This window comes from Brachyhypopomus gauderio, chromosome 6 (genome assembly GCF_052324685.1).
Source record: "Brachyhypopomus gauderio isolate BG-103 chromosome 6, BGAUD_0.2, whole genome shotgun sequence".
NCBI lineage: Eukaryota > Metazoa > Chordata > Actinopteri > Gymnotiformes > Hypopomidae > Brachyhypopomus > Brachyhypopomus gauderio.
Genome location: NC_135216.1, coordinates 16,120,745 through 16,241,913, shown reverse-complemented (window position 1 = coordinate 16,241,913; position 121,169 = coordinate 16,120,745). Strand labels below are relative to the sequence as shown.

The 121,169-nt window shown below is 40.6% G+C and overlaps 14 protein-coding genes and 1 non-coding gene across 21 annotated transcripts in view; 8 read left to right on the top strand and 7 right to left on the bottom strand.

Moving 5' to 3' along the window:
* Nucleotides 1-13,378: 13,378 nt before the first annotated feature.
* Nucleotides 13,379-22,610, bottom strand: slc29a4a (solute carrier family 29 member 4a). 2 transcript variants are annotated; one of them, XM_077009171.1, is made up of 11 exons: nt 22,463-22,610; nt 19,862-20,101; nt 18,827-18,958; nt 18,493-18,606; nt 17,529-17,657; nt 17,253-17,327; nt 16,911-17,176; nt 15,391-15,520; nt 14,868-15,055; nt 14,346-14,586; nt 13,379-14,086 (listed from the first exon to the last, which is right to left on the bottom strand). In XM_077009171.1, the coding sequence occupies exons 2-11, from the start codon at nt 20,037-20,039 to the stop codon at nt 13,953-13,955; spliced, it is 1,587 nt and encodes a 528-aa protein (XP_076865286.1). In that variant the 5' UTR covers nt 20,040-20,101; nt 22,463-22,610; the 3' UTR covers nt 13,379-13,952. The 2 variants fall into 2 exon arrangements, with proteins under 2 accessions (XP_076865286.1, XP_076865287.1); XM_077009172.1 differs by having other exon boundaries at nt 16,920-17,176.
* Nucleotides 22,611-28,297: 5,687 nt separating this feature from the next.
* On the top strand, nt 28,298-30,284 carry atp5mf (ATP synthase membrane subunit f). The gene is made up of 4 exons (XM_077009170.1): nt 28,298-28,427; nt 29,163-29,270; nt 29,352-29,468; nt 29,569-30,284. Exons 1-4 carry the CDS (start codon nt 28,412-28,414, stop codon nt 29,595-29,597), a joined length of 270 nt encoding a protein of 89 aa, XP_076865285.1. The 5' UTR covers nt 28,298-28,411; the 3' UTR covers nt 29,598-30,284.
* Nucleotides 29,728-32,485, bottom strand: cpsf4 (cleavage and polyadenylation specific factor 4). Its single transcript, XM_077009169.1, has 8 exons — nt 32,096-32,485; nt 31,840-31,890; nt 31,591-31,743; nt 31,411-31,506; nt 31,218-31,311; nt 31,056-31,128; nt 30,780-30,956; nt 29,728-30,655 (listed from the first exon to the last, which is right to left on the bottom strand). The coding sequence occupies exons 1-8, from the start codon at nt 32,196-32,198 to the stop codon at nt 30,587-30,589; spliced, it is 816 nt and encodes a 271-aa protein (XP_076865284.1). The 5' UTR covers nt 32,199-32,485; the 3' UTR covers nt 29,728-30,586.
* Nucleotides 32,486-35,393: 2,908 nt separating this feature from the next.
* Nucleotides 35,394-41,529, top strand: pdap1b (pdgfa associated protein 1b). 2 transcript variants are annotated; one of them, XM_077009167.1, is made up of 6 exons: nt 35,394-35,504; nt 39,420-39,511; nt 39,617-39,724; nt 40,264-40,382; nt 40,571-40,722; nt 40,837-41,529. In XM_077009167.1, the coding sequence occupies exons 2-6, from the start codon at nt 39,446-39,448 to the stop codon at nt 40,899-40,901; spliced, it is 510 nt and encodes a 169-aa protein (XP_076865282.1). In that variant the 5' UTR covers nt 35,394-35,504; nt 39,420-39,445; the 3' UTR covers nt 40,902-41,529. The 2 variants fall into 2 exon arrangements, with proteins under 2 accessions (XP_076865282.1, XP_076865281.1); XM_077009166.1 differs by lacking the exon at nt 35,394-35,504 and adding an exon at nt 38,764-39,109.
* bud31 (BUD31 spliceosome associated protein) lies at nt 37,373-38,620 on the bottom strand. The gene is made up of 4 exons (XM_077009168.1): nt 38,370-38,620; nt 38,042-38,164; nt 37,767-37,933; nt 37,373-37,572 (listed from the first exon to the last, which is right to left on the bottom strand). Exons 1-4 carry the CDS (start codon nt 38,461-38,463, stop codon nt 37,522-37,524), a joined length of 435 nt encoding a protein of 144 aa, XP_076865283.1. The 5' UTR covers nt 38,464-38,620; the 3' UTR covers nt 37,373-37,521.
* A 689-nt stretch (nt 41,530-42,218) lies between the features above and the next one.
* On the top strand, nt 42,219-47,336 carry shmt1 (serine hydroxymethyltransferase 1 (soluble)). The gene is made up of 12 exons (XM_077009164.1): nt 42,219-42,337; nt 43,200-43,304; nt 43,444-43,589; nt 43,712-43,827; nt 43,913-44,073; nt 44,200-44,281; nt 44,585-44,797; nt 44,902-45,018; nt 45,343-45,465; nt 45,916-46,032; nt 46,291-46,401; nt 46,500-47,336. Exons 2-12 carry the CDS (start codon nt 43,218-43,220, stop codon nt 46,670-46,672), a joined length of 1,446 nt encoding a protein of 481 aa, XP_076865279.1. The 5' UTR covers nt 42,219-42,337; nt 43,200-43,217; the 3' UTR covers nt 46,673-47,336.
* A 126-nt stretch (nt 47,337-47,462) lies between these two features.
* On the bottom strand, nt 47,463-52,456 carry smcr8a (Smith-Magenis syndrome chromosome region, candidate 8a). Its single transcript, XM_077009163.1, has 3 exons — nt 52,322-52,456; nt 49,719-51,985; nt 47,463-49,571 (listed from the first exon to the last, which is right to left on the bottom strand). The coding sequence occupies exons 2-3, from the start codon at nt 51,902-51,904 to the stop codon at nt 49,121-49,123; spliced, it is 2,637 nt and encodes an 878-aa protein (XP_076865278.1). The 5' UTR covers nt 51,905-51,985; nt 52,322-52,456; the 3' UTR covers nt 47,463-49,120.
* A 256-nt stretch (nt 52,457-52,712) lies between these two features.
* top3a (DNA topoisomerase III alpha) lies at nt 52,713-58,689 on the top strand. Its single transcript, XM_077009162.1, has 19 exons — nt 52,713-53,182; nt 53,284-53,343; nt 53,433-53,506; nt 53,616-53,691; nt 53,802-53,910; nt 54,007-54,150; nt 54,240-54,410; nt 54,534-54,637; nt 54,808-54,882; nt 55,068-55,150; nt 55,260-55,467; nt 55,599-55,784; nt 55,933-56,062; nt 56,138-56,251; nt 56,337-56,502; nt 56,664-56,810; nt 56,926-57,048; nt 57,162-57,856; nt 58,414-58,689. The coding sequence occupies exons 1-19, from the start codon at nt 53,003-53,005 to the stop codon at nt 58,560-58,562; spliced, it is 2,994 nt and encodes a 997-aa protein (XP_076865277.1). The 5' UTR covers nt 52,713-53,002; the 3' UTR covers nt 58,563-58,689.
* A 2,865-nt stretch (nt 58,690-61,554) lies between these two features.
* Nucleotides 61,555-71,667, top strand: flii (FLII actin remodeling protein). Its single transcript, XM_077009161.1, has 30 exons — nt 61,555-61,713; nt 62,684-62,794; nt 62,968-63,039; nt 63,149-63,229; nt 63,434-63,519; nt 63,659-63,820; nt 63,982-64,085; nt 64,185-64,360; nt 64,635-64,792; nt 64,901-64,985; nt 65,088-65,235; nt 65,438-65,571; nt 65,692-65,904; nt 66,062-66,241; nt 66,364-66,446; nt 66,533-66,607; nt 66,702-66,785; nt 66,875-67,046; nt 67,142-67,246; nt 67,368-67,559; nt 67,668-67,856; nt 68,128-68,267; nt 68,475-68,670; nt 68,950-69,104; nt 69,210-69,270; nt 69,598-69,726; nt 69,821-69,927; nt 70,030-70,135; nt 70,221-70,286; nt 70,411-71,667. The coding sequence occupies exons 1-30, from the start codon at nt 61,651-61,653 to the stop codon at nt 70,543-70,545; spliced, it is 3,768 nt and encodes a 1,255-aa protein (XP_076865276.1). The 5' UTR covers nt 61,555-61,650; the 3' UTR covers nt 70,546-71,667.
* A 559-nt stretch (nt 71,668-72,226) lies between these two features.
* On the top strand, nt 72,227-78,481 carry znf598 (zinc finger protein 598). 3 transcript variants are annotated; one of them, XM_077009154.1, is made up of 12 exons: nt 72,229-72,534; nt 73,339-73,451; nt 73,555-73,684; nt 73,773-73,984; nt 74,078-74,295; nt 74,389-74,503; nt 74,606-74,784; nt 75,581-75,668; nt 75,786-76,612; nt 76,707-76,857; nt 77,000-77,144; nt 77,357-78,481. In XM_077009154.1, exons 1-12 carry the CDS (start codon nt 72,361-72,363, stop codon nt 77,714-77,716), a joined length of 2,712 nt encoding a protein of 903 aa, XP_076865269.1. In that variant the 5' UTR covers nt 72,229-72,360; the 3' UTR covers nt 77,717-78,481. The 3 variants fall into 3 exon arrangements, with proteins under 3 accessions (XP_076865267.1, XP_076865269.1, XP_076865270.1); XM_077009155.1 differs by lacking the exon at nt 72,229-72,534 and adding an exon at nt 72,626-72,903; XM_077009152.1 differs by having other exon boundaries at nt 72,227-72,534; nt 73,773-74,295.
* A 950-nt stretch (nt 78,482-79,431) lies between these two features.
* On the bottom strand, nt 79,432-84,707 carry syngr3a (synaptogyrin 3a). Its single transcript, XM_077009159.1, has 4 exons — nt 84,464-84,707; nt 83,125-83,359; nt 82,780-82,925; nt 79,432-80,540 (listed from the first exon to the last, which is right to left on the bottom strand). The coding sequence occupies exons 1-4, from the start codon at nt 84,563-84,565 to the stop codon at nt 80,337-80,339; spliced, it is 687 nt and encodes a 228-aa protein (XP_076865274.1). The 5' UTR covers nt 84,566-84,707; the 3' UTR covers nt 79,432-80,336.
* LOC143517800 (U1 spliceosomal RNA) lies at nt 80,864-81,019 on the bottom strand. Its single transcript, XR_013132060.1, has one exon. It is a non-coding gene; the product is annotated as a U1 spliceosomal RNA (small nuclear RNA).
* Nucleotides 84,708-86,596: 1,889 nt separating the features above from the next.
* On the bottom strand, nt 86,597-88,505 carry gfer (growth factor, augmenter of liver regeneration (ERV1 homolog, S. cerevisiae)). The gene is made up of 3 exons (XM_077009160.1): nt 87,926-88,505; nt 87,412-87,623; nt 86,597-87,225 (listed from the first exon to the last, which is right to left on the bottom strand). Exons 1-3 carry the CDS (start codon nt 88,136-88,138, stop codon nt 87,063-87,065), a joined length of 588 nt encoding a protein of 195 aa, XP_076865275.1. The 5' UTR covers nt 88,139-88,505; the 3' UTR covers nt 86,597-87,062.
* drg2 (developmentally regulated GTP binding protein 2) lies at nt 87,527-91,594 on the top strand. Of its 3 annotated transcripts, none has more exons than XM_077009157.1 (13): nt 87,527-87,681; nt 88,703-88,796; nt 89,001-89,161; nt 89,267-89,356; nt 89,448-89,508; nt 89,592-89,682; nt 89,758-89,830; nt 89,992-90,082; nt 90,195-90,292; nt 90,458-90,623; nt 90,758-90,816; nt 91,015-91,068; nt 91,177-91,594. In XM_077009157.1, exons 2-13 carry the CDS (start codon nt 88,733-88,735, stop codon nt 91,261-91,263), a joined length of 1,095 nt encoding a protein of 364 aa, XP_076865272.1. In that variant the 5' UTR covers nt 87,527-87,681; nt 88,703-88,732; the 3' UTR covers nt 91,264-91,594. The 3 variants fall into 3 exon arrangements, with proteins under 3 accessions (XP_076865272.1, XP_076865271.1, XP_076865273.1); XM_077009156.1 differs by lacking the exon at nt 87,527-87,681 and adding an exon at nt 88,360-88,517; XM_077009158.1 differs by lacking the exon at nt 87,527-87,681 and adding an exon at nt 88,433-88,451.
* A 9,663-nt stretch (nt 91,595-101,257) lies between these two features.
* The window catches only part of myo15aa (myosin XVAa), a 27,060-nt gene continuing 7,148 nt past the window's right edge, over nt 101,258-121,169 (top strand). Inside the window, exons 1-41 of the mRNA XM_077007902.1 lie at nt 101,258-101,273; nt 101,379-102,673; nt 103,276-103,358; nt 103,510-103,573; nt 103,736-103,845; nt 103,936-104,010; nt 104,570-104,660; nt 104,760-104,765; nt 105,469-105,572; nt 105,921-105,984; nt 106,086-106,199; nt 107,502-107,663; nt 107,785-107,898; nt 110,117-110,175; nt 110,284-110,407; nt 110,511-110,606; nt 110,697-110,828; nt 110,922-111,047; nt 111,139-111,216; nt 111,296-111,450; nt 111,550-111,595; nt 111,688-111,812; nt 111,957-112,074; nt 112,183-112,358; nt 112,481-112,565; nt 112,656-112,709; nt 112,801-112,882; nt 113,040-113,170; nt 113,274-113,369; nt 113,454-113,689; nt 113,837-114,015; nt 114,599-114,671; nt 114,928-115,119; nt 115,375-115,484; nt 115,706-115,770; nt 118,829-118,952; nt 119,396-119,605; nt 119,731-119,795; nt 119,889-120,017; nt 120,610-120,685; nt 120,864-121,002. Coding sequence (XP_076864017.1) covers nt 101,258-101,273; nt 101,379-102,673; nt 103,276-103,358; nt 103,510-103,573; nt 103,736-103,845; nt 103,936-104,010; nt 104,570-104,660; nt 104,760-104,765; nt 105,469-105,572; nt 105,921-105,984; nt 106,086-106,199; nt 107,502-107,663; nt 107,785-107,898; nt 110,117-110,175; nt 110,284-110,407; nt 110,511-110,606; nt 110,697-110,828; nt 110,922-111,047; nt 111,139-111,216; nt 111,296-111,450; nt 111,550-111,595; nt 111,688-111,812; nt 111,957-112,074; nt 112,183-112,358; nt 112,481-112,565; nt 112,656-112,709; nt 112,801-112,882; nt 113,040-113,170; nt 113,274-113,369; nt 113,454-113,689; nt 113,837-114,015; nt 114,599-114,671; nt 114,928-115,119; nt 115,375-115,484; nt 115,706-115,770; nt 118,829-118,952; nt 119,396-119,605; nt 119,731-119,795; nt 119,889-120,017; nt 120,610-120,685; nt 120,864-121,002 — 5,579 coding nt within the window. The remainder of the gene's footprint in view (nt 101,274-101,378; nt 102,674-103,275; nt 103,359-103,509; nt 103,574-103,735; nt 103,846-103,935; nt 104,011-104,569; nt 104,661-104,759; nt 104,766-105,468; nt 105,573-105,920; nt 105,985-106,085; nt 106,200-107,501; nt 107,664-107,784; nt 107,899-110,116; nt 110,176-110,283; nt 110,408-110,510; nt 110,607-110,696; nt 110,829-110,921; nt 111,048-111,138; nt 111,217-111,295; nt 111,451-111,549; nt 111,596-111,687; nt 111,813-111,956; nt 112,075-112,182; nt 112,359-112,480; nt 112,566-112,655; nt 112,710-112,800; nt 112,883-113,039; nt 113,171-113,273; nt 113,370-113,453; nt 113,690-113,836; nt 114,016-114,598; nt 114,672-114,927; nt 115,120-115,374; nt 115,485-115,705; nt 115,771-118,828; nt 118,953-119,395; nt 119,606-119,730; nt 119,796-119,888; nt 120,018-120,609; nt 120,686-120,863; nt 121,003-121,169) is intronic.

Genomic DNA, 121,169 nt, shown 5'->3' with positions numbered 1-121,169 from the left:
AAAAAACACCTCGGCACATTGGAAGTTGGATTGCATGTTTCAGCCTCCCTTCTGATTCCTGCCTCCTCTCCCCCCACCAACAGGTGACAAATCCCATCGTCTCTTGAACATTGTCCACATTCTATGCACGGCACGTAAGTGAAGTAGCATCTGTGGGATTTGGAATTTATTGAACTTCTCACTCCACAACGCCCACCCACCTGCCCTACAACCCATCACGGAGGGAACCTTCTCTGAGATCCCTGGGGACTTGGTCTCTGCCCTCTGCTGCCTTGACTCTTGTGGCCACTGATGGCTCTGGATTTGACAGGCGGGCCAGCCAAACTGCCAGCCAGCACCGGGCCCCTCCCACAAAGACGGCCCTGCTGGGGTTTAATCTCAGCGTGGCGGGCCGTTCTTCTGACAGGCTTTAATTCTCTCTGGGCCCCATTCATCGTGCACTGTCTGTCATGAGCCTTTAATCAAATGTGCTGTGGGATATTCACATCTCGGGCCAAACCTTCCAGGCTCACTTTACACCATCACATATATTCATGAGGTATTTTATTCATGAGTTTGTTTGCCTTTTATGTTATGTTGTTCTAGCCTGCGTCCTGTCTGCCTATGATTGACAGGAGGGTGGCGTCCAGACTACACCATGCAGTGCAGTTCTTATGCGACCAAAACATAATGGATCGAGATTATGATAGAAATTATACTGAAGATATCACATTTTCTCACTCTGTTCCTTTCCTTTGAAGTACACAAAAAGGAATTCCTATTAAATCATTTCAAAAGAGATCAAAACTTCACAAAAATGCAGAGCATAAATCCAGTGCCAGCAGTTGAGGCAACAAGAATGGAAGAAAAAATATAATTGTAGAGGAAGCCAAACCGTTTGAACAGTCAGCAATAAAGTGGAAAACTGCTTGAGTTATATGCTGACATCTGACATACTATGACAAAAGTATTTTTATGAAGACTTTACTGAACACACATAAACTCAATATAGTTCCTGATCTTGCCATTTTGTTTCTTGCAGTCAGAATTTCTTCGCATTAATCCAATTTTTAATCCTACAAATCCATTTGTAATATGGTTAATCTGTGTTTTTTGGGGAAGAACAGACACCACAGAATAAGGAATATTGTTGTAGCTTAAGTTTCCCGCAGTGCTCAGTCAGGAACTTAGCGTGGGTAGTGCACGTTGTGTGGAGACCTTCCAAAAAACCGAGCTGATTCCAATGAGAAATGAAACACATTTGAGCTGATAGGTTCACTGCATGAGCTGCTCGTGGGGGAGGGGCAGTGTTTCACATTTTTAATTATCTCTGGCTTTATGAGTGTCCTGACGCTCATGTCAGTCCTGGGGTGTGTTTCAAAACTTGCCCTCTCTGTGGTTAAACTGGCACTGATGCAGGTATTGACCTGAAGAGATGGAAATGGATGTCTTGGCATAGTTTACCTGTAGGACACTTTTCCTGTAGGAAACTTTCTGTCTTTACATGGCTGAAGACAAAAGCGTCCTGTTCTGAGGTCACTCCTTACTGTAACCCCACACATAGATGATATTTCAAGGGGAAAGGGATGGGAAAAAAACAACCCACTACCTTTTTTCACTGTATTCTGCGTACGTGAAAAATGCACAAGCCAAGACTTTCGGTCCACAGTGCCAGCGCCGCCTCCGGGAGAGGGTCTGCTCTGCCTCAATCGGCAGACTATTTCAGTCTTTAAAGAAGCCGCAGCTCTGAAGCAGGTTCCGCTCAGACAGGCACATCAGCAGGTCTCCACGGCCCCGCGAGGCTGACCTCCTGAGACATTCCCTCATTCTCCTTTTCTCCGCTGACTCTTGGTCATCAAGTGTCATCCTGCAGAGCATTCTGGGACCACAGCAAAATTCAAATCCCTCTCCTCCCATAAAGCATCAGCTCAATGTTCCATATGTGGTTTCTCTCTCTCCCTTACACACACACACACACACACACACACACACACACACACACACACACTGAGAGGCCTAAAGTAGCCACATCCTCTGCTACTTCCTCAGCAGGAATGGGAAAAGCCTTCCCCAGCTACACACTTGACAGGCCATGCTGCTCCCACCTTAAAAGGCTGTGACTTGTGATGACCGCTACTCCATGACAAGATCACACACATGTTCTGAGCGAGTCCATCCATCCACTTTCATTTGATCCCTTAACTGCAAGCATATGATCATTATCTCAGTGGTTTTTCAAAGCATGGGTTTTGATATTTGATCATGATTGGTATTAAGAATGTTGTTGAAAGTATGATTTCTTTTAGGTACATATCCACATACGAGGTTTGTGTGTGTGTGTGCGTGCATGCGTGTATGTGTGCGTGCATGCGTGTGTGTGTGTGTGTGTGTGTGTGTGTGTGTGTGTGAGAGAGGGTGTGTGTCAGTAAAAAATTCAGTAGTGATGAATTGGAAATGAGGACAATCTGTACAGCACAGAAAACGAGATAATTAGGCCTCTAATACGACTCTTGTGGACGTAACTAAAGGACATTGTGATGCACACTTTTAAATTTGATCTTCTTCACTAGTTTATTTAACTCTTTTAAAAGGGGTCAAGTTGTCTGGGACTTGAAGTTTTTGAAATGAGTTACTAAATGAGAATATATTCATACGCCAGGTTCTTATATGCCAATTGCTCAGTTAGAAGAAAATTTGCTCTAAATGCAAAGTGTCACATGGGTTCCAAAGAAAGCATCCCATCCCCTGGAAAAGTTAATTACCCACTCAGTTTGACCCAGATGATCCACTTCAAGGAACGTTGCCTATTACCAGTCAGCACTGAAAGAGAACAGTTATATAGCCTGGAGTGTCTCATTTACCAGAAATATCATGACGTTTCATAAGCAATACATGTAATTTAAGAAATGTAAATGTTTATTGCACTAATTTGGTGTTTGACAGTGCAGACCATGCCTCGGGTGAGGTGTGAGGAGGTGGGAAGGTGTGTGAGAACTTCAGCCCAGAGAGCAGGACGGGAATGTTGAGAATATGCAGGAGATACACTGAGTGGTTTCAGTCGCACTCTTTCCCCAAAACCTCAGACTCTGCATAACTCCATCTGACCTTATCACTCTCTTCGTGTTGTTCACCTTTAGTGTTTCCCTCTTCACCCTTCCCTCTTGTTCCTCATTTTGCCAGACAGTTTTAACATTGTCATTAATTTAATAAACAGAGGCTGCTTCCAGTGCTGTGGCCAGATGAAATAGGTGGACCTGCATGAAAACATTCCCATGTAAACGTATCATTACTTCTGTGAAATACAGTCTTGGACATAAGAAGCTTATCAGGAACATATCGAGTATAAGGAAAACACAAGTACTGTATTTCCTTTTAAGCTACATGTATTTCCTTTTAAGCTATGTAATCTCATTTAGAAACAGCATCTGGTAGCATAAGAACGGAAGTTTGTTATGTGTTGTGTCCTTCTTTCTGTTCTATACTAAAATTATAATGCTCCAAACTGACCTAAGGCCCGCTGAGATGTAAAACATCAAAAAGGAACAAGTCTATGTCTGAAACTAAAAGATAGCTTGGTCAAAAGTCCCCACAAATGGTCTACGTGCTGACTTTGGTATTGAGTATAAGTTTAAAAAAAAGTCTTGGAAATATTTAACATAACTAATTACTATTCAACTGCACTCACAGCCCAATATGATTTATGCTTTAATCTCATAATTGTATAATTGGTAGAGCTCTCATAGAATGTCGCATCCTGTTTCAGTGAGAGTGAAATAGAAAACCTCACTGGCGTTCATATCAAACAGGTGATCGGTTCAGCCGTGATTATCGCCTAAAATCTAGGAAACAAGACAGAGATTGAACATGCTTCACAAACACCAGATTGTAAGTATTTGTGTCTGGTGTATGTGATAGGGGCCTTGACAACCCAACAGTGGAACACACCATTCATTCATGTCATTTTCAAAAACTATTGTAAGCCTATTGATCTAAAGGGAAGGGAGAAATGAGAGCCATTTGGGGCTTTGCTATTGAGCTCCATCAGTTTTGCTGCCTCTAACTCATTGTGCTTGATGTCATCAATCATACACAATTGAGGTGATTTTGTTTGATGCACTCACTTCGAGTTTCTTAGCATGGCACACGAAGCTCTGGCAACAGCAGCCTACCGCAGACAGTGACAAGATGTGACTGAAACACACACACACCGCATACACGGCAGGAACAGAATGACCGACCGCATTCCAGACGGTGGCTCTGGGGACAAATCCTTCTCTCTTGCCGGGACATGGAGACTGCTAGCCGAACCCCAGACACAGCCGTCAGGCTTATACACTTGAACTGTGAAAGCAATTTTGATTTCCTCCCAATCACAGCTACAGGCTTAAGTCGATAAAAAAATTCTGTGATGTATATTTTCTCTGTAGCATACTGCCGGAAGAAACATCTCCTTAAATGAATGCTGATGAAAGAAACATGATACTCCCTTTTGAACTGTGAACATAAAAGGCAGTAATAACATAGAGCAGACTTTTATGGGTAAGAGGGTGAGTCAGTGCTGGATAGCAAGAGGGGGGCTGTCCATGAATTCTGGGAAATGTAGTGTGGTGTTTTGATGTGCCTAGACTGCCATTAACTCAGTGGCACCTGTCTGTGTAAGGTCACCTCACCTCTCCCGCGTTAAATGATAGACTGGCACTCCAAATAAATTGGTCAGATGAACAGTAGAATTGCTTTTGCACAGCAGGAGTGCACTGCGCTTTGCTACAATGACCGACAACGATTTATAATCCAGGTTTTTATTTAGTGATAAAACCCGCTGTGATGGAAGGTGACAGATCCTACCCCAGGAATAAATCAAAAAGAAAACAGTAGGCTTTAGCTTTGAGCTTGAATATAAAAAGTGTCATTTTGCATTATTGATCTCCTGAAAGCTCTGACGGAGATGATGGATGTCTGATTCTCTGCAAACCTGAATGGTTTTGAAAAAATATCAAATGTATACACGAACGCTCGATATGCCACGGGAGTTCAATATTTCCATTGTATTTGATGGACGATGGTTTTCCTACGATGAACTGGCTACGCCTATTAAACGTGGAATCACGAGAGAAGCCACGTGCATATGCACAGAAAACGAACACGAATGTCAAAATAACGCAGTCTGCAGTAATTAACATTTATCTAATTCCAAGAAAATAAATCTCATAAACGAATCTGCTCGAATCGAATGCAGGAAGTGGTTTTATTGTATGTGCGCTATTGTGAAGGAAACAGTGAAAAGACGAGCCGTGCTCGGCGTGCTCGCTCTGAATGCGCCCACATAACGTTTGTGTTTTACGCGTGTGGTTTGTTGTAGTGTGAGAAGGGGAGGCCTCCAGAGAGCGGGCGTGTCCGCCTCTCTTTCAACCGCAACATGCATGCCATTTCGGGGCATGAAAACCACCGCTCACCCCGGGAGCTGCGACTAACCATGCCAAACAATGCCCTTCAGTTACACTTTTCTTTCCAGCATTCTTTTAATCATGACATCAGCTTCCCACTCCGAAAACGCGGCCAGATGCAGAAGTAGACAACAGCGCGAGCGCAAAGCAGCACGCAGCACGCTCACGTCACGCAGATCAAAGGCAAAATCTCTCGGAGGCGCAAACGGAACTGTCGTTTTCTTTGGGTTATATCCAGCTGACGCACGTCGCACCGACGATACGGACGCGCCTTTAGGCAATAATGGCCTTTAAACGTATCTGTTCATACTTATAGGGTTATTCTGTTATATCGAGACCCTCTGCTTCTTGTATAGACCCATTAGGCGTTTTCAACCGTGTCCTGTTTAACACATCCAAGGTCTCAGTTCTCTGATCACGCGCTACTTTTTTTTACTTGCCTCGAAATGGGAACATGAACATGAAGCGTAGCGCTGGCGTTCGGACGACCGCGGCGCTCCCTTAATGCGAGCAACACGTTTATCTAATTGCAGCTCGTTATCTGCAGTGACCGGCTGCTGTACACGTCCCAGCAGCACCTGGAGTCGTCGTCGCCGAAGCGTTGCTCGTGTTTTTCCATCTTTGGCTCTGCTCTGTCCAAAACGGGCGCAGTACCACGCAGTCTTCATCACTCATGTGGCTATATGCGCCTCTGCCCAGCATGAAACTCGCATGCCGCGCACCCTGCGGCTTGTTTCGCCTTCACACTTGTATAACATATTTTCGACACATTCCTAATATTATATGTGTAAGTATATGTATCTTCGCATCACTTTGTCTTACTCGTTGACACAGAAAGTTTAATGACTACGGGAAACTGAATATTAATGTGTATCTCAAAATATCATTACTACTGTAATAACCAAAGAAAGCATCGGGAAGACACGTTTTGAATTTCCAGCGGCTGACACTGAACCCAAATACCACAAGGCTGACCGCGCGCTGTCTTGCTGAACGGTTCCATCTCTACTGCGCTGGGTCACATAAACAGCTGTCTGAAATCTGGGTCACGCTAGCCTCGCCTTTATATGGCAAAGACGGTGCGTGACACCCTACAGTGAAATCCTGCACACAAAATTAATCACAAGGGTTTATTACAAAAACAGGTCCGACGTCCTTGTAACAGTTTTACAGATTTGTGTGTGTTTGAACAGTTGCATCACGAGATGTAATTTTCCACAGGGATCCTAGATATCCTTGAGAGTGTAATATTGACAGCGAATATGGCAGTAATACTGAACCAAAGCCTCCAGTACAGCCTGTGTGAGAACAGGTAAATAGGGCTCTTCTGGAAAATGGTTATAAGCATATGACTTTGAGCATCATGGATTCAAAGGTGCTGTGGAATCACCTAGGTGTCAATATTCTTCTAGTGTCTGAGCTCTTGGCAAATTTCCAAAGACAACTACATTATCTGTGATGGGGTAGTGGGTATGAGGTACCTGTACAAATAGAGGCATGGTGAAGGTCTCGTAAAAATATATATTTATTTTTATTTATTTATGATTCCCTCCTGGGGTTCCTCCCTCTGCTTGAGGACTCCTCCCTGTACATCCCATTCAGTATGGGCTTCTCCCCTGTGCCACTGAGCACAAACATGGACTGACCTTTGAAATATTCCAGAGATATTCAAACCTTTCACACATACCAAAGTAATTACCCTAGTGAAGCTAATAATAACTGATAACATGTTTTACTAGGTAGATGACAGGAGTATAAGTTATGAAGAGTATGTTGCCTATAAATCACCATCTCTGTCGCTCAGAGTTATGTACAGAAAGGGTGTGAGCTTCTAAGAGGCCTTCTAATGTCTGTTTATAGACATTAGTGGTGTGACAAACCTAGAAAAGGTTAGGTTTTAAAGGGAAGGGACCAGACGCATGGGGAAACCCACGGGCCCTAATCAGGCTAAATGGGACTTTGTAAAATAGTAAAATGCACACTAGCTCAAGTGTGAAGCCTGACCCAAGGATAGTTATGGCCCTTTTGAGTCTCTCTCTCTCTCTCTCTCTCTCTCTCTCTCTCTCTCTCTCTCTCACACACACACACACACACACACACACACAGATTTTGCTAACTTGACATCATCAGGTTTATAGTTTCCATAAAAGTCCAGCGTCCTTGCTTTTGCGATACCCGCCTTGCGATGTTAACCGGTCATGTGCGCCGGGAGGTATCTGAGTCGCGTTTTTTTCTGAACGGTGTATGTTTCATAGGGCTGTTAGCCTGGAAAGCACAAACAAGCTTCTGTTTCTTGACCATCACAACAAGCCATCAACAAGCTGAGGAAATCTGAAAAAAATGACCAGAGCCAAGGACACGCTGTAAGGGGGAAGCACTAAAAAACACTTTCATGACTTTTACAAAATGCCACATGCGTGCCACATTGCACAGACCCGCCGTCCTGCTGCCACACAGCAGGGAGCTCTTTAACACCAGTGTATAATATGGGCATTAGCTACATTGCTTCTGGGAAATCAATGAGTTTAAAACAATCTTCTGAAAAACAAAATTACATTTCCTTTTTCTACGACTGACTGCCCCATATAAATAGTTACATAAACTTTTTATTAAAGGTTATATTACACCACTTCCATGAAAACAGCTATGGTTTTGCTGTGGTATGTAAAACTGGCTTACATCTTCATGTGACTATCTGGGTTGTCTGTAGTTTCATTCTCATATTCTTCTCTGAATCATGAATGCTGTCCTCTTGTTGTATAGCAATTTCATGTATCATATTCACATATTGTTAGCACTGTGACTAATACTGAGTCTGCATATTCAGCTTGTGTAATCCTGCAACCGTGGGTCCGATCAGAGGTCCCTGGACTACCACAGCCCGTTTGCATCCTGGCCCAGAAGGGATCTTTGGTTCCTTGCCGGAATACAATCTCTCACTGATCAGAAATTCCATCCCATATTGAATGCACATGTGAGTTAAAATTGAGGTCATGCTAATCTGTTCTTCTCGTCTCCTGCTGCCAAATTATAATTTAATCCATAGCCTGCGTCTGAAGTGCTATAAAAGTATACATATACAGTGTAATCCCAGATAAGTATGAGTTTTCTTCAAAACCTACAAACCACAACTAATGCCATGTGTGGTGAAATGGAACTTTTAATAAATTGATACCCCAAATCAATGTAGTGCCACTGTTATCCGTAAAGGGGTTTGTTTTGAAATTGCATGAAAACTACCTGACTTACAAACAGGAAGGTTAATTTGTATTCAGAACCAAACAACCAAAGCATAATCCTGATTATATTTGCCTCTGCAAGTCAAACTTTTGCATGTGCTTATCTTCTAATCCACGAGTAGAAAAGACGGATTTGACAGTCTGCGGGAAAAAAAGACACTAAAAAGAGACAGTGAAAGGGGGTGGGAGACAGAGTTGGGGGAAAGAGAGCAGGAGGGAGGGAGAAAGAAGGTGGGAGAGGGAGATAGAGATGGAGAGAGAGGCGAGTGGGTGGGAGGAGACGTGGAAACTGCATGAGCTCTTTAGTGAGCGCCTGAGTCAAAACATTCTGTGGCAGACCAATACTTCTCTATTTACATCTGTCACTGTGAGACAAACTACATAAAAGGAACTCTGCTTCTGGGAATAGTTCAGTGGTTCAACAAGCCAATTAAACAGGTGTGTATTTGCCCCATTGCTGAAATTGGCGTACAATGTGTCCTCTAGCATTTTGAGCAGGAGCTACAAGTCCAGCGTGGTGTGTGGTGTATGATGATGAACAGTGCACCTCACTGCACTATTTGACCTCTGGGGACACAGTGTCTCTCAGATTGAATGACTGAAAATAGACATTCTCGTGCTCTGATACTTATTAAAATGCCTGAGCACAGCTCCAAGCAATTGCGTCCTATTCCAGCTCAGATGATATCTGTTCCTTACACCATACCAAACATCCCATCCTAAAAATGGCATTTTGAAAACACTAATAAAGAATTAGGATCATGAATAAAGAAAAATATTACTACTAACAAAATTCAGTAATAAGCTCAGAATAAGAACAGGCTGTAACTGAACGGCACTTGGAGGTATTTTTAATCCCTGGTCTGTGGTTGCGGTTAGGCCCTTTCTCCCTCAGCATGAGCAAAGCTCACATTTTTCATTCCTTCCACTCCATAAAGAGCTGCGATAACCCCAGAGACCCATCTGCTGTCGCCGTCTGAGATCCATCGTGTGGATTGTCTTAAATGTAAACACATTTCTGGTCCATCTTAAAAAGCATCACTAGAATTATTGAGTTGGGAAATAGTAATGTCACATGTCGTACATGCTACAAGTATTCAATTTAAACTGAAATGTTGTACATATGCATAGGACTCACAGGTTTATGTCATTCATTCTGCAGTTTAATACTGCAGGTAGAGTGTGGCTCCCATTTACTGTCATCATTAAGCATCCAGCCCAAAAAACTAAAAATAGAGCTTCATGCTACTCTCATCGCAGGCTGAGACAAGCAGAAGTCATAACATTGGTGGCCTAGTGTCTGACATATCATTAAACATTTACCAATGCCTGGATAAGAGTCCTCACAGCTGGGAAGATGGCTCTCTGCACCTTACCCGAGTGTAGTGCTCTGATCTTAAGTGCAGGTTCCCCTGTCAGGAATGGGTCCCCTGAGGATCAGACTCGCTCTCCCATGTCAGACCACAAGTGAGCATCAGTGCCTACTCTGCACTAGTGAACAGGGTGGAAGGAGAGCACGCAGGACGGCTCAGGCGTGGCGAGCGTATTTCTGACAGCTGCTTCTCTACGTGAGCGAACAGAGGGACGCGTTTATCACCACTAAGAAACCCGGTAATGCTTCTTCTAAGAAACAAATGTCATATGTCTCTAGTACAATGCCATTTATCATAAACCACCGTCTGCTGGCCTGTGTGTTGGTGTGGTAATAGATGGATAATGTATCAGAAAGATCCCACCAGGGAGTAGATAAGCAGCTGAGCCTTGAGAACAATGATACTTAGACTAATATAGAAAGATATGAGCGACACTATCAAAACGGTTTCTGTGTGTCCTTCGCTATGTCTTTGGGGGTATGTGAGAAACAAGATCACGTAATCCAAGTTTAGGCGAGAGTGCCCTACGACTGTGTGAAAACACATCAGAGTTCTCACCGGCTCTCTGGAGATGACATGGCTAAGCTGGCAACGTTGTGCCAACACACAGCGTCAAAGCCATCAACAAACCAACTGCAGAGAACAAAACGCACAAAAGAAACGTGCAAGAGGAACCACGACGACGACAGAGGCCTTACACGACAGCAGACAGCTTATTTTGCTGCTACACTGGGCTCACCAAGAAACAACTTGTTATAACATGACTCCCAACACAACTCAACTCCCGAGGTCATGCTTAGAAGCCCCAGAGATGGCACTCCGCTCCAGTGCATGTGTTAGCTCGGCACTGCAGTGAGGCCAGGGCGAGGCTGGCTATGATTAGAGCAGGAGATGGGGGTGGCAGACGAGCGCATGTGATGAATAGGGTGTCCTGGCCTCCTTCACTTCCAGCGGGCTGATCCATCTCCTCCTGAGTGTTGCGGGCTGCTCAAAGCCCTGGTGCTTCAGAACTGGAGCAGGGTGAAAAATGATTAGCAACAGGCGCACGAGAGCCTCCTGCAGCTACGCTAGAATTAGCGCTTTCAATGTGGCCGAACTCATTTACGAGCCATCCAGTACCCCCCCAGTGGACTCGCTATTATTAGACCGACTCGGCATCGAACATGCATGCAATATGTATCATGGTGAATGTTCTAGTGACACTCCTTTCAAGTTTTTCAAAGTCAGATACTATGGGTAAAGCGATGGTGAATGAGAAGTGGTGGCAATTTTGTTTAGTTTCTCAGTTAATACCACCAACACCAATACAGAAACAAGGAATAAGCTAGTTTACCTACATGGAGTTGCTATGTCACTTGAAATCATAACACACTCGCCACCCACTTTATAAGAAATACTTGTTTAGGCTATTAGAAATACCTTGTAGGTGTATAATTAGAGAGAATACCCTGTCGGATGTCATAACTTAATTCGCCATCCTTCAACTCTTCATAAATCGTCAGCTTCAAACCACAGGCTCACGGCTATAGGCATATGCGTTTGGGTGGCAAACCACTCTGAGAAGTGCCACTGAGTCCAGCAACACTGTCTGAGATATAGGCCTACTATACAGCATCTAGCTACTATCACGTCTGTCACAGCTATGTAGAGAATGGTCCACCACCAAAGCAATTTCTAGACAGCAATGGCCCTGATCTGAAGAACTGACCAGTGGTTAACATGACAGAAGGTACTACCTTGAATCAATTGTCCTTAACCTGAAGAAAATACCGCTTCTTTCCCGAGTACAATGCGTGCTAAAATACAGCTTGTACTCTGCTTTAAAAAGCACCCAGGCCGCTAAGATAAGTATAGCATAACTACTGATGTGGCCAGATAATGTATTGGCAAGAAAGATGTTTCAGAGAGGTGGGTGATAAGTTGTGTGATTTTAATACATTTCTTTTCCTCTATCATTTTCATAATATTCTCTATCTAAACTAAAATCTGAAACGTAGACGGCAGTTTATTAACGTCCTGCACTGTCCTCCAGCTGTTCTGAAATTTATCTCAGTAACATTTTCACGGTATTCAGGCTATTAAGATAATAACCAGATTCACATGAACGCCAGCCCTCAACACAACATGCCTGGGAATGAATAATCTCGGAATACGTTAGACAAATCCGGGCAGACCTGCCCTAACCTTCTAATGCGCAACGCTTCATTTCTCACTAGCGGGTTGAGCGTCGTATTCATACTCTTTCCTCCATGTATTCTTAGGTTACCTGTCTAACTGCGTTTAATTTTTCTATCTCCCTCAGATGTACGCCAGTAGAAAGAAGCGTTCAAAGCTACGATAATGTCCTAAATGTCTGCTGGTGTCGACGTGCGTCACTTCAGAGCCTCATACCGACGCACCTCCAGTAAGACCACAGACATGCTCTGTGGTTATAGCTGTCAGCAGCTGTGCTACACATTATTAAGCTACTTCCTTCGGTGAGAAAACCGGCGGTGCTTTGAAGCTGTCAGATATACTAACCTCTAAATATAGGCTAGGGTGCTACACAAACGTAGCAGGCCATGTTAAACTGCACTTATCCGGTACAAAGCATTTGATTCTGGTTGAAAGCATCTGTTTGCATTTGCTTCGCTTGTCTGAAACATTCACGGATCGTTCCTGCAGGGGTATTGAGGCAGTGCAAACGTTTTTTCCTGTCCAGTAATGTTCAGAATGGTCAGAATAAGCTGGAAATTTATCTCTCATCAGCTTGCTTGGTGTAAGATAGTATCTGGTATGTCTGTCAAAATAAGCAAACTTCTGAATAATCTGTCAGTTGTCAAAGGCCCAAGAGACGTACTCTGATTTCCTTCACTGCTTGAACGTTAGAACAAACAGCAATCCTGACTTCACTCACAGTAATGTTGTATACATTATTGATGTCTCTTATTATGAGGCAAAGGACAGTTTGGTGTAATGTGATGCTTCAATTTGCAGAAGTAACCGTAAAGGAACCAAGTGAAAAGGACTGATATTCGTATACCAAACACAAAAATGCATCGTTCCGTGCTTAATTTCTTATAAAAATTCACGCTGCATCACAGAAACAACACTGTACAACAGCACCATCTTCTGGTCATGTTTCAATATTTGCATCAAATTATCAAGGTCATTATTAAGTTGTAGGTTAATAACTCACAAAAATGAAATAAATTAACATGAAAAGAATAAAAAATAAAACCCTTATACTATATATACAATATAAAACCCCTATAACATTATGTTTAAAGAATCCCTTTCATATTGAAAAAGGTATTTAAAAACACTTCACAGAGCCTGAAATATGGAGACGAAAGCAAGTAAATATACAAAAAAGCTTTTATTCACTGAGGTTTGCATTTTAGTTGCTTTAGCAAAAAGATATAACATTCATAATGGAACAATTAAGGACAATAGTGTATTGGGGATTTGGCTTTAAACCTGCATTATTTAGATCATCAGTGACACGGGATGTCTGGACAAGGTAGATGCAAAAGGCCAAAAGCCACTGGAGTCTCCCAACAAACCTCCATATAAGGGCATGGTTTCCTGTCTCAGAGCACCACAGGAGGGGCCGTCAGAGGACGCCATTGAAGAAACAGCCTCTGGCAACATGAGAGGACCCTGCGTTGTCACCGGGCAGCATACACAATAAACACTTTCATGTAACACATATAAGCAACACAACGAAGCATACATACGATGTACATACGACTCTTTACAGTGTGAACAGTGTCCTGCCACCTCACCACATTCAACAGAGCTCAGCCTCACAGCTGAGATGAAAGCCTGGCTTCGGCTGGCAGGGACTGCCGAGTTGCTACATGGGAAACAGCTGCACCCAATGAGATGGAAGGGAGGGACGTGTGGAATCTGCTGAGATGGAATGCACAGTGGCACTAATAGCCCTGGGTGAAGTTTGAGCCCGTCTCTGATTGGAGGCTCTGGCCTGGGGCAATGAAGCCGCAGGCTGCATACGCCACCACAGATCCCAGCATCAGTCCGGTCATGTAGGACACGGTCATCGTGTTTCCTGCAGAAAAACGACAAACAGAGAAAACAGAGAGAGCCACCGCTGAGAAAAGAGTACAAGCTCACACACCAAACGATTTTTTAGCTTTGGTACTCTCACATGTGGGTCCAGCTAACGTCTCTCTGGCGTGGCTATCGACACACCAAAGCAGGTGTGTGCCTGCCCATGGCAATAATTCACTGGCCTTTTGCTGGCTGGCTGCTCCAAGCCTTGCTGGCCAGCCCTGTTGGACTTGGTCCCTTGAAGGCAGTGCACGTACCTGCTAGCTCTCTCTGCTCAGGCGGCACCCTGCCGGCGGCCTGGATCATGGGCACGCTGCCGAAGTAGCCGTTGCTGATGCCCATGAGGAGAGAGAAAACGCAGGGCCACGCCGGGTGTGTGAGCGTCGGCGTCGGTGCCGGGTACACACACAGGACGAAGAGCGGGATGAAGACCACCCGCAGACATGAGCAGAGCAGCAGGCGCACGCCGTTCCACTCGTAAGGCAAAGCCGCCAAGATCTGCAGACAGGCAGGCGGCCATTAGAGTGGAGGGGAACCTTCCCAACGGGACAAACACACACGTGTATCAGAGGATAATGTCCGTTTACTGTTCCTAGAATGCATCCTGGTTTTTCTCATTTAACACCTAGGATCTCGTTGGCCTGATATGATTCACCAAAAGATCAACAGTCAAGGAATAACAAGTATATCTACACAAATCATCAAGGCAGTACTGAAAAACCCAGGAAACAAGGATGCATCATGGCCCAGTTGTTCTGATTTCTGATGTAGCGGCTCACTTTGCCCACAAAGTCAGACATGTTGAAGATGGCCATAATGAGGATGGGGAGCCACTCCCCCAGGGCGGGGTTACGGATCTCGGACTCCAGGCCGGGAAACAGGCACAGGGTGATGAAGTAGGTGACTGCAATGGACAACATATAGGTCCAGATCACCCGGGAAACCACATAACGATGCAGGATCATATCTGAAAGACACACACTTGCCTTTTAGGGCTGTTTCCTCATGGAGAAAATGTCACAGACATGAATTTGTTGGTATTTTAACATCATAATAAATAAGTGAGTGACTAGACTGGAGCTTTAAAATACTGTTGCCCATGTGAATACCTTTGTGTATTATGATCCTTACTGCTCTCTGTGGTCAACACTGGGGCTGTCCCCAAATTGTTTTCTGTTTTTTTTTTTTTTTTGTGTGTAATCCTTGTTTTTTGTTTTAATGGCACAATTTTAAGACTCTGAAATGTTCTCCCAGTGTAAATGTGTAGATGCCCCAGTGATGCCACTGCTCCTGCCATCTTACCCTTGATGCCTGGCCAGCTCCTTTTAATCTTTAGCTTTGGCACATCAAATCTCACATAAGTGCTGCTGCCCGCATAAACGACCTCAGTGGCGCCATCTTCAGCCGGAGATGCTGCCACTGCACCATTGCCCTTGACAACAGAGATGAGGTCAGTCCTCTTTACTGAACTGAAGTTATATATTTATAACAAACAGGAAGGGGTGGCCCTCATTTGCTAGATGCGGGAAGTGAAGCGTGAAATGACAATGAAAAAATATGTCAAAACCAAAAGGCAGCACCACTCCGATCTGCCTGGTTCTGAAACTGCATGCACTAGATTTAGCAATTATGAATCTTTCTCAACGAGCTAGCAGTTCCACGGAAGCTATGCACGGAGGGCCATTACTTGATTAAGTGCCTGGCTGAGTCTGTAAAACCACTCTCTTTAATTTGTTGAGATAAAAAAAATCGCCCCGAGGTTTGGAGATGATGGAGTCTGGGAAGACTAAGTATAGTGATTCAGGGGGCAAGGAGTAGTTGAAGAAGAAAAAGACTACAAAAGCAGAATATAATTTTAAGTATTAGGACACGCAGGCTGTTGGCACATTTTAGAATCTGTTTTCGTCTAGTCATGCCTGTCTCTGTGGCTTTTGTTCTTCACATATCTCTAAGATGTTAGCCTATAGCTGAATGATGGTATATCTTCTTTGTTCAGACTGAACGGATATCACTAGGCCTTTATCTAGGAGCTGGCCGTCATCTCTTCAGAATGGGCTGTTATATTAACATGTTCCAATTGGTCCATTACTCGGAAAAAGCGGGAATTTATTTAGCATGAAGGAATAGCTCTTAGTATTCTGTCTGTCACCCAGAAGAAAAACATTGTTATGCCAATGTGCTTATGCAAATGAACTGAACAGCCTCTAACACTAAATCAAGTTCTCTTCTCTCTCTGAATTTTGAGCACTCTCACCAGCACCAGAGCAACAGACAGTAGCAGCTGATTGTCAAAGAAGGCAAATATTCATTTCTCATCTGTGCCAAGTTTCATGGTCCAGACATTATGCCAACATTACGGTATAATATCCTTTTAATTTTAAATCCAAAATAGTTTTGTAAATCATAAATATTAAATGAAATATAGTAAGTATCATGCTAGTTGTGATTTTATATTTATCATTTAAGAATAGAGATTACAGTAGTCACTCTAGGACAGTGCAACTTTTACAGCAGCACTTGGCATAATACTGCACATTACCTCTGGCTTTGGTTTAGATAGAGAGGAGACTTGTATAGAGAGGAAATAGGCATGGCAGAGGTGTTGCACAGAGGGGATTGTGTCCTGTGCACACAGATGCATTAAAGGGAATGTAAGCTGCGATTTATCTTGTAAACACAGAGAGCCCTTAGGAAAAGAAGCTTCTGAATCTCACAATTTCCAAAAAAAAAAAATTCTTTTAAAAAGTGGAGCTTCAGCATGTTGCTTGTAATTGCTGTTATTTTATCATTTGACATTTTCATTCTAACAGTACAAAACTTACAAATCTTACTTCCTCTGCTATGACATCATGGTGGACCTGGTATTGGTTGCCGTGGTGCGTGCGGTCCTTGGCGTGGGCCAGGCCGCGGCGGGCCAGGCCCGTGTAGTAGCGCACAAAGTGTGTCCTGCGCACCAGTAGGTGCAGAATGAAGCACATCATCTCCATGGCGATGGAGATGAGGAAGAAGATGATAGTGTTCTTCCTCTCATCACTAATCAGCAGCTTGGTGAGGATCCGGCTGAGTGAGATAATCACTCCTGCTGTGCCTTAGAGATGAGGAGAGTGATCAGCACTTTTGGTTGGGATGTGTGAATTGAAACACTTAATGCTGTGTTGTCTTACTTTCTCCGGTCATTACACCTTGTGTGTAACGTTTTGGAAGCATCCCCATGTAGCCATAGAAACTGGATTGTTGCACTGTAGACAACATGGAGCAAATACCAGACGGATGAGCACACTGGACAGGTCAGGGCGCTGCGTACACCTCACACACACACACACACACACACACACACACACACACACACACACGCACACGCCTCCCTACAGGTGAGGGATGGAAGATCCTCACACATACTGCGTCCCAGCCAATGCTTAACAAGTTCCCAAATACAATACCTGTGCATCCAAAGGCCACGATGCCCACGGATATCAGGTTGAGGACATACGCCTGGGCTGTAGTGAACCTCTCCAACCACACGTCAAAAACACCAACAAAAACCAGAGGGCCAAGAGCAAAGAGGTAACCTGCAAAGCGTGACATTTACCTCACTCACACTCCATCATAAATAAATAAATAATTTATAATATATGTATATATATACAGAGAGAGAGGGGGGGGGGGGGGGGGAGATAGACAGAGACAGTTTAACAAAACATTCAAAACAGCATATGTGTCTTTGGAATTAAAGTTTGTTGCATATTTTCCCACTCAAAAGAAGCATTCATGTATAGTTCAATGAGATGCAAAGCAACATATCGAAAGGTCCTGAGATAGGCACTTATGCCTGAGTCTAAACCTGAGATAGGCGCTTGTGCCTGAGTCTAAACTCGAGGTCTTTACAGTTGACATTAATAACACTGTGCTGACAAAGATGCAGCTGCATGTTAATGTGTCTGTGGCAAACAGAGGTGTAATTACATAGAGAACACGGGCTAAGCACAGCTGTAGCAACTGTGAAAGAAAAATCCCCTGGACTCTCTAGCCATAATAACAATGTTCCACAGGAAAAGGGGTGCCTTGTCAAAAAGAAATGTGGCTGTTGTTGTGAAAATGAACTGTTTCTTTCATATGCTAAGGGTCTGCTGTCTGCTTCCCACACCCAACACGTCCCCCACTCACCACCTCCACCACCACCACCACCATCACCACCAGCACCGGCTCACTCGGCGCCTGTCGACAGGAGGCCTTCAGTGCTGATGACTGGCGTGGCCAGCAGTGTGTGTGCCATGAGTATGGAGCCCCTCCTCCCTACTCCCTGAGGGCTAGCTGTGGACTCAGTGAACCGACTCAGAGTCCCTTTGTGTGTGTGTGTGTGTGTGTGTGTGTGTGTGTGTGTGTGTGTGTGTGTAGCGCACCTACCCACAGTGATCCTGGTGTGCAGACTGAGCATTTCTACTACCACATTATTCAGGACCACCGCCACAAGGGCCACAAGGATATAGGTGAGGCTCATGTCGAAAACGATGGACGTCCCTAGTGACAAAAACCACGACATCAGAGCATCCCCAACCTCCCCATCATTCATCATCTCTCTCATCAGGCTGCTTGACTTCAAGGGACAATGGAGGCTACACAGTGTTAAATTGGTCTAATGAGATTTCAATGGAAACCTGGATTACTGGGCTTCCATATGCCACACAAATATACACCTCATATGTTCCATATATTCAAATCTCTTAACGACGGGCTGTACCTTCAAATTTATGATGCAGGTAGTCAACGTCTGTGATGAAGCTATTGTAAGGCAACAGGAATCCCACACCAGCCAGGAGCATGGCAAAGTAGATCCCATGGTAACGGTCGTCCGGTACAGGCGCTTCAAACGCTTTGGTCAGAAACCACACATATTCATTCAGGCATTGCAAAAACACCCACATGCAGCAGCTTCCTTATACTTCTGTGATGATGCGGGTGCGTGTGTGATGTGGTGCGCGTGTGCTACCGTGTCCACTTCTAAGCATGTGTGATGTCGTGCACGTGTGCTACCGTGGCCGCGTCTGTGTGTGTGATGTGGTGCACATGTGCTACCGTGTCTGCTTCTCAGCGTGTGTTTTGTCACTTGAAGGTTCAATTTTTTGCATTCATATGTATGAGCATCATTGATATTCTGCTCTGCTTGTCTTGTATTGCTGTGCGTGTCATCAGGGCCCTGACAGATGCCAGTTCGTTCTCATGACACAGCCACTTTTGGAAGGAAAGACGTGCATGTTTAAGCAGTCTACCTCTATGGATTCTAGGACAGTTTATCAAAAATTGTTTATCAGAACACATAACAAGTAATTTGCCATCTACATGATACAGCACAATGGAGCACAACGGAGCACATTTCACACAGTTTGTGCTGAATTTTATGTGGGCATTCATTACCTTATGAACTACAGGAAATACACTGTTTAAATAAAAAACATAAAGCTAAAATTACATTTTATCATATATTAGAGGTATATGAATTAACAATATTGTCTAATATTAATTTAACTAATATTAAATTTAGATCTTTTTTGCTTCACTAGCCCTTCCAAGCAGCATTATTGCCCTATTTAAGCTAACATGATTACCCCCTGCTCATTCACAACAGGCGATTCAATCTACATGGCAACATACCCTCAGGCATCAAGCCTTCAGTTTGTACCCAAAGCCCTCACGCAGTGCTCAGTGTGCACTGACTGCACTTAAGTCAGCGTAAGATTTGCACGCAGCACAGCAGTTACGCAAGAGAGGATCTCACCCGGCTCAGAGAGAGCCAGCATGCCTTTGTCTGAGATGTCTTTGCCCTGGCACTCCTCCTCCTCGAGCTGGTAGCTTTCGAAGCTGAAACTCATCACCACGTTTCCCTCCGGGGTCTGGGTGGGGGTGGTGTGGGTGGGCGTGGCCTGCCTGCGTCTCTCCACACCTTTAGACCCCATACTCTGGCTCTCAGACGGCTCTCGTCTGGCCGTGCTTGGTGGCAGTGGAAGTTTGGTCGACTCTGCGTGGAAGAAGACGCTTCTTATTTACATATAACACAGTCCACACAGAATAAGCGCGTGTGTGTACCACATAGTGCAACAAATGGTTAAGATGTTAAGATGACAATCCAGAGCATCTATACAAAATGCATACTGTACTTTTGAAGGTATAATGCATATTTCAAAATCACATAAAGAACAGAAATAATCAGCCTGCGTGTTTACTATTTCTCCCATATTGGTCTATTCACATAGCTAAATGGCACTAATTATCACACATGAGATAAATCTCTAACAAGAATTATGTTGATGTTTTTTTGAGGTCACACACATTCTGCACAGATCAAAGAGCACATTTCAAGAATACTGACGATTAATGTACCATCATGGTCTCTGGTGTGTCCAAGCTGGGGGAGATGAAAGGGCCCTGTGCCATGAGCACTCCAGGCCCACAGAAACCTGCCTCACGTCATGCTCGGGTTGTTGTGTTATTGTGCATTTCACTTAATATCCCTTCATTGCAAACAAGGCCATCTACAATCTGTTTTGAATGATGATGCACTGTATGCCATTACAGTGGTGTTACCCCAGATGCCATTACAGTGGTGATACACTGTATGCCATTACAGTGGTGATACACTGTATGTCATTACAGTGGTGATACACTGTATGCCATTACAGTGGTGATACACTGTATGTCATTACAGTGGTGATACACTGTATGTCATTACAGTGGTGATACACTGTATGCCATTACAGTGGTGATACACTGTATGTCATTACAGTGGTGATACACTGTATGCCATTACAGTGGTGAGACACTGTATGCCATTACAGTGGTGATACACTGTATGTCATTACAGTGGTGATACACTGTATGCCATTACAGTGGTGAGACACTGTATGCCATTACAGTGGTGATACACTGTATGCCATTACAGTGGTGGCAGACTGTCCCATTGTGTCCTGCTTGCTGTTCAGTTTGATCATTAGAACTAGCGTCTACCTCCCCAGCTTTCACTTTGAAAGTCTATTACATGCCACACAGGATACACAATTTATACACTATTTAGGATACACTGATACTCAGCTTTGATTACCGAATATGATAATAATGACTGAATGACTGAATGTTCTTTGAATGTCCCAAAGCCAGCAGGTTAGACGTTGGTGAGAGTTTGGGCTAGGAATGCATGGACCACACAAAATGGTGCAACACATGAACAATGAGTCTTTAATCCTCCGACATTTAAGTGGTGCTGATGACACCAACACATCGATCATTCCTTAGAATATGTAATCTATATTCCTCTTGAATCATACAATACAAACATTACACAAATGAGAAAATGACAATTAAAGTGAGAATTCTAATAAATATGAGCCAGGCTGACTGCTTTGGAACACAGTGTGTGTGCGTGTGTGTGTGTGTGTGTGTGTGTGTGTGTGTGTGTGTGTGTGTGTGTGTGTGTGTGTAAGCTGGAAACTCTAAGCATCATGAACGTGGGTGCAGTCTGTTGTGCAGTATTCAAAGACTTAGAACAGAACACTGTTACCTCTCAATCAGCTTGATCAACCTGCCATGTCTGTCATTGTGGAGGTTCTGGGTGTTTGACTAAGCTATTGCGTGTCAACAACATAAAGAACTGCAGATAAGATAACAAGCTAATAAAAAACAACACCTGGCAAGTCAAGTGTCATTTGACAAGCTCTTTAACAATAACAAAATATTTTTATGGGTCTCCTTCATAAGACAGGAGAGAAATCCAGAAATATCTCCTTTTCAAATTTGGTCTCTAAAGAAATAAAGCATTTTGATGCAACCACCTTCAGGGCAAAATTTGTCAACCACTGCGCCTCGCTTGGTTGCCTACAAGACCTTTTCACCGTGATGTAGATGCGACCATGTAACCTAATTGATGATGGTCTCTTAGGAACAACAAACACGGTGCAGCCTACTTAGCTGCTAAGTATATTGGCTGCCAAGCGATGTGTTTTGACAGTTGGTCAAAATGACTCCTAAAATATGATCTGAAGTAGTTTATTTTCTGAAGATTCAGATGTGTCAATGAAAGGTATATAATTTAGATATAGAACACAGAGGTATTACCCACAAGGGGGTCATTTTAAATAAAATTGTAAATGCCAATGTTTTTCTTACAGTCTAATATTTTCACTTTTCATCCGTTGGAAACGCGATAATTCTCACGGCTAAAACATGTGCGTTTCCTTTCAATAAGTAATTGAATTCATTCTTAGGCTTGATTACGTAAAATTGTAAACGCAATTTCATTATTCATCAAAGAACAATACAAATCACACATGCATAGGTAACATCAAATCGTGTCGTTTAAATCACGAAACAACAGGTTAAAGCTCACCCGAAATGGATTAGATACTTCGTGCACACATTTTAATCCTTCAGAAAACGATCATCTTGGTCTATAACATATTTATCAGAAGTGGTCTTGCGTTTTGTCTGAATCCATAGAGCAGCGGTGCACTTGCAGCCTGTCGCTCGGTGTAGAGCTCGCGCTGTCACCCCCCCCCCCTCCACACACACACACACACACACACACACACACACACACACACACACACACACAGAAAACCCGTAACAACAAATCCAGCCCCGACCTGCCTGCACAGCAAACCTGCTTACATTATCGACTCATCCGTTTACATGGAATACACACCAAGTAGCTATTGAACAGTAGCTTTAATTGCGTGCGTTAACGCCTCGATTCAAAAAGTTATACACGCACCTTGATAAAAATGTAACATAATACACAACAATTATGTAAAATGAACAGGAATTTGAGGATGCATTTTACAGTCAAACCTTCCCACCCAGACAAACACAAATATTTTATTTCAACGTATTTCAACGGTTTATTTTAGACGTTACACTGTTGGGATCCAATATTTACACATGGGAACAGTTTGCCATGTGGTGGTTAATGTTATGTTTAGTACATCGCAATACAAGGTTGATGCTTGGTGCTAGGTCAATCAGCCCGTCATTAGAAGACTAGTTGGTGAAGACTGAGCTCGAGAAGCATGACCTCGAGAGATTATTTCATTTGCACTTCAGAGGGGGAGAAAGAACAAAAACAGGGCAGTAGACATTTGGCAGTAGACAAGTGCTACAGAACACGAGAACTATCAGCTTATATGACAACATTCGCCACATTCACCACACCTCTGTGAAAAACATCCCAGAAAGCATTATGATGCTCATAATGGAGGAGGAAACACTGCTGTAAGCTAATTCCTCATTTTGCTTCACATTCTAGCATATTTGAAATGCAACCGCAATGGAAATGTCTGTGGTTTATAAAAGCTTTCATCACAGAAAATTGACTTAAGAAATCTGAAATAGGTCACAAAATGTTAAACTTGCTCTCATGCGTGACATTTACATACAACCACCTGTATTTGAATAGTTTCTGTCAGATTATCTAATTCTGTATTCAGCATATAGACTTGAAAATGGAGGAGCTATAAAGTTAAAGTGTAAATCATTCTTACCAATTTCATAGAAGTTTCATTTTGGTTTTAACCTTTTACTATATGGTTATAACAACCATTATCAATACCTCACAACAGATGCTGCAATTGCCAGACACTCCAAAACATATTTAACAGTACGATAGTATATGCACTGTCATACTAAAAATTATATGTTTGTCAGAGCCCATGACATAGAAACTGAATTCGTGACCTTGGTGTTATTAACATGGTTTACCTGCTCTATCAGGTGAGCTGCAGGAGATCGTGAGCCACTCAATTAAGCCAGTGATGCCTTGTAGAGAGTATAATTGTGTCATTTGGCTGTGTTCTGTTCTGAGGCTATATTTCAGGGGTAAGAATGGAAATCCCCCACCAGGCTGCATAACAGACCCACCTAGTCCATCAAATCAAAAACACAAAACTCCAAAATGCATTCTAAATAACACATTTTCCAAGAGGGATAATTTTACTGCACATCAGTTGTTTGAGACATAACAGCTAGCAATCAAACATGTGCTGATGAGTACATTAAATGCAAATGAAAGTCACTACGTCTCACACTAAGAGTGCTATAGCAAAGAACACAGCAAACATGGTCTAATTGTAAATGTATGTAAGGTGCTGCGTGGTCACCATTCAAGCCCGAAACTGCTGAGATGCACCAGGACTATATTTATCCTGCAGGAGAAAGCAGCGTCACTGGGCATGACTTTGCATACTGATTGCTACCTGTTATCTTCTTGGCTCTGGTTTAAGAAATCGACAATTTATCAGCATTTTACTTTCTTAGTCAACACAAAGGAACTGGGAATCAACAAAGAATATGGTGTCAGGGCTCTATCATGAGTATGAGCAGTGCTCTCACAGGGCTGCCACAGCCAACACTGTCATAGATTTTAAAATTGACCTTTCTTTTCTTCAGATATTGATGAGTAAATAAATACCTTAAGTGAAAAATTTATCTTTCCTCTGTTATGTTGCCTGGACATTGCTTTTAAAAGATTTCTATTTTTATCAATTTTAGATTAAGATTGTTAATTACAGTACAGGAAAAAATAATCCTTTAATTCAGGTAAAATATTCTGTTATTACTCTGCTTGTTCCACTTATCCTGAGGGAATCTAATTGGCTATCTAGGAGTTAGTTCCCAGAGGGCATCTGTGTACACACATGGCCGCTTGGGATGTTCCATTAGCCCTTCTACTGCTGTTCTGCTGCCTGCAGTGTGTCTATTAAATGCCTCAGATATCACACTCACAGTTTGGCAGCAGGTCGGCCGGCTCTTCATTAACCTTTCCTCTCGCATCAGAGGGCTGGACCTCATGCACAGCTGACAGAGTTTGAATCCTCAAACATGGAGGTTTTACTTTTGCTCATTTTTGTAGCCTGTTGCAGAGTTGAAAACATAAATGAAAAAATCAAATGTTTTGATAATTTCTTTAAACAACACTACCAGTATTTTGAACTTTTGGATCAGTCTTTCATGCTGTCTATCAAGACATTTTCCTATAACAATTGTTAAAAAAATCAAAATAATTAATAAAAAGTAATAAAATAATATATAAAATATGATCAGTATATATAAAATGATCAGTAGCTGGTATTTAAATGGATTCCACCAAGGTCTTCAAAATCCTTTAAAATTTTGTTAAATGGTCCAGTAAGAGCTAATGGAGAAGGAAAACTAGACCAGTCTTAACTCCTCTCAACAATCATTCCTGGTCAGGGATGCACTGCAGACGGATCTGCTCATAGGGGTTACAGGCCCACTGTGTGCGCTTTCCAAAGACCTCCTGTTTATTTAATTCAGCTGATGAAGCCTGGCTGGTGTTCTATGGCGTTGTGCTGCAGGGGAGGAGCTCAGAGCAGAGGCTCACGTGAATAAGATCCAGACCTTGTACAGCATAATGAGGCAGGACTCCAGCACTGCTCTTATTGAATCATTCATTGCATTTGCCACTGTGACCTCTGTTGCGCTGCTAGTTAGACCCACACCCTGTGCCACTAGCAGGGCTGCTGCATAGGACGTGTTCTGAATGCTTCAACCATCATCACAATGCATTTAATGTAAATAGAAATTTCACAGTGTCAAATGTTGACGGTATGTATTGCTGTGCTGAATACCTAGTGAAAATGTAATCGCCTCTCCCCTCTTTTGCAAGGTTTTTGATTTATTGTCAGAAGCTATTAACTGTAGGAATAAAGAGTGTCTCCATGGGAAGATGGTGCAGGTGCTTATACTTAGCAATCAGATAAATGGAGCAGCAGAATCTTCCTTTCTGTTCTCATCAGATTATTCTTGCCATTTAATATCTTTGCAAACAGAGCAGCAAATTGAGCAGCAATGCTGACCCAGAAGAGCTGCGCGGGACGCTAAATGTAAGTGATGGAAAGTACGATCAAACCAGCATGGACCGTCAGAAGGTCACATACAAGCATCTTGCATTGTTCAGGTTTGCACAAATTTCAGGTTCTCCTGCCATGTTCTTGAGCTATCTTTCATTTTGACCTGCCACATGCTATTCTGAGACGTACCTACAGAAGCTGCTGAGAAGCACAGGCCTTGCAATATCACTTTAGCACTTCATTCTGCTTTTCTAGGGATGGGATGTTTTGATTCAGTTCTGTTTGAGTCTTTATTTCTTTAATTGTTGCACATGTAATGATGTATGAAGCCTTATAAACACTGACTGATTTGAAATTAGTGATACAATATAAATAACATAGCTGTTTACATGCAACGCACACAATGACTACTGTTATTTTAAACTGTAGCCACTATTAAGATAATGTCAATGCATTAGTCCTTGAGGTTCAATTTAAATTACAATACCCATTTTATAATTCTGCTTATAATTGTAATTGCAGAAGAAAATAATTTATAGTGTTTAATTTCTGACCTCCAGTCTAATGTGAACATATGATTAATCAGGCATCTCTTTGTCTCATACATTTTAATTTGTCTCATACATTTTAATGATTTAATTCAACAAGACAATCACTTCTTTCAATCACAGTGACACTGTGGTTGAAAAACGACAATTATTATATATATATTAATTAGAGAAACCATTTGTTGTCATTATTATTATTAACAATAAGTGAAGTTAGTGAAGTTACATGCTGGAATAAATCTCTTCTAGCTCTTCCTTCATCGCTGACATGGGGCCAAACACGACCAACGGCCCTTCCCCGGAGGTGGCTATACAGAGAGATATGTATGCATTCTAATCAGGCAGAGTGGTTTTAGTAATGGTCTCAGTAATTACCACCTTATAAAAAGATAATGAAATCTGGCTCTGTGTTTATGTGAAAGAGGAGCTATGGGAGGTGTGATATGCATCTTAATGTGGAAGAATGGAAGGACCTGATTACAACCTCTGGGCCGCAAATTAACATCCCTACAAACAGGCTTATTTCATACATGCTCCTACCATTACAATGTCCTTGAAAATGAGCATGAAAAAAATTAATAAACCAGGATTTACTTAAAGGAGAAGGACACTTTTGAACAATATTTCTGGTATATTGGTATGTACTTTGCATTCCTGATGATAACATGTAGGGTTTTTTTGTATGATTTATTTTACATTTATTATTTCAATCATAATCAGGTCATGAATCACATCAGTTACATAACATGACATAACCATCGCAGTCACAGTAGGTTTTTTTCCCCAAAAAATCTAACATAAATGTTAATGATGTTACTGTCTGCAGCTGACAAAAGACCAAGGGTTTCTTCCATGACTTAATACTATTCAGTTAAGTTTAACATCACATTAACATCACATTGCTTAAGCGGTGTGACAAACATTGAAGTAATGTGATTAACTGAACTAATAGAATACTAATACTAAGTTCACAGAAGACAGTTAAATAAAAGTTCATCCTAAAATTATCCTGTCATAGTTAGAGATGGGACAGATCCAATACAATATCGGTATCGGGGCCGATATTGATGTAATTTAACATATCAGATATCGGATGAATGCAGCCCATACACTTACCGATCCATTTTCCATAAGATGTTTTTTTCAGTTTTGTGTGTAAAATATTTGATATGAAAGAAAACTATTGTGTTTGTATATGCCTTTAGAATGCATTTATATTAAATGCATGTGCGTGCTGTTCTGAGTGCTGTGTCTATTTCAGCGTCATTATGTAACCTTAAACATAGTACCAATGATAATAAACTTAAGAGCCCTTATATCGGTATTTGTATCGGTATTGTCAGTTATATATCAGTATCGGATTGGAACTGAAAAACACTGGATCGGCCCATCACTAGTCATAGTGTCATAGCATGTCACAGTGTTTATAAAGAACAATTTACGTGTTATAGGGTGGATTTGTCCTTTAAATGCCATTGATAAATCTTAGTTCTAAGGTTTATGACATGGATGTTGATCTAAATGGCGTGTGTAGATTTACAAAGGTCAAAGAAGGTGATGGGAATATGGCATAGAAGAGTTTATTATGTCTGTAAAGTCAAAGAGCCAATGAAAGACCTAAAAGACCTAAAAAGAACCCCCCCCCCCCACACACACACACACACAAACCCCCTTAAGTAGCCTAAATAGGCTACTTCATTTCTTACTTTTTCTTAACTTCTTACTATTTCTTGGAAGCTTTACAACCAAAATTCTATGACATTTTATATAGGCCTATACAAATGCATACAACACAGTTGCTTGATTTAGTACGCATACGGAGCGACGGTATAGACCGTCTGACGTAGCACAAGCGCCGCCTCTCCGTTTTACTCCATTTTATTCCCAACATACTTAGCGGCACACTGTAGCGTTAAAAGCAAGATGGCGGACAAACTGGGTACGTTTTACTGAAGCTTCTTTCGGCGAGCTTGCTAATAACCTTTAGAATGTGTTGCACAGCCGTTGATTACATTCGGATTTATTGCGTGAGCAAAATCAGAGTGAAATATGCGTTGCTGACTGTTGGTCAGCTTGTTTTTAAGAAATTGTATATTTGTAATAGGCCTTGAGAAACACTCGAGTCAAGTCAAGGACTTTTTCTGTGTCATTGATTTGGCGTTTGTGGAGATCCGGCCTACGGATTAGATATTTAAACCGCTCTTTTCATTTTACCGCGATATGTGTGAATTCACTTTCATCAATCAGGTTATTAGCCTTGATTTTCCTGTGGTGGTATCTCAACCGGGTGATTGCACTCACTAGGTAGCTAACTGGCTAACTTGACTGACGCTAATGAACGTGAATGTAACTGTACGGCGGCAGAAATTGCGTCCAGATTTGCACACAAGCTTGAAATCTGACCATGGCGAGAACCACACTGCTGTTCGCAGCTGAATTTGCTGAAAACTGTAGTTAGGACTCTGTCACACTAACTTTGTAAACATTTACAATGACATGTTTGAAGTGTTTTTTTTAATCATTGGGTGCTTTTTTCTGCATTCTTGAAGACCATGTGCAACAGGCTATAGTTATGGTCACTGTTCTTATCAAACAGATGTACTTGTGTACCATAAACCATTATATATACTGGTTAAAAGGCGTGTACATAAATGGAAACGTTTTCTTGGTCTAGTGCCCTTGGCTGAGAAGAGACTCATGGATGTCAAGCTTGGTGAGCTGACATCCTGGTTTGGTACAAAAGACTTCACTCCCAATGGAATCCTGAGTGCACTTCGCAGAGGTAATGCTCTTAATCTGTTACGAAATATACAAGATATTAATTTTAAGCATGCTTTTCATCTAAGAATTTTTCCTCTCTCAGGCCGTGACAGATATTACAACAAGTACATTCATGTCAGGAAAGGAGGTATCGGTGGTGTTGCGATGCTGCTTGCTGGTTATGTTGCAATAAGTTACATTTGGGAATATGATCATATTAGTAAGTAACGATAGAACTCCATCACCACACCCTTTACAAAGTCATTGCACTCAATCAGCTACATCTGAATGTGATGCAAATATTAACGTCTCCACAACAGAGCATGACCGCTGGAGGAGGTACCACTGAATCTTCTTAGACACGATGGACCACCAAGGGGCCGAACCTATCTGCAGAAGTGTGATCGGCGTACCTTCACCTTTCTATGATGTGTATAAAGTGATTTGTTGTGACCAAGAAATAAATTAAAACTATTAAATAGAAGTCTCAATTTTATTTTTAACTTAACAAGCCTGTAAAAATCACATGGTTTCTAAAATATTAAATGCTTCTGGAAATATGGTATAGAACTAAATGTTTTAGAATGTTTAGGTTTCATGTACATATGAAACTATTCTAAATATTAGCAGAATGCCATAGTTTTAGTTTCAAAGTTAGTTACATGCGTTACCTGCAAGTAATTCTTGCATGGAAACGTTCACTTTGAAGTACGAAATATTTGGGGTATATACAATAATCAAGTTGGTTTTAGCCAACAACACACCTTAAAATTCACAACACTGGATATGATCAATATTTTCAATCTTCTAATGGCCATTAAACATTTTGATATATTGGCAATCATAATAGATGATCACAGTGCATCCCATTCTTATCAAGAAACATTCGGAGTTCACCTGTCCCTGAAGGTAATGAGACTTGAGTTGTAAAAGGTCGTCATGGGGAAAAAAATCAATGAATACAATAATCTAAGAAGGATGTACTTCTGTCAGCACTTGGATTTTTGTTTATTTAGTAGCTGCAGGAATTTGTGAGCACCTTTAAAAAGACCCTGCTTTCAAAAGAGCAGCCACACAAAAATATATAACTTACCTTTGAAATGAAATCTGGAATTTGTTTTATTAATCGGTTCTGACATGTGTTATTGTCACTTCTGAGAAGTGATACTCTCAGGGAAAAATATTTGCCATGTAAAGGGATTACTCAGTATGTGCCTGGCAGAGTGTCTTAACTACAATCCACTATAGCCATTCCACCAAAAGGCTGATATACCAGTCCTCACATCTTTTGAAAGGAAGTTCCTGCAGTTTACTAGCAAATCCTATTGTAGATGGGCATTACTGTCCACTTAAGAAAGCCAGGTGTCCTTTTGTGCATTTATTGGCATAATGCCCCTTCTCTCCACACTGCAAAAGAAGACACAATACAAGCAATGTAAGAAAAATAATTACTTTGAAGTCATCAAGAGAGAGTAGGAATGTTATTTTTCCTAAAGAAAAAACGAGCTGATTAAAGACATGGATGGTTTACCTTATAACATGTAACTTGATCCAGTGGGCGAGGGCCACGGGGGCCACCCATGTTGTTCTGATTCTGTGTCATCCCAAGGACATGTGGTGGTTTTTGATGGTTGGTATTGATATTGGAGTTCGTGTTAGTTAACTGGATCAGCGATAACGAAGATCTGTTCTGGTTCTGTATGTTTTGCTACAGGGGTGAGAGTAACAGAATAAGACTTTCTGAATACTCTGGGCGTTATAGTTAGTGTACTGTAGTGACATGCTATTCGTGGAAATGCTTAACTACCTTCTGCTGTGTCTGAGCTTGCTGAGGCAATGGTGGCTGTTCAGTTGCACCCATAGGCAACTCAAAACGTGGGCTAAAAATAATAACATAATAATATTGAAATAATGCAAAAAATTGTTAATGATCAAATGTACAGGTAAGTGGTAAACTGCATTAACTCACTGCATAAATTTGCAAGATTTGCCCTCAGGACAGAAGCCTACTAGATAATTAACACAGATGACTCTTCTTGTGTGTCTGTGTCGACAATCTGGGCCTTAAGAGAACCAAGCAATGAAAAGTGAGACGTGTCTACAAACATATATTTTATGAACATGGGAGTTGCTCTTTTCTAAGAAAATGGAAAAGGGCTTACCATGCTTGCAGAATCCCCTATCATACCATGGACAATCTTTGATCTTAGATTCAGGATCAATATGCAAGAAAGGACATTCTTTATTACTGCATTCACCTGTAAAATAGAAACACAATCGATTTTACAATCTTAATATATGGCTACAACAGAGGAAAACAAATTACGTACAAAGATACCAACCGAATTTGGAGTAAAAGTAGCATTCTGGCATCTTCGTCATGTCATATTCGTGTAAAAATTCACACTGGTCCCCTTTCTTGCATAACCCACGAAGCCAGTGTTTACAAACAACAGTCTTCTCTCCACTAATGTGCCGGAACGGACACATCCCACCTTCGTAAAGCACAAGCAGCACAGACTGTGTTCAAAACGAGCATGTTTCTACATATTGCACAAGCAACAGTTCACATTAAGTTGCTTGAGTTTTACCTTTCAAACACGCCGCCCTCATGAAGAACTCACACACAGCAGCGCCTGATTCTGTCGAGACATTTGGAGTATTATGATATGATACTTATAGTATAAAATAACTATAATAACTCCACTAATCAAGGTAATGTCAGCAGCTCTACTAGGGGAACAGAACATACATGGAGTAACTCAGACGTTACTAAACAAACCCAATAACTCATTATACGCTACTGTTGGTTAGCTATCTTAGCTAGCATTAGCTAGGTTAACTTACTGTCCATTCCTGGAAACGGCAACGGTTGAGCACCTAATTGTTGTTCAACAGCAATCTCCAGATCAAACTTTATGTGATCAACGTTTGCAATGATCTCCTGCATCTTTGTGTTTGTGTTTTGTATCTATGTTCAATAACTAATTTACACAACTGTTATTTTGTGCTAGCTAGCTAAAGGGATGCTTGATTACCCCACACCTAGCTAACTAAATAATATTCTCGATCAACATAAGACAGCTACTGATGCTGGAGGGGCGATGCTGTTTTTGTACTCAGTAATCTTTTAAATCTACACAGCACAACCGAACTAGCTACTAGCTAATCTGGGTAGCAGCGTTTCGAACACTTCCACAACGCTTTCCACGCTCATAACCCTTGACCTCTGAAAGTATGTATAATCACATGCAGCATAATCGAGAGTTCCGGGAACAACGCACAAATATAGGTAAACATATACGCATTTTTATTATATATTATATTATTTACTATGTTCGTACATATGTATAGTACATATATATTGTTGAAATTGACAATTGGTTGGAGTTTTTTGCGGAGCCATGAACCTTGAACTACTGTGACTAGAATTTCGGAAATTGATTAAATTGTCTTTAGCGCCAAGTATAACGTCCAGTTTTTGTCCAAAAACTTTTGTAAATACGATGTGTATTACTTTGCGATATATGACCACTCTATTAAAAGTGTAAAACGTAGTCTTATTTAGATAGTCGTCTAAAGAACTTCTCATTCAGTATGCAAACATTTCTAATAGCGATTCAGATTCATCTATTGTTTAATGGTTTGAAATGAAAACTCAAAACCAAGATTTTTAGTAGATTGGCAATAGAATAGAATAGAATAGAATAGAATAGAATAGAATAGAATAGAATAAAAACGTCTAATTTTCAATATTAACGTAAAGTGTTATTGGTTTTATGTAATTTATTTTCAGGCCCAACCTGTGCAGTGGAAACATCATGTTTGGCTTTCAATTCAGAGATAAATTAATGCACATGCACAAGACAGAAAAAGGTTATAAAATAATATCTGTGTTAAGATATTCCAGTAAGCACTGCTGGATGAATTGTGAGGAAATGGAAGTTGCATCATGCCGTATTTATTAATATGTGTGTATATGAATAGGTATATAAAGGATGGATTGAATTGAATTGAATTGAACTGAATAAACTTTATTGATCCCATGAGTGTGACTAAATGAATGAATGAATGAATGAATAGGTGTTCTCTGTGGAAACTGAACATGACACATAGTGTTTTAGCACTTGGCTCTGCTCTAGGTGAGCTACAGGGGGACTAGGATTTGCCTAGATAACACTATATCCCAACACCCAGCATCAGGGCAGAGAAGAGAAGGATTTGTGAGTGAAACTAAAGAGGGGCCAACTAGTGTTCAGCGGCGAAAACTGGAGTGAAAATGAACTACAATAGTGCTTCTTCTTTGAGAAGTAGTTTGCTTGCACAGCTTCCTCTGTCTGAAACATCCTGTTTCTCTGGAAACTGGAATCTCACTGTCTGTCTGTCTGTCTGTCTGTTTCTCTCTCTCTCTCTCTCTATTGCTCAGTCACTCTTTCTATATATATATATAGAATATATATATATATCAGTGGGGAACCGTCAGGGCCCTCTATGCCCTTTCAGAGGGCCTAAAAATATTCTTAAAACATAAATATATATAATATAATTTATCCAATTTTATTTTATCTACTTACAGTTTGACAATCGACATCTAAACAATTACAAAAATATAAGCAAATAAATTATTCAACCGTGTCTATTCAATCTGTGTTTGAAGGTGAGGGGTTAAGTTAAGTGGAAGCCTGTGAGCCTGTGTCTCCCTCTATCAGGACTGTGATGCCCGCTGTTCCTTTACAGAGTGCCTGGCAGTTATAATTCAGCAATACCAGTTTCAAATGACAGTAAAATTGACCAATCATATCTTCCCTCTTAGTGGGCGGGCTTAACTGGGCTTAACGGGCCCAGGTTTAATGGTCACGGTTCGCTACTGAGATATATATATATATATATATATATATATATATATATATATATATATATATATATATATATATATATATATATATATATATATATTATAGGTGCATCTCAGTAAATTAGAACATCATCAAAAAGATAGATTCATGACTTCTACAGCCAATAAAAACCTAAAAGTGTTCATCTCAGAAAATTAGAATAATTAACACAAAACACCTGCAAAGGTTTCCTAAGTGTTTAAAATTATCCCTTAATGACTGCTGACTTGACAGGTGTCCAGAAGGCATTAATTGACACACTCCACAAGGAGGGAATGCCACAAAAGGTCATTGCTAAAGAAACTGGCGGTTCACAGAGAGCTGTATCCAAGCATATTAATAGAAAGTCGAATGGAAGAAAAAAGGTGCACAAGCAACTGGGATAACCACAGCCTTGAAAAGATTGTCAAGAAAAGGCCATTCAAACATTTGGAGGAGAATCACAAGGAATGGACTGCTGCTGGAGTCAGTGCTTCAAGACCCACCACACACAGTTGTCTCTTGGTCATGAGCTACAACTGTTACATTCCTTGTGTCAAGCCACTCATGACCAAGAGACAACGCCAGAAGCGTCTTACCTGGTTCAAGGAGAAAAAGAACTGGACTGTTGCTCAGTGGTCCAGGGTATTGTTTTCAGATTAAACTAAATTTGGCATTTCATTTTGGGAATCAAGGTTCCAGAATCTGGAGGAAGAGTGGAGAGACACACAATCCAGCTGCTTTTGGTCTAGTGTGAAGTTTCCGCAATCAGTGATGGTTTGGGGAGCCATGTCACCACAAGCTTTCGGGAGATTGAAATTTCATTTTCCAGCAGGACTTGGCACCTGTCCGCACTGCCAAAAGTACCAATACCTGGTTTAATAACCACAGTATCACTGTGCTTGATTGGCCAGCAACCTTGCCTTATAACAGTATAGATAATGGGGTATTGTCAAGATAAGACACCAGACCCAACAACGCAGACAAGCTGAATTTAAGCTGGCTTTAATCCGTTAATAACAAATGTATTTTTACTTATTTTTTTTCATTAAGAGCATATTGGTTTACAAATAAAATACTCTCTATAACAGTCAGTGTAATTTCATATAATTCCTACATGGTTTCTCCTGCTAGAATGTCACAAGCACTTGTATTACAATTTACTTACGATCTCTATTGTATATATTGGTAGATTCTGTATTTATCCCTGATGCGCATCTAGCAGGAAGTCTTCTACACTGTGGTTTCACAATTTTACACTATTTGCAGGAAGTACTGTACTGAGTTGCTATCTTTGTTTTCAGATTTTACGTGCTTTTCCCAGCTATTCCAGAAACACCCTCCTCTTTGTGTGCTGGTCAGCTGTCCAGTAATTTGTTCAGGTAGGGTTGAGCTCATTTCAGATGACAAGTGTTAATAAGAGAAAAGCAATGGTGTTGTAAAAGATGACCAAGGACCAGGCAGCACTGATCCTTGGACAGGAGTGTGCAATTCTGATAGCCTTTTATTGCCTTGTAAAAATGTGCACAACCCTGTTGTTGCAGTTGTCATTGATGAGAGTGATGTGTCCTCACCACCACTGACCTCAGCAACTTGTTAATCTTGGAGCAGTAAGAATGGTTTTGAGAGTGAAGCTGAACATTGATGGCAAAATATTTCTCCCCTTTGTTGAGTATTATATTGGGGAAGTCCGGTTTATTCTTCCTACCATTGTCCACACTTTTGATGTTCCATTTAAGTGGCTGCTGGACAATTTAAAAGGAGGTGAAAAAATATTAACAGCCAACATCATGCCACCTGAGACTTTCAGTCACATCCAGCATTACATGCTGTCTTTGGTTCTTTGCCTTAGCCACCAGCAACATAAACTAAAAGTTCAATCTGCAGCAGGCAGTTTTTTTCCAATTAGTTGAAAAACCATGTATTAGGCTGACTTTGCAGTTATCCTTGACTCTAAAGCACTCCATACAGCAACAGATACATAATTTGTAACAGGGTTCTAGCACACTGTAAGCCTTGTGATAGGTCATAGGTATCACTGCACTGTGTTGCTTTTTATACCAATGTCCACATTTACATTCCCTCCTTTTTCTGAGAGCTCTTCATTTCTGAAGCGTCACACCTTTTAGTCATTACCGAAGAATAATAAATAGTTCTGGTTGGTTATGTGGCATTATTTTAACATTGCTAGAAACCTTTAATTATATATTGTCAGACTGCACTGCAGGCAACTACTGAACATGAACTAAATAATCTGGAAAAACAGCATTTTCTTATCACGATGCCATTATTGATCTTCAGACAGTTGGTGCAGTGTCAAAGTTTCAAATGACACCCCTCATTGGGGGACATAAGCAGACTTACTCCATGTTACCTTAATTGAAGCAGGGAATCTTAGTAGACTACTGGTCCTTTTATATCAGAAAAAGCCTGCCCTGAGTGCTGATAAACCCCTTGAAGAACTTCATATTTGTACAAAAGGTCTCTGGCATAATTTAATACAGGATTATGTCTGAAGGAGCTAATTCAGTAATAGTTATTTTACTAGATTTTTCATGCACCCTCTTTTTTAATTATGTAGAGCTATTCTCATAATAAAGCTAAATGCATATAGGTTGTAACTTGCACACTGTAGGCTGCATATCAGAGAAGACAGAGTGGTTCTACAAACCAATCCAGGGTATCCACATCTTGGCTCATGGATTTCATTTTGTATGTGTTTCTGCATGCAAAATGAATAACTTGCTGTGCATGATTTCCCCAGGATTTGAACTCTTTTCTTGCAGCTGGCACGGTAGTACATCACTATTAACAAAATGACACATTGTATAGTGCTTTTTCAAAATCCAAAGATATTACAACAGAGATTAAAGAACATCAGTTGACAAACCATATAGACTGAATAAATTAAATAAGATTGGTACAACTAAACATAAGCAAGAAACTAGGAGAAATTATTATTGGTGATAGATAAAGATATTTTTAAAGATTGGATCTGAATGTAAGAGGAAATGTTGTTGTGTAAGAGGAAGTGTATTTTAGGCAAGGTTGAAGCTCTGTTTTCTGCCAGTGGAAGTCGTACCAATATAATATCATATACAACAGAGAGAGACATGCATGAAATAAAGTGGCCAGCTCTTCACTGTTATGAGCACATGTAATAACATGTTCCATGGGCATTATTCATTCCTGGGAGAAAGTGCCTGTAAAGCATCTTTACAATGTTGCATTTATTAAAGATGAGAAGGTAAAAGGTGGCGTAAAGTTTAATGAAAATTATATATATACACACAAATAAGACTCATTCAAAAGGAAGTAAAACAATGTGGAATGAAAACAGTCAGTAAATCTTCAAAAGCACATGGGTCGAAATGTCATGAGCTCTGCCTTTAGCTTAAATCATCCAGAGCAGCCCCTGCACCCACAGTGAGTGCACTCAATGATACGACCCTGCAGGGGACATAAAAATCAGCAACCTATTAACAGGTGGAACCAATATCCATTATACTGAAACACATCAGTTTCAGTTTATATTAACTAAAATGTGATTTGCATGATCACAACAAAAATTCCACAGTATGAAAAGAACAAATACAACATTAGTCTGGGCAACTTATAATACGTTTGAAAATGACCCGACTCACCACTTCAAGCTTGCTTTTAGGCACTCGACATATGCAATTAGTTCCAAAGTTGGTGTCACGGGTCTGAATGCAACGAAGACAGCACAGATTTTCGTATCCCTGCTTCTTCCATTTTGCAATTAGATTCTTGTCTGCGTATCCCTCTTTTATGCAGTATTCGTAAAGCTCTGGGGAAGAGACGCATCTGGTAGTTATGAATTTTGCTATAAAAATAATTATTAACTATAACCGGACATAATTAATCACGTAATTCAAAGCTCCTAAGCATAACTCGCCTCTGCTTATAGCCTTTCTTTTGTAAAACAGGTCGAATATGTAGCGGCTCCGCTGGTGGTGAAGTCTGAAAATAGGCCAAAGCGACTCGACTTTCCTCTTTCCCTCATGAGGTTCGGTTTCAGCTGTGGATTATCATTATTAACGACGTTAGACATGACTGTAGAACAGTAAAATAACAAGTGATAACTAAAATAGATGTATATATTAAGTGCAACTTTGCTAGCCATATAGAATATATATAATATATATAAATAAATACCAACGCACGTTAGCAATTAAGCTAGCCAAAAAAATACGCAAAATGTCAAGGTCTAAACATGAGCATACCTTCCCTCATTTTCTGATCCAGTTCATCAAGTGTGGGCTCAATGAGCTCCCAACCGTCTGGTGGTGGTTTTCTACTTCTTTTCACTTTAGGCATGATTTAAAATCAATAATAAATAACACGAGATTCACTTGCAGTTGTGTAAAACTAGCTCTTCGTCGCTCTTTGTTTACGTCACCACACTGGTCCTACTGGTTTTGCAATGCCTCAAAATACACGAGAGCAAGCTGTCCTTTTCAAAACTTCTAACACATTTAAAATTTGTATTTGTGTTCTTTCAAATTGACCTAACTCAGTACAACAGTGATATAGCAATGTCACGTTTAAATACGCGTTTTAAATGTAAATGAAGTGTTGCTCCCTGTGTACGCATATTGCATCAGGTTAGGTGTTTCGGATAGTGCCTGTCTGAATGAGTACGATAACATGGGCATCTGAATGTTTTCCAGGGAGTTTTGCTGTCACTGAAGGATTTGATTTTGTGTTTTAACGAGTCGGAAATTTAATTTCATTTGTAATCCATTTAAAGTTTTATTAATTTTAGCAATTGATAATTCTCATTTACAGTGACAGCTGGATATCTGAAACTTACAGTTAGCAATCTAGCCCACAAGCTATGTTATAGCTAGCCTTAGCTTTGCTGTCAGCTTTTCTTGTTGTCAAAAGTGGGATTGTATTTAGCGGCCTAGCGAAATTAGACACAACATTTGAAACCATCTAACTGCCACCATGCCTAAAGGAGGTAAGACGCTGATATATTTTGAGTGAAAATAATACAGTCGTCACAGATATCTACTAAAATTATGATTTAATGCCTGCCTAGCTAACTAAGTTATAAAAGTTTACCTGCTCTACAAGTTAACTTGGCTCTTGAAGAGCTGTTATGACATATAGAATACATTCATGTTTAAACCACTTTATATTTCTTTTTCAATGACCAATTATTAATTTACCTATATTAAATCAGGGACGTGGGAGCTAGAGGTATGCAGTGAAGAAACGATGCATGTATAAAATTGGCCTACAACAATGATCTAAATGTTATATTTTAGGAAGGAAGGGTGGCCATAAAGGGCGAATGAGAACATACACAAGTCCTGAAGAGATAGACGCTCAAATGAAAGCAGAAAAAGAACGAAAAAAGGTAAACTGACAATCATGATGCAATAGCCTAAGTGACATTTGCACCAGGAGTCCTTGTGCGTTGGCTGTGTTGGTGTGGTCACTTTAAGAACACATGCTTTCACAGACTGAAGAGGAAGCCGAAGAACAGGGGGGTGCAGCAGTAAATGATGCTCAGCTGGATGACAAACCTGCAGGATCAGGGTCAGAGGACAGTGATGATGAATACTTTCGAGTAAGTTCCAGCTCAGTCTAGATATTATCTTGTAATCTGTTGTTTAGTTGAACGGATGGGTCTGATGTGTAATGCAGATTTAGTGTTACACTGTCACTTCTGTGGGATAGAGACATTTGTGATTGAGATTTCCCATTCCCTATATATATATATATATATATATATATATATATATATATATATATATATATATATATATTAGATCTGGTGGATATGTAAATATTGCAGTAATTGCATCATGAGTTTCCACTGGGGTCAATGTACTTTCTTTGTGTGTCTTAGTAGTGTATTAATTGTCTAGTTGCCATATCATCTCTTTAAAGTATTTCTTTCAGCTTTCAGAAATAAACTGGTATGACAATCTGACTTGTTGCTTTATCTGATGATTTAAATCACATGTTTGAGATTGAGGGCAGTGCAGTGCCAGAGATTTGCCACCAAATGTGGTAATATATAACTGAACTGTAGTGGGAAAAGCCAGTCTTCTTTCTGACAATAAAAAAAAAAATCCCTTGATTTGTCCTCAATTTTTATCACAGAGAAGAAATGGCGTAGAGGGTTTGATAGAAATTGAAAATCCAAATCGTGCTGCTCAGAAAGCGAAGAAAGTAACAGAGATAGAACTGGAGGGAGCCAAACAACTCTCAAGAAGAGAGAGGTAATAACCATTAGGGTGGCTGGAGCAAGTATTCGTAACTCAATCACATGGAATACCTCATCATACATTGTGTTGGCATATATTCCTTATGAATCTTGCTTTCTGCATGAATAGGGACTTTAACCACATCAAAGTAAATCAGTGTGGAATGTGCCTTTATGTGTAATCATGTTTGCTCATTGTTTCAGAGAGGAGATTGAAAAGCAAAAGGCCAAGGAAAGATACCTGAAGATGCACTTAGCAGGAAAGACAGATCAAGCCAAAGCAGACCTTGCTAGGCTTGCTATAATTCGAAAACAACGTGAAGAGGCAGCAAGGAAAAAGGAAGAGGAAAGGAAAGGTGACTGAGGGGAGGGGAGGGGGGGCAGCTAATTCTTAAGGAGACAAACAACAAGTGAGCCTTCTAATCCTATAAACTACTTGTGTTTCATGTTTGTTCTTTTTCTCTTTGTAGCAAAAGATGCGGCCCAAGCAGCAGCTGTGGCAGCAAAAGGACTTCATTCACTGTCCCTTAAATAATACAGAGCTCATGAAATTAAACCACAAAGGTCTTGATGAATAAGTGGGAAGGTTCAGTATACAAATGTGACAATAGTAATATTTTGGGGGAAGTTTGACTCTATAAGAAATTATAATGTTCTGTTGATTGCATTTTGGATGCAAGCCTTGAAAGTAGGCATTTAAAAGTTACAATTATGGCCCCTGAGAAGGCCTGTGTTTAAAAAAAAAAAAAAACATGGCTAACCTACAGTGCATAGTTTTAATTGATGACAAGAGATATATATTTATTAACATATTGATTCATGTAAAGTGAATTTTGTAACTGCTGTCTGAGTTGGAGTGAATTACTGTAAGAAACAAAAATTATGATCTTTTTTTCCTGCATCAAAATTAGAGAGGTGTCCAGGTGTATCTTATGTATTGGCAAGATTTCTGCTTATTGGTGAAGATTTCTGCTTATTAAGGGATTTACTATCTGTGTTGGATCTCTGTTCTGCCCGTTTACCTGCTTTTTGAAGCCTTCCTAAACCATACTTGCATTACGACGAAATGCATTGGAGCATTCAGTACATATACTTTCATAGATAAATACATGGTTTTATATGTTCATGCAAAGTCCTCTGTATAAAGATTGATATAGCAGCAACGTCTAGTTTCCGTTTGTTACTCAAATAATAGCTAGAACCTAATCTCGGCCCATATAACTATTATGGGACAGACAGAGGGTGTTCGTGAAACAGAAGAGCATTCATCATCATTGTTGTATTCTGCTGAAGAACAAACGCTAGTTTTACGGAACTCGCTACGTCTACGCAAAAAGGTAGAGCAGAATGCGTAAAACAGGAGCCCACAGCGTACCTTGGGCAACTAGTCATGCAGGGAATAATAAATACGATTCTGAGGAAACGTAACAGCGTAGCTCGTTTTCGCCAACTCACATAACTGAATGTAACTACAAATTTGAAATAAAAAATATATATAATTTTTATCAATTTAACAAACCCGTTTCTATTTTATTTTTCATTTGTTATGATAGTGTATTCAAAACTTTGTCTTACCGTTATATGATTTATTGTTACTATATTTTTTACTATATTATTATTACTATATTTTATTATACGAGCCGCATTCAGATAAACAGTCAAGTGTGATAAATGTGTTACAATAGTAATTTAATCAAAAATCCAGCCGTATTTTGAGTCGAGGTCCAGATTTTAATACTACTATGCTATACTAAAAATATCAGCCTATTTCGTGTAACTTGCCTGGGCCGAAAACGCTCGCGCAGCTTTAATAGGCAGGGCTGTATTTTTGTTCTTAGACCACGCCTCCAACGCGCAGTGATTGGTCAAAAACTTTCGCGGACTTTGTGCACGAGTATCTACACCTTGTCGCGTGAAGCTTAAGTTGCTACTTGTCAAGTTGGACCTCGTCAGTTGATTTTGGTCAACACGGTAAGGGTCTAGTTTCAAAGTGTCATTATTGTTTAAAGTGAATGTTGGAAATGGGTAGAAGTTAACATTTCTATTTAAAAGTCACTTGCAACTGAGCGGACAACGTTGTTCGGCGTGCAGCTCCATTCAAACTTATGCCACTAAAATTGTCTTCACACTAAACTAATGAGCTATCTAGCTAGCAGCTAAATTAAACATGTAATCGACATACGCGGTTTCAGTCAGATTATCGCTATTCGCTTTGGCTAGCCATCAGTTGGCTAAATGCTACTAGCTAACTGGCTAACTAAGTTAGACAAGTAAAGAATTAACAGTTAGCTAAGAGCACGTAGCCAGCTATTCTGGCTAGATTCAACGAGGAAAACGTGTCCTGTGATATTTATCAAACATTAACAGTTGACAGTCGCCGCTCACTTTAGCTATCTATTTTTGTGCGTTTTTAAAAGAAGAATACATTTCTCACGATATTTTTTGGTTGCTGCTGGGTTAATCAGTGTCATGAGGTTGATGTGTACAAGCCGGCTGCTGTTGCATCATGTTAAATAGAGCACGGAGACCATGGCTGATCAAATAGCAAGCTCAACAAATTTCAGTGTGGCCAAGAATGTCTCGCAATTCATGCACTAATGTTTTCCAGAAACTGATTAGGCTTCACTCTTACCTTTTAAGACTTGGTTAGACAGGCTGCCTGATGACCAACACTAAAATTATCTATACAAGTATCTATATAAGGGTTTTTCATGCACATGCTTATATTGAGAACACTGAAGGCAGATAAATTGAGCTTATTGCATTGTATGAGAAGTTAATTGAACAATTTAAAGAGAATAATCATAAGTGTGTTCTGCAATTTTACTTTCAGTCTGTTTACTTCGTGAACATGGCCCGGTTCACTGGTTTTGACAAGGACGCATGGGAGTCTCATAACAGTATGATGAAGGAACCTCTGAGCATCAATGATCCAGAGGTACATCGCTGAAACACCACTGTCTTTTTTGACACGTGTTGCTTTAAATGAAATATTTTTATGCTGCATAAATGGTAAGCTAGATCGTGTCTGCTGGCCATCAATCTTCCTGTCTGAAACTGACTCATTTGGTCAATAGGTATTTGACATCTTAAAAAAGGAGAAAAGGAGGCAGGTATATGGGTTGGAGCTCATTGCCTCAGAGAACTTCGCCAGTCGAGCAGTTTTGGAGGCTTTGGGCTCATGCATGAACAACAAATATTCAGAGGGATATCCTGGCCAAAGGTAACATTCTACATCTGAAAGATTGGAATGAATTACTGATCGTTTGATTATGTCTTTACATATACGTGTATATATTGTGTATTCTATCTTGGAATTGTTATTGTTGGAAACTTTGGCATTAGATACTATGGTGGCACGGAGCATGTTGATGAACTGGAGCGACTCTGTCAGAAAAGGGCTCTGAAGGTTTATGGCCTTGATGCGGAGAAATGGGGTGTGAACGTGCAGCCTTACTCTGGTACATTTCTACAGCTGTGCTCTGAGCTCTGACTTGGTCTGCTGTGTTTTGAAGATCAGTTCTCATCGCTTTGCTCTCATTTCAGGGTCACCTGCAAACTTTGCTGTGTACACCGCTGTTGTGGAACCTCATGGGAGAATCATGGGTCTTGATTTGCCTGATGGAGGTCACCTGACTCATGGCTTTATGACAGACAAAAAGAAAATCTCAGCCACCTCCATTTTTTTTGAGTCCATGCCATACAAGGTATTGGTTCATTTTGAAGCTCTGAATTTTTTGCCTTTGCTACATTATTACCATAACTGTTTTGACCACTGTTTTGGACGTATTATATTGTCAGTGAATCTAACTGTAGCTCGTAAATGTGTGTAGGTCAACCAGGAGACTGGTTACATTGATTATGACAAACTGGAGGAAAATGCACGTCTCTTTCACCCAAAGCTAATCATTGCTGGTCAGTGTCATATCTGCAGCATTTTACCAAGAGAAGTTTCAGAAAGACAAGAGCTTCATCAAATTATTATGGGATATTTTTTTCTGACTTCTCACATTTGATTAACCTTTGGCATTGCAATATAGTTCAAAACTATGCTTAATCCATGTCTTGGAAACTCATGTAAGAAGACAAATTAATTGTAAGAAGACAAAAAGGTGTTTCTTTTCTGTACAGAAGGCAGGTAGGATTGTTTTTTTCTTCTTCTGTGTCCTGGTTATGTGGTGTACTCATTCCAATTCCATTTTTTTGGATCTCTGAAAGGTGTCAGCTGTTACTCCCGCAACCTAGATTACAGCCGCATGCGGAAGATAGCAGACGAGAACGGGGCTTACCTATTGGCTGACATGGCACACATTAGTGGGCTTGTGGCAGCCGGAGTGGTCCCTTCCCCCTTTGAGTACTGTGATATAGTCTCCACCACTACCCATAAGACCCTGAGGGGCTGCAGGGCAGGGATCATCTTTTACAGGAAAGGTTGGTTTCTTGCTGAAGTTTCTTCAAGTTTCTTGCCATAAACGTCAGTGTGCTGTGTATGATCTGTGTGTCAAGTTTCATCGTGTGGGGGTTTTGCTTGTTAGGGGTACGCAGTGTGGACTCAAAGACTGGAAGGGAGACTCTTTACAACCTGGAGAGTTTGATCAACCAGGCTGTGTTTCCTGGCCTGCAGGGGGGGCCTCATAATCATGCCATTGCAGGTAACCACTTATGAATATTTATATCTTCAGCTTAAAGTTCAGATCAAGTTTTAAATTAAACCAATATTCACATCAAGCAATGATGCAAATTATACCTGTTTTGTTTAATTTGTAAAAAAAAATTTATTGCATTAGATGCATTGTCCATAGTCCAAATAGAAAATATAATGATTTAAATGTTATCTTATTTTTGCACCATAGCCTCCCATGACTATGCAGTACATTTAGAATCTAAATTGAAATACAGTAAAAAGAAAATGACTGGATAAAAAAACTTCCACTTAGTATAATTGTGCTTTTGTTTCTGTGGGGGTTAATGGTCAGGAGTGGCTGTAGCCCTGAAGCAGGCACTTACTCCAGAGTTTAAGGTCTATCAGACACAAGTGCTGGCGAACTGCAGGGCCCTGGCAGCTGCCCTTATGGAGAAGGGCTATAAAGTCGTCACTGGTGAGTTTCGTGTTTGTCGGTTGCCGCATAGCAACAGGGACTTTTCATTCGTTTGAGATGTGACAGAAGGCCTGGCAGCACAGAAGGGCTTATTTGATAAACCCCACTGCTCAGCAGAATGTGCGTTGTGCCTTGCAGTCCCTTGCTGTGTCTTATGTTTGGAATGTTCTTACTGAAATGCATGGGAGCAAAGATTACATCACCAGCAGCAAGAAAATGTCTAGAAAGTCTGGTAGAATGCTGAATAATGGCACACACACAGTCACCATGGGAAGCGGTTCAACGGGTACATGGGTACAATTCCATTGCAGTTAAACTGGAAAATGGGTGTGGGACTTTTGCAGCACATTTTATGTGCAAGAATGTCTTTTGACAGATGTGAGTAGATTCTGCGTGGCCAAGACTTGCTGCATGCCCATCATGCTTGGTGTTGTCTGCATCTGAATTCAGGTGGTTCTGATAATCATCTCATCTTGGTTGACCTTCGTCCAAATGGAACTGATGGAGGGAGGGCGGAGAAGGTGCTGGAGACTTGTGCCATCGCCTGCAACAAGAACACCTGTCCAGGTGCCACCTTAATGATGCTCATGAGTTTGCTTTTGTTAGTTTAAGTTCGCCTAAAATAGCGAAATTAAAGCTACACAAGCACTGAACTGATGGCAAGATGTTGTTCCCATAGTCCAGCTGATGGCCTGTACCTTTACTGTAGTCCATTGTTTTCTTATTGGCATACATGTATTAATTAATTGGATGTGTATTAATAATTATTACACAAGAACACTTTATAATCTGCGTTTCATTGTCTGGTGATCTGGGGTACTGCAGGAGATAAGAGTGCTTTGCGTCCCAGTGGTCTTCGTCTTGGATCTCCTGCGCTCACCTCACGAGGGCTAGTGGAGGAAGATTTCTGTCACGTTGCAGAATTTATTCACAAATGTGAGTTAATTCTTGCAATTAGCAATTTAAAATTAATTATGAGAAATAGTAATTGTGCACTTGTAATTATCTTGAATGCTTTCAATGTTTGGTTTTAGGCATCCAGTTAACGGTGGAGATCCAGAAAAACATGAACCCTAAGGCAACTTTGAAGGAGTTCAAAGAAAAATTGGCACAGGATGAGGAATATCGAAAGAAAATGAAAGAAATCAGAGTTGAAGTTGAGGCATTTGCTCAAAACTTCCCAATGCCTGGACTGCCAGAGATATGAGCCTCATTCCTGTGCTTTGACCATTGATCCAAACTTCTCTTCTGATCAGCGATGTCCTTTGAACTTTGTCCTTTTATGTACCGCATCACACAATTTCTACAATGTGAAGAATTTTTACCATTATTTTGATCTGCTGTTCAACTGTAAATGGTGCCAACCGTTATTAAGAATTGTGTGTGTGCGTGATCCAGATGATTATTGGTGAGAAATCTATCAGCCGTTTGTCCAAGCTGGCATGTTTGTGTTGTGATCACAGATCCTAAAGCTCCACAGAGGGGCTTGAAAGCAGTAAAATATGAAAAATACAGTCTTGTTCATTTATATACATGTGATCTACCCCAACTGCCTGCAAATGGTTTCTATATAATATAAAATGCATCCCATTTGTTGCTGTGTGTACACTATAAACTGGCTCTTTGTGAGTGGTCATTTTCTACCAACAGAACTTGTGCTGATTGGACATGTGTGGGCAGTGGACCGCTTTCAGTCATACTAGTATGTGTGAAGACTGTCGCCACTGCAGTGCCTGAGTAAGTGTCCTACCACCACATTAAGTGTTGGTCAGCAGAGGTCACCTGAGGTCAGAAACTGATTAATGGATGGTTGATGGGTTGTCAATATAGACTAGTCTGAAGGATGCATTAAACAGCAATTTATATTAGCAGTACAGAACTATTGAAATGTACTGATTTGGTAAAATTTATGTTTGTGTGTGTGTATGTGTGTGTGTATATCCTATTCTTTGTTACAAGGGTTTAGCGTAAGATCAAGACAATCAGACTCCACAATGTTAAATGTGGAATGTTTTAATGAAACTCAAACACAGAAAACAGGAAGCAACTTAATGCACTGGGATCACCCCAAAAATTCACATAATCACAAATCAGCTTAAATAAAGATCACATCTCACTTCACCCTGGACAAAATCACAGTACCTTCTACACAGCTACATATGAGCAACACACCTTTTTGTTTTGGACAACTCTCATAAGAATCTGCTTCAAAAAACACACATTACAATGCACATTACAATATGGCTTGTTAAATAACATTAAAAATAATGCACATTACATTTTTGGACAGGTTTGCAAGGAGGCGAGTGATCTAAGGTTACAAATAGAAAGCAATACATTAAAAAGAACTAAAAGATATCCAGTAAATTTGAATTTGGGCTTCAGCTGCCACTGCAGCAGAAACGGTAATAGGGAAAATAGATACCACTGTTAGTTTTTAACTTGTCACCATGATTCGAAACGACCAATATTCTAAAGTGCCACTCAGGTTACTCATGCCGACGTTATTTGCACACAACGTTGAGACGATTGTTTATACCATTGGACTGGATGAGATTCACACGCGAGATACAAATCGATGTGGCTCATAAACATGCCATCACATAGTTTGAACTCTTCAAGCATGCTGAATGTCATGTGTAACAAATCTGCTTTATGACATTTCTCCATGCAATACATTCTTTTACTTCAGTACACAATGATTTTTTTAAGGGTCAATGGTTATTTGCCAAGTCATATGCCTGAAATTCCAGCAGTCTAGCAGATTCCTGCTCAGTTGAGTTGCCTTTTTGTCTATACAAAATCAGATGATTGAGGTCTAATGAAGATAGTACTGCTTTGAGTTGCATGTTCGTCAGTATCATTCTTTCATTCTGATTTTTTTTGTACAGTTGCAGAATACAAGCAACAGGAAGCAGGGTAGATTATTTACTGACCTTAATCTTGGAAGTTCAGCAGTTGACAAAACTACCATCATTTTGTACACCCTTTATGTTAATGTTCAAAATGCTACGACAGCATGTTAAGAGACTGTATAAAACAAAATACTGCTTGGTACACAGCTACCATCTGCAGTTACATGCAGCACAACACTCCCCAATATTCTTCACTGGGAACATTTTTCTGAAGAAGGTGGAGAGAATCCACCACATGTCCAGCACTTTTTTTGTTCTTGTGAGCTGATTCTGCTTTCGTGTGCAGACAGCAAGACCACTAATGACTTGAACCAAACATTTTCCATCGGTGTGGTAATTTGTGGTAGTTTATTTAACACCTTCAGTGTTAAAAAGTACAATTTATGCTAGCTAGTGGAAAAGGGAGATTTATAGTTCAACCCAAAATTTCATGCCGTTTTAACCAACTTTTAGTCTAAGTAAACAGGACTTTGCAATGATTTTCATAATAAGAACCAAGTAAGGAGACCTTTAGCCTTACCTCTAAAACTTTGGCAATACACGTGGCAAAGCATCAACATTACACAAATATAAGATCACATTGCGAAGAATTCACTGTCTGCGTACTGGATTGTGAAAGTAATATATTCTCAGAAAAAAAACTTCATTCTGTATTTCTTGATGTGCTGATTATAGCAAAAGTGAAGGAGAACAGGCATACCAAAACCAGCCGAAATCACCAAAAAAGGGAACTTTCATATTCAGATTTTGTACAAAAAGCTGGTGGTGTAATTGAAGGAGAAGACAGACTGGCCGAGCCCTTTTAAAGGCCACTGAAAGAAATTCTGCTTGATGAGCTCACTCAGAAACTGGATGATTTGACTCTCTTCTTCTGTGAAGCCAAGCTGCAATAAGAAGTTAGTCCTGCGCAACGCCACAGATCCCTGGTCATCTGGATTTATGGGCAGGTGAACGTGATGGCAGAAAGTGTAAAGGAACGCCTTAGCTGCAAGTTGAGTCAACATGCTCTGCACATGGAGATAATATGTGCTTCCTCGTTTGATCTGAGTCCTGTGGTCGGCCATGTGACCTAGAAGGGTCCCTTTGTAAGGGGGACATCGAAGTGTCTTGTTGTCACAGTCCAGGATGCCGATGTACCTGCTGTATCGGCTCAGGGAATGGAGCATGCTGGAACCTGCAGGTGAAGCCACCCTGGGTAAAAGAAAGAAAAAAACATACATGCTGTGCTTATTTATGACCATGGCTGAAGCCATGTATATTTTTACCTTAATTATTTAAAATACTATTTAAAATGTTAAATGCACATGAATTCCAGCACCACTGCTGACCTCCACATACCTCTGTAGTCCAATGAGTTTCCATCTATGAAGGTCGGTGAGTTGAAATGATGTAGTGAGCCAGGGCTGGACTGTTTCACCATACTTTCCAAGGTTGGGCACAAAAATAGATAATGCATTCACGAGCTTCCTCACAGTCCCCTCCTCAGCTCCAAGAACCACAAGTGTCCGCCCACTAAGAATGCAGAATATGGCTTGTTGAGCAAAGGGGTACTGCCTTATGAATCTGAGAGCACTGTGACCTGCCTTCTTCTTCTGCTTCAAGGTGATGAGGCTACCATAGGTGAATGGTGAACCTGCTCGGTCTGAGCTAGTAGAAGTACTCATGTAGCTCGTACAATCGGAGACATCTTCCACATTCATTCTGACCATCTCCTCAGAGAGCACGCTGGTGCTCTCTTCAGGAAGCACAAAGCCCAGACTTGAGCACAAGGGCAGTGCTGACTCTCCAAAGATGTAATCGACCTGCAAAGCAGGGTCCCCCTGAAGTAGGGACAGTGGCTCCTGCTTGACCACCGTGTCCTCACCACACTGTTGCACAGGTTCAGGCAAAGATTCCTCGTAGATAAAACCATCCTGTCCCATACAGCAGGCTGTATCTATTTGAACCAGATTGTCAGTTTCAAACACATCAACAGTATTAACATCCAGGAGGGAGGGTGAGTTCTTGTCAGGTGCGGTTTCTGAGGCAACATCTCCTTGGTGCACAGATAAGGTTACAGTGCATACCTCATGAGTGCTTCTCCTCACAAAACTGTTAGGATTAGCTGGGCTAACATTTCCTAGTGCTTCAATACTCCTGTCACTGCTGAAACTTCCTTTTGTTTCAGTATCAACAGCTTCTTCAGAGGTTTCTTGTGTGATGTCAGAGGTACTAGACTCCGGGGGTCCTTCCATAGATTCAAGATCCAATTTATGGGGACTTATTTCTACACAAGTGGCATAAGACTCTAGACTCATTGGCTCACCAGACAAGTTGGACACAGATGGTGGGGCAATGTGTGGATTGTGGTCTGTGTCGTACAAATTCCTCGAGTTCTCCTCTTCTTCCCAATCTCTTTCCTCTTCAAATAGAAAACTGGTAATTTTCTGCTTACTTAAGAGAGCTTGGTCAATCTGGCTAGTGGAAATAAAACAAAGATCCCCTCTGAAGGTCTTTTCAATTAAGTTCAGTTGGTCCATAGTCTGAGGAAAAAAGTTTGAATCACAGAGTTCTTCAAGGGTTTTTAAGCGCTTATCAAAACATTTTGCGGATTTAGCTTTAATCAGCTGGGGAGTATAAGAGAGTTGCTGACTACCACTATCTGTTTCAATACCTTTATCCCCATTTATGGAATGAGTAGAAGGGAATGTATGGTCAGTTATACTTGTCTCAACTGGCTTTTCTGGCTCATATTGCACGTGATCGGTGTCCCTTTTTCTGTTGGGATATGATGTGATCTGCCTCAAAAGATCTTTATGTTCATAGATGGATTTTTCCACATTTGCCAGTTCATTAGCTTTTTCAATAACCTGTGTGGAATAACAGCCATTGTTCATTTTCTGTAACTCTGTCTCCTTGTGCAGCACTGATCTCGTATACTCCAGGTCTTGCAATTTTTTCTCCAACTCATTAGCAAAGGCCTTCCGATTTCCTGACTTTAAACTTTCTGAAGCCTTGGAAAATCCAGAGGAGAGCTGCTGAAACTGCTGCATGATTTTCCTTTCATCTGCTGAAATATAGGCCATGCAAAAGGGACGTACGAAGCCTCGAGCCTCCAAATCGTAGAGGGTGAGGTGATGCACATACGCAAACGCTCCTTCCTTGGAATCGCCAAGGACAACTTTTGAGTCCTCCACAAAATTGAGCTTTGGGTAGCTGCATCCTGGAGGATGGCCAACAAAGGAAGCTTGGTAGTCCACAGACATGATGCGCAGTGAGAAGTAATTGAGGTCAAATGTGCCACAAACTCTTGGATCATCTGGTATTGTGAGAAGTGGCTGTGGACCAACCTGTTCTGAAAACTCAGAGATGAGGATGAAATCCTTGGAGAATTTTGCATAGGATGTCTTTGTCCATGGATTTGCATTTGCAGCATGAGGAAATAAAGGCACAGAAAACTCCTCCGGGAGTAAACACGGATCTGTGTATGAATCTCCAAAATCATCATCTTTGGTAAATGCCACCACATCTGGTGAAGCGATCATGTTCTCGAAGTTTCAGAAGCGACATTAGAAGAAACGTGCCACGACAGAGTCAAGATCTCAGTAGTTACACCGAAGTAGACCCTACATATGGTATATAAAAAAAGATCATCGCTGTTGTCTGACACCAATTTCACCAATCTGTCAGTGCGAGCATCTTAAATTCACGCCATTGTAGATTAGACAGGAAATCTAAATCTTTATGAACCTTAGCTAGAAATAGATGTCAATTAGGTTCATTAGCAGCTAACTACTAGAGATGGCTAGCTATGTGGCTCCGATACCTCCGAGCCCAAACACACACTTGACTGCAATGACATAAAAGGTACGTCAAGCTAATTAACAGTTACAAAAACATCCTCCCATCAGTCTACATCTATGCTTGACTAACAATTTTACAAAGCACAGCCAAATATTTACCTAGCCGCCGCAACGTCCCTGACATCCACAGCAGTTACACATCCCAGCCACATCAGCCATATTTCAAGCGTATGCGCCGTCGACTAACACGATTTGTGCAGCGCCCGCGATTCACAAATCATCCGTACGCAAACGTTTCCGTGTTGGAGCGTTTGAAGATCCGCTAATCTGAGACCCCGCCCTCTGAACTCTACGCCACGCATGCGCACGTCAACGACGTCGACCTGACAACTTCATTGGAAACAACTCCGATAGCTTAGGAAGTTGGCTTTAAATATTATTATATTGTTGATTTTTTATGTATTTATTTTTAGATAATTTAGATAAACGGCGTACAACGCAAATTTTCGTTTCCCCCCTAACGGTTGCAGTGATTTAGCGATTTATTAACAGGAAATGCGTAATGCAGCGCTTTACGGCCGTTTTACGACACTTTTTGACAGGCGCCGAATTTGGAAAGTTTGCTTGTCTGACATGAAGTTGGTACCTACAGTTATAATATATACGGAACACCACTGCCATCCGCGTACGGGTTTTACATGGTTTGCACCAGCTCAATAAGTTTACTTTACTTGTATACGACATCTAGTTTGCTGATGATGGAAAGCTACCAGCTAGCAAGGCCAGGCTGCGCCACGGTAGTTATTTAGCGACCATGTCCTGTTTCACGTCCATCATTAGATGGTAGGAATGCACATTATTAGATCATTGGTTCGTGTGTCGACTCACAGACGATTCTGTAGACAAATATCTATTAATATGATCAGGAGAACTCAGATTAAGAAAGTGCTTTGTGTCGCTGAGAAAAACGATGCAGCCAAAGGTATTGCAGAAATAATGTCCAACGGGAGATCAAGAAGGGTGAGTGTATATATTATAATACAATAACACTGTCGCAGTAGGCTGCCATGCATGCTTTTGCGAGTGAGATGTTTATGGTGGCACTTTTTTTCTGATAACAGAGAGAGGGGCACTCGGTCTACAACAAAATATACGAGTATGAATATAATCTGTTTGGACAAGTAAGTTTTTGTAACCTATTGCAAACAAGTGTGGAAGCTGTTAGAGTTGTTATAGTTGATCTGACGTAATATTTGGTGTTTTATAACAGAGTGTTGCCGTGTGTATGACATCTGTGTCAGGACATCTTTTGGCTCTTGAATTCAAAGCACCTTTTCAGAAATGGTAAGTGAAGACCTATATGTTATTATTGACAGAGACTGATGTTCTGTAAAGTAGTAATTTACAATTGCTTCATTAAAATTTTCATTCATTTCCATGACTTATTTGTCAGGCACAGCTGTAATCCAGTCCTCTTATTTGATGCAGAGGTGAAAAAGTACTGTCCTGATAACTTTGTGCAAATTAAGGTAATTTTTTATTGTTTTGATGTTTTATTTTTGTTTATACTTTAAAATTTAAAAATTACTCTCTTTTTTGTTTAAACTTATTTGTTACGTTTAATATGTTCATCCCTTAGAGGACCTTGGAGAGAGAGGTCAGACAATGCCAAGCTCTAGTCATCTGGACTGACTGTGACCGAGAGGGAGAAAATATTGGCTACGAGATCATTGATGTCTGCAAAGCTGGTGATGTATATTTCCTCCAGCGATTCATGACCATGTTGTCTGCAGTGTTTTCACTTGTGGGCTATGATGTGCTGACATGAGTCTGTTTTCTGATAGTTAAGCCAAACATTCAGGTGTTCCGTGCTCGGTTCTCAGAGATTACTCCCACCTCCATTAGACGAGCATGCGAGTCTCTGACTGAGCCGGATATCAACGTCAGTGATGCAGTGGATGTGCGTCAGGAGCTTGACCTTCGCATTGGTCAGAGTTCCATGCATATATGCAAGTAATCTGTGTTTGTGTGTTTAAATATGACAATTAAACAGCTGTTTGTTTTTGCTACTTTTAAGGAGCTGCATTTACAAGGTTCCAGACTTTACGGCTGCAAAAGATCTTCCCAGACTCTCTGTCTAATCAGCTCATCAGCTATGGCAGCTGTCAGTTTCCTACACTTGGCTTTGTGGTAGAGAGATTCAAAGCCATTCAAGCCTTCATCCCTGAGACCTTCTTTAAAATTAAAGGTATGTTTTCTCACAAGGCCTTCACAGTGTTAACTGATTATCGTATAAACATGTGGTTCAGATGGCATGTATATCTACTAAATTGTCTTTAATCAAAGAGCTAATGGAAACTTTGTCTGCCAGTGGTTCATGAGCCTACTGAGGAGGAATCGGTGGAGTTCAGCTGGAAAAGACATCGCCTGTTCAGCCACACCGCTTGCCTTGTGCTCTACCAGATGTGCATGGAGGTTAGCAGCACCTAGCATTTCACCTGATGGCATTTTAATTACCGACCTGGTAATCTTTGTAGATGGATACTATGACTATATATATATTTGTGACAAGTAGTGTTGTGCATGATTTAACAATTACGCAGGATTTTAAAATGTAAGAGGGTTTTTTTTTTATTCTTCCCCAGGATCCCATGGCAACAGTGATATCTGTAACAAGTAAGCCAAAAAGCAAATGGCGACCATTACCCCTTGATACTGTGGTGAGTGGTCAAAATAGCATGTTCAGATAAATAATTTTTAAGCCTGCTTCACATATAAAATTGATTGAAATAAACGACGTTGACCAATAATATATTATCGTATTTATTATAAATGAATTTATGAGGATCTCTGCCTGGTGAAAGCAGTATCATAATGTGTATCTAATTACAATGTCCTTACAAAGGAACTTGAGAAACTGGCCTCAAGGAAACTGAAGATTAGTGCTAAAGAGACCATGAAAATAGCTGAGAAGCTCTATACACAAGGGTATGCTTTGCACAAATTATATTTATTAATACTGTCAATAGCATGATGGTTACTTTGAGTAGTGGAAGAATGTAGCAATGATGGGAGCGACATGTCTGTGGTGTTCCAGGTTTATCAGTTATCCTCGTACTGAGACCAACATGTTTCCAAAAAACCTGAACCTGGTTCCGCTTGTTGAGCAGCAGACGCAGGACAACGAATGGGGGCCTTTTGCTCAGTGTATTCTGGAGAGCGGTGGGCCCACACCTCGAAACGGAAACAAATCTGACCAGGCCCATCCTCCCATTCACCCCACTAAATACACAGATCATCTGCAGGTGATCTTTAGCCTTCCATATACGACCTTAGTAAATGGTCTTCCTGATCCATTAACGATTGTAGTGTTTCTTCAGTTGAATGTGGGGGCGTGTTTTTCTCTCATGTTTTTCATTCATTTTGATCTGCGTAGGGAAATGAAAGACGGCTATACGAGTTCATTGTTCGTCACTTCCTGGCCTGTTGCTCCAAGGATGCAGAGGGCCAGGAGATGACTGTAGAAATTGACATTGCACAGGAGAGGTTCTCTGCAAGTGGACTCACGATCATTGCAAGGAACTATCTTGAAGTTTACCCTTATGACAAGTGGTACAATAAGGTGCTCTTTTTTCTTTGGCTACTTTCTTTTAACAAGATGTTCCTCAGAATAGAGGCTGAACCTTCAAAGATATGTACCTACTTTACCAACAACCTAAATATCATTGGAATGCTCCTTCTCAAATAGAAATGTAATTTTTTGTGTGTAGGTTATTCCATTATATACACCTGATACAACATTCCAACCTACAGCAATTGAGATGGCGGAAGGACAGACCAGCCCTCCACAACTTCTCACAGAGGCTGATTTGATTTCACTAATGGAGAAGCATGGAATCGGTATGATTCTTACCAGTTTCTAAGTTTGGTACTTGCTACTTTAATCACATGGTTAAAACTAGTGTAATTCTGCAGGCACAGATGCCACACATGCAGATCACATCGAGACCATCAAGAGCCGCATGTATGTGGGCCTGACAGCAGATCAGAGGTTCCTTCCTGGAGAGCTTGGGATGGGCCTTGTTGAGGGTATGGAAAATGATCCAATAAGTCTTATAATTTGCACTTCATCAATTCACATATAGAATGAGGGTGCCACTCATTGGTGTTTCAGGGTACAACTCCATGGGCTATGAGATGTCTAAACCAGACCTCAGAGCAGAACTGGAGGCAGACCTGAAGCTCGTGTCAGAGGGACGGAAGGATAAGGTGTCTGTCCTGAGGCACCATGTGGCAAAATACAAGGCTGTTTTCATCGAGTCTGTCAAGAAGGCAAAGAAGTGAGCTCATGTAGTTTTGTTGTGAAAGCACTTCCAAATTAATTTACTGTACAAGTCACAATAACTTCCATAAACTTTTAAAACATTTTATTTCCTCAAGGATGCTTCAAATATTTGATGTTATCAGAATATGACTATCAAAGGACTTGTACTGTTCTTAGATTGGATGAGGCACTGTCCAGTTATTTGGGTGAAGCTCAGGAGTTTACAGAACAAGAGGAACAAGAGCTGGAGATGCCTCTACCAGTGAGGAAGTGTCCGCAATGCAGCCGAGATATGGTTTTGAAGAAGAGAAAGGACAACACGGGGTGAGCCACTAGTCAGTCGTGATGGTTTTGAAGTGCAGATGATGTCTTCCTTTGTCCTTTCCTTTTTTCTTTTCCTTTCTGTCTTTGTTATACCCTTTCCATCCTCTCTTGACAGGAAGTTCCTGTCATGTTTGGGCTACCCGGCCTGTAAGGCAGCAGTGTGGTTTCCAGATGCAGTGCTTGAGGTCAGCAGAGATGACAGCGTCTGTCCAACATGCCGCCCACATCCTGTCCACATGTAAGAAACAGTACAGTAGTTCCTCTTCTGTCAGCAGGCTTTATTCACTTTAATACTGTGTTTGCCATGTTAGAACAGAGTCCAAAAAAGCTATCTGTGTCTTCCTAAAACAGGCTGAGGTTTAAGTTCAAGAGAGGAAGTCTACCTCCAGGGATGCCTCTAGAATTTGTTGGATGTATTGGTGGCTGTGATGAAACTCTGAGAGAAGTCCTGAATTTGAAGTATCTCCATGGAGCAGGAGCAGCAGGAGGAGATTCCAGCACTCGGGTTAATCGCAGTTCAGCCTTCAGTCAGTCTAATCTTTCAAGACCCAATCCAGTGCTTCAGACCAGGCCTGACAACAGACCTTCACCTCCATGGCCCAGAGCAGACAGCAGCAGACCACCGCCCAACCCTACACCAGCATCGTCATCACATGTACCATCCCACACCCAGAGCGACGCTGTTGTGTGTAATTGTGGCCAGGACGCACTTCTCCTCACCGTTCGTAAAGAAGGTCCCAACCAAGGCCGTCAGTTCTACAAGTGCAGCACAGGGGGCTGTAAATTCTTCCTGTGGGCTGATCAAGGTCAAGGGTCACCACCTCCCGGGCCTTCACTTGGCCTTGGAAATGTAGCGCAGCAGAGACCTGGCAGCAGAGGATCAGGAGGAGATGGAGGAGAGACCATGTGCAACTGTAACGAACCCGCTGTCACCAGGACCGTCATGAAAGATGGACCGAACAAGGGCAGGATGTTCCACACCTGTGGCAAACCGCGTGACCAGCAATGTCACTTCTTCCAGTGGGCGGACGAAAATGTGGCTCCCGGTAATTAATACATCGTTAATTTTTTTTTTCATTTTATTCCCTATGCTAAATGGTATCACTGACTGAGCAAAATGTCATACATTTGTGTGAAGAGTATTTTTATTTGTAGTAATGTCTTCTGTAATGTTACATGAAATAGATCAACCTTAGATTCATTTTCTGAAAGACGGTAACCTACCACATAGTGTCTAAATATGTGGCTATGAGCAAATCCAGAATAAGTGAAGGAAGAGAATAAAGTGTCAGTAACACATTACTGATTGATGTGCAGTTGTAATTAATGTTGCAGATTTCTATTTTTTATTAAATGTTTGTACCTATTTATTCCTTTTTTTATACTGATGTCATTTATAATGATGAAATTGACTCATTTTGTTTGAATCTGACAACAGACAGTGTTATTAAATAAAGGCCATAAATTTAACATTACAGGATTAGGATCCGTAGCTCTGGTCTGATGCAGAATAAATGCAGAATCAGGGTATAAAAGCAGAAAGAAGCTATAAGTGGTTAATTGGTACAAGGAGGAATGATGATGTGTCTTGGTACTATCCCAGCTGCTGTAGGAGGATCTCATGGACACTGGACTGGTGCTGCAAAGACTGGAGCTTCTTCAAGCAAACCTCCTGCTGCCAAAAGGCCAAGGACCTGTGGACTTTGTCATCAGCCTGGACACACACGCACCACCTGTCCGCAGCGCCGGTGACGACGTCACTACTGGAGATCCCAGCTGTATGTATAGCAATAATCTGCTGAACTGGTTTGTGTAGTTTGGAGAATCATTTTTGTCTCAAAGGAGTGAACACTATTACAGAATAAAAGGTAACATTTTATACATTTGCCTTTATTTTTTCTTTATGGTTTTCATTAAGTTAGATTGAGCTGCTTCACTGCTTCACAGGCTATTGTTATATATGGTATAGTCATAGAGCAATATAAAAAAACAGGAAAATGCTAGCACAGAACAGACCTTGTAACTCTTCCTTGACAAATTAAGTAAGAACCAAGTCTTTGTTGAGATAAAATGGTATTTACTGGTACTTTTGGCAGTGATCTTGTTACAGTGGATCGTCTCTTTTGAAAGAAACAGTGACCAGAAGGATTTCATCCATTATCAGACTGAATTGCCAGGGCCATTCTTGAGTAATCATTCTAGTTGAGAACACGTTTATTTTCTTTTTGACCTTAATGAGACGTCAAATGTTATGGTATTTTATCTTTTCTTCTTTATGATACAATCAACGCTCCTGTCTGATGACCAGGAATATCATTAATCATTTGCAGACTTAGCAGAGGTTTTTTTTTTTTTTTTTTAACTTACTGAGAAACTATTACAAAACCATGCCCATTGTATACAAAGTGATTCTACTCATTCTTTTCTGTGAGTTGGACAAAGTCTACTATGTTGTTTTGGACTTTAAAAAGGCAATATACATGCTATTTAAGCTACTGATTTGTTTTGTAGTCTTACTGACATCAAAAGCTTTATGCGGAATATTGATTTAGTTGATGAGAATGATCCCACAAATGACTGGAGATGCCGAATTGAAAGATAGATTGGAGGCACTAATCATGGCTGTGCAGGAACAAGTACAGAATAAATGATTAGAGGCTGAGATCTTCCTCTACACCAGACAGGACCCTGTGCAAAGAAGCCCTGAGATAATTCAGCACATTACACTGGGATACAAGATGCTAGCGCACAGAGCGTACATGGGAAGCCATAACTGTGGCTGGCATGGTATAGACTAAAGGAACATCTGTGCTGAGAACAGAGAAACTTTCTGAAGATTTTCTGAGAATCTGTGTCCAGAAGAGTGCAGTCATCTCAGTATCAGGAGTGTCAACAGCTAAGATACTACACAAGACCCTCAACATCCCAGTCCTCTGGGAGCAGACCCTGGGTCAAAGGACACAATTGGGAATCATTCTGTCTAATAAAGGCATTATGAGAACGAGAGAATAAAAGCCCGATTGTTTTGTTTCGTTTTTCAATCGTATGTCATATCAGAAATCGGAACACATGGGTTTCTATGTTCCTATTTTGAAACAAAAATCAGATCACTTTTGAAATGAAAATCGACCGGTCAAAACGTACACGGAGACGCATGTACAGTGTTGAGTTGTTAAGAAATTTCACTTTCACTGGCATGTTTACTCCTGTCAAGAAGACACTATCGCTAGAGGTGTCTTCAACTAAGATTTTCATAGTCGAATCTGATTCGTCAGATTTTCCCTTTAGTCGACTAATAGTCGAATCAGGTTTTTTTTCTAGAGCGCCTTAAACGGGATCCCGTTCTCATTCAGAACTCTCTACCACTTCAAAGGAAAAACCATAAACACTCAGATAAATGAATAAACATAGTAGGTTGGACTTATTCAGCATTTATTTATTTATTTACTTATTTATTTTTTAATGAAACGTTAGACAACATTAACAAAAAAAAGTCACCGTCAGTGCGCATATCGAACTTTGTCAGACAGGCACTGTGCAAAAAAATATTTTAAATAGGGGTGGGCATAGATTAATTTTTTTAATCTAGATTAATCTCACTGAAATCTTGAAATTAATCTAGATTAATCTATATTAAAGTGGCTCATATGGTTTAAAAACTCGTTCTCGCCCCTACTGTGCAATTTGGTTAGGAATACAGCCGAGCTAAACTATCAAGTTGAAAGTCATCATAGTTTGCTTACCCATTTTGACCCAGTTCTCAACCCAACTTTAAGAATAGATTAACGGCGATAATTTTTATATCGCCCGATAAGAGTATCAAATTAACGACCGCCGTTAACGCCGTTAACGGCCCACCACTAATTTTAAATAAAATATGCCTGCCTGAAAATATAAAAAACAATTTGCCACACAACAGCAAAAAATATATAAGTAAAGGTTCAAGTAACGGGGTTTAAAAAGCAAACAACAACAAAAAATGTTTATAGGCCTACTTGCCGAGATGCACCGCGACGACACGACACGACCGAAACGACAACGGCTGAACTGTTCTCCGCCCATTTGGATTGTGCAACTGCAGGGTGTGATTTATTAATGTGTAGTAAGGAAGATGCCTATTGTTAATGCGCACACATCATTTAAAAACATTTATTAACAGAAATTAGGATGATTTTATTTGACAAAAGGCTATATATAACGAAAACATAGACATTTCATTTAACAACCAATGCTTAGCAGCATCCTTGGGCACCCCAAGCGACTATTGCAGGTCACACCTACTTATCACACCCTGTGCAGTGATTCATCAGTAATCCAGGTAGGCTAAAGGTTTGGGCGCTCAGTGCCAAAGTGCGTAAAATACATAAAAAAGGTTCGGAGAGAATCGAAAGAAAAATAGTAAAGAATAGAAAAATTACCCTGAACTAAAACCTTTTACAGTACCTATTACTAGTCAATTTACTAAGTAGCTACTAAGTAACTAACGGCCTTGTTGCTGCTGAAAATTGTTGCAAGTTTATTCTCATTTATTTACTGGTTCTACATGGTCGTGTGTCTTATCATGAAAACGTAATACTTTGAAAACATTTAAATAAAAATGTTTACATAATTTAAAACACTTATCTGTACATTTTAAGACACCGACAGTTTATTCGTAGGCCATGCTGGTTTTTACTAGTTTAATAAACACTAACGCTGAGCTGTTTTTTCCTGTGGGGGGAGGAGGGCATTTTTCGGATCTTGACAGGCGACTCCACGGCCGTGTCCGCCCTGCTGAAGAGAGCCAAAGGGGCAGTACAAGGTCCGCCCTCGCACAGGAATAGAGCATCCTGAATTAGACATGGCTGCCACCGGAGTTCTCCCCTTTATCAGGGGGGTAGACTTGAGTGGAAACGATTTTAAAGTGAGTTGTAACTGTTTGTTTGTAGTTTCTTTTTTCAAAAAGATCACTTTAAAGAGTGTCTAACCCACCAACTGTCTCTGTTAACTATCAGAACAGGGTGAACCAGATACCTTTTGCTAACTGTTTAGCCAGTAGTAATGGGCAACAGTCACTGGGGCGTTAGCCAGCTAGCTAGCTTTCCCTAGCAGCTGTAGCTAATGGGATAAAACAACGTCTTAACCAAGTAAACGGCATTAAAGCGAGACCATTTAATCGCCGGTGTTTTTTCGTTCAGTGGCAATTGAACATATATTGCTTAGACCGCTAAAATATAACCTGTTCAAATTAGTTTTGTTATGAAATAGCGTAGCTAGCTAGCTAACGTTAGACAGCTTGCTAGCTAGGTTAAAGGAAGCAGAGTGAGCTAACTTGGCTAACTGGCTGATTGAGCAAGCTGTTACATGCCCCAGAAACATATTCATTGACTGTTTGTATTAGTTAAAAAAACGTAACTGTCGTTAATGTGTAAATGGCCTGTAAAATGTAGGTATCTAACAAAATACACTCAAATAAACCGCTCTTGTTGGTCAATTCAGTAGTTTAGGTTTATTGGCATAAGCTATATTTAGTGATGATGTGATCAGTCGTCTTACAAGCCCTGTTTGTGAGAGTTAGGGTTAATGTTTTGGGACATGAAGGTTTTTTGTTGTTAGTTATTTAGTCTCATGTGTCTGGGTCTCAGGAAAAGGACTGTTACAGCTCGCTAGCATGCATAACAGCTGCTAGGAATGGGGCAGTCTCTCGTGTTTCTTTGTCCATCTCTCAATTCAATGGCATAAATGCAAGACATTGGTTATAAAGCTAACTGTCTGATTACGTGGTTGTTTTGAGAGGTATGCTATGATGTACAGTACCAGCAGGTTTAACGGTAATCTCCAGATATTTTGAACTGATGAATAATGCTGAGTAATTTGTTGTCATACTCCCTTAGGGGGGCTATTTTCCTGAGCATGTCAAATCCATGACCAGTCTTCGATGGCTAAAACTCAACAGAACTGGGCTTTGCTATCTTCCAGAAGAACTGTCCTCACTTCAGAAACTGGTGAATATATTTTATTTATTCATTACCTAATTAACGGTTTGTTTTATTTATTCAGTATATCGGTTGCCACAGTATCCTCTGTGTATGGAAATGAATGAAATAAAAGTTTCTTATCAACATTTTCCCTACTATGAATGTCTTGTAAATCTTTTATCTTCAATATTTGCTGTCAGGAACATTTGTCAGTGAGCCACAACAGTCTCACAACGCTACATGGAGAGCTTTCAAGCCTTCCAAACCTAAGGGTAATGATCATAATCACAATGAGCTATTTTCCATTCTATAAATCTAGAATTAAAGCATTTGTGGCAATGTATATTTGCTTCTTAAATATGTTATTATTTATATGTTTAGGCAGTTGTGGCACGGGCAAACCACCTTAAGAATTCAGGAGTTCCAGATGATATTTTTCAGCTGGATGACCTCTCAGTACTGGTAAATTATTGTACAGTTTAGCTCACAATTCACTGTAAAAAGCAAGTTAGGCAGTCAATTAATTTACTGCTTTCTATAAGCAAGTCTTTCTTGTCTTGGTTTTGTCATTTATCATAGCATGGGTTTTGCTATTTGTTCCATCTCATTGATTTCAATCACAGACATTTTTTGTTGATCCAGACTCTATTTCCCTTTTTGTTCCAGGACCTGAGCTTCAACCAACTAACTGAAATTCCAAGGGACTTGGAAAATTCCAGAAACATGTTGGTCCTTAACTTAAGCCATAACAGGTACAGCCATGGACAGGTGTAGCTGTGGTAGAGTTTTTGGAAGGTTATTAGCATCGTCGATAAGAATGGTCAGGGTATAACATCATGTGTTATGATATTGCCTAATTTTTATTTTGTCTTGCTCTTTATACCTTTTCAGCATTGATAACATACCAAATCAACTGTTTATAAACCTAACTGATCTACTCTACCTTGACCTGAGTGACAATAAGTTGGATAGCCTGCCCCCTCAGATGAGGCGTCTTGTGCACCTTCAGACCCTCATTCTCAACAATAATCCTCTCATGCATGCACAGTTAAGGTAGGACTCACTTGCAGTGGTTGCTGTTCCAGAGCAGTCTATGACTCCTCTTACAAACAATGTGGTATGTGATGTGGTTGAGTCCAGTGACCTCACTGTTTTCCTGCTCACTGATGAGCCCCGGGTGAACGCTGTGCTGGTTGTCTTCCATGTCCAAACAGGCAATTGCCTGCCATGGTAGCCCTTCAGACCCTCCATTTACGGAACACGCAGCGCACCCAGAGCAACATGCCGACAAGTCTCGAGGGCCTCACTTGTTTAGCAGGTATTTGAACTAAATCAATTTGCTGTGTGTGTCAGAGTGGATTTGAGCATTCGAATATAAGACCATGTATGTTGTTTAATGAGCACTCTATTTGTACAGATGTGGATCTGTCCTGCAATGATCTGACTCGGGTACCAGAGTGCCTGTATTCCTTAGCCAATCTGAAGCGACTTAATCTAAGTAGCAACCAGATCACAGAAATGTCGCTTTGCATAGACCAGTGGACCCAGCTAGAGACGCTGAACGTCTCCAGGAACATGCTCACATCCCTACCTGTAAGTACCCTCCTGCACCATTAATGTCAACCAAGAGATAGTCATTATATTTGATTGATGTTCATGCATATCCCATCATGATTTTGTGTCACAAGCCTCTGATATTGTGAATGGTATCACTCTTTGGGGAAGGTGTCTATTTCATTATGCTGGAGCAGTGACCTGAGGAACCATAGACTCTTAAGATGACCAATGCCTGAATGGTTGTACCAATATTGTATCTGCGTGTGGTGTAAAAGCTAATATGAATAATGGTCATCCTGATATTTTTCAGTCTGCCATTTGTAAACTGTCCAAACTGAAGAAGCTCTATTTGAACTCGAACAAGCTTGACTTTGATGGAGTGCCATCTGGTGTTGGGAAGTTGTCCAGTCTGGAGGAGTTTATGGCAGCTAATAATAATCTGGAGCTGATTCCAGAGGGCCTCTGCAGGTACTCTGTAGGGGACTTGAGATTGATTAAGAGATGTGCATAAATGCAAGCAATAGTTGATAGTTATCTATATGCTGATAAATATGTTGATTTATGGATTTTTTTCAGGTGTGGAAAATTAAAGAAATTAGTCTTGAATAAGAACCGGCTAGTGACTTTGCCAGAGGCAATCCATTTCCTCACTGATTTAGAAGTAAGTTTGACACTGTTTGTTGTTTTCAAATTTAAGAATTGATCCCTCGTTCAATTTAATTTGGTCGTTACTACAAAAATGAATTGTTGATTCTAACTGTAGGTTTTGGATGTTCGAGAGAATCCAAACCTGGTCATGCCTCCCAAACCAGTGGACAGGGCAGCTGAGTGGTACAACATAGACTTCTCTTTACAGAACCAGCTGCGCTTGGCAGGCGCATCACCAGCCACAGTTGCTGCAGCTGGCGGAGGTAAACACGGTCATTATTGTTATTGTAATGGCTATACCGCGTCCACTTTCAGGCTTGATGTTGACGAAGTAGTGCCCTATGAGTGACACTCTTTTCAGTCACATAAACATGTGAAATGGCAAGAATCCAGTCCTGGAAGAGTTAATGGGATGATTGTGTAACTTTTGGCTTGTGGTTCAGTGCATAAACACTCTCCACACAGGAAATAGCCCAAGAGATCCGATGGCCAGGAAGATGAGGTTAAGGCGCCGTAAAGATTCCACACAGGACGATCAGGCTAAACAGGTGCTGAAAGGAATGTCTGATGTGGCCCAGGAGAAGAATAAATCCATGGAGGTGAGAAAAGAGGACAAATTGGTCTCACAATATCAAATCATATATCATATGACCTCAAAATGTATTGACACTATATTGTAAAACACATTTGTGACTCTTGTTTATACCTTTCTTTATCAGGAGAATGGTGATATGAAATATTCTGATCTCAAGTCCAAGCGCTGGGATAAGAACCTTGAGAAGCCTCCTCTCGATTACTCTGAGTTCTTTATGGAAGATGTGGGCCAGATTCCTGGAGTCTTCGTGTGGCAGATAGAAAACTTTTTGCCCGTCCAAGTGGACGAAGCTTTCCACGGGAAGTTCTACGAGGCGGACTGTTACATCGTCCTCAAGGTGTGATCTGCTTTGGTTTTATTATTATTATTTATTGGTTTTATTCGTGTGTTTTGGGACTTTTCGGTGTCTGAGTCTCAGGACACAGGTGCTGTTGCATACGTTTGGTGGTGTTGCATAACATTTACCCATCTCGTATCTTTGTCCTCATTTGCAGACATTTCTAGATGACAACCGAGCCTTGAATTGGCAGATCTTCTACTGGATTGGACAGGAAGCCACTCTGGATAAGAAAGCAGGCTCTGCTATCCACGCTGTTAATCTTCGCAACTACCTGGGTGCTGAGTGTCGGACTATCAGAGAGGAAATGGGAGATGAAAGTGAAGAGTTTACTGCGGTCAGTAGAGCAGTAACTGACAACCATAATAATCTCTAAAGAATTCCTCTCTTAGTTCAGAAAACACTAAAACACCACACCAGCTGAGCTCTAATGTGTTTGTCTGCTATGTGTTACTGCAGGTATTTGACAATGAAATTTCCTACATAGAAGGAGGAACGGCAAGTGGATTCTACACAGTGGAGGATACACAATACCCAACTAGGTATTTGCTTGAAACAAAGCAAAACAACAACACTTTTAGCTGCTTCTTAGCAAATTTGAATTGCACATATGGATTTTTTTTTCCAGACTTTATCGTGTCTATGGAAAGAAGAACATAAAGTTAGAATCTGTACCTCTGAAGGCTGTATCTCTCGATCCACGGTAAGTTCAAGTTCACCCCTAATCTACCAAACTCTTAACACAGAGTGTTAATCTGTGTTAATCTCAAAATTAAATTTTTTCTGCCTCTTTTCAGATTTGTTTTCTTGCTGGATACCGGTCTTGAAATTTACGTGTGGAGAGGAGCCAATGCCACCTTAAGTGGTACTACAAAAGCCAGGTATTTTATGAGATAGGTAGATGAATACTGCTATTTCTTTTTCCCCCCTTGATAAAGTTTAACCTCTAATTCTGTAATGTTACCTGTAGGTTATTTGCAGAAAAGATAAACAAGAATGAGAGGAAGGGAAAAGCAGAGATCATTTCACTAATACAGAATCAGGAGCCTGCAGAGTTCTGGGATGTTATTGGTGGACAGCCTGAGGAAATAAAAAAACATGTTCCAGATGACTTCAGCCCTGTTCGACCCAAACTCTACAAGGTCAGTGCATGACGTGATGTGTGCACTTCCCACCTCAAGACACTTTCTAAGGCAGTGAAATGAGAACAAAAGTGTTTGTTGTGTGTTGGCTCTAGATTGGCCTAGGCTTGGGATATCTCGAACTGCCCCAGATCAACTACAAGATATCAGTTGAGCACAAAAACAAAGTCAAACTTGATGTGCTTCCAGAACTCAGACTGGTATGTGAAACTGTAATTTCCCAGTATCATTTGATTGTAATTTCCTACTATCAAATTATTTGATCTCCCTGTTGCTTTCTTTTGAATTTGCTAATCATGGAGAAATGTCTTCTGGCTGCAGCTCCAAAGTCTTCTAGACACTAAAGGAGTATATATATTGGACTGCTGGTCTGAAGTCTTCATTTGGATCGGACGTAAGTCACCTCGCCTTGTAAGAGCCGCTGCCCTGAAATTGGGTCAGGAGATGTGCAGCATGCTTCACCGACCAAAACATGCTGTTGTCCTCCGCAACCTGGAGGGCACGGAAGCCCAGGTTAGATCTCAGGAACTCTAAAAACCCTGCAAAGACATTTCATCACGGCTAATTACAGTGGGTTCTTTTCGTTTCGCAAATTGCTTCTTGTGGTGTCTCTTATGTTAGGTCTTCAAATCAAAGTTCAAGAACTGGGATGATGTCCTGAAGGTGGACTACACCAGGAATGCGGAGAGTGTTCAGCAGACTGATGGCCTGTCTGGAAAGGTGAAGAAGGATTCTGAGCAGAAGGGCCAGATGAAGGCTGACCTGACTGCCCTGTTCCTGCCCAGGCAGCCACCCATGCCCCTAACCGAGGTGATTCATTTATTATAATTTTTTTAATAAATTGTGCTTTTTAAGATGCTTATTACCTTCATTGAACATGTTTGTTAGGGAGGCATTTCTAATCCTTTTTGGCTGCAGTAGCTTTCTATATGTATACAATTCTAACGCAGGAAGTTTGAGGTCGTCCGGGTGTTTGCTCACTTAATGTTTAGATTGTGTTGCGTCTGAGGAAGTAGCACCGAAGGAGATTGCAGATGGTGGAGCTTAAAGTGAAGAGCCATATGTGCTGTAACCTTTACAGGCTGAGCAGATGATGGAGGAGTGGAATGAAGACCTGGATGGTATGGAGGGATTTGTGTTGGAGGGGAAGAAGTTTGCCCGGCTGCCTGAGGAGGAGTTTGGACATTTCCACACACAAGACTGCTATGTGTTCCTGTGCAGGTCAGTGATCCCTGGAAAGCTAGTCTTGGCTTTTTGTTTCTTTATTTTCCTCCAACACACTCAAGTCTTGGCTGTATTCACATTCATTCGGGTATTCTGGGTTGGAGGTGAAAACCCTTCATCTTGTGATTATTCTCAGCAAATTTTGTTTTGAAAAAGTGGAAGGTTTAAATTCCCCCAGTCTTATTTTGTCGTCGCACTGTGCAGATACTGGGTGCCTGTGGAGTATGAGGATGATAAAGATAAGGGTGAGGAAGGTCAGGATGAGGAGAAGCAGCCTGAGGAGGACTTCCAGTGCGTAGTCTACTTCTGGCAGGGCCGTGAAGCCTCCAACATGGGCTGGCTTACCTTCACGTTCAGCTTGCAGAAGAAGTTTGAGAGTCTCTTCCCTGGCAAACTAGAGGTACTTTTTATTAATGGCATCAGTAATGTTTGTTTACATCCATCTGAGAAGCAAAGATTCAGGGGTGGCGTGGGGGTCATAAATGCTCTTTTACATGTCTCCAAATGTACTTGCCTAGAAGACATTTCTACACCTGGTATGTTCTTAAGGGGTTTAGTTGAGTGAAATGAAACTTGACACCGTTCCACATAATGGTACCGATGTAAAACCTTTTCTAATTTTGCTGTAGACAGGTTCCCCTGAGTAAGTAATGTTTTATTCACGTTGCACCTGCTCCAGGTTGTCAGGATGACCCAGCAGCAGGAGAACCTCAAGTTCTTGTCGCACTTTAAAAGGAAGTTCATTATCCACAAAGGGAAGAGGAAACTCAAAGTGGACAATGTGCAGCCCAGCCTGTACCACATAAGAACTAATGGCAGCGCGCTCTGCACCAGGTTACTAGATTACACAATACACATGTCAATCTGGTCTTGCTTATTACCATGCCATATAAAGACTACATTTATGTACAAAATAACTTTTTTTTCCTCTTTCACTAGAACTATCCAGATACCCACTGATTCCAGTAACCTGAATTCTGAATTCTGTTTCATACTGAAGGTAATGATTTGTGTACTTCTTGGCAATTTCTGAATTCAGAATTTTAACAAATGAATCATCTGGTCCATTTTGAAAGGGTGATGAGGATGGGGTTAGGAGTTATACAGGAAACAGAAACTGTGGTGGTGATGTTGGTCAGAGCCAATGGCTTTCTATAGCCTTGTCTCTTTGTATTTTACAAAACGTGGTGCTGCTTCAGAAACCCTGACTGTGTCCACTAACCAATAAACAATTTCTGCTCATTTGGTATTGACAACTATTTATGATTTCACCAGTCAGTTTTATTAGACGGTAAAATATGTGTGTGTTCTTTGGTCCTTTCCCCAGGTTCCATTTGAGAGCACAGACAACCAGGGTATTGTGTACACCTGGGTTGGCAGAGCTGCAGACCCAGATGAGGCTAAGCTGGCTGAGGACATCATGAACTCCATGTTTGATGACACCTACAGCAAGCAGGTACATGTTCAGCTCTGTGACTGCTTACAGACAACACTGTTTGATATGGATTGGACAACAGGAATTTGATATTTTTGTCTACCCACACCTCTAGGTGATAAATGAGGGAGAGGAACCAGAAAACTTCTTCTGGGTTGGCATTGGCTCACAGAAACCATATGATGAAGATGCAGAGTATATGAAATATGCCAGGCTTTTCAGGTTGGGATCTGAAATTATTTTGCTATGGTGATCTTTGGTTTAGTGGATGTTGTTTTTGTCCATGGTGAAAACATTTTTATTTTTCTGTGCCAATTCAATCAGGTGCTCCAATGAGAAGGGCTATTTTTCTGTGTCTGAAAAATGCTCTGACTTCTGTCAAGATGACTTGGCTGATGATGACATCATGTTACTGGACAATGGCAAAGAAGTAAAGATGCATACTGTATTTGAGCAAACGTTTAGAATAAAGGGCAAAGTGCGGTGGGACTTCATGACTTGTGTTTGTTTTACAGGTGTACATGTGGGTTGGCACCCAGACAAGCCAGGTGGAGATCAAACTGAGTCTGAAAGCATGTCAGGTGAGATTGAGCAACACCGCCTTTGCCCGTTAGCCATGTCCATTGACGCATGCACGGCAGGTGCGCATACTTTGTGTGGCTTTCTTGGTCATTTCTGTTTTGCCTCTCATCCTTCATCTGTCAGGTCTACATTCAGCACATGAGGTCCAAGGATGCAGAGCACCCAAGGAAACTGCGTCTAGTGCGCAAAGGCAACGAACCTCACTGCTTTACCCGCTGTTTCCACTCCTGGAGCACCTTCAAGACTGCACCTGCATAGCCCTTCCACCTACAGCATTCAGTGGAGCATCTCCAATACTACTACTCGGATGCTCTTCATCACCCTTGAGAAGCCGCCTCCTACTTTATGTGCACTGCAGTTATAGCAACATCTTTGCAAGGTTCATATTTACAGATGTTTACCTGTTTTTAAACAATTGTTTAAATATTTATGTGTAATATTAAAAGAAGCAGAAAGCGTGCTTATTTGAAATCACCTGGTGGGATGTATACTATAAATCTGGTAGTTTAAATCCTAGTCAGCGCAATTAGATGCTACATTAAGTTAACATCAATGTCTTCGTTAGATTACAGATATCAACGGGACTTAATACATGTTCACTCTTGCACATTCATTTTGGCTTTGATCTTTAATATGGTTTGAATATGCACTTCACATTATATTCCGCCAGTCGATAATCAGAGCAGAGCCTTTTACCGCCTTGAATGTCTGGCACGTAGAGCACAAGCAGACGCATGGACTCTCACCTACGTTCTCCAGAAGTAGCCAGTGCCATAGCCAGCACACTGGGTGTTGGCTGTTTGCATATAAGTGCTGTCCAAGTCTTGTCTGCTGCTTTATGCTTCACTATTGGGATCATGTTCAACGTTGCTAAAACAACAGACTTAATGGTTAATTTGGGATGTTTTTAGAGAAAAAATTGTATCATGACCAGTATTTTTGTTTGCTCCTGTCTGATGCCGTAAACTACCCACCATAGTGTTGCAAAACACATTTAGAGGGACGTATCTAATATGGGTGTATGGTGGCAGTAAGCAGTGGAACATAACAGTGAAACAGTCATGGTTTTTTATGGCTCACTGGAATTCTTTAAATGTTAAATTTGTTCCACTTGGACAGGGAAATACATTTAACCAAGGACAGCTGGTTGACTTTAATCATGTTTCATATCTCCTAAAATTGTCATAAAGGGACTGGGAGAGGCAAATGAATTTATTTACATTTGGCAGTTTGCTGCCCTATTTTGTCTAGCGGTTTTTCAGTATCACTGCATCTCATGGGCATAAAAATGTATTTGTGTACAAATATTTTCTGCCTCTGGCCTTACTTGTAGATGCTCTATTTATGTATTTTGTATTGAAATAAAAGTTCCATCACAAATCTGTTGAGCTTTACTCTGCATTTATCAAGAAGTAAAATTTTTTAAATACAAAATGTAGGAGCATATCACCTACATTGTTGTAATATTGGAAAAGTAGTGTAAAATTATGAGTTTTAGGAAAATCTGGTTACAATGGGATGCTCACATAAATATAAGCAAAGTAAGTAGCCACTTAATGAGATTTAATTAATACATGACTTAGTAAAACTAGTTAATATACTAGTGAATAGTAAAATATTTAGATTGCATTTTTTGATTGATCACTGAATTTAAATTTTATTTCTGTTATTCGTGGCACATGTCAGACCAAACGTTTTGGAGAATAAACAAAACGTGTTCAGGATGAAGCTGTGGTATAGTATGTATGAATAATGAATGTGAATGAATTTGTTAATAACAATTAACTTTTACTATAAAAAGAGTTACAAATAAATGTTATCGGTCCATCAAATTATGGGTCTCATTCAGCTGCGCTCTTAAATAACATTTAATTTCAGAACATAATTTACCTGATTTCTGAAAACCTGAAAGCGCACGCGAGAAGCTCGCGGCGCGTCAGTACCCATGATGCAGTGCTGCAACAGCTTACGTAAACAATCGCGATTCCGCCGTTGAGTTCACTGCCGTCTGACGTTTACAGATCAGCGTTATCACTCTGACAAAATATCAAAGACTTCGTGCCTTTCAGTACAATGGAATCGACAATGAAAAGGGATACGGAGAACGTATGTGTGCTCTGCTGCCAAGACGTCGACATTTTCGCGGTGGGAAAGTGTGACCACCCGGTGTGCTACCGTTGCTCCACCAAGATGCGGGTGTTATGTGACCAGAAATACTGCGCCGTGTGCCGCGAGGAGCTTGACAAGGTAGCGAGCTCGTGCGTCGCCTCTCGCCCAATGAGCGGCGGGCAAGAAAGTGACGGTTGGCGTCCGGAGCTGGACAATAGCATCTAGCTAGCCGGCTAGCCTAGCAGGCCTCGCGCCCAGCACCTCAGTGGCTGTAGCCTAGCTGGCCTCGGCTTCAGTTGAAGGGTGCTGGATGCTAACTGGTCAGCCTGACCTCCCGAGTAGTTAATCTCTAACGGTCTTAGCTAGTTACCCAGCTGGTCTTCGCGCTGAGAGAATCGTGAAAGTTCATCTTGGCTAACTGGCTAACTTCTCATTCTAAACGCTTGCCAGGGAAGATGGTCAGCTTGCTAGCTAGCCAGCTGGCTCAGTTAACTAATCATGGGCCCGGTTAGTCACACGCACTGTAGCTGGCATGTTGGGTTCTGTCCATCAGATAACTTATAACTTAGCTGGATTGTTTTTATTTTAAAAATCCTAATTAAATTGTTTAATTAGCTAGCTAGTTCACTAACTTTAAACTGGCTTAGCATGAGTTTCAGTAACAAAACAGTGGGTGTCAAGATTTGTGTAATGGTTGAACTTGTGCTTTAAATTTGGGTTTTAGTTTCAGAGTTTTCCACGTTGTCCAGCTGTCATGCTGAGATTTCTTGTAACTCCGTGTTGAATCAGCACTGCGTGAATGAGGGCAGCAGGCCACACTTTTAATTAGGCATCACTAAATTAGCTTGATACTTTCTTGGGACCGATGATTGAGTTCACTTATGTTTAGCCTCTTATAAGTTGCTTGTCTTCTTTAATGTTTACCTGTGTTGTTTTCTCCAGGTTATCTTTGTAAGGAAACTCCGACCATTTACTGCTCTTCCATATCATGACTATCAGCTTGAGAAGAAATACGACATCTATTTCGCTGATGGGAAAATTTTTGCACAATTTAGGTACTTGGGACTGTTTATTCTAATTAGCTGTTAATTCTGTAAATATTGTCTTTCACCTTTTTATAATTTGTAATTTCATTTATATCTTTATCATTAAATTCAGGAAGATTTTGCTATCTGAATGTCCACAATGTCCTGAGCCCAAAGTGTTCTCCAAATTTGAAGAGTTAGAGCAACACATGCGGAAGCAGCATGAGCTCTTTTGCTGCAAGTTGTGTGCTAAACATTTAAAGGTATTATTTGGCCCTGAAATTTGGTCTCCATCGACCGACTTGTTCATTTTGCTGGTAATATGTAGACTTCCTCTACCTTTGTACTCAGATATTCTCCTACGAGCGGAAGTGGTATAATCGCAAGGACTTGGCTCGGCATCGGACGCAAGGGGACCCGGACGACACCTCTCATCGTGGCCATCCGCTTTGTAAATTCTGTGATGACCGATACCTAGACAACGATGAGCTGCTTAAGCACTTGAGGCGTGACCACTACTTCTGCCATTTCTGTGATGCAGACGGAGCTCAAGAATACTACAGGTGCTTGGATGTCTTAGCTTTGTATGTCTTTAACCCCAAAATACTTTTCTTTGATGGTCCTGCTTATCATTCTTGTATGGCTGTTTTTTCCAGTGACTACAGGTACCTTAGCGAACACTTCAGAGAGAGCCATTACTTGTGTGAGGAGGGACGTTGCATCTCGGAGCAATTCACACATGCTTTTCGGACAGAGATTGACTACAAGGCCCACAAGGCTGCTGCCCACAGTAAGAGCAGAGCTGAAGCGCGGCAGAACCGCCAGATCGACATACAGTTCAATTACGCTCCACGACAGCAGAGGAGGAATGATGGTAAGTGAGGCAAGAACATCCGTTTCTGGCACTGCCACCTTTACCTCCTGATCTCAGACTAACTGAGCAATGCCCTCTGAATGGCCTATCAAGGTTTTGTGGGAGGGGAGGACTATGAAGAAGTGGACCGCTTTAACAGAGCAGGGCGGTCTGGAAGAGTAAGAGCCCCGGGGTTGCAGCAGAACGTGAGAAGCTGGAGATATAACCGGTAAGTCTGTCTCCATTGCAATACACCTCATTATCCCCAGCAGTGTTTTTTTAATTGTCTGAAATAACTTTCTGGAAGCTGAGGCAGTGCTGTTGTGTCCAGGGAAGAGGAAGACCGGGACCTGGCTGCTGCTATTCGGGCCTCGCAGGCTGTCCGTCGGCAGGAGGCTAGGGGAGCGTTTCACGAGCGGGCCAATCAGAAGCCTCGCAAAGAGGAGAAAATGGACACGGACGAGCTACGAAGCAACAGAGGGGCAGCGAAGCCTTCTGGTGACGTGCAAGGTAAAGAGAAGGGCTCGCGGCGTGTTGCTGACTCGTGCGTGACTCTTGCGTGACTCTTGCGTGACGTTGTGCCCCGTCAACAGGAGAGATTTTGCTGTGTGTACCTCTTTTACGGGTCATGGGGGAGCCCTGTAGATGCACCCTCTGGTCTCTTCATGGCTGTTGATGTGCAAGCGCACAACTCTGACTGTAAAGGACAGGAAGTAGTAAGCCTCTATGCAGGGCCTATATTCAAGGTTTGCTTGCCAGATTTTGGTAATACAAGTACAGATTACTGTCAAAATGGTGGGGGAGGACACGCACGTCCTCCAGACTGCTAGGGGCAGATAGCGTATCTAGATCTTATCTATACTGTATTCAAGCATGTATTGTAGGTGGTTTGTTTAAACAAAACTGTAAAAAATGAAGCATTGTTCTTCTGGACCACACAAGCGGAGTGTGAATTGTTTACTCCCTAGTTCCTCCCTGAGTATGTCTCTCGTTTAATTAAAATTTTTAAATATGCTTTATTTAATCTTTTTTTTTCCATCATTGTTGTGGGAAAAAAAAAAGAAAAAAAGCTTTTTCTTTTTGATGTCTGCAAGAAGTCCTGCTGTGCATACAGATTGCTAGTCCGGTTGCTTTGATGAGACCACCTGAACTTTGTATATGTTATCAGTGTTCATGCATAGATTGCTTGCTACTCCAGGACATGTTGGTGATTCAACAGTTATAAATGACCTTTGCCCTCTCTTTTTATGTTACCAGAACGAGCTATCTCTCTTTTTAAAAATAATTTTTTCTTGTGATATTTCAGGTCGTTCAATGAAGAATAACGTCACCATGAAGGGTGCAGACTTTCCAGTTTTAGGGGCTGGTGTGAATCTGCCACCTCCCACTCCAAAGTAAGCTTCAACATATCATTTCTGAATTGTGACACTATTTTACACTTTGAGTGTTTATTTTTCGCACATATGATGCCAAATTCAGAACTGTACAGTGACAGGCTTTCATCGTTGCAGCACAGTCAAACCAAGTCCCGTTGCCCTGAAGGAGGACGATTTCCCCAGCCTGGTACAGTCTGCAGGCTCAGCACCGGTGAAGCCAGCGTACACGGCTCAAACCCGGAAACATTCCTCCTTCCAAGAGGAGGACTTCCCAGCACTTGTGTCAAAGATCAGACCTCAGAAGCCCCATGGGAGCACGACGTCTGCTTGGTCCCAAGCAGGAAGTACACCTGTGGTGCCCAGCACCAAACCTGTGGTCCTGCCCATGAAAACGGCTCCCGCACCTACCCCTGTGTTTTCCGCCAATGACCCCCCACCCTCCAGTAGCGCTTCTCAGCCTCCCACCTCTCGCCGCAAGAAGCAGCTCACATCTTTAGAAACTGCAAAAGCCACACCTAAAGTAAAGCGTCCGGTCTTGTCCGACGACGAAGACGGTGGTAAAACAACCATGGAGATCCGTGCGGCGCCCACCATGCTGGAGATTTCCTCTCTGCTTACGGTGAAGCCAGGCCCGTCACAGCCCAACCCCAAAGCAGGCAGGAAGAAGAAGCTGGCCAACACTCCTGCCGGGACGTCCTCACATAACGGGGACTTGGTGACCCACGTGGCTCACAAAGAGAATGTACCTGACACTAAGCCACCAGATGGCAGTGTCCCTAAAGTCCCTGTGGTTCCCAAAGCAAACAAAATTATCAACGGATACAAGGAGAATGCCACAGAGGTGACTTCCTCTTCAAGTACTCCTGAAGAGCCTCCTGCTGCAAAGAAGCAGCCAGTATCCGACCTTACCCCTGCCCCCGAGGAAGACTTCCCTGCTCTCATCACTAAGAAACCTCCCCCTGGTACGATGGCATCATAGAAGCTTGTCTCAGGCAGCATTAACAGCTGTTTAGCTAACGTCTGTGCTGTTTTTTTGTTTGTTTGTTTTATTTTTAGGATTTAAAACTGCATTTCCGCTGAAGACTACTCAGTCTGGCCTTCCTCCCCCTCCTGGTCTTGGACCTACAGTCAGCAAACCTCCACCAGGGTTCACTGGCGTCCCACTCAACAGTAATGTAGTAGAACCTACAGTGCCTATTTCTAACAGGTAACCAAGCATGACATGTTTGGCCTGGAGATCAATAGGTGTTCATAGTCATAAATGGTTTTGTACATTGTAATTCATTTTGAGAGTTAAAGAATGCTTTTTGCTAGGATTTAACTTATTTTTGGGGTTTTACTGTTTTTAGACCAGCACCCTCATTGGGGACCTACCACATGCCAGAAAACTTCAAAGAGAGAAACATGGACCTTATTCAGTCTATAAAGAACTTCCTAAAAAATGATGAATCCAAGTTTAACGAATTTAGAAACTATTCAGGCCAGTTCAGACAGGTAAAGCTCATTTTGTTTGTTTGCTTCATACACACTTGGTTCTGAATAATTTTTAATTAATAGTTTTTCATATCTATCTTTGCCACAAGGCCCCCTTTTGGGATGCTAATTTTCTCTCTCTCTCTGTGTGTGTGTGTGTGTGTGTGTGTGTGTGTGTGTGTGTGTGTGTGTGTGTGTGTGTGTGTGTGTGTGTGTGTGTGTTCGTTCTCTAGGGTGTAATCTCTGCTGGTCAGTACCACAAAAGTTGCCAGCTGCTACTGGGTGACAGCTTCAACAGGGTTTTCAACGAGTTGCTGGTTCTCCTCCCAGACACACGGAAACAGCAGGAGCTCCTCACTGCCCACGCGGACTGCAAGGCCTTGGAGACACAGCAGCACGGCTCCAAACCCCCAAAGAATAAGAAGAAAGCCTGGCAGACAAATGCCTTTAGCAGCAGCCTTGACCTGGACTGCCAGGTGTGTCCCACCTGCAAGCAGGTGTTGGCCCTAAAAGACTTCAATACCCATAAGACCCTGCATATCGGAGAAGACGATTTTCCCTCCCTCCAGGACATTAGTAAAATCATCAGTTAACTTCCAGGAATAGGGGCACTAACCCAGGACACTGACTCGTGCTTTTCCAGGGTCAAGGGTATTTAAGACATCAGGAGTTTATGTGGAACACGTACTGAAGGGTCACATTTTATCTTGTGACGAGTACGTTTGAAATAAGATTTTTGACATTGACAAAATTGTCCATAAATTGCTGCATAGAGAAAACTAATCAGGTCTCTTTGGTCCCTTTCTAAAAGTGAGCTAACTTTGATTGGCAGTATGGAAGTAATCTTTAGCTTGCAGTATTAATTACTACTGTATCTTCTGTTATTTCCTAATCTCACATCTGTTTTTCCTTCTGAAATTTATCAGATTTGTTCCAATGCTTAAGGCATGCTCAGTTTTTCATTGTAGTTTGCTACATTTGAAAACCTATTTATTTTGTAATTAACATTTACTTGCAAAGTTGTCAACTGTTCACCTGTTTCTCAAATCAGAAACAATAAAGGGTTTACATATATTTGAATGGGGGGAAAAGGCAATTCATGTCTTGACGGGTCATTGCCCATGGAAACTCCTTGTTAAGGGTGTTTTACGCTTGGCAAGTAGGTATAAATCCAAATAAGGAACCGAAGCACTTTTGAACCACTTAGCACTCATTTCTTTACAGTGCCACATTCTTATGTGTGGTTACCCCTTATTTGATTTTATACTCCTGGGAACCTTCCGGGTATCTGTATTGCTCTTGGTTTTTCTGTATAATTCTGTTCATAGGAGGCCAGGCTATATTGCTATGTTTTGGGTTCTTGACAATTGATTGATATATTTTCATTTTTCTACTAAGTGAGAGATGTTTGGCTATGCCTTTAGAATAAGGGATAAAATATTGGATTGAAAATTAATAAATAATTAAATAAATCACTAAAACAAACAGATGTTTAAATAAACAAATGTTAATTGCGAAGGATCATTTTCTACAAAGCCGGGCTTCTGATGAAAAACCTTTTATTTTTCATGAAGATTGCAGTCCAAAGACATTCAGTTTGACAACAGTAAGTCTTCTGGGTATAGCATTATCTCACAAGATGGTTATGATGCCACACATAGTGTAAGTGAAGATTCAGTCTTGGGACTGTTCAAAACCCCTTTTTCTGTTTCTCTGGTGCAAATGCAAATTTTGCTGTTTCTCTTTGAAAGGGTGTGCATGTATATAAGTGTGTGTGTGTGTGTGCGCGCGTGTTTTTTATGCAGTTTAGTGTAGGTTTTTGTACCAGCAATTCCAGACCTGGTCAAAGCATTTTACATATTGTAGGTGTAGCATTAATACTGAAAACAAAATGCCCGACCCCTTTCACAAACCTCCTTTCACATCATTATGTATGCTTTACTTTATCTGAGAACACAGGAACATCAGCCTCATCTCCCCACATATCAGATAAAGCACTGATGGTCACCAATTGTTTTTTGACTTCTGACTTAGAAACAACTGATGTTTGTGTGCTTTAAAAAACTCACTGTCCCAACTAGTGTTTCTTTGTTTCCCCATCAAGTTCAGCTGACTTTTATTTAATAGATTTAAATATCCTGCAAATACTTGAGTTGCTATGCTTGTCTAAAATGAATTCTGTTTCATTTCAGTTTACAGTGTTTTTGAACATTGATTTCATTGTCCGTGAACTGAGCCTCTGCACTTGTAATTGTGTTGGATAGAGGACCTTTTTCCTCTAGTAATCAAGAAATGATCATAACAGGAATATAGCTGACTAAAAAATATATTGTTTGTTCATTTATTTTTGCATTAGTATTTGCACTCTTTGGGGTACACTTTAAATCTAAGGTAATACTGTCTGTAGTATGAACACTTCTTAACCTACTAAGATATACACAAAAGAAAAAAAAACACACTTGGTGCATTCGTGATGCAGACGCAGATACCTGTACTGTGTTCACTAAATCAAACACTGAACTGGCATGTTGCTACACTGAGATCATCTTTTACATGTAGGACACATATCTACAATGGAGCCTCCACAAGTGTACTTCATCGAGGAAGACTATCCTAATGCTTTGAAACATCTTTCCAACACAAGCAGATAATTTGGCAGCTTTTAACTGGTAAACATTGTACTTAAACATTATCCAAGGACTCCTTTCACATTTTGTAGTCCTTCCTGACATTTAAATATTGCACTTTATATTCCACATCATAGACACTTAATTTCAAGTTATTATTTTGGATGCATGGCACTTCTTTCTTTTCTGATTTTCCTTTCAATTGTACATGCATATTTTCCTTCATCAAGGATGGCGTTCAAGTTCCTGAAGTAGCACTTTTCAGTTTGAAAAACACCCTTTAAAAACTAATCTGAAACTGTCCTTGATTTTGGTGTTGTGGAAGGACCTTTATGGATCCTATCATACATTGGGATCAGTTGTTTTATGTTTCTGTTGATTTAACCAGTGAATTAGGATTTAGCTATCCCTATAGACTCAAATAAAAGAGAAATCACAATCAACAGACTCTTGTACAGAAGGTCACAGCACAGCACTACCTATGGACATTGTCACACCACATCTGCTTGAAGAAAGGCCAGGGCATCTCCATCCTTACTTGTTTTGACAGATCAATTACATTGCACATGAATCTTGACTGACACCTCTAGTAAATCGGAACCTGGTAGGTTGGGGCGTTGGAGTCCAGGTTCTCGGTGAAAGGTGGACTCTGGTATGTATCTGCCGTCTCTGCTCCAGGTCCAGTTGGGTATGGCTGAATGGTTTGGTTACCATCCAGATGATCTGTGGTAAAGAGTGACATGTCGGTTCCCAGCAAATACTTCTGCACGGCCCTCACGGTCAGACCAGCCTGAAAAAAAAGCACATGCTCAAATAGGCATATCTGAAATGGACCATTGTTCATTTTTGGTAGTTTAAGGTATGGAGTTGAAGATTTCATATCAGTATGCATTGAACTAAAAGTAAAGGTTGAGTTAAGATTCTAGTATTAAGATTAAATTGTAATTGGAAAAATATTTTTATTCTAGGCATGTGCCTAATCTGCACTTTTAAATGTGCCATATTTTGCCAATTGTGATTTTCACCTCAATCGAAGTACGTCCTCCAGATTTACCTTAGGTCTTGGGAATCGAACTCACAACCCTCCGGTCACAAGACCAGTTCCCCAACCACTAGACCACGACAGCCCCCCCCCCCCCAAAAAAATGCAGTCGAGATTGCCGTATTTGGGGAATTCGCAAATGTCAATACAACCCAAGTGCAATGGCTAAACCTCACTTTGGGTGAACCACATTCCTGATCATAGTCTCACCCCTGCTAAGTAAGTAACTGGGAAATTAGTAATCTCATGTTATAGATAAAAATAGTGGCAGGGTAAAAGCATGAGAACAGACCTGACATAGCTGGAGACTGAACAATACTGCAAAAGCATATGAGAGAAGAAGGCATCACACAGAAAGAGACACAACATGGAGGCTCGAGTGAGGCATCACTGTACCTAAGATAAAGGAGGGGCATGGGGCCCAGAAAGACAAGGGAAAGAACACCAAAGGAACCAAGCACCAGCTACTGGTGGAGAAAACAATTATTTGGGTAAGACCACACAGACCAACCTGTGCACCATCTGGATTGACTACAAGAAAGCCCATGATTCAGTGCTCCACACATGAGGCTGTATAACATTAACAGGACTTTGGAGCCATGAACTTCAGGCCAATAGCACGAGTCTCCATCAAGTGGGGTATTTACCAAGGAGATGACCTGTCCCGCTGCAATTGTGCATAGACCTTAACCCCCATCCCTGTGAAATCATCATGAAGAGTGGACTACAGAATGGTGCAAACATCAGCCACCCCCTCAATGGATGACATGAAGCTATATGCCAGGAAGAGAATGTTTAGTTGGGTGGTTACAAAGACAAAGAAGGTAGATAGCACTGAGGGGATCAAACTACCACAAGGAATCATAACAGATGTTGAGAAGTAACTTAGAATCCCACAGGCAAATTGGAATAAACAAGAGGCCACAAAGAAAGCAAAATAGCTACAAAGTGAGTCATGAGAGTCATGACTGAATGAGAAGAACATGATCTGGGCCATCAACACTATGCTCTACCAGTCAACAGATACACTGCTGGTATAATAGGCTGGCCAATGGAGGATGCACAGGGTTTCATGGAGGGTTTCATCACAATTCTAGCACTCCGATTCTGTACAATTGTGGTTCCTGTGGTAACCAGAGATCTAGTGGCTGTGACTCCCAAAGTGCTCCAGCAGATCCCAGGAACTACATCAGAGATCTCTGTCTAGAGGAGTGAGGGAGCTGGGAACAATACTGAAAGATACTACGCAGGATCCTCGAGCTCACTGGCCTCTGGTAGAGGACCTAAGCTTGAAGAAAATGGACAAGAATAGTGAGGATTTTTAAAAAACGTATGTAGAAGTAGCCAAAAGTGCAGTGAAATACACAAGATTTCCAGAGATACAGTATGTTTCGGACAGAGGTCCTTCATCAGCTGTGCATGCAAAGTGCTCAGTGAAAATTCCTGTTTCATTAAAAACCTTGTTTACCACAAGATGTACAATTTTTATTTAAGTGCACTTCTGTTACTCCATGGAGTCATGTTAAGATGTACATATGTGGACAAGAAAATCAGCTGTCACTTCTACATTGTTGCTCACGTAACAAACTGCATAAATTAATGTGAGACTCCCAGTGGTGAAGCTACATTTATACTGCACAGGGAGCATGACATACCATCATCCCACTCATCTTCCATCACTGTCAAGGAAAAAGAGGTGATGCTATTTTACACAGCCTGAAAGAGCAGCATTCAGAGCACAAGTGCTTTACACAGGCTATGATGTTCGTTTTTATTCTGCTTGGGCTATCACTATGATGATTATCAATAGGAAACTGATTATCTTTTTACTGATCAATAATACGAATACTATATAAATCATGAATATAAATCATGAATATAAATAATGAAATATAAAGTCAAATTAATGGAACATGTATTGAATAAGAAGTATTAAGTATAGTTCAAATGGCAGAGTTGTGTTATTTTTGGCAGCATGTATACTAACCCATGTAAAGATGGAGAAGAAAGAGAAAGTAATAGCTGCTCGGGCTGCATCAGCTCCCTGGTTCAACGGCAGCTCGTCTGGTGTGGTGCGCTGCCACTGGTTAGCCAGGAAACAGAACCCCACAAACCACAGGAAAGTCCAGAAACCTAAAAAAGCACCGGACTTCTGTTTAAATTGTTCACTAAACATGTAGGGTTTAGTGTACTGTAAATGTAAATGTAGGGTAATGCTGACCAAACATTGGTAGTTCACAAAGTGAAAAGGACGTGTTCTGTTTTGACATTCAAGTGTTATGATCTTAGTAATCCTGGTCTATATATGTAGGATGTTTTGCCAGCTCTTTACCTGAGAAACCGATCTCCAGCATCACTGCCTTCTTCCTGTCTTTGATACTGCTGATTTGTTGGAACTTCATGTCAAGGACAAAGAAGAAGACGCAGGCCAAAAAAGCTATGAGCCCAACCGTGACTCCATAGTTGCAGGCATCATAGTTCTTGTTAAATACGCAATAGAGCCTCTCACTTCCAATGTTGACGTAGCCTTCGTTTATTATGGAGCCAAACACCACCATCGAGAAGATCTACAGAAAAGACACACGATGTTAGATTGTTCTCTTCCAATATTTGGTATAATTTTCACATTATTAAGGTATTAAGTTATTTTAACTGTTAAATAATTTAACTGTAATGCAAGTGATTTTTGAAAGTGATTTATGATAGTGAGTCTTGGCAGTTAAACCCTTATGGTTATATGGTTCTACTGAGTCAGTATTTACTCTCCACAGCAATTTGCCTGATTGAAGTGACATAATATATTTGCGGGTCCTTATCCTTTTTGCACAAATGGCACATAATTTGCAAGAAATATGGTTAATATGAGGTTTTCTTTATGCAATAATCAGAATAGCAGATTTCTATTAACAACTTTGGTAATGTTCTTTAATAATCTATTCTAACATCTTAAACACTAAAATCACATTTGTTTGATACACACGCAAACATTGTACGAAGTATGCTGCTATGAAAATTTCACTAATCAAATGTGAATGCCGCAAGTTCATTCAGATCCACAAGTGTATATAATTGTGACACCCAGTCAAGGTGGTTAGTCCGAATTGCGAAGATGATACTGGTCCTGTAACATGAAACGACAGGTGAGAGACCCTAGTTGTATCTTCAAAACATGCCGGCCTTTGACATGGACATTTTTATTGGTGCTAATAAACGCCTATGTTAAGGCCTACAGCAATTGCTGGACCATATCAGCTGATGGTCTTTTAGAAACCAAATTAGCCTAAATAAAATTAAATATCATAATAAAATATTGCTGCGGGTTGTATGTTATGATTTCTTAAATTAGCCTGCACAACACGAAATCGCATGCAGTGTCGTCAGTACAATCTACATAGCACCAATACGTCAATATTTTTATCCAATGAAAACCAATGCATCGCAAACAAGCATCAATTATTGTACCGCTCAAAAAACAAGCTACATTATATAAAATAAACGTAACGATTACATTAAGAAAATATTTTCTATTGGAGGAAAACGCCAAATAGGCTATAATGATGATTTTGTGTAGTGTTGTTCTTATAATGCACATGTATAAGCTTTGGCGATCTTTATTCTCAGTAAATGCCATGCAAAACACAAAAGTAAGGCACGGTATGAATTTGACTCACCCATGATAATATTCTAAGAATAGTCTGCGGCTGCTGTAGAAATGAAATAGGGTCGAATGCTGTCCCGGCTCTTCCAGCGCCAAAAGATCGCGCTCCGTCCATTTTTCTTCCTCCTGTTATTCAGGTTTAAGGCTCTGGGTCGATAAAGGTACACACACCCCACACACCCCACTGCCTGGCAGTAGCGCGCGGTCCCGAGATTCTGCCTATTGCAATTGTCTCAACAGCAGCATCTACCGACAATATCGCATCTGTATTAGGTTCAGATTCCGTGGACTGACGTATTGTTTTGTATAGAAAAAATTGCTTACACCAATATGTAACTTGAATTTACATTTTATATTTGTTACAAGCAACTGTAGTTGATGTTTAGGAACCGGTCCACCACAGACATCACAGTGGGTCAATGGGAGAGCAGAGGGGGACACAGCAGGGGCTCAAAGATTCACCAAGCCTCCCGCCACACATTTAGTTTACGTGTAATGTGAAATTAACATTAAATTGTTAATGTGGATGTGTACAGTATACATGGATATAATTGAGTTGTATCCTGTTTGTGTTCTCTTGCTGCTAATAAAGTATTCACTGTAAGTATGGTTATGGTCCTTTGACTCTTCCTGTTTCCTGCCAGTGCTACATTGGTGTCAACAGTGGAATGCAGTCACTGAACTCAAAGAGATCCAGGGAATGTGGCCAAGAAGATGGAAGACTGCCAGAAGGTGGTGCCGAGCATTAAGCTTGTCCCCTTCTGGATGGATCCAGCCAGCCTCTTGGGTAATCATCAAGGGTAGCAGTAGTGAGGTTCAGCAGTAGAAGAATATAGTTCTGTACAGCTTCAATATAGTGCTACATGGCTCCTGAGCAAGTGAAGTGCTGGTGAGTCTATAGCAGTGAACTCCATAAACCTAACATGGTGGCAAAACAGAAGCAGGACCAAGCATCAGTGTTACAGCTAATGAGGTCTGCTGGTGCAACTGCTGGTGGGTTGAGTGCAGCTTAAATGGAAAGCAGATCACTGATCTCATCGACACAGGCCTGACAGTCTCGCTGCTATGGCCAAGCAGACTCCATCAGTTAACCAGATGTACACAGTGCTCCAACTCAAACCTGTCACTTGTAGCTGAGTTAGCCCTAGAGGGGAGAAATGGACCTCGGTCATAATGGGGGGGACTATGTCGAGAGACGAGTGCACAAACTCCAGCTCACACCTATAGGATGCGTCCATACTAGGTTTGGATGTGCTTGACCTCAGGAAAGAAATGGTGAACCTCTGTGGCGTCCACCAGGGACTCAGGGTGTAGGCCAATGGGAAAGCAGAACACCCTGCGGTGCAGACTAACACGACTCTCTCTCTGTAGACTTAATTCATTTCAGATTTAATGTTTTAGTGATTGGACTGCTGATTTGTGGCTGTATGTGTTGATCCAGTTTAGTCATGATGTGTTTGTTTTGCTGCTATGTAATAGTGCTTTCTGGAGTCTTGATCCCTTACAACTCTTCCTTCTTCCTGGTGGCATTACAATATCTAGCAGTGTATTGAAAATTATTTATTGCATTTTGTTGCTTACAAGAGACCACAGTAATATTGTGTCTAGGCTTACCATCAGAAAGGGAGAGTGGGGTAAGATGAGCCTTATTTTAAACTGAAGTTGACCTATAGCCAAGGGAATATGAGTCAAGAATAAACCAACTACATACAGATTTTTAAAGTATAATTCCTTATATGAATCATTAAAAAACTCCACTGTACTGATAGAATTACTAATTTGTCTCGTTCTGAAAACTGATGATGGTTTGCAAAGTCGTTAGAATTAAGAAATAGACATGGCAGTTTTAAAATGAATTAAACTAAAAAAAAAAAAACAAACATTTGTTTTTCACTTTCTGTATAGACTCCCAACTGTATATTTAAAATAATAAAACATTAGCTCCATTTTTTCATTCCTATTCATAGAAAAATACCAACATTTCATGTGTGTAGAGTGAAGTGCTGGTGAGTCTATAGCAGTGAACGCCATGAACTTAATATGAAGTGTTGAACCACACAGATGTGGAGCCCTCATCATTTAATTTTCTGTAATTAGCAAAATGGCATATGAGCTGTTGGTTTGCAATATTTAAAATATAAAATCAGTTATTAATTGGTAGGATGCAACACTAATTTAAACACCAAATATCTGACTTTAACCTGAGGGGGTCAGAAGGAACATTCAGTTCATCACATCATCCACATGGAAATGCAGAATGAGCCACATGACCAAACATGTGTACGTCTTCCCAGATACGGGTGGAGGATCAACTTACTAGCTCTTCTTACCTTGTTGTCTTACCTTTTTGGAATGCACAGTGTAAAATTATTAGCAGCAATGTTATTCCTCATAATCGTTACATGTAAACAGTTTGTGAATCACAAACACATTAGTGAAAATATAAGTAATCATTATATTAAGCCAAATATTTTCTGTAACATTTATCATATTTAACATGTTTACATGTGACATGACAGACACAGCAAACTACAATTGTATGACCCAAGAGGTCAAAGAATTTGATAGGACTATGTTAGTTGTCCCTAGTAAATCAGCACTGACTGAGGCTGTCAATCACATGATCCATCTTTCCAGCCATCTCTCCACCGCTCGTCAACTTTGCTGCAGTCAAACTCTGGCTTCCCTAAGCGAATGTTGATGTCATTATGGAGATGGCATAGCCATTGTGAGAAATTGTGGCGGGTGCTGGTGTCTGGCTGGTTTGTTTTCAACCTGATGAGAAATGTCGTCATGAAAAGCAATTAGTGCAAAACCATGTAAGACAAACTGAATGTCCACTTGTGTTTTAACCAATGCTGTGATTATAATTATTTGGCAGTGACAAACTGCCAAAATGATCAATTTTCAAAATTTAAAAACGAAATAATACTGACTGGATTCAAACAATGAAATTCTCACCTTGACCTCATGTCTTCGGCACATTCTTCACAGGGGAAAAACTTTGAAAACAGTTGGATGAACTGACCCATTTCTTGTTGTTGTGTCGTTGTGGGTGTATCAGGGTAGTATGCTGCCATACTGTGGAGAACAGACCATGAACTCCTCCCAAGTTCTTCCCTATCCAGGGGACACTCCACAGGGATTTCACTCTCCTCAGTTGTGCGTGGATCCTAAGAGATATTTAGCTAGGTGACTGAGCTTGTGGACCAATATCAGAATTCAGCTCAGGTTAGTCAAATCTGTTCAGATTCTAATTTTAATAGTCAGTTATCTATAAACTCGCAGTCAGACCTAACGTCACCGACGAAAGTACTTATGTTGCTTTATTGCTTTCGTAAACTATCTAGCTAATAATTTATTAGCTAACAGCTGGCTAAATACTTTATTATGACATTATTATGACCACGAGTTCCCTTCATGAAAGTAGTAATGGCCATAATTTTACATTATTTCCTAAACAACGTTTGCTCACCTGTGCCGTGACTGAGGATGTCTGTTTCTTCTGAACTTTCATCCATGATTTAAAATCTGAACAAGCTCTGCAGGGTTTCTTTTTTGAACCTCCGGGTTCTACTTTTTCTTTGCCCAAACTTTCTTCATGTGGTTTGTCAGACACCGAGAACGGGAAACTCTCCATGCCAGAAGAGTTCTCTTGTGAATATCGCGACCCTGACGGCGCTGCCATGTTTCTGGCTGGCAGGCTAGCGGAGCTGAATTAGCAGCAACATGGGCTTAATTTCAGCATTATTAAGAAACATGCTGTTTCCTGACTTGGCTATTTATGGGGACGTCACATAATAGTTTTGGTAATGTATCTGTCTGATAATTTAAAATGAAATTCCAAATGTGTATCATAGATTATATGTTAAGTTAGCGTTTGCCAGCCAGGAACTACATACGTGTAAAGACATTTTCTACCCGGGCAGTATTGCTTGCAGCACCTTCCGCCGTGTGGTGGTGGTGACGTCATCAGCAGGGCATGTTGCAGTGTTCGGCTTGTAGGTAGCAGGTAGCTAGCTAGCGGCTAGTTACTTTTACACCGCATCGCTTTTCCTTGCCTGACTGTAAGCATCTTCTTAAAAATAACACTTTCCCCCCTAGATGTGTGTTTGAGCAGTAAATACGTGCCATTTTGCAAAAGTAGTTAAAAAGATAAAATAACTTGCTAGCATTACCATCAGGCTATCCAGCCATTCAGAAAGTAGACTGTTCAACTTGTGACACGCTTTGTTTCTGTGCCATTTCACAGCTTCTCTAAGGATATCACACTTCTGTGACTATGGGAATTCTTGAGAAGATAGCCGAGATTGAGAGAGAAATCTCTCGGACACAGAAGAATAAAGGTACCCAGATATAGCTACATTAGCTAGCTAACATACATTAGAAGAAATAGAAGTATAGCTAGCTTGCTAGTTGCTGCTTTGCTGTGGCGTGATTGATGGCCCGTTAGACAAATGTATTGTTTTCTATAGCTTCATAACAATACAATCACTGTTTACGAAACGACACTGTGACAAACTTTGAATCTATGTTAAATGTCTTCGCAGCAACTGAGTACCATCTCGGTCTGCTGAAAGCCAAACTTGCCAAGTACAGAGCTCAGCTGTTGGAGCCCTCAAAATCAGCTGGAGCCAAAGGTGAAGGCTTCGATGTGATGAAATCAGGAGATGCGAGGGTTGCTCTAATTGGGTTTCCATCAGTTGGCAAGGTAACTGTAGTATCATGTGATGCATGCACGGTGCCACAATTTGGTAAACGTTATCTGCATTTGTAGTACAGAACTTTTCACTTAACACATTCATATTTTTTGCAGTCTACCTTTCTCAGCTTAATGACCTCAACAGAAAGTGAAGCAGCCTCATATGAGTTTACCACGTTGACCTGTATCCCAGGAGTAATCGAGGTACCTGCTGATTTTAGAAATATGTATTTTTGTGCTAAGATGAGATGGGGCTTATTTTTAAATAATAATGCTTCATTGTGCTTTTCTTCAGTACAAAGGGGCCAACATACAACTGCTAGATTTGCCTGGAATCATTGAAGGAGCAGCTCAAGGTATATGATTTGCAGAAGGTACTGCAAGCGTCGTCCACTTTTCCCCTTGTTTTCTGTTTCTAAATGTCTGTCTCTTGTCAAAGGAAAGGGCAGAGGTAGGCAGGTCATAGCCGTAGCCCGAACTGCAGATGTGGTCATCATGATGCTGGATGCAACCAAAGGAGATGTTCAAAGGTGAGTGTTCTTCCTTATTCTTACATATTTCCCAGTGTATTGCATTGCTTGAAGACACCTTCTTCTTTCTTCCAGGGAACTTCTGGAAAAAGAACTTGAATCTGTTGGTATCAGGCTCAACCGGTCCAAACCAAATATTTATTTCAAGGTAAATAATTAATAGTAGACCAAATGCATGAGTGCAGTTTGTCTGAAACAACTTTTGTAGGCATATTTTCTTCGCCGACAAATTTGCTGGAGACTAATCTGTTGAGAAGCACATTGAGTGCTTAGTCATGTTGAAGCTCTTTTCTTTCTTCCTCATGTCAGATTAAAAAAGGGGGCGGTCTCTCCTTTAATTCAACGGTCCCTGTGACACAATGTTCTGAGAAGCTTGTTCAGCTCATTCTTCATGAATACAGTATCCTTTATCATCTTCATCTTTACAGGACTGTGTGTGTGTGTGTGTGTAAGAGAGAGAGAGAGAGAGAGAGAGAGGAAGAGAAAGAGATTACCTTAACATGTTTCTTCAGAAATCTTCAATGCAGAAGTTTTGTTTAGAGAAGACTGCACACCAGATGAATTTATTGATGTTATTGTGGGAAATAGAGTGTACATGCCTTGCATGTATGTGAGTATCAGGCTACCTTTGTCTTATTAGTATTCACTGGCAACACAAAGACTTATTTCTTTCAAATTCCTTTGTTTCTTTTGTATTACATAAGTTTGGCATGTTTGATGTAATGTACTAAACAATTGAGAGTAGAATGAAGGCTTGTTCTTGGGCCATTTATAGGTGTACAACAAAGTGGACCAGATTTCAATAGAGGAAGTAGACCGTCTTGCCCGTCAACCCAACAGCGTGGTGATCAGCTGTGGCATGAAGCTGAACCTAGATTACCTTCTGGAGCAGCTGTGGGAGTATTTGGCTCTCATCTGTCTGTACACTAAGAAAAGAGGAGGTAGGCTTTTAACTGAACACAACTTCTCCATGATATTTGTTATATTATTGTGCTAATGCAAATCAAAACCGCCCATAATTACATTTTTCTCATACTCAACCACAGTCTTATTTCCTTTTTTTTTTCTTTTTTAGAGCGGCCAGATTTCAGTGACCCAATCATTATGAGGAGAGGTGCATCAGTAGAGCATGTGGTAGGGCTCTGTGCAGTCATTTCACTTTTGACTTATGTACTTATAATTTACTATTTATTTATTATTATTAATAGTGTTGTTTATTAACATTGCAAAGACATCTTAGAAACTCCATACATTTTAGGAGTTTAGCTTTCCATTTTCTGTTGTTGCAAATCTATAACCGGTCCCAAAAAGGTACTCTTTAATTATTTTCAGTGCCACAGAATTCACAGAACATTAGCGAGCCAGTTCAAGTATGCGCTTGTTTGGGTAAGTTTGTAAATCTCTGACACGCGTTCAAAATTCTTATTGCTAAATACAAACAGATTTTTGTGATGAGCAGTTTTCATAAAGCCTTGCCTTTGTCGCCCTCTACAGGGAACGAGCACAAAGTACAGCCCTCAGCGAGTAGGACTGACTCATGTTATGGAACATGAAGATGTCATTCAGGTTGTGAAAAAATAAACTCGTGGCTTTGGCCACTGTACAGCTGCATAGGACCTTTCATACCATTCACAACAGTTTTAACTTTGGAAGTATTTATCTGCTTTAGGCAGGATGCTATTGAAAATATACCCAAAGTTTTGGTAAAAAAAATGGAAATTTGTAGGGATTTGGAATCTATGTAAAATGTTATTCCACAAATTCTCAATCATATCTTCATTATGAAAAAAGGACACTGATGCTTACAAATTGAATTAAGCATGTATTTGCTTACTATTGAGATTTGAGAGTTTACAGATCACTATGCCTTCTTAGAGAATTGAAAGCAATAAAATCTATGAGTTTAAAGGTTTAGAAACTTGCAGTGAGATCTTTTGTAATTTTATTGCCATACCCTGAAGAACATCAGAGTTCTTACTGTCTGTAATCTGAAAAATTTGGCGTTGCGTTTTGGCATCATCTGAGACTATCTTGATAGGACAGTTATTTAGCATTTTATAAGATTAAACATTGTATGTTTTACAAAATAGTTTGTCTGATATAAAAAAGTGACAATTTTCTGAAATGGGGTGAGGAATGTAAATTGTCTATGAAAGGTCTGCACTCTCCTTCCAAACCGAAACATTAGAGCTGCACCTTGAGGTCATGTGGTATTACTGGCCATATATGAATCGCTTGGGGTAAATAATCCAAAAAACTCCCTCTTCCTTGTGAGAAGTAAAGGGATCTCCAAGAAATTTCTGTAATGTAAGGGCGGCAACTAAAGTGTCTGATTTATTGCCTCTGCCTTGTTCTTGTGTGGTTTTGTTCAATTAGGGCAGACACTATTGCAGTCTACATGCATGTGTTGAAGATGCACATGTGCTGTGTGATGCATTACTAGCATTTGCTGTCTTAGGTTTTTCAAATATTTTACAAGACTCAATTTACACATGCCCACAAACCTGCCATTCAGACTGTTGCCAGGACCTCTGATGCTGGGAAAATCTTTGCATCCGCAAACAATGGAAACGATAGTTATTCGTTCTGCAGACAATAAATTCAGTTTTGCTAGTAAAAAAAAAAGCTTTGTGGGAACAGTGAAGTGTTGGGCTGCGTTTCACTAGATGCTGCCATTATAGCCTGATAATGTGTTTAGTCAGTTGTCGTATGTGTCTTCTATGATTGGTTGGCTGTCACCCACGAGCCTCGGTGCTCAGTCTCTCTGCTTCATACTCAGAAGATGCCCACTGTTACCTTCCCACATTCACCTGAAAAACAAGAGCCGCTGTCTCTATTCACGGGCAAAAACTAGAATAATGGGCATCATTAATTATGTATGTGTAGGCACTCGGGGTGCACACCACAGGACAAGCGTGACATGGGGGATTATCCAGACTTCCTGAACCGTCCCACCGTAGGCCTTGTGCCCCTGCGAAATTTAATTAAAAAGCAAAATTTAATTAAAAAGTATCCGGAGGACAAGGCACATGGAGAGGATTTGTTTTGGAATAACCTGAGGAGTATGAGGAACCTGCTGGTGTTTTGTGTGAGAATGCGGTGAAGGTAAGGAGGTCTGCTGCTACTCCAGTACTGCTGGCCCAGCCATGACACTTGATGCCCAGCCATATGGCAGAGTACACTGGGGCGTGTGGTCGACGGGCCACAAGTTGCAGTAAATGCACAGCAGAAGAATATAATGAAAGACATTGTGTACTTGGGTAAGGTGTCATTTAACTATATTTTAGTTGGGTTTTATGACTTCAAATAAGTATTTAAAAAGTTTAACTAAAACAATCTGTGGCACATGGGCCTACCATGTGCTGTAAAACTACTGCCTGGTTGTTGCCTGTTAATTTAACACAGTGTCTTTGCTGATGGCAGTAATCTTAAGTACTATATTTAGAAAACTGTCAAAATATTCATTTTGTTGAGGTTGAGCACATTAAACAAAAATAAATGATATAGTATAGTGAGGTTTGTTGTTCTTGGGCCACATGTATTAACCTCATAACATGGTTTAATCCCTAGTGTGGAGTATGCTTATCTTATTATCTAATGAGCGCAGCATTTCAAGGAGAGAATATTGTGTAATACTGTATATCACTTTGATAAACAGCTCTTAAAGTGACTGAACAAGTTTTAAAAAGCATTGTTCACATTTCCTTATTCTAAAACATTAAAACAAAAGCGTCGTCCCATTCTTAAATGTTTTACTGAATGTGACGTTTGATTAAATTAAAACCTTAAACTCCATTAATGTTTTATTTAGTACCATTTTCATAATTGTTCTGCACACTCCCATGAATTGGTCATGGTCACTAGTCTGTGCGGTAATGCATAGCTTTGCTGCCCCCTGCCGAATAAAGATAATAGTGCTTAAAAAAAATTGCTTAACAAGTTCTGCCATACATAGTATGCCATACATAAAAAAACATGCATGTACCATGCAAACATCTCAATAAATGAACATTACTACTCAAAAGAGTAATAAACATATACCAAGTCCTTATTGGCTCTAATACGCTTACCTACAGTGCTCTCAGCCGCATGTATTTGATCATTCTTAAGATGGTACACCATCAGTTGGAGTCTGAATTTGTTTGAAACCCCTTAGAGTCTGGATCTGTTTAAAATTCCCACTATTCTGGTTTTGATTAATATTGCCAGAAGTTTGTATCTTTTTTAAATCAACAGGAGTTCTGTTTAAAATCACAGGACTCTGGTTTTGTTTTAAATCTCCTGGAGTCAGGTTGTGTTTTGAGCATACCATTCAGGTGTTTTAGTGGTCTCATCTGACCAGGCTCTTACTGAATGATAAATGGTGGCAATGTTTACAGATCGTTGGATGTTTTCCTACCAGCCATTAACCAACAATAGAAGATCCATTAGTAAAGACTTTTGATAATTACCTAAACCTGATTTGTATGCAGATAGGCTTAATGTTCTAAGGGGCCTGTGTCTGGGTCCTTTATTTATTTAGTAACCCAATCTGAACTTATTTGTGGTTTCTCAAATAATGTATAGTCAGACCTTGTTTGACAGATAATTATAATGTGTTTCTTCTAAAATGTCTAACTGAAGAAGCAAGCTGCTTGGGTTTTATACAAACATCAATTTGTTCAGGCATTGGTTTATCTATAGATGGACATAAACGAGTGGGCAGAGCTATTCAGACCTCTACAGTGAATCATTTAATTCATTAACAAACGGAGTAAAAGGTTTGATCCACATTTTGCTGAACAATATATGGAAGGTGGTGCTGCATAGGTGAACGTTCCTCCACGGCAATGTTTTACACGGCTTCCTGCAGTCTGTGTCATGTGGACTTCTCAGAGGGAAATTTAACTTTAACAGAAAATAAATGATGTGCTAGCAATCATCCAAAGGTAAGATTTCAGCAATAGCTGGTTCATAGGTTCATATCAAGAAAGATAATTTGCATTTTCCTAATGTTCAGCAGTCTGAATGTTAATTCAGATATCAGTGACAATGCATTAAAAAAGCAAATATTAAAAATAATATCTAAATAGTTTGAAAAAATTGTAAGTAAAATTAACAGGGAAGCATATTTGTTTCTGGAAAATGAACATTTAAAATATATTTTTCTAATGAAATATGCATGCTATTCTGAGGATGGTAATCATATTGAAATTATTTGACTGGGTTTTAACTTTGGATGTTACAATGATATGTGTGCTGTAAAGAAACAAGATACATAGCAGTAGGTTTAAAAGCATAAGAAACTGTATTTTACAAAAGGAACAATTCAAATGATATACAATAATGATATATAGACCAATGTCTTACCATGTCCATTTATTAGTATAAATATAAAAAGACCAGGAGATAAAATAAAGTTTAACAAAAATGAGTATTGCTAAAATAAATGTTTTTTTTTTTTTTTTTATCACATGCTCCAGCTATTCCATGAACACTTTGAAATGTAAGATGGAACTCCCTGTACCTCTTGACTGTAACCCTGCACCTAGGTACTTGGCTTTGGTGAATAGCAAGGTCTAGATTTAAACTAAGTTCATTCAGGGTTTGGGGTATACATTACTGTCTCCTCAGAAGTGTCTCTGAAGATTTCAACTTTTTAATGATATTGAAAATTGACATATAACTATAAAATAAACATGGCATGTTTGATACTGACAAACTAGATCATTAATTGTCCTGCAGAGTGGAATCATCAATGTCTGATCAACTGCTCCAGACATCAGAGTATCTGTATTATCTCTGTAAATGTCATTTTTGACACTGAAGCAGTGTCAAACAACTTCTGTTTTTTTTTTGAACAGCTAAAATCACCATCATAAAAATACATATATAAATCACATTGTATCTGCATTACCCCAAAAAATGTATGGGATTAAGTAGTGATAGTTCATGTCCATAGACAGTGTTTATTAACATACTGGATTATTAAATTATTTGAAATTATTTTTCAGAACTATTGCCTGGGTGGTCTCTTTTCACTTTATTATATATTATAAGGCTGAATTTTAGAGAATGCCAGTATTCAACAAAGAATGAGTTTGACTGAGATATTTTTAGAACTCTTCTAATAAATATTTAATTATTTCTTAGTAAATAAAATACACACCACCAATTAAGAATTGATAACTGCCAGTGTCATGACCTCCAGGAACATTAGCCAGTCAACAGTAAATTCACAGTAATCCTTCTAAAACAAAAACTCTCAGGAGGTTAGAGCATATGCCGGAATCCATGACATTAAGCAAAGATCTAACAAGTGTTAGATCTTAATGGATAACATTTATTTAAACAGGCATTTTCTGCATTCTTTGTGACTATACTGGGGAAAACAGTTAAGGACTAATGCAATGTGTTATAATATTATATTATATATTATAATACTATTTGTTAACATTTAGCTTATTAGTTTACAATTTTACATTTTAATTGTTTCCCCTTTTGTTCCCACTCACAATGTCCAATATATCTTATATTATTTTACTATCTTGTAGACTTGGAATACGATCACTATCTAAAGACATTGCAAAGCACACAAAATACAAAGTAGAAAAACAAAGGGAATGAAATTAGTAGCATTATTATTTACATAGATGCATTTTTTTCATTTGCAAAGTTTTCTAACTTACCCAATCAGCTGGACTGGATGCTACTCTTTAATCAGTGTCACACTCAAATTCTTCAACTCTTTGGAAATGTTTCTCAGACAGTTTAGTAACAGCTCAACTAACCTGCATAATTTATACAGGAATGAACCAGAGATAATGTTACTCTAAGTCACCGTAGATGCTACATTTAGGTGCCCTTTACAACTATAACAGGGAGCTGTTGCATACTTTCAGACACATGCTTTCAGACTTTTGCAGGGAAAGTATCTGAGACGCACTGGGAACAAACAGGTAACCGGAGCACTTTCACCAAGACAAAAGGCAAAGGACTGCAGCCTATGACAAAAAGGATGCTGGTCTTAATGGATGCCTGACGTAGAATACAGAGAGATCTCTGTCTGTGCAAAATCTCTTGCCAAAATCAGCACAACAGCCAAGGGGGAGACACAGTTGGACCTGTGTCTTACATGAGGACTGTAACAATGCAAGGTATAGTCCTAAACAAGAATCTTTGCAGCGTTTGCTTGAAGATAATACGCTTCTGATTTAGGATTATAATCCAGAAAATTGCATTAAACTGCATTAAACATATTTTTTCTTGAGATTTGATGGACATATCTATTTTTGCACTCAAAAACCTTTCTCATGGTCGATTTCTACTACAAATGGCATTGTTTTGTTACCGTTTGAGTTTATTGTCACTGACCAATCATTTTTTGACACAGTGACAGAGATTAGAATGACTTTTATGGAAAGATAAGATGCCACCTAAGAAAGGTGATAAAACTGCAGCGAAAAAGGGGGACAAAGGAAAGGCTGAGGAACCCAAAGATGATGCCAAAGGAGGGAAGAAAGGGGGAAAGGGGGGCAAAGAGCAGCCTGCGAAAGGCAAAGGAAAGGAGGACCCCAAGAAAGGCAAAGGAAAAGGCAAGCAAGCTGTTACAAGTGAATCTGAAGAGGGTTCAGACGCTGAGTTATTAAGGAGCGAAGTTGAGGACAGTGAGACGGTGGATGAAGAGGAACTGCCAAGTGAGGATGATGCAGGCAAGAGGAAGGGCAAAGGGAAAACTGCCCTTAAAGGAGCTTCCAAGGCTATGGCTGTGAAGGGTGCAGCTAAGACAAAGCATGGGGAAGAAGGGGTTGATCCAAAAACGGGTAAGCGTGCCAATGTTAAGGGTGTATCTAAAGCTGAAGAGAAAAAGCCTCAAATACCTATAGGTAAAATGAAAGACTTTAACATTAAAGGAGCCTCTTCTACCATTATGGGTTTTGCTGCTGAAAAACAGAAAGGCCAGAAAAAAGAGGACGCAAAAGCTCATCTTAAAGGAGCCTCTAAAATACTCTCAGGTCTAGCTGGAAAGTCTTCACCTTTTTCAATGCCAACCAAAAAACAACCTAAAAGAGGGTTAAAAAGTACATCCCGGCTTTTCATGCGACTATCTAAGAAGAAAAAAGATACAGCACCCAAAGCATTGCAAAGTCCATCTAAGCTGTTTGCAGGGTTTGGTAAGCCTAAAGCTGAAGACCTAAAGAATACATCTAAATTCATGTCAGGTTTTTTAGGTGGTGGAAAAAATAAAGATGAGAAGAAAGAGGAAAGTGGAAAATCTTATTTATTGCTAAGTATTGGAGGAAAAACAGGAAAAAATGCAGCTGCAACCTCAGGGCTGGGAGGCAAATTCAAAGGAGTTTTTGGTAAGAAAAATAGTGGAGTTGCAAAATTCAAGAATAAAGGATGGGCTCTAGGAAAGATTTCTGGGGCAAGTAATTGGCTGACTCGTAAATTTATATCAGCTAAAACATCTCAGGGAAGACTAGGTTGTTCTGTTCGCAATCGCAGGTCAAATATGGAAAGATATCATGGTTATCAGAATGGAGGATACGAATATGATGAAGGGGAGTTTAGCTACGAGGATGATGATTATGATCAAGGAAACTATGGAAGGAATTACCCACAAGAACGATATTTGGGTAGGGACCATGATGGATATGATCATGGATGTTTCAGAGGACCACATCAATATGGCACCTATGAGGAAGAATATTACGATTACCCTGAAGATGAATATGGTTATTTTGGTGAGGAGAATGGTTACTATGAGGATGATTATAACTATTATGATGAGGATTATTATGATCAGTATGATGGACAACAGTATGACTGTTACGATAACGGAATGGAGTACTATGATTACAGACAGCATGGAATGGATGAGTATGGTTACTTTGATAATGGCATGGAATATGTGGAATTTGGGTTTCCAATTGAAGATGAATATGGGTGCTACGGGAGTGATTTGGACTACTACAATAATAGTCTTTACCCTGAACCATTTGATTATTATCAACAAAGTTTTTATGAGCAGGCTGATGGGATACCAGATACTTACCTAATGTATTCAAATTACCCAAATATATACAACCAAAACCCATACAGTTATGGTGGAGCTCCTACGTCGGTTTACCTTGATCCTCTTTTGGCTGGTAACCAGCCTTACACATATACAGAGGACACAATGGAACAAATTGAACCATCAGAGGTTTGTGAATATCCACAACTAGCACTGGAAAGCACACTGATTGAAGATCCATTCCGTCTTCCAAGACCACAAGTCAAATTGTTTGGAAAAGAGAAACTTGATATTGTAAACCCACCATATCCATATATTGTTCAGAATGATTTTGATGTGATGCCAGATATGCAACATGAAATGCAGACAACACTCCCTCAACCTGTGGGGTTTATTCACCATATTCCACAACAGCCTGGAATGGTCCAAAGATCACTATCTCCTACAGCAACTTCTATGATACTTGAGCAAACACCAGCATCAATTCCTGCAGTGCAAATAGGTTCTCCTATATTGGTCCAGTCACCTCACCTGCCATTCTCTCCAGTACCTCAAGTAGGTTCTCCTATTTTGGTCCAGTCACCTCAACCTCCGCCCTCCCCAATACCCCAAGTAAGGTCTCCCTTCCCACCCCACATGCCCTTATCACCCACTCTAAGCAGACATTCCTTTGGACCCATGCCACTGTCAACCCCAGCATCTCCTGTTCTGTCTTCAAGGAGACTGGATGCAAACTTTGGAGATCAAATTTCCCCCAGTTTTATTTACTCTGATCCCATCTATCAGAGACTCGACTTTCCAACTGAGTATGTGCAGCCAACACCACTAAGACGAATGAGTCCTTTTAACTCACCCCAGGTCTCCTTAAGGCAGAGCCATATTTCACCAGGTCAAAGTAGCCCTCTACCCTTCCAAAGGTATGATATCCAGCCAGAGGAAATGGGTCAGAGATTTTCACCAAGGCAACCAAGAAGAGTGTTTGGTCCATCATCATACAGTAACAATGCACAAAGACCACTGTCTCCTCTTCAAAGGAGAAAATTTAGTCCCCCACCTTCTCCACAGCCTTCTAGGGGTGGACCATCTCCTTCAGGTACTTTGAAGTCTCCCATTCCCCAGAGAAAACCTTTTTTGTCTAGGGCACCGTCCCGTCATACTAAGCAAAGAGAAAGTCCATTAACCTCACCAAGAGGTTCAATAAGAAGAAGTCCACCATCATCTCCCAGAGTGAGCCAGCGACAAAGTTTCCATTCAGGTCCTCCTCCAAGTCCATTTAGGCCAATTGGTGGAAAAAACAGGAATGACTCTTTCATATCTTCCAGATCAGTTGCTTCACCGCAACTCTCTTTGAGGAGAAGAAGCCCTCCCTTATCTCCAAGATTGAGTCAACAAATGGAAAATGAGGACTCGCCATATCCAGCCCACAAAGGTTCATCCCCCAGGCAAAGAATGGGATCTCCAAGACCAATGTCCCCTCCTGCCACTGGATCCCAAAGACCTCTGTCCCCTACAGCATCAAGATTTTCTAGTAGAATCCAACATGATGCACACACTCTTCCTACCCGTTCATCCACACGTAGATTCAGAGGATTTGGGCGAAACAAAGTACCAATGGGTACTGTTAAACCTTCACCAGTCAATCCAGTCTTGCGAACAAGAAGCCGTCAAGATGCTCCATTAATGCAAAATGTTGCTCCTTTCAGATCTTCCATTAATAGAGGAACAATAGGCACAGGACCTATTAATCAAAGTACAGCCTCCTCTCCTGTTATGTTGAAAAGACCAGGTTCTAGGCCAATGGGTTTCCATGATTCAAAACGATTTTTTGCACCGGGAACACCAAATACCCAGAGGGCTTTTCATAGACCTGTTGGGAGAGGGCGACCAGTTGTAAGGTCAATGAATCCTATTCCACTCAGGCAGTCAGTAAGAGGGCCAAGTCATCCTATTGTAATGAATGGCCAAGCATCATTTCCTGAACAAATATCAATGAAACATCCAAGTATGCCATCCCCTCAAACTTCCCTGAGGCATACACCAAATCAGCTATCAACAAGACCAGGATCACCTCAGTCTTTGATGAGACCAGGTTCACCTCTACCAATGAGATTGGCCTCACCTCACCTCTCAGCAAGATCTGGCTCACCAATGCCTATGCCCTCTCCAGGTGCTTTGCACAGTCAAGCTATTAACCGTACTTCACTTAGACCACAATTTACACCTGGTACTTATCCTCATGAAATAGGATCATTTAGCCAGACAGTTGCACAAGGACCTTCTCATCTCTTAACAAATACTCTGCAGAACTCAAATCTTTCCCCTGCTTCATATCATTCACCTCTTCAAATGTTTGGGTCTCCTCCCATTTTGACGAATGTATCGCAAAACCCACAGCTTGTTAATGCTGCATATAGCTCACCACTGCAAAGACCTGCTTCACCTCATTCATTAGTGATGGCTCCAGATATTCAGGCAACTGATCAAACATCTCCAGTGCTTCGTAATGCACTCCAAAATCCTTATCTTCGCAATGCTTCTTTCACCTCCCCTCTACAAAGAATGTCTTCCCCTCATACAATGATTGCACAACAAGGTACACAGTCTTCCCCATTTTTGGCAAACGCCTTGCAAAATCCTTATTTACGGAATGCTTCATATACTTCACCCCTTCAAAGAACGGCATCGCTGTATCCTCCAGATGTGACACAGCCTAATCAAGAAGCAGCACAAGTTTCACCATCTTTACTGTCCAATGCATTGCAGAACCCTCATTTACGCAATGCCTCATACACTTCGCCCTTACAGAGAAGTCCTACACCTTTTGTTCAGGCACAAGGACATTCATCCCTTTTATCAAGTGCAATAAAGAATCGCAACCTCCAGGGTGCTTCATTTCAACTACCAGTTGGGTCTATAATATCTCGAAACACAGGGAGCCAAAAAGAGGACACCACTCCATCTCTCTTGTCAAATGCATTAAAAAATCCAGGTCTCCGTAAAGCAGCCTACAGACTGCCAGATGGAACAATCCAATTAAGAAATGAAGTAGACCAAACAGCTTCATCTCCCACTCTTTTATCCAGTGCTCTTAAAAATGCCAATGTTCGAAAAACAGCTTATAAACTTCCTGAAGGATCGATTTTGTCTTTCAATTCTGGTCAAGTAACTGAAACAAAACAATTTTCACCTAACTTAGGAAATGCTTTACAGAATCCCAACCTTCGTAAAGCTTCTTACAGATTACCAGATGGATCTCTTTTTTATCAGGAACAAAAGACAGAACAGTCATCTTCCCCTTTTCTTTCAAATGCACTTCAGAATGCTAACCTTCGTAAGGCATCCTACAGGCTTCCAGATGGAACACTTTCAACCAAGATCTCTGGGCAGAAACCGGAACAAAGTATTTCCTCCAATCTGTCAAGTGCGTTGCAAAATGCAAATCTTCGTAATGCTTCATATCGACTGCCGAATACCTCAGGCTTGTTCAGAAACCCCAACAAAAAAGAGCAAACTTCAGTACTGTCCAATGCACTTCAGAACCAAAATCTTCGTAAAGCTTCCTACAGATTGCCTGATGGGTCAATCATGATGACAGGTACAAAAGCTCAAAGTAATCAACCCTCATCACCTTTCCTAGGAAATGCTTTGAAGAACATAAATTTACGCAAAGCCTCCTATAAGTTGCCTACAACTCTGGGGAGTTCTCCAGAGGATCCAAGGTATGCAGTGGTGACACCTCAGGTTCACAGTGAACCTGGTGAACACTGGGCTCAAGGCCACACAATAGATCCTCATGAACCAGATGATGTCTGGTCTTCAGAAAGAGTCCTTCCACACCATACTGTGCAGAACCTCACAAAATGGTCCATGTACAGGGATGAAGAATTGGTGGATTTTGTCATTCCTGTGCATCCTGGTCAAGAGGCTGCTGTTTCTGAGCTTGAGTGGTTACCAGACAGGGAGGGTGAACCTCAAGGGCACTGGTATGATAAGGTACAAAGCTAACATCTTAGACAATTTTTGTGGTGTAGCACCATCATGTTTTCAATTATTTTGTCTTTTATCTCAAATATAGCTCTCACTTAATATTCATAACCTTTTCCTCATTACTGAAACTCATGTAATTACAGTAGACGTCTTCGCAGAGCAATATATCAAAAAGTAAATAATTATATATCATACCCAAACATTTAGATAATCTATTCACTGGTGAATTCACATGTCCTTGAAGACTTGGTAAAGAAAGTGAATTATAAAATAAGAGTAGTGGTGTGTTGGAGCAAAATGTATTTAGTTGGTATGTGCAAATGTCTGGCAACATTCAAAGCAAAGCTCTACAACCATAACAATTATACAGCAGTATTCTACTCCACTGAGAGCCACAGCACAGAACATCTTGGTATTTTCTATATTCAACCACATAAGTACTGAAGTGTTTGACTTACAACAAAAACATCAGACTCTGATAAGATGCATTCCTTTATAGGATTAAGAATATATTTTCTATTTGTTATAACATTGTTAATTATGTTTTGCTGCAGTCATTATCTGTGTCAACAGTGTCGATATATATATATATTTACTTGGGCATGTAGATGTACTCAATCCGAAGTTTGCCAACAATGTTGTACCGAGAGAGAACTGAGGAGGATGGGGTTGAAGACATGACACAAATTGAGTAAGAACTAATTCAATTTGTTAAAGCTAAATTGTAACAGAGCATCACTTTGTTCCATCAAATTATTGAACATTTGTTGTTGTGACCTATAAGAAGTGTTCTAAGTTGCCCTTAAGCTGAAATTGTACCATTAGTGGAATCCTTTCCCTAGGGATCTAAATGAAGCTGCTGTTCTATTCAACCTGAAAAGAAGGTTTGAGCGGGAACTGATTTATGTAAGTACATTTTCAGTACTAGGGATTTCACAATATTTCACATTATAGCTATCTAAGGTCCATTGAGTTTGTTTCTGTGATCAATCTGATTTTGTAGGTGTGTGCTTACATCTTTTGCATGACTGATATTTGAAAGAGTAAACATTATCATGTCCTATTCAGACATATATTGGAAGTATTCTGGTAGCTTTGAATCCCTACAAGATGTATAATATATATGGAACAGACATGGTGCTGCAGCACAAAGGTCGTGCCTTCGGTGAAAGTCCCCCGTGAGTATGCTATTATTTCACCTCCTTATTTCTATCTATCCAGACTGCAGACAACAGACAACATCGCATAACTCCTGAAATATTTTTCAGGCATTTATTTGCTATAGGAAATGCTGCTTACACAAAAATGATGGATGCCAAACAGGACCAGTGCATTATTATCAGGTAATGTTAGATTACATAAAACCAATGTCAAATTTCCTTATAATTTTAGCATTTATTAATTAGATTGCACACTTTATGGGATAATGAACCTTAAATTCAATATATTATTATGTTGCAATACTGGAGAAAACTGAGAAAAATAAAAGCATTAAGCTTGTTTTCTTACCCCATTTAAGCCAAGTTATTTAAAGCTACTTATGTAGCCATCAACATCTACTGTTTGACACCACTGGTCACTGGGATCACTTTAAACCTGAAGGAGATACTTGTAAGAAAAGACCACAAGTGTCTGGGCCAGTACTGCACCTACGGATCATGTCGCTGTAAAAAGCACCTGCTGTCAGCTCAGGCTAGCCGGCATGACACGCATGCAAGCGTTCGATTTCACTTCTGTCTGATGACCAGACCCCGTGCTCATTACTTAAGTACAAAGCAAATAGGTGGAGATCAGTTGCTCGCATGCCAAGTCTCTATGCAAGTTTACCTGGCTGTGGTGTTAAGCAGATAATTGGGGAATTACGGCCATTGTTTGGTGTAAAATGTCCCTATTGTTTTTCAGTGGGGAGAGTGGCTCTGGTAAGACTGAAGCCACCAAACTGGTGCTGCGCTATCTGGCTGCTATACAACACAAGCGCAACATAACACAGCAGGTATGGTTCAAAGGAAGTAAGCTAGTAGTCTTTAATGTCTCAGATGTGCAGTAGTCTAACTAGTCTTTTGTATGCTTTCTTTCTTGTGCTTTCAAACAGATTGAGGTATTGTATGACCATTTTTTTTGTGAAACTATAAAAATGTGATTTTGGTTTGTTAGAAACTGCATGTGTATTTTTCATGAACATAATGCTGTTCATATATTAATGAATTAATTTACTTATGCATCATTGTAGAACTACTGTATTATAAATTTTGCAGTTTTATATGATACAATATTTCATAGAAACTGTCCTGAATTTAGTACTGACGAAGTCTAAACCACATGGTTTGTTTTTAGAAATTTGCACTTGGTTTTAATTATGTTGTTTTGCAAAGGGTATAAAACTGCAGCATACAGATGTATTGTATGATTATGACTTAAGTTATGAAATAACTGAAATTTGGGAGATTGTCTCCCTAAAGTCCCCTTCCTAACTTATACATTCCTATCATCCTCTCTACCAGCCACCAGGATATCCTCATCCCTTCCGTTAGTTCTTGACTCCTCCCCCACTAGAAAAGGATGGTCTTACTTTTTAGCCAAAAGCCAAATCCACTCTGATTTTTTTTTCACGGTCTCAGAGTTCATTTCTTCCTCTACAAGTTAATTAAATTGTTGGGGTCCACACTTGTAAATATAGGTTTTTACCATACTATATTGATTAACTTGCTTAATTTCCCAGACTGATGATTTTACACACAGAAAGAAAGCAGTCAACACCAAGTTGTATTGATCATTACTGACCTTATGTCTTGTGATTACAGATTCTTGAAGCAGCTCCACTCTTAGAGTCATTTGGAAATGCCAAAACTGTCAGGAATGATAACTCGAGTCGATTTGGGAAATTCATAGAGATATTTTTAGAGGAGTAAGTGATTCTTAAGAGCCTCCATCTGATACAACCTTAAACTTTGGAATTATAGGGTCAGCACATTTCAAGGCATGTTATCGGCATCTAAAAACCAATTGCATTATATACATTAGGCTAATGTTTCCCAACCACTGTGCCGTGGTACATAGGTGTTGCCGTGAAACATCATCAGGTGTTGCCATGGAAGATTATCCAATTTCACCTGATTGGAACTTTAATAATATATAAATGTACGTTTTGTGACATTTTTGTTTGGTGGTATGCTTTGTGATTCGTGGTGTAGCTCAAACAATTTGGGAAACACTGCAGTAGGTCAGTATTTTCTGTCTAAATGTTTCATTTCAGGGGTGTGATCAGTGGTGCCATAACTTCACAATATCTACTTGAAAAGTCCAGGATTGTGTTTCAGGTGATCTTCTGCACTTCGCCAGAAAAATGGTTACTTTGGCTACATGTTTAATTATACAAAGTATCAGGTAAAAAAAGACATTGTTTTTATGTTTCCTCTAGGCCAAAGATGAAAGAAACTACCACATATTTTATGAGATGCTTGCAGGTCTTCCTTCACAGCAAAAGCAGTCCTTGTACCTCCAAGAGGCAGAGACCTACTATTACCTTAACCAGGTAAGTTACACTTTGAAGTTGCTACAATTACTACAGTAAATCAGAACAAAAACAAAATAGGGGATTATTATTATTATTATTATTGCTATTTATGTTTATGCCTTAATATCTTAATGCCAGAATACCTTAATACCTTAATGCCTTAATGGCAGAATACCTTAATACCTTAATGCAGGGGTAATCAACTATATTGTTCCGCGGGCCAAATTTGGCAGATAGCTCTGACCAGCGGTCAGGGGGGGGTGGCGAACGTAAGTTCTTGAGCGGGAAGGGGGGGGGGGGGTGGCGAACCTAAGTTGTTGAGCGGGGTTGAGTGTTTTTTTTCAATAGCGCTGAAATAAATGCTCCGGTTTAAAATTAATTCTCCCGTCAAAATTAAGAAATATATTAAACAATTTATTCTGGGTTTTATTACCTTAATACCTTAATGCCTTAATTCCTTAATACCTTGCTTAATGCTTTAATACCTTAATAGCCTACCTTAATTCTTTAATACCTTAATGACTTAATATTTTATTGCTCCAATATCTTAATACCTTAAGGGTTTAATACCTTAATACCTTAATACCTTAATGCCTTAATGCCTTAATAATTTAATGCCTTAATATCTTAATACCTTAAGGCCTTAATATCTTAATACATTAATGCCTTAATACCTTAATACGTTAATGCCTTAATGCTTTAATACCTTAATAGCTTAATGCTTTAATGACTTAATGCCTTAATGCCTTAATGCCTTAATGCTTTAATACCTTAATAGCTTAATGCTTTAATGACTTAATGCCTTAATGCTTTAATACCTTAATACTTTAATGACTTAATATCTTAATACTGTAATGCCTTAATAACTTAATACCTTAATTCCTCAATACATTAATGCCTTAATACCTTAATGAGGCCTTAATATCTTAATACCTTAATTCCTTAATACCTTAATACCTTAATGCCTTAATACCTTAATGAGGCCTTAATATCTTAATACCTTAATGCCTTAATACCTTAATACCTTAATGCCTTAATGCCTTAATACCTTAAAAATTCCTTAATACCTTAATGTCTCAATGCCTTAGTACCTTAATTCCTCAATACCTTAATGCCTTAACACTTTAATGCCTTAATATCTTAATACCTTAATGCCTTAATAGCTTAATACCTTAATGCCTTAATACCATAATTCCTTAATACCTTAATGCCTTAATACCTTAATTCCTCAATACCTTAATGCCTTAATGCCATAATACTTTAATACCTTAATACCTTAAAACCTTAATGCTTTGCGGCTCACTTGTTGTTTGTGGCCAGGGTGGGGACTGTGAGATTATTGGGAAGAGTGATGGGGAGGACTTCCGCAGAGTCGTCAGTGCCATGGAGATCCTTCACTTCAATGCCGAGGACCAATACAGCATCTTCAGGGTCCTCTCATCCATCCTGCACCTGGGCAATGTCTTCTTTGAGAGACATGAGGTCAGCTGTAAACTCATATTCCCTCTCTTGCTGTGCGCTTCCATTCTATTTCAACTTCTCAGCAGTGATTGTAACAATGCTGTCCTTTAATGGAACTGCTGCTTCGTTTCTGGACACGCAGACAGATTCTCAGGAGATGGCATCGGTGGTGAGTGCTCAGGAGATCAGAGTGGTGGCGGAACTCTTGCAGATTTCTCCTGAGTCCTTGCAGAAGTCGATCACTTTCAAAGTCATGGTAAGATACATTCATGTGTGCTACTAAATCTAAAATAAAGATTTTCTTTAAAAATAAGCATTTAAAGTATGGATGTTATGGACTAGGTGGAACGTACAGCTTGGCATTGTTTATTGACCTTTTCTGAACTTCAGACAAACCTCCTGACACCATGCCAGGGACTGGCACCCGATTCAGTGATGTAGCAATAATGTTTTTCTTTGCTTCTCCCTCAAAACAAGATCCATATTACAAAATTGACATACTTCAAACTGACAGCATAGACAATGACACAAAAGAAAACATCAAATGGTGCATATATAAACTTGGAAACGCTGAGATAGAATAACATGGTGAGTTCAGGGCAGTGTGCCACCGTGCTATGGAAACCACTGTTACCCGATCAGGGGATACCCTGATACAGTCAGGGAGGGGTGTCTGCTGCTCGTCAGCGAGACAGTTCTTCAGCATAGCTGAATTATCATTACCTTATTAAAACAATAATCATAATAATCATAATCATGGCAGAAATTATGGGTCAACCCATTTTGGGCTTTCTTTGGATTTTCTTATGCCAAAGGTTCATAATCTTCCCTTTCATGTACTACTACTGCAGAAGTTTGCCGTCATGTTCATTCCAAACAAATAAAAGAGCAGCGGTAAAACACATTTGTCAGTTAGCTAAATGGGTGTGTGTTCAGAATTTAATTCTGAACATTAATGGACATTAATTATCGGACAGGTTCAGGTGACCTTTTTTTGCGATCTATTCTGAATTGTTAATGTAATATGCAAATGAGGACAAAAAGTAGGTCAGCAGTGCACATTTATGAATGAGGACGTATTACTGCTGCACTATGTGCTGTTAACATCACGTTAAATCTGGCAGTAGTATTTATTCATTTGACTCATTGTTTCTCACTGGATGCATTCTTGAATAAAAATAGTTATACCCTTTTTTTGCATGTAATTTACATTTAAAATCTTATTGAATGTATTCTAAAAATTCAAAATATATAATTTAATATGTTTCTGAATATATCACACTACTAATTATCAATGACCTCCAGGAGTTCTCACCTGTCTCAGCTAGTCACCTGTTCAGAGTGAGATGTAGGGAATGATTTCGGTGTGAGTTCCTCTTACAGTCCGATAAGCTCCCATGAAGTTACGTGGTCAATTGCGGATCATGACAGGACATAATACGGTAACATTACACTCTCTTATATACCAAGCAAACAGTGCAGTTCTCATATTGCAGCTCCTCCTTAAACCAGATGTCTTTCTCCGCATTTCCATGACATGTTTTCACAGTGCGTTTTTTCTTTCAAAATATTTTTCATGTACTAGCCAAAAAACATCCAGACGCTTATATCTGCTTATATCTGAAATATCTGCTTTTGAAATCAGTAATATTAAAAAAAATCTATAGTTTTTCCATTTCCTATACATTGTCCTGTGGATGTCAAAAGTTATGAATTAGAGTCCTTTTGCTGAAAGTGGATATCAACAGTTTTATATATTTATTTTTTACTTTTCTTTTATTGAATCAGAATTTATTTTGTGATTTGTCCATTTAAAAAACATTTTACAACAAACAAACAACTTCAGTTGCTGTGGTTGGTACCGTGTTTCAGGGAAACCTCACCGGTACTCCTCCCAGACTTTGTCAATGTTTGCAGTATACAGGCCATGTTGAAATGTGCTATGGCTTTTATTTAGACTACAAGTCATCATGGCTGTGGTGCAATACCACCAAGAGCTATGCAATACAATATACGCAATTCTGGTAATTAGAGAAAAGGCCCTCCCCATGCAACAAAAGAACCATAGCCAAGGTCATTATCTTTTGTCCAATCACAGTTCTCCTGCTGTAGGGCGTATCTAATGAGTCTGTAAGACCCTTCTTTTGGTGAAACTGGGGCTTCATTTCATGTTGAAGATTACCAGCTTTGTTCCTGTTGTACAAAATCAACTTAAACCTGAATGGAAACTCTTTGATGGAATTGCTTGAAAGTAGTTGCCATATCATAGATGTCTTTACACCTCTTAACACCTTGGGCTGGATTACACAAAAGCCTTAATCAGTGGGCTTCATCATAGAATATGGCTTTTCTACACCGCAACATCTGTTACTGTATTAGGAGTGTGAGCTATATTCGGAGCACGGACCTGGTTCAGTTTGTTCTTTTGTAGCATTCTGTGTTCTGATTTAACCTTCAGTTGTACTTTCCTAAAGGAGACCCTGAGGGAGAAGATATACACTCCTTTAACAGTCGAAAGTGCAGTAGATGCCAGGTAGGCATGCAAAGCCTTAACATTTAGTCACTGGATAAAAAAATATATACAACTGATGGATGGACCTGCATAAAACATAAAATCCCTATTCTATTTCCAAAATTCCAGAGATGCAGTTTCCAAGATCCTGTATTCTCTTCTTTTCAACTGGATAACAGACAGAATCAATAAGCTGGTTTACCCAAGGAATGAAGCCCTGTCCATTTCCATCCTGGATATCTATGGGTTTGAGGTATTGAGCTGAATGTGAAGCTGATCTGTGTTTGTCTTTGTAGGGTCGCTCATCTACACACTCGTTCAGTTATGGCTTCAGTCATGCCACTTATGTTCCACAGGATCTCAGTTTCAACAGCTTTGAACAGCTCTGCATCAACTATGCAAATGAATATCTGCAGTTCTTTTTCAACAGGATTGTTTTCAAGGAAGAGCAAGTGAGCTTTCTATGTTCTTTCAAATTCACTAAGTATTGTGACTATGTATGTTTTTTTAAATGCAAAAAAACCCATTCTTGAACATCTTAGGAGGAATACATCAGGGAGCAAATTCCTTGGGAAGAAGTGACTTTCACTGACAATCAAGCCTGCCTTGACCTGATTGCAGCAAAGCCCCATGGGATATTTAGAATCCTGGATGACCAGAGCAGTTTTCCACAGGTGTTTCCATATCAGCCATTTGTATTTCAGCCATTGACTGTTTTGTAGTGTGTATTATGCTCATACAAGTTTTATGAATCTCTTTATCTGTAGGCCACAGATCATACCTTCCTTCAGAAATGTCACTATCACCACGGACACAACCCACTGTATTATAAACCAAAAATGCCCCTCCCTGAATTTGCCATTAAACATTTTGCTGGGAAGGTCAATTATCAGGTAGATATCAAAGCCTGGTTTATAATTGTTTAGTAGTATAATTATACTGCATTAAGGGCAGAGTTGATTTTCTTATGTAATACTCCAACAGGTTCATAAGTTCTTGGACAAAAATTTTGACCAGGTGCGCAAGGAGGTTCTTGATCTTTTCATGCAAAGCAAAAATCAGGTAAGCAGTTAAAGGGCTTATTTAGCTTGGTGGCTGGTTTTCGTAACCTACATTAGAAGTAAATCATTTCTTGTTCTAGATGATTGCTCAGCTGTTCATGAGTCATTCAGTAGCCATGAGTCAGCAGAAGAGTCACGTTGGGAAGAACAGCACGGTTACACGGCGACACCAGGCCTCCACAGTGGCTGCCAAGTTCCAGTTGTCTCTTATGGAACTTGCAGAAAAGATGGAGAGGTAGACCATCAAAAGTTCTTATACCTGGAATTCGCTTCAGTTAGTTTTCAAGATGAAAATGTCTGGGTCCTTATCCTGATTTCTCTTATTTTGTGCCAGATGCAATCCATTCTTTGTGCGCTGCATAAAGCCAAACAATAATAAAGTAAGGAACAGCAGTCAGGTGTAATCTCGGTTCAGAAGTAGCTGGAAAATGTCTGCTGAGTTACTGTTCTGAGATGGTGTGTATCCCTGTAGGCGCCTGGTGCATTTGACATGGAACTGGTCAGCACTCAGCTTCATTACTCGGGGATTTTGGAGACCATTCGTATTAGGAGAGAGGGATATCCAATCAGAATATCGTTTGATGTTTTCCTCTTTAGGTAATTTCATAGATGATTTAGTAGTTGAGAAGCAGTAGCTTTGTGAAAATACTTGTAAATAACCTCTCTCTCTCTCTCTGTCTCTCTCTCTCTGGAGTTACTGTAAGGACATGCTTGTGTTTCAAACTGTTTGCTTTAATTCAGATACAAGTCCTTGCTGGGCATGAAGGAGCCACCACCTGCTACTGCAGAAAACTGTGTCATAATGTTGAGGAAGCTTTGTCCCATGAGACCAGGAGATTTCCAAGTGGGTATCTCCAAGGTGAGAATCTCTTCTGTGGCATATATTATCTATTAGCCAATAGTGAGGCTTGAGTGCAGCCCTGTGTCATTCTTCATTTGCATTAATTTGTATGTGTGTTTCCATTAGCTCTTCATGAAAGAGAACATCTATCACCTTCTGGAGAGTAAGAGAGAGAGAGTGAGGCACGTGGCCGCACTCACCCTGCAGCGCTATGTCCGAATGTTCTTTGTTCGGAAGCGCTACAAGGCCTTCCGTATGAAGATTATTCGCCTGCAGGCCCACTGCAGAGGCTACCTCGTACGGTACGCCCCCCCCCCCCGAAATCCTTCTTTTTTACAGATGCCCAGTATGGTTACCCCAGAATCTAATTCACATTCATTTGACTTGTGAATTTTTTTTGTTGTTGTTGTTGATGTTTTAACAGGAAACGTTACGTGAAAATGCGAGTCAGTCTTGTAAAATTCCGCTCACTGGTCCACCTGTGTGTGAATCGAAAGAGATACGTTAAGGTACAGATAGTGCAGCTCTCTCTCTGTCAGCATCCACGCTGGGAATATGAGTCCACTGCTGACCTCTGGGCATTATTCTTCTCCTTTCAGATGAGACTGGAGGCAAGAAGGAAAGCAGAGGCAGAACGACTCAGAATGGAGATGGTGAGAAGCACCCCACAAGCCTTTGTCTCTGCAAACACACACACGCTTTAGGGCGTCCTGTAGTCTTTTAATATTTCTCTCAAAATTGCAGGAGCTGTCAAGACGGGAAGTTGTTAATGTAACCCACTTGGTAATTCCAGCAGAACTCGGAGCATTATTACAAGCTGCTGCAGGTATAATTATGATAATGACGGCTTCGCCTTTCAAATAATGGGAAGTAGAAATTGTAATGCCCTAAAATGTAATTGAATACAGTGGTACTTCACATTGTTTCTACATCACTATGGCTATGCATACGTTTTTTTAAGTTTTTTTTTTTTTTTTTTGCAGGTGGTCGAGAGCTTCATTCTGATTGCTTAGCTCTAGTGCAGGCTCCGACCGTTCATGTGGAATCTCAGTTAACACTGCCCCTTGACATCAACAATTACACAGTTTCGAAATTCATCCAGGTTCACTTCAGGGTAAGTGATGCTTTTTCATTCACCCATAAAGTGCAGCAGAGTTTCCAGAGAAATGGAACAACTGATACTTTTTAAATGCAACTGATTCAGTTCTTATTTACAGGAGCCAAAGTTTGGAATGTTGACTGCACCTTTGAAGACACCGCTGACATATATTGATGATGACCTCAAACATGAAGCTCTAAATATATTTACCATGGTAGAAATATCTAATGTTTCAGTTTCTCTTTTGTACTTTTGTATATTTGAGCTCTGCCTTCAGTCTCAGAAAACCATTCTGCAGATCCTCAGGTTCATGGGTGACCCACATTTGAATGGGGCTCAGGAGAACTTATTTGGAAACTACATTATCCAAATGGGGCTTTCTTACCCTGGCTTGCGAGATGAAATTTTGTGTCAAATTGCCAATCAAGTTTGGAGGAACAGCAACCCTGACAACGCCGAGAGGGGCTGGCTGCTTCTGCTCGGATGCCTGAGTGCATTTGCGCCTTTGGCCAACATAGAAAAATACCTTCTGAAGTGAGACATCATCCTACTGGATCCTACTGGATCCTACTAGATCCTACTGGATCCTACTAGATCAGTTTCAACTAAATGGATATGTTTGCAAACTGTGATAAAACTGTGTAATATTTCCCCCCATATTGTGATTTCCAAATTCTGCAGGCTTGTGTCAGACCATGCCTATGATAGCTATAAGGCAGCTTGCCAACATAAGCTGATACAAGCCATGCAGAAGTCCGTTTATGGGCCAGAGATGGCTAGGACCTACCCACTGTCTCTGCTGGAGTGGACAGCTAATAGGAAGAAAGCCAACATGGTGCTGCAAGTGCATTGCTTTGATGGTGAGAGTCACAGGTGTTTGTCATGCGTCCACTGAGGTCATCAAGTAATTTTTAAAAGCTATGGGAAATACTGTATTACAACTGTATTACAATCTTCACACTTTGGGCATATGCTGTGTGCAACAAGAAATCTCATCTTTCCAGTCTAGGAGGGATAACGGTACTGTAAGATTAATTTGAAACCTGAGTGTGAAATAAGAGGAGGTCTAGAAACGCTTCTGTAGAAACACAGAAAACAAGCGTGTCAGTCTCCTGAGATTACCATCTGTAGATTCTCCCGGTTTTGGCATACGAGGGGAACAAGGGCGTTTACGTAACACAACCACACAGGAAGGATCTCCAACACATAATAGGGCTGCACTCAGCTTCTGTCTGGGTTCTCCTGTCCCTTTCATCTGCTAAGTTATCCTGGCAGAGTTTCTCTGGCTATGTAATCCCTCTGGAGTGAGTGTAGTGCTCACGTAGATTAAGAGACATTTGATCTCTGATGCTAAATGGGATGGAAAAAAGTGTGAGGTATTGCTTTCTTTTTCACACTGCCCCTCTCACTGCGGTTGTCAAACATCGTGTTATTTTCCACCAGGGGCCTCCTTCCTATGCCCTTTACATTCATGGACCAGTGGAGAGGATCTTGCTAGTGACATCCTTCAGCACAGGTACGACACCAGGACCAGGACACACTACCCTCAGACCCATTACAGACCCCAAACTGGCTGATTAACACTGAGAATTTGATCCTTCAGTTCTGAGCAGGGTCATTGCCTAACCACTCTTATTTCATCTGTCATTTAACCTAGGTCACTGTACTGTCCTCTATGTATAATTAATACGTTTTAGTGAAGTACCTGTGCATTGTTGGAATGGTACCAACGTATTTCAGGTGCTCAGCTGTGTTCGTGTTGGGTCCTGTAGGGGTGTTACGGAAGCCTGGAAAGGCTGTTCTGTCCTCATGAAGGAACAGGAACAGTGGGCGGAGCTTGCAGGACACGATTATGTGATGGACCTGATTGCAGACCTGGAGTTGATGCGGGATTTTCCCAAGCAGAAGTCTTACTTCATCATCTCTGCAGAGAGTCCAACCAAAACCAGACCCAACGCCAGCCTGTTAGTAACAACTACAACAATAATAACGTGTATTACTGCTAAAATGTGTTACTTTTGTAAATGTGATTGTGTATGTCTAGATATCACCGTATGAAAGTGGAATACATCGTAAAAATCCTGTCATTGTACAGATGTGTTTTAGACAGACCTGGTTTGGTCACAGGATGGTGTGAATGGTTTCTCACACTAAGCTTAAGGCACAGACATGCCCCTGTTGTTCAGCCCCTGTTGGTGGTTTTGTCCCCAATGTCACAGAGCTCTGTTTGGGAGCGGTTTTGATTCAGATGACGAGAGCCCTCTTCTCTTCGCTCCAGCGATAGCCAACGCTAGTCTTCCAGACTCAGATGGATATTACAGCCACGGTCTGAAGCTCCACTGCACTTTACACAGTCTTCATTTGGAACGCCCTTTTTAAATGACTTTAAAGGTGTTTTGTATTTAGATTATAGTCATATTATATACAAGGACAATATTTAACGCTTCAGACTGTCTGCTATGTTGTGCATTGTTGTGTTTTGATCCAAGTGTATAATCCACTGAAATATTTTGACTCTGCTATCAGAATCTGATTTTAGTGAGGCTCCAACTCAGAGGGGCATGGACCGGTACCTAGACAGCCTGTTTGACCCAGTTCTGTCTGATGGCAGTGGGGTAAGGCCCGTAGATCTGTCCCATTGTCCTGATTTTGATACATATAAATGATTCTAGGTGGGGGACTGCAGTGTACTGTAGTAAACGTACAGAGCAATTGTAGAGATTCAGATGTCAACTGTTAGCACCCGAGCCTCCTCATGCATTACTGCAGGATTTGCTGTATTACTCGCAAGAGATATAACCAGCTTTACACTGGAGGAATCAAGAGAAAGCTGTAAAAAAAATGTTCAAATATAAAGTGGCAATTCTGTATACTCCACTACAATTTTTGGAAATATAAAAACAAACACCCTATATTATATATATATATATATATATATATATATATATATATATATATATATATATATATATATATATTAGGGGTGGGACTCGATAGAAAAAATCTAATTAATTATAAGCTTTGTAATTAATTAATCGAGATGAATCTGTCACGTTGAGGACCCCGGCCCCTCCCTTTTGGGCGTGTGTCAACGTTGTCCACGTGCTTTGTCTGCGTCAGTGGATATCCGTGGTTAGGGTTTTGTCGTGTGATTTATGAGTCTCACCTGTGAATCGTCTCGTAATCACGTGGGGCTAATGTGGTTTGTCTATTTAATGTGCGCTCGCGCAGTGTCCTGTGCTCGTCGTTGTTTAAGTCTACACGTAGTGTGTGTCTGCCTAAGTGTTACTCGTGCGCTATTGCGCAATTCCTGTGAAGATTAAAAGTGACATCAGTCGAAAAACAAGGATTCTGTGTCTCGTCCATCGCCGACCCACGAACGTCACAGAATCGCATTTTAATCGCATTTCAATTTTTAACATGAGAAATTTTTCCACCAGTCTACTACACAGACCAATAGATGAGTGCAGAAAACAGAGCAAACAGTTTTCAGAACACTGGAAATTCTGACCAAAAATGTTTAATTTTGGGAGTTTTGCTCAGGACATTGGAAGAATAAGAAGAACTGAAGTAAATCAGAAGATGTTTTTAAATACCATTTTAGATAGTAGACTTTTTCTTTAATTTCCCAGGCCTCTGCCACAGCCATAAAGTCCTCTGCACAGGCATCTCCATAGTGCCTAGAAGTGGTCTTCTGCATGCTCAAAGCAAATGACTGGATCTTCCATTCATCATCTATATGATGAGCTGTCACACCAAGATAATTCATGTTGCTAACAACGACGCTGATGTCACAGGAGCACCTCCACCCTTCGTTACCACCTTAACGCAAAACATGTTGGGGCTAACACGCAGGTCAGTAATGATAACTTAGCTGCTAAATGTATTCCTAGTAAGAGCAAAACCACATCTCGGGGTTCAAATTAAGAAACAAAATGTCAAAGTCCACGTAAGACAAATTGACCAATTCACTGGCGAGATGGATTACTGTGCACTGTAGACCGCTCTCTGTGGTCGAAGATAAAGGCTTACAAGAAGCGCTGCAAATTGCATCAGCTGATGCAAGTTACGAACTGCTGTCCAGAAAGACAATGTCAAAGAACATCCAGCTGCTGTATGATGAGAAAAGGGAAGTAAAACTGGTTATTGTGAAAAGCGCCACAAATGTGGCTCTGACTGGGGATCACTAGACCTCTGTTTGCTAACAATAACCTGTTTTACTTCCCTTTTCTTCTTAATTTGAACCCCGACATGTGGTCGAGTGTTGACTGGCAACACTGATCTTACTAGGAATACATTTAGCAGCTAAGTTATCATTACTGACTCCTTCCTGCATAAAGTGCAAATAACACTATTTTTGTTTGTACTTCCACCTTCTTCTTCTTCTTCTTCTTCTTCTTCTTCTTCTTCTTCTTTCGGCAATTCCCATTTAGGGGTCGCCACAGCGGATCAAACTCCTCCATCTGGCCCTGTCCTGAGTGCCCTCCACTGACACACCAGCCACTCTCATATCCTCTACCACTGCATCCATAAACCTCCTCTTAGGTCTACCTCTCCTCCTCTTGCCTGGAAGTTCCATCCTCAAGACCCTCCTACCAATATACCTCTCCTCCCTCCTCTGTACATGTCCAAACCATCTCAATCTCACTTCTCTAACTTTATCTCCAAAACATGCTACATGTGCTGATCATCTAATAAACTCATTTCTGATCCTATCCTTCCTCGTCACTCCAAATGAGAATCTCAACATCTTCATCTCAGACACCTCCATCTCCCTCACCTGTCTCTTTGTACTTCCATCTGGAAGTTTCTTATATTTAAATTTCCAATCCACCAGTGTGGCCTCTTCAGTCATCCTCATCATGCTCATCTTCATTGTACGTCCATATAAATCTCTATGCTTGGAACTCGTGCACTGAGAATCATTCCACGGTGCAAAAGTGTCTCATGCGTTAAAATGCGTTAATTTTTTTAGTTCATTATGTTCCCTGTAATAAATTAATCGAAATTAACGCATTAAAGTCCCACCCCTAATATATGTTGTTTGTTTTTTATATATATATAAAATGAGCGGTTAGTTAAAATGACTTGTTAGTTCCGGTGTTGGATATGGTTCATTTGAACGTAGGAGGGTAAGTGATTGAGTATCAGATGTGCTTTCGGCACCAGATCCCCACCACTGACTGCGATTAAGTTACTGTGTTACCGTATTTCTCACTGCAGTGAGATGCACTTATTCTCATAGGCTAATCTCGTTAAACCGTTATACCATTTAAACTGTATTTGTACACCTGTAGGCTCCAGTCCAGCCAAGAGTTTGCTTTTAATTTACACATGATTTTGTGACCTGGTTTTACTTCCCTGTCAAGAGGAACGGGGAAAGCCAAAAGGTTCATATCATCGGCTTTATTCCCATAATTTTTAAAATGCTGCTCCGTACATTATCAGTGAGTCTTTACCACCTGAAATGCCTCAGGGTAGCAGGGGAAAACCAGATGTTTGTGGTAATTGTTTGCAGACTAAGCTTCTCTTAGAGTGTATAAGGTAGTCCTGGGGGCAGAGGGGGTGGGGTTGGGTGTGGGGTATTAGGGGATTGATTTCCTCTGTGGTCGGGCGCAGACAGGGCCCTGGCTAAGTGACAGCCGGTTCCTTTCTGCCGTATCTCTGGGGCAGGACCTGGAGAAGTCAGCCAGCATGTCCAGCTACATGAAGGGAGCCGGTGGGGTTGGAGGTGGGGATGGGGAGGAGGTGAAGGCACGAGCAAACCGGTCTTATCCTCCAGGACTGCAGCCCGGTGGTGAGTCACAGCCCTGTCTCTCTCCCAGCTCTCTTTACCACCCATGAATTATGCATGGAAGCCCTTGTGTCAATTGGTTCCTAAATGCAATTCCCCTGTTGGGTGGAGTTCACGCAGCTAGTTGTTTTTTTTGTTTCTGTGACTGTTTAAGTTTTATTTCTCTGCTTGTGATTATGCTGAATATAGTTGGTTGTCACTACTGATAAATGTGAGGGACCTGATTCTCATTATTTTTCAAGTGTTGCCCTGTGTGATTTAGCGTGTGCATTGCAGTTCCAACTTTCTGGCTCATAATGTCTTGAATAAATAACAGGGTTTATTTAGTTTCTCTTCATAATTCATATAAGGGCTTAAAATGAAGCATTGCAGTTATATGGTTATCTTCTCTCCTGTATTATATCTGTGAAGAAGAAGAGTTAGACTGATATCTTTGTTTTTCTCAGCGGTACCAGTTCTACCAGTTATGGGTGGAGCAATGATGCCACCTGTACCAATGTCACCTATGACCTCAGTCCCTACCCCCACACCTAGACCTTCAGACCCCTTAGTACGGCCACTTTCCCCAATTACACCTTTACCTTCTATGCCAGCGTTGCCTGGTATGGCTCCTGTTCCAGTTTTTCCCAACATGCCACCAGTGACTGATGTGCCAGGTATGGTTGCAACAAGCAAAGCTCATAAAACTTGTGAGAATCATGTAAAAACATTTTTAGAATATGGCTAATTGTTTCCATCATGAGACTGTTTCACAGTGCTTTAAAAAAAATCTTTACAAAAGGAGCAGATCACAGCATCTTAGCACAACAGCAACAAGCCATCATCAACCAACAGGCGATTATCCTAGTGAGTCACACTGTGATTGTTGTACGTGTTTGGTTGTGCATCATGTGCTCTCTGTTGCGCATGTAACCGCTGGTCTGCTGTGCTCTATAACAGGCTCAACAAATGACGATGCAGGCGATGGCCCTCCAGCAGCAGATGTACGGGTCAGTGGGTGGGACATATTCTGGCGCCCCACATCACACTGAGCATTTACCAATGCACCAGTCCGGCCCGTCAAGCCCTGTGAGTATCTCAGTGCTAAACAGAAAGGTTGTGATCTATTTTATCAGGCCTCTCTATGAATGTCTGCCTGAATCAAACCTCTGGAGATTCGCCAGAAAAAAACATTCAGTTCTTACTAACCTCTGGACAGAATTTAACAGAATATAAATACAAGTCAAAAGCCTTGCAGTGAGCCCTGTGCTGCAGTGAACCCTATGTTGCAGTGAGCCCTGTGCTGCACTGAGCCATTTCTAAAATATCTCTGATTACATTTACGGCATTTGGCAGACGCCCTTATCCAGAGCAACTTACATTTTTTATCTCATTTTTATACAAGTGAGCTATTGAGGGTTAGGGCCTTGCTCAGGGGCACCTCAGTCATGGCCTCAGGTCTGGGAATCGAACCTGCGACCCTCCGGTCACAAGACCAGTTCCCTAACCACCAGGCCATGACTGCCTATGATAACCTAAAACATCTAAAGCAGTTGTGCTTGTCATTCATCTCCTTACTTGCCTTGGTAACAGTTACATGACACACCACATTTACATTTCGAGATAGTACATTATTCCTGAATGTTCAAAGTAAATAATGAGCTTTTCTTTGAAAACACAGACCAGATTTGAAAGTGGATATATCTCCCATACTCTGACTCCTGTTGCCCCGGCACCAAAGCCCTCCCGCCATCACAGTAAGTCAATCAACCATTTTAGATCATGGCTCTGATTTCATGGTCATTATTTCACTTCCACTGCGGTTTTGTCATTTCTACACATCACATAGGTTAGCATATGTTGAATACAGCTGATGCAAAAGCTATGCATGAATGTATTCTATTCTTTAGTGAGTGTTTGGGTGTATTTTCTAAGGCCCAACCAGGATGCAGCCACCAGATGATGTTGTGAAGTCCACCGTCGTGAATTCGGAGCATCTAGAACCAACTCACAACATCAAAGACATCATCAAACAGTACCAGCCTGGCTCTGTCAAGCCAATAGAGATCCCAAGGTCTGTACATTCCTTCAACCAGTTCAACCACTACAATGGACCATAGCCTGAATGATTTATACCACACACCATATTACAACATATTGATTGGTGATTTAACAGGACCGAACAGATGTGCTTAATGTGCACACAAATAAGAGATTATATTCTGTTATCTCTCTGGTTTT

Excerpts from the sequence above, each read along its gene's own strand:
- slc29a4a (XM_077009171.1), bottom strand. The coding sequence starts at position 20,039 with ATGGGGTCTAAAGGTGTGGAGAGACGCAGGCAGGCCACGCCCACCCAC. Across the intron at positions 17,328-17,528 it reads CGTGGCCTTTGGATGCACAG|TGCAACAATCCAGTTTCTAT; the intron begins GTATTGTATTTG and ends TGTTGTCTACAG. Across the intron at positions 14,587-14,867 it reads TGTCTGACTTTGTGGGCAAA|ATCTTGGCGGCTTTGCCTTA; the intron begins GTGAGCCGCTAC and ends GCCTGTCTGCAG.
- atp5mf (XM_077009170.1), top strand. Across the intron at positions 29,271-29,351 it reads CCTGAGTGCACTTCGCAGAG|GCCGTGACAGATATTACAAC; the intron begins GTAATGCTCTTA and ends TTCCTCTCTCAG. Across the intron at positions 29,469-29,568 it reads TTGGGAATATGATCATATTA|AGCATGACCGCTGGAGGAGG; the intron begins GTAAGTAACGAT and ends TCTCCACAACAG.
- cpsf4 (XM_077009169.1), bottom strand. The coding sequence starts at position 32,198 with ATGCAGGAGATCATTGCAAACGTTGATCACATAAAGTTTGATCTGGAG. Across the intron at positions 31,744-31,839 it reads GAGGGCGGCGTGTTTGAAAG|GTGGGATGTGTCCGTTCCGG; the intron begins GTAAAACTCAAG and ends TGCTTTACGAAG. Across the intron at positions 31,129-31,217 it reads AAATCTTGCAAATTTATGCA|CCCACGTTTTGAGTTGCCTA; the intron begins GTGAGTTAATGC and ends TATTATTTTTAG.
- bud31 (XM_077009168.1), bottom strand. The coding sequence starts at position 38,463 with ATGCCTAAAGTGAAAAGAAGTAGAAAACCACCACCAGACGGTTGGGAG. Across the intron at positions 37,934-38,041 it reads AAGAAAGGCTATAAGCAGAG|AGCTTTACGAATACTGCATA; the intron begins GCGAGTTATGCT and ends TCTCTTCCCCAG. Across the intron at positions 37,573-37,766 it reads CTAAAAGCAAGCTTGAAGTG|GGTCGTATCATTGAGTGCAC; the intron begins GTGAGTCGGGTC and ends TGTCCCCTGCAG.
- pdap1b (XM_077009166.1), top strand. Across the intron at positions 39,725-40,263 it reads GTGATGATGAATACTTTCGA|AGAAGAAATGGCGTAGAGGG; the intron begins GTAAGTTCCAGC and ends TTTTTATCACAG. Across the intron at positions 40,383-40,570 it reads CAACTCTCAAGAAGAGAGAG|AGAGGAGATTGAAAAGCAAA; the intron begins GTAATAACCATT and ends TCATTGTTTCAG.
- shmt1 (XM_077009164.1), top strand. The coding sequence starts at position 43,218 with ATGGCCCGGTTCACTGGTTTTGACAAGGACGCATGGGAGTCTCATAAC. Across the intron at positions 43,828-43,912 it reads GAACGTGCAGCCTTACTCTG|GGTCACCTGCAAACTTTGCT; the intron begins GTACATTTCTAC and ends CTCTCATTTCAG. Across the intron at positions 46,033-46,290 it reads CAACAAGAACACCTGTCCAG|GAGATAAGAGTGCTTTGCGT; the intron begins GTGCCACCTTAA and ends GGGGTACTGCAG.
- smcr8a (XM_077009163.1), bottom strand. The coding sequence starts at position 51,904 with ATGATCGCTTCACCAGATGTGGTGGCATTTACCAAAGATGATGATTTT. Across the intron at positions 49,572-49,718 it reads AAACTCATTGGACTACAGAG|GGTGGCTTCACCTGCAGGTT; the intron begins GTATGTGGAGGT and ends TCTTTTACCCAG.
- top3a (XM_077009162.1), top strand. The coding sequence starts at position 53,003 with ATGGTAGGAATGCACATTATTAGATCATTGGTTCGTGTGTCGACTCAC. Across the intron at positions 53,344-53,432 it reads AATATAATCTGTTTGGACAA|AGTGTTGCCGTGTGTATGAC; the intron begins GTAAGTTTTTGT and ends GTTTTATAACAG. Across the intron at positions 53,692-53,801 it reads ATAACTTTGTGCAAATTAAG|AGGACCTTGGAGAGAGAGGT; the intron begins GTAATTTTTTAT and ends TTCATCCCTTAG.
- flii (XM_077009161.1), top strand. The coding sequence starts at position 61,651 with ATGGCTGCCACCGGAGTTCTCCCCTTTATCAGGGGGGTAGACTTGAGT. Across the intron at positions 61,714-62,683 it reads TGAGTGGAAACGATTTTAAA|GGGGGCTATTTTCCTGAGCA; the intron begins GTGAGTTGTAAC and ends ATACTCCCTTAG. Across the intron at positions 66,786-66,874 it reads AGTGGTACTACAAAAGCCAG|GTTATTTGCAGAAAAGATAA; the intron begins GTATTTTATGAG and ends TGTTACCTGTAG.
- znf598 (XM_077009152.1), top strand. The coding sequence starts at position 72,361 with ATGGAATCGACAATGAAAAGGGATACGGAGAACGTATGTGTGCTCTGC. Across the intron at positions 72,535-73,338 it reads GCCGCGAGGAGCTTGACAAG|GTTATCTTTGTAAGGAAACT; the intron begins GTAGCGAGCTCG and ends TGTTTTCTCCAG. Across the intron at positions 77,145-77,356 it reads ATTCAGGCCAGTTCAGACAG|GGTGTAATCTCTGCTGGTCA; the intron begins GTAAAGCTCATT and ends TTCGTTCTCTAG.
- syngr3a (XM_077009159.1), bottom strand. The coding sequence starts at position 84,565 with ATGGACGGAGCGCGATCTTTTGGCGCTGGAAGAGCCGGGACAGCATTC. Across the intron at positions 83,360-84,463 it reads TTCTTAGAATATTATCATGG|ATCTTCTCGATGGTGGTGTT; the intron begins GTGAGTCAAATT and ends TCTTTTCTGTAG. Across the intron at positions 80,541-82,779 it reads TCTTCTCCATCTTTACATGG|GCTGGTCTGACCGTGAGGGC; the intron begins GTTAGTATACAT and ends CTTTTTTTTCAG.
- gfer (XM_077009160.1), bottom strand. The coding sequence starts at position 88,138 with ATGGCAGCGCCGTCAGGGTCGCGATATTCACAAGAGAACTCTTCTGGC. Across the intron at positions 87,624-87,925 it reads CATCCTCAGTCACGGCACAG|GATCCACGCACAACTGAGGA; the intron begins GTGAGCAAACGT and ends AATATCTCTTAG. Across the intron at positions 87,226-87,411 it reads GCCGAAGACATGAGGTCAAG|GTTGAAAACAAACCAGCCAG; the intron begins GTGAGAATTTCA and ends ATTTCTCATCAG.
- drg2 (XM_077009157.1), top strand. The coding sequence starts at position 88,733 with ATGGGAATTCTTGAGAAGATAGCCGAGATTGAGAGAGAAATCTCTCGG. Across the intron at positions 90,083-90,194 it reads GCTCATTCTTCATGAATACA|AAATCTTCAATGCAGAAGTT; the intron begins GTATCCTTTATC and ends ATGTTTCTTCAG. Across the intron at positions 90,817-91,014 it reads GTGCATCAGTAGAGCATGTG|TGCCACAGAATTCACAGAAC; the intron begins GTAGGGCTCTGT and ends AATTATTTTCAG.